This window comes from Mus musculus, chromosome 1 (assembly GCF_000001635.26).
Source record: "Mus musculus strain C57BL/6J chromosome 1, GRCm38.p6 C57BL/6J".
Lineage (NCBI taxonomy): Eukaryota > Metazoa > Chordata > Mammalia > Rodentia > Muridae > Mus > Mus musculus.
In genome coordinates, this window is record NC_000067.6 from 49,239,092 (window position 1) to 49,383,270 (window position 144,179).

Consider the following 144,179-nt stretch of genomic DNA (forward strand, 5'->3'; position numbering starts at 1 on the left):
TGCCTTTCTGAGTAATTAATTTTCAATAAACACAAATATGAAGACACATGCATAATATTTCCATGGTTTTAAAACATTCACAGTAGTAAAACATTATGCACCGGTTTCTTTTCTAAAGTGTAGAGCAAGTTCTAACTTAGGAAGAGTGACTAGAATTAAGTATGTAAGACTACAAGCAGCAATGTATCACCCACTACATAATAAGAAATTAATGCCCTTCAGATAAATATGCAAACCATTTACATATGCCACACTAATCTTTAACAAGAAAACGTAAAGTGGAACTGTTTTCTTCCCCCTTTATAGAAATGCCAAGGGAAAGGGAGATGGGATAGGGGTTTTCTGAAGGGGAGACCTGGAAAGGAGAAAACTTTTGAATTGTAGATAAAGAAAATATCCAATTAAAAACAAACAAACAAAAAAAAACCCTACTAACTAGATTTTGAAACCAGGCTTACCTTTCTCAGAGGCCTTTTGTTTAAAGGTAACCTTGACTCCCTCTATAATCTGTTCTACCTTTTTAAAATTTGCATCAGAGTTATTAATTATCTTATTTTTATTCAAATTATTTCTGGTAAACTGTGGATTCTTTTGTACTTCTTCTTTCTGTGAATCCTGCTAAATACATGCTTTAACAAAATTAATTTATTCAGCAGACAGATCTCTGCTCAGCCCTTTAATATTTATACCATGGTTGTTAACTTTATGTTTTTAAAGTCTATGGTACTGAATAGAAATAAACTTAATTTTATTAATTTATAACATCAGAGACTATCTGTACCTAAATAACAAATGAATAATTTCAAATTCAGGAATTGTATTTGAAATAATAATATATTCTATTCTAGACAAGATCTGTATTAGCTTTAATGCACACATTACTTATGAAGGATTAAACAATTTAAAAATATTAACTCAATAGATTTAATTGCTATTAATAATTTTGCCAATAATATAAGAGTAAGTATCGCTCTCTTAAGCTCTCACCATTCTTTCTCTCATCTCTAGCCCTCCTTTTCTCCCTCCCTTCCTCCCTTCTCTCATTGTGGCCATTGCCACCTCTCTCTTTCTTTTACCTTCCCTCTTTCTCTCTGCTTTCTACAATAAAGCTCTAAAAAATAAAAACATAAGAATAAATATCATATCCATTTTTAAAAGAAAGTATCCATGATATATATATATACATATATATATATATGTATGTATGTATGTATATATATATATATAGATAGATAGATGTGTATATATATACCAGGATACTTAATAAATGAGCAAATTTCAGAAATTTTTCTACAATTACTTATAAAGTCTGCAGAAATTAGAGACATGTTTATAAAATATAAGAAAAGAAATTTTACTCCATTTTCTATAAGATGTTCCTATTATAAAAAGTGTCATTTTTTTCCTATTCTAACTCAGATCTGAAGTTTCTAGCAGAATAGAAAAATATTTTACTGACAGACTAAAGTACCATGGTGTAGCTGATCATATAAAACATTATATATGCTCCAGATTTCACCCTTTTGGATTCTTTCCAAAACATCTTTAAATGCATACCTTATACATGGCTTAAAATAAAATAAGGGTACATTTTATTGTTAGTGGCAGCTGGATTGGATGTACTGGGTGGCAAAAGCAGAATGTGTGATACATCATTGAAATTATAGAAAATATGGGCATTAGGTTGTGATCAGTAGTGATGACTAAGAAACCTAAGATAATCACAGGAGGATACTGAGAAGTAAATGTATTTCATATAACTTAACTAGTGTGCCTAACACATTTACCCATAAAGAAGTAATTTTACATTCTGTTTTTAGTAGCAAACAAGTAAACATTGTGAGTTATAATTTAGAAGAGAGTGTCATGCAACTGTTTTCTTCAAAGTAAAACATCCCTTCTTGGAGGCAGGAACTATATCATAAAACTCAGAAATCTACAGGCACTTATGAGGCCCAGGGATATCATCACTTTACTAAATTCACGAGGGCAAAGTTTTAAGAGCAGAAACAAATGCTGGTGATAAGACCTTGTGGGCACTAGCCAGCATCTAGGACAGGAAGTTCCTAGTAAACAATTTTGTTTAGTCATGATTCATGTGCTTTTCAGTAATATACCTATTTAAAATCACTCATGCTCCCTTAAGTAACCTTTTACTCATGTTTCTGTAAGTAAGCGAGAGGAACAAGGAACAGGAAGACTCACCAAACTACATTTCAGCGTAATAATTTCTTTGGTGAGGGTTGGCATCCTATCTTGATCTCACTGGAAGAAAAGTTCTTTCCTTTTTGTAATACAAGAAAATTATGTCTTCAGCTGTAGAAGAGAGAAGGCAAACAAAGGGATCAGTGTCTAATTTTGCTGGTTCAATTGGTAGGTATTAGAAATTTTATACTGTTAGCAGATGATTAACACGGGAGGAATCAGGGAACCATTGGTGGTAGGTGAGAAATGACATATCCACGTATGGGCAGCATTGATTTCAAACAATGGATTATAACCAAAAAGAAAGTACAGAAGGAAGGGAAGGAGAGAGGGAAGGAGTAAGGAAGGAAGAAAAGAGTGGATATGAGGTTGGAAAGATGTGTTGCTTGTGGCACCCTGGACAATGCAGGAATGGATATCAAAAGATAGATGGTATACATTTATAAACTTTCAAAAATTTTAAAATAAATATAACAATTTATTTTTTCTTTTATTCAAGAAAAATAAACAAGTGAATATACGAAAACGTTACACAACCATGTGATAGTATGAAGACACTCAAATAACTGTTGATAAATGTTGGTAAGATAAATCAGACTGAAAATGCATAGTAAATAATATCAATTAAAGAACATTCTGGAAAATGGAGAGATAGAGAGAAAGAAAATATCGGTGTTGCAGTTACATTAGATGAGAAGATGTAGCAATTAGTCCTAGAGGCAAAACATTTCAGAGAGTTGATACTACTGACAAAGCTGTAATGTATGTTACTCAGTGTTTGCCAGTATTTACAAAATTCACAAAACATAGGGTATCACAATAGAGACTCTGAAGTTCAACAATTTACATATTAATGTTGGCTAATTATCATGATGAGTATCTGAGATTCATACTTAGTATTTCCACAAAGCAAAAAATACTCAGCAAATGAAATTAATAATGGAAAAAGAATGAGAAGGCACACAATATTCATAATCATATTATTTTATAATAATATTATTATATTCCAAGTATTTAAATAATTAAATAAGTGTCAGTATCACAGTCAGGCAGAATCTGTTTCATTTTAAAATTAATGTATTATTTTATATTTTAGTATCAAATATTTTTAATGAACAGAAATGTAGAATACAGAATTTTCTCAAAGCTCATGTTTTGTTTTTGTTACATGGAGTATCCCATAAGTTTTGCATGATGTATATGAGGCATTTCTATATCACTGACATAATTTTGTTGGATTGATTCAGAATACAACATAATGAATATCAATTTCATAGATGTATAATAAGATTAATTAATATAAGTGATAATTCTATGAATTTATTTCTTTAACTTCCATTTTTATTTCAGGTCATGATAAATATACTATTTTGAAATATGGAATGTCAGGGAAATCTAATAACCAGGCTTTACTTCTCCATTTTCACAGTTTAAAAAATAGGATGAGAATCTAAGTTTATAGATCAATTTTTAATCTGAGAATAGAGAAGAAAATATTACTGTTTAAATGACTTATCTATAAAGAGAACTGTGTATGTTTCATCATCTCAATCCCGAATGCATGAATTTTTTGTAGTAAAAGAATTCCAATAATAGATTGCTTGATTATTCGAGTCTTTGTGTTGTATGACAATTGTAGCTAATAATATTAGCACAGTCTGGTTAAACCTTCTGCGGTGATTGAAATGCCCCATGCTGTCTTGAGTGGATTTGTGCCAAATGAATACACAGAAGATGACTAGGAAGTCTAAGAAATGCAAGTTTTACTTCAGTGTAATCAGTTTATATGTAAGTAGAGCAGATCCAATAGAAAATTTACAGGTTAATGATCTTGTACATCTGCAGAACATGTCACCAAAAAGAAGTAAATAATACACCAGTTCTATGCAGGTAATATTCCCAAAGCCATTGTTGTCCTGCTGTATCACTGGAATTTCAGATCATGGTGACATTTGGTAGTTAATTTTCTTGAACCTTTCTTCTTGGCTTTTGACTATTGCCACATTGGTGAATTTTGAGGATAATTGTCCTCTGTGATTTCTGATCTCTTCTATAATAAATGAAATTAGACCCTACAATAAGGGTTTCACGTTAATTTTTATCTTTAAAACTGAAATGTTCAAATTGCAACACTGTAATCCAGCAATATTAGGGTTTTAAGCAATCTGTGGATGAATGAAAAAGCCAGTTGAGACTGAAAAGTACTGAGTTTTATTTTCAGGGGAATTAGTTCCTTCATTTCTATTGGGTTCATCAGACAGCAAGTCCAGCAGTTCCTAGAACAAATAGAATCTCTTACTGTTATAACTTCTGCTGAGGAAGAGTATGCTCTAAGAGAATGCATTGCTTTACTTTGTCAAAATGTGACTTGGACACATCCAAGCTTAGAGGTATTATCTTATGAAGACCGACCATAACTCAAAACCATTTGGAGTAGGCAGCAGATATATTTTCTTGCAGGGCCAAGACAAAATGGAACATACGTTTACATATTCCTAATAAATCTGCCAGACTGGAAATAATGGGAAGGCATAGATTGATTTCTCTGTAACTACCCTATCTCATAAAGGGAATATGTCTTAAAGTGGCACATCAATTTTACAAACAAAACAAAACAAAACACATTCTATTGCAACAGTTTCACACATTTTATGTTCCCCCAATGTCATAAATTGTTGACAATAAACTCAAAAAGTGTATTGTTTTCAATGGTTTCCACTTTCTTCAGTAATGCTGGTTGAAGAAAAAACAGGTGTGTTGATTGCTAACTCAGTTTCTACTGTTATGTCTTCAGATCCTCAGACTGGAAAAGGCACCTCTAGCTGTTGTGATTTTAGAGAATGAAGTTGCTAAGGCCAGCTACATGTTTCAAAGTGCAGGCAAAGGAACTGATAGCTATATGGACTGCAAGTCCGCATAGGGAACTAGGGAGCCAGGCAGATGGCAGCTGAGGAGTTGCCTTAATACCTGGGAGAAAGCCAAACTACAGGCTCAGGATAGCCTGGATATTTTAACCTTAGAGATCACACTGATTAGTGACAACTGTCACTGTCTCAGTAGTAAGTGTTCACATATTTAAGAGATCTGAATGAAAGATATAAACCCTTTATTTTCTTTTGTCTATGTCCAATTCTTTCAGGGAAATCAGGGTTCCATTTTGTGTGTTCTTAATATTGATTAATAAGTGTGAAAATAGACAAAACAAGAAGGCATATAATTGTTTCATTAACGTTTGAGAAAGAATAACAGGGAACATGAACTGTAAGTAATAGTTTCTTTCAGAAGGTGGAACACAGCAAAAAATTAAGAAGAAAACGACATACTTAATTGAGATATGGTCCAAGAAAGCAGGAAACAAAGCAATGTAGGTCAGAAAACAAGCAGGAGGAGGAATGTCTTTAAAGAAAGAGTGAGATTTTCCAGAGTGCCAAGGTACGATTGTTCAATATTTTCTTTCTGGTATCCAAAGAAGAGACAGGAGGAATTTGGGCAAGGAGAGAGAAAAGCAGGAGGGAAAACTGTAATCAGGATATATCATGTGAGAAAAGAATCTATTTTAAAGAAAAGGAAAAAGTGCTACTAGAAATTATAATATTTCTGCATGGTTTCTGGCTATTGCCTGGACCATGGGCATGTACATGATCTAGATAGGAAGCCACTGAAGAGAACTCTTAAAACTTGTGATAGAGATCCTGATGTGTTACACTTCACCGTTAATACAACTGACATTGATGGCCCTGGGAAAGAACTCAGATTTTGTTGTTGCTGTTGTTGTGTTGTTGTGATTGTTGTCTATATGGAGGTGGTCATTGGAAGTTTAACCATGCTCAAGTGACTATATAGGCAACAAAAATCGGACTTGTTTTTTTGCATTTGTTTGTTTGGTTGGTTGGTTGGTTTTTTTGTTGTCATTGTTTTTTGTTTTGTTTTGTTTTTTCCTTCTTCGTTTCTTTTAGGGATGCCACAAGAGTGGAGAGTGGACCTGGAGAGTCTGGGAAATGAAATTGATTGGGTTGTATTATATGAAATTCCAAAATAAGCAATAAAAATATCGTGGAAATAAAAAAAGGGGATAAAGTCACTTATATGTGTGAAATACATTTTAACATTTAAATAAAAAAGTGTTCTAATTGGATCTGTAAGGATATTTTGTGTGCATAAGTACACTATGTGCATGCTTAGTACACTTGAAATACGTACAAAGTCATTAAATCCATTGGAAATAGGGATACAGATGTTGCAAGCTATGATACGGATGCTCAGAAACAAACTGTGATCCTCTAGAAAAGCATGCAGTGCTCCAAACCCTATGTTATCTCCTTACTCAACCATAAGTTTTAAACAAAATATAATTTATTATAAAACAAGATAAGTTTCTCTGCATGATATCTTTTGTACAATATACTAAACATAATGAATCATTTAAATATAATATCATTTTATGTAACAAATGAGAATAATTTCTTCATTGTATTTATCTTTTAAAATAGATACAAATCAAGATCCACAGATTTTAATCATTTATTGTCCCTGCATTTCCATAGAACAAAAACAGTTCTTTTGTAAAAATTTTGAATATAGTTAGGTTGCCCCATGTCTCAACTGGGGGCCCATGTCTATCTACAGGAGGTGATCTCTACAGATTTTATCTCCCCAGTATTGGGCATTTTGGCTAAGGTCATCCTCATTGGATCCTGTCAACCTCTAATATCCTATGTCTGGGACTTTCTGGAGGTTACCCCCATCCTGAACCACCTACCACAGTTGCATATTTCTGGCCCACTGGGGTTTTCTCCTCTCTATCCCCAGTTCTCATCCTAATCACCTTTTCATGTCCCTCTCCCCTCCCCCATTTCCTTCCCTCCCTCTGCCTCATAAGGTTATTTTATCCCTCATTCTAAGTGGGATTGAAATATCCACACTTGGGCCTTTCTTCTCGTTAAGCATCACATGGTTTGTGAGTTGTATCATGAATATTCTGTACTTTTTGGCTATTATACACTTACTAGTGACTACATATCATGCATGTCCGTTTGAGTCCTGGGTTACCTAATTCAGAATGATATTTTTTAATCCCATCAAGTTGTTGGTAAAATTCATCATATCCATATTTTTAATAACGAAATAGTATCCCATTGTGTAAATGAACCACATTTTCTGTATCTATTCTTCAGTTGGAGGTTATCATTGAATAGTGAGTTATTCAGTTTCCATGAGTACATGGGCTTTTAGGTTTTCTTCCTTCCTTCCTTCCTTCCTTCCTTCCTTCCTTCCTTCCTTCCTTCCTTTCTTTCTTTCTTTCTTTCTTTCTTTCTTTCTTTCTTTCTTTCTTTCTTTCTTTCTTTCTTTCTTTCCTGTTATTGAAGTGCCACTTTAATCTTCATAATCTGCTATAATGCATGGGAATATTTAGATCTTCTTGTGTCTTTTGAGGCCTGATTTGTGTCCATTATAATGTCAACTTTGGAAAAGGTTCCATGAGGAGGTATATTCTTTTGTTTTAGGTGAAATGTTCTGTAGCTCTCTCTTAAATCCAATTTGTTCATAACTTCTGTTAGTTTCACTGTGTCCCTGTTTAGGATCTATTTCAATGACCTGTCCATTGGTAGGGTTTTAATGTCTCCCACTATTATTTTGTATGTTTTGTGCAGTAGTAGAATTTATTTTATGAATATGTGCCCTTGAATTTGGAGCATAGATGTTCAGTACTGAGAGTTAATCTTGGTGGATTTGTCCCTTGAGGAATATGAAGTGGCCTTTTGTAACTCATTTGGTAACTTTTGGTTGAGAGTGTATTTTATTGGGTATTAGAAAGGATACTCTGGCTTGCTTCTGGGGCCCATTCGCTTGGAAAACTTTTTGACAGCCCTTTACTTTGGGGTAGTAACTGTTGTTGTCACTGAGGTGTGTTTCTTGTGCACAGCAAAAAGTTGGATAATATTTATGTATCCAGTCTGTTAGTCTATGTATTTTTATTAAGAAATTGAATCCACTGATATTGATAGTTCCTGTTTTTCTGTTAGAGGTAGTAATATGTATTCATGTGACTCTCTGTTTTGGGCGTTTGTTGTGAACTCATTAATTTCTTGTGTTTTCTTGAATATAGTTACCATGCTTGCGTTGGAGTTTTCCTTCTAACATCTTCTGTAGGCTTGTTTCGTAAAACTATGTTGTTTAAATTTTTTTTTTCTTTCATGAACTATATTAGTTTCTTCATCTATGGTAATTGAGAGTTTTCCTGGTTATAGTAGCCTGGGCTAGCATTTATGTTTTCTTAGGTTCTGTATGATATCTGTGTCGGATATTCTGGGTTTTAGAGTCTCTGTTGAGAAGTTCGGTATAATTCTGATAGGTCTGATTTATCTGTTACTTGGCCATTTTCTTTCACAGCTTTTAATATTTTTTCTTTGTTCTGTGCATTTAATGTTATGATTATTATGTTACAAGAGGATTTTCTGGTCCAATATATTTGATTTTCTATAGGATTTTTCTACATTTTTGTCCAGCTATTTCTTTAGGTTAGGGAAATTATCTTCTATGATGTTGTTGCAGATATTTCCTAATCCTTTGTACTTGGAATCTTCTTGCCCTCTTCTGTTCCTACTAATCTTAAGTTTAGTCTTTTCACTGTGTCATGAATTTTCTGTATGTTTTGGGTTAGGACCTTGTAATGCTTTGTATTATCTTTGACCAATGTATCAGTATCCTCTATGGTATTTTCTATGCCTGAGATTTTCTCTTCTATTTCTTGTATTTTGTTTGTGTTGCACTCATCTGTAGCTTCTGATGCAGACATATCTCAGTGTCAAAAGTCCTTTTTTTAATAAAGCATCTTTAAATACCATATTTGGTAGATCTTTAAGGTTTTGTTTTGTTCAAGATTATCTATCTGTAGTATATCTAAATCAGCAAATGTTGCCTGTTTTAATCAGTTTGCTATATGACTGACTTTGAAAAATTATACTGGATATTAAATATGTCTTATTTATGTATTTAAACTAGGACCTAACATTACCATATCTTTGATTGACTGACTACTAAGATATATTTCTCAGTGTGCTAAACATTTTGTAATAATAGGTTTTAAAAAGAGTGGAACTTCCCATAGTATTTTTAAGGAGTGGCATAGGAAGAACATCGTAAACAAGAGTACACACACACACACACACACACACACACACACACACGTTGGTCTTGTGAAGATTATATGCCCCAGTACAGGGAAATGCCAGGGCTAGGAAGCAGGAGTGGGTGGGTTGAGGAGCAGGGCAGGGGGAGGGTATAGGGGACTTTCAGGATAGCATTTGAAATGTAAATAAAGAAAATATCTAATAAAATTGTTTTAAAAAAATATAATCCTAAATCTATATCAATATACAAAGTCTACACTGAATGTAAATATTTTGCTTTTTAATGCTTTTATTCTAAAAGTTAATTTGTACTGTATGACAAAATTGTAATATAAATTTTCAGCCATGCCATATAAAATGATGGCATGGTAATTTCTGAGGATTCTGTAGAAAACAAGATTTATTGTCAATGCTCAGCTGAAGTCCTGGCTAGAGATTTTCATGTCTAAACCAATTTTAGGCCGTTCCTATGTAAAGTGATCAGCATATCCTTTACCTGATTTGTTATTCTTCTTGATTTCTTCCTTCATGTGTGCAGCTTAGATCTTCAGGAGGTCTCTCACAGTCAAGTATAATCTTTTTAAATTTGAATGGAAGTCATACCTTTTCTTCACCTTTTCAAACATAGACAAAAATCTCTTCCTCGATACAACACATTTCCTGCCTTCTTTTCTGAAGTTAGGACATCCTTAAAATAGGTTACTCTAATTCAGAAGATTTTTTTTCCCCAAAAACCCAGTGTTTCTCAGAAGTTGCTTTTTACTAGCATTTTATAAATTCAAAGTAAAACATAAAAGCACTATGCAATCTATCTCTGGAGTTTTTATTACCATTTTTTTGGTTTGTTAAGCATCTCTTTTAATGTATGATTACATCTCTTTACAAGTGCTTGTCCTGTAGAATTGTATGATATATCTATAATATGCTTTATATTATAATATGCAAAAAATTAACTCATTTTATTAGAGACATGATGGAGCCCTGTCAATTTGTACAGGTATCCATATAGTAGCCATAACTTCTAATAAATGTATAATTATTAAATTGAACTTTTCAAAACTTATAGAATATGTATCCATGGTATGTGAGAATACTTTAATTTCCAAATGGTGCAAAACAAAATGGAGCCATCCATTTGCCAAATTTCTTTGGGAACATTTTGAGTTATTCCTTGTATATAATGGAGTTTCACTATACAAAGAACAGGTAGGGCATTTCCATATAATTTCCTTGTTTTGTTGCTAAGTGATAGAAATATCTTTCTTTAAACCTTTGCTGTTAACATGGTGCTTTTTATGAAATTCTGAAGGTTCCAGCATATTTTCTAATAGCTGATCAGTGTCCCAGAGGACCTGGTAAATGCCAATGCGATCTGGAAGTATATTATATACAGTAGATGATTTCTACTTCAGATTACTTGTTCTATTTGAATAAATAGTAAAAATAATTCTGAATCATGTTAAGTACAGCACTTTCAATACTAAAAAATTCTTTCTTTATGCTGAGAATCAGTAACTTTTGTAAGAGATTCTGAAAAACTTGCATAAATCACAAGAATGTCATACAGCTCTGAAATATATGGGCTCTAAGCCACCTTACTTACCTTTTTTTTTCTGTCTTATAGAATACATTTTCTGATTTGTTTGCACCAGTTTAGAAAATAGAGATTCCACAAATTTGTGTCCCTTTCACTATATGAGAAAGAATTCAATTAGTTCTTTTAGGTTCTTTTTATAAAATGAAGTTACTTGCTTTTGCATAGCTTATTATTAATTTCTCCAAAAATTATTGCAAGCTCTTTACCAATATTCACTTTCTGTCTATAGTGAGGCATTCTTTGCTATAATAAAAGGTATTAATTTTTTTTTCTGGTTCTAGTCTTTCTAAGTGATGAAGTCACATTTTTCCTTTCATAATAAATTCAGAAACCTTTTCTACACAGACCTTTAATGTTTTTTAATCTGCTTATATGCCAAAATTATATATTCTAAGATATTATCTTTTCTCTGCATAAAAGGTTCTGAGGGTTAATGAGTAGAAGGCCAAATAAATAAATATAACATATTTTTCTATCCACAAGGTCCACATGTTTATCCCGTAATTTCTTTTCTAGCAGAGACAATTCTCTCTCAGCTCCAGCTGATAATTTGCTTGTACTATTTACATCATTATCACCTCATAACATTGGAAGTAAATTAGTCAGCTCTTAAGTAGTTAATATATTTATGTGTATTAGCTAATTAATATTTCCTAATAATATTTGGAATTCATTAATATTTCTTAATTGGTCTCTCTTGACTTTTACTTTTGGTGGTACAATCTTTTTTTTTTCCATTTTTTATTAGGTATTTAGCTCATTTACATTTCCAATGCTATACCAAAAGTCCCCCATATCCACCCACCCCCACTCCCCTGCCCTCCCACTCCCCCTTTTTGGCCCTGGTGTTCCCCTGTACTGGGGCATATAAAGTTTGCAAGTCCAATGGGCCTCTTTTTCCAGTGATGGCCGACTAGGCCATCTTTTGATATATATGCAGCTAGAGTCAAGAGCTCCGGGGTACTGGTTAGTTCATAATGTTGTTCCACCTATAGGGTTGCAGATCCCTTTAGCTCCTTGGCTACTTTCTCTAGCTCCTCCATTGGGAGCCCTATGATCCATCCATTAGCTGACTGTGAGCATACACTTCTGTGTTTGCTAGACCCCGGCATAGTCTCACAAGAGACAGCTACTTCTGGGTCCTTTCAATAAAATCTTGCTAGTGTATGCAATGGTGTCAGCGTTTGGATGCTGATTATGGGGTGGATCCCTGGATATGGCAGTCTCTACATGGTCCATCCTTTCATCTCAGCTCCAAACTTTGTCTCTGTAACTCCTTCCATGGGTGTTTTGTTCCCAAATCTAAGGAGGGGCATAGTGTCCACACTTCAGTCTTCATTCTTCTTGAGTTTCATGTGTTTAGCAAATTATATCTTATATCTTGGGTATCCTAGGTTTGGGGCTAATATCCACTTATCAGTGAGTACATATTGTGTGAGTTTCTTTGTGAATGTGTTACCTCACTCAGGATGATGCCCTCCAGGTCCATCCATTTGGCTAGGAATTTCATAAATTCATTCTTTTTAATAGCTGAGTAGTACTCCATTGTGTAGATGTACCACATTTTCTGTATCCATTCCTCTGTTGAGGGGCATCTGGGTTCTTTCCAGCTTCTGGCTATTATAAATAAGGCTGCTATGAACATAGTGGAGCATGTGTCCTTCTTACCAGTAAGAACATCTTCTGGATATATGCCCAGGAGAGGTATTGTGGGATCCTCCTGTAGTACTATGTCCAATTTTTTGAGGAAACAACAGACTGATTTCCAGAGTGGTTGTACGAGCCTGCAATCCCACCAACAATGGAGGAGTGTTCCTCTTTCTCCACATCCTTGCTAGCATCTGCTGTCACCTGAATTTTTCATCTTAGCCATTCTGACTGGAGTGAAGTAGAATCTCAGGGTTGTTTTGATTTGCATTTCCCTGATGATTAAGGATGTTGAATATTTTTTCGGGTGCTTCTCTGCCATTCGGTATTCCTCAGGTGAGAATTCTTTGTTCAGTTCTGAGCCCCATTTTTTAATGGGGTTATTTGATTTTCTGAAGTCTACCTTCTTGAGTTCTTTATATATGTTGGATATTAGTCCCCTATCTGATTTAGGATAGGTAAAGATCCTTTCCCAACCTGTTGGTGGTCTTTTTGTCTTATTGACGGTGTCTTTTGCCTTGCAGAAACTTTGGAGTTTCATTAGGTCCCATTTGTCAATTCTCGATCTTACAGTACAAGCCATTGCTGTTCTGTTCAGGAATTTTTCCCCTGTGCCCATATCTTCAAGGCTTTTCCCCACTTTCTCCTCTATGAGTTTCAGTGTCTCTGGTTTTATGTGAAGTTCCTTGGTCCACTTAGATTTGACCTTAGTACAAGGAGATAAGTATGGATCAATTCCCATTCTTCTACATGATAACAACCAGTTGTGCCAGCACCAATTGTTGAAAATGCTGTCTTTCTTCCACTGGATGGTTTTAGCTCCCTTGTCGAAGATCAAGTGACCATAGGTGTGTGGGTTCATTTCTGGGTCTTCAATTCTATTCCATTGGTCTACTTATCTGTCTCTATACCAGTACCATGCAGTTTTTATCACAATTGCTCTGTAGTAAAGCTTTAGGTCTGGCATGGTGATTCCGCCAGAAGTTCTTTTATCCTTGAGAAGACTTTTTGCTATCCTAGGTTTTTTGTTATTCCAGACAAATTTGCAAATTGCTCCTTCCAATTCGTTGAAGAATTGAGTTGGAATTTTGATGGGGATTGCATTGAATCTGTAGATTGCTTTTGGCAAGATAGCCATTTTTACAATGTTGATCCTGCCAATCCATGAGCATGGGAGATCTTTCCATCTTCTGAGATCTTCCTTAATTTCTTTCTTCAGAGATTTGAAGTTTTTATCATAAAGATCTTTCACTTCCTTAGTTAGAGTCACGCCAAGATATTTTATATTATTTGTGACTATGGAGAAAGGTGTTGTTTCCCTAATTTCTTTCTCAGCCTGCTTATTCTTTGTATAGAGAAAGGCCATTGACTTGTTTGAGTTTATTTTATATCCAGCTACTTCACCGAAGCTGTTTATCAGGTTTAGGAGTTCTCTGGTAGAATTTTTAGGGTCACTTATATATACTATCATATCATCTGCAAAAAGTGATATTTTGACTTCCTCTTTTCCAATTTGTATCCCCTTGATCTCCTTTTGTTGTCGAATTGCTCTGGCTAATACTTCAAGTACTATGTTGAAAAGGTAGGGAGAAAGTGGGCAGCCTTGTCTAGTCCCTGATGTTAGTGGGATTGCTTCCAGCTTCTCTCCATTTACTTTGATGTTGGCTACTGGTTTGCTGTAGATTGCTTTTATCATGTTTAGGTATGGGCCTTGAATTCCTGATCTTTCCAACACTTTTATCATGAATGGGTGTTGGATCTTGTCAAATGCTTTTTCTGCATCTAACGAGATGATCATGTGGTTTTTGTCTTTGAGTTTGTTTATATAATGGATTACATTGATGGATTTTCGTATATTAAACCATCCCTGCATCCCTGGAATAAAACCTACTTGGTCAGGATGGATGATTGCTTTAATGTGTTCTTGGATTCGGTTAGCAAGAATTTTATTGAGGATTTTTGCATCGATATTCATAAGAGAAATTGGTCTGAAGTTCTCTATCTTTGTTGGGTCTTTCTGTGGTTTAGGTATCAGAGTAATAGTGGCTTCATAAAATGAGTTGGGTAGAGTACCTTCTACTTCTATTTTGTGAAATAGTTTGTGCAGAACTGGAATTAGATCTTCTTTGAAGGTCTGATAGAACTCTGCACTAAACCCATCTGGTCCTGGGCTTTTTTTGGTTGGGAGACTATTAATAACTGCTTCTATTTCTTTAGGTGATATGGGACTGTTTAGATGGTCAACTTGATCCTGATTCAACTTTGGTACCTGGTATCTGTCCAGAAATTTGTCCATTTCGTCCAGGTTTTCCAGTTTTTTTGAGTATAGCCTTTTGTAGAAGGATCTGATCGTGTTTTGGATTTCTTCAGGATCTGTTGTTATGTCTCCCTTTTCATTTCTGATTTTGTTAATTAGGATTTTGTCCCTGTGCCCTTTAGTGAGTCTAGCTAAGGGTTTATCTATCTTGTTGATTTTCTCAAAGAACCAACTCCTCGTTTGGTTAATTCTTTGAATAGTTCTTCTTGTTTCCACTTGGTTGATTTCACCCCTGAGTTTGATTATTTCCTGCCGTCTACTCCTCTTGGGTGAATTTGCTTCCTTTTTTTCTAGGGCTTTTAGATGTGTTGTCAAGCTGCTAGTATGTGCTGTCTCCCGTTTCTTCTTGGAGGCACTCAGAGCTATGAGTTTCCCTCTTAGAAATGCTTTCATTGTGTCCCATAGGTTTGGGTACATTGTGGCTTCATTTTCATTAAACTCTAAAAAGTCTTTAATTTCTTTCTTTATTCCTTCCTTGACCAAGGTATCATTGAGAAGAGTGTTATTCAGTTTCCACGTGAATGTTGGCTTTCCATTATTTATGTTGTTATTGAAGATCAGTCTTAGGCCATGGTGGTCTGATAGGATACATGGGATAATTTCAATATTTTTGTATCTATTGAGGCCTGTTTTGTGACCAATTATATGGTCAATTTTGGAGAAGGTCCCGTGAGGTGCTGAGAAGAAGGTATATCCTTTTGTTTTAGGATAAAATGTTCTGTAGATATCTGTCAGGTCCATTTGTTTCATAACTTCTGTTAGTTTCACTGTGTCCCTGTTTAGTTTCTGTTTCCATGATCTGTCCTTTGAAGAAAGTGGTGTGTTGAAGTCTCCCACTATTATTGTTTGAGGTGCAATGTATGCTTTGAGCTTTACTAAAGTGTCTCTAATGAATGTGGCTGCCCTTGCATTTGGTGCGTAGATATTCAGAATTGAGAGTTCCTCTTGGAGGATTTTACCTTTGATGAGTATGAAGTGTCCCTCCTTGTCTTTTTTGATAACTTTGGGTTGGAAGTCGATTTTATCCGATATTAAAATGTCTACTCCAGCTTGTTTCTTTAGTCCATTTGCTTGGAAAATTGTTTTCCAGCCTTTCACTCTGAGGTCGTGTCTGTCTTTTTCCCTGAGATGGGTTTCCTGTAAGCAGCAGAATGTTGGGTCCTGTTTGTGTAGCCAGTCTGTTAGTCTATGTCTTTTTATTGGGGAATTGAGTCCATTTATATTAAGAGATATTAAGGAAAAGTAATTGTTGCTTCCTTTTATTTTTGTTGTTAGAGTTGGCATTCTGTTCTTGTGGCTGTCTTCTTTTTGGTTTGTTGAATGATTACTTTCTTGGTTGTTCTAGGGCGTGATTTCCGTCCTTGTATTGCTTCTTTTCTGTTATTATCCTTTGAAAGGCTGGATTCGTGGAAAGATATTGTGTGAATTTGTTTTTGTCGTGGAATACTTTGGTTTCTCCATCTATGGTAATTGAGAGTTTGGCCGGGTATAGTAGCCTGGGCTGGCAATTGTGTTTTCTTAGTGTCTGTATAACATCTGTCCAGGCTCTTCTGGCTTTCATAGTCTCTGGTGAAAAGTCTGGTGTAATTCTGATAGGCCTTCCTTTATATGTTACTTGACCTTTCTCCCTTACTGCTTTTAATATTCTATCTTTATTTAGTGCATTTGTTGTTCTGATTATTATGTGTCGGGAGGAATTTCTTTTCTGGTCCAGTCTATTTGGAGTTCTGTATGCTTCTTGTATGATCATGGGCATCTCTTTTTTTATGTTTGGGAAGTTTTCTTCTATTATTTTGTTGAAGATATTAGCTGGCCCTTTAAGTTGAAAATCTTCATTCTCATCAATTCCTATTATCCGTAGGTTTGGTCTTCTCATTGTGTCCTGTATTACCTGGATGTTTTGAGTTAGGATCCTTTTGCATTTTGTATTTTCTTTGACTGTTGTGTCGATGTTCTCTATGGAATCTTCTGCACCTGAGATTCTCTCTTCCATTTCTTATATTCTGTTGCTGATGCTCGCATCTATGGTTCCAGATCTCTTTCCTAGGGTTTCTATCTCCAGCGTTGCCTCGCTTTGGGTTTTCTTTATTGTGTCTACTTCCCCTTTTAGTTCTAGTATGGTTTTGTTCATTTCCATCACCTGTTTGGATGTGTTTTCCTGTTTTTCTTTAATGATTTCTACCTGTTTGGCTGTGTTTTCCTGCTTTTCTTTAAGGGCCTGTAACTCTTTAGCAGTGCTCTCCTGTAATTCTTTAAGTGACTTATGAAAGTCCTTCTTGATGTCCTCTATCATCATCATGAGAAATGTTTTTAAATCTGGGTCTAGATTTTCGGTTGTGTTGGGGTGCCCAGGACTAGGTGGGGTGGGAGTGCTGCATTCTGATGATGGTGAGTGGTCTTGATTTCTGTTAGTAGGATTCTTACGTTTGCCTTTCGCCATCTGGTAATCTCTGAAGCTAGCTGTTTTAGTTGTCACTGTTAAGAGCTTGTTCTTCAGGTGACTCTGTTAGCCTCTATAAGCAGACCTGGAGGGTAGCACTCTCCTTAGTTTCAATGGGCAGAGTATTCTCTGCAGGCAAGCTCTCTTCTTGCAGGGCAGGTACCCAGATATCTGGTGTTAGAACCAGTCTCCTGGCAGAAGTTGTGTTCCACTCACTAGAGGTCTTAGGATCTCGTGTGGAATCCTGTGTGGGCCCTTGCGGGTGTCAGGTGACTCTGCTGGCAAGGTAGCCCGGGGCTCGAGTGGAGTGGAAGGGGTTTGTGCCCCAGATCAAGCCCGGGTAGCCTGCTTCCCTATGTACCGCAGTCTCAGGTTCCGCGTGATTGGATTGGGGCAGGCGCTGTGTTCCACTCACCAGAGGTCTTAGGATCCCGTGGGGAGTCCCGTGTGGGCCCTTGCGGGTGTTGGGCAAGACTCTGCTGGCAAGGTAGCCCGGGGCTCGAGCCTGGTGGTACAATCTTATGTATACCTTTCTTATATCTCAGATAATTCATAAAATTATGTTTGCATTTTTCAGGAACAATTTGTAACTCTTAGCATGGCAAAATTCTCTTTACTTCATCAAACATTTTTTTCTAAAGTATTTGTATCTGAATCAACCAGAAAGATATAATTCATATAATAGTCAATTGTAGGCTGAAGAAATTCTTTACAAAATATTTCTAATGGCTGTTTTACAAAATACTGGCATAAGTTAAGACTGAATAACAAAACTTGTGGCAAGACCCTCTAATGGTATTTCTTATAGAACAACTATTATTATAAACAGATATTGAGAAAGCAAACCTTTCCCTATCATGCCCATTCTAAAGAATTGTGAAAAAGCAATCACTTAAATCAATCACTATAATAGCACATGACTTAGGTAACACAGAAAGCAATAGGATTTCAGATTTAAAGATCCCATTGGCTAGATATTTTTATTGATTGTCCTCATATCTGTCAACATCCTCCAAACTTCAGCTTTTCTTTTAATGACAAATATAGGAGAATTCCATGATCTGGTGGCCTTTTCTATATGTTTAGTTTCCCATAGCTCTTGGACTAGTTCTTCTTGTGTTTGCCATTTTCCTTTTGTTATAGGCCATGTTCTATCCAGACATGTATGTCAATTTGCCATTATCTGCAGTGGCTCCCCCACATAAAGTTGGAGTCAGTCTTTCCTTTTTACTTCTTATGGACAGCTTGGATAGTCTGTATCTGTTTCTTCTATCACATTTCTTTATTTCCTTATTAGGAACATCTTTTCTTTTACATTTTAGCTTTAAAACTAGAAGAAGTTAAAACTAGAGGAATTGTAATCTGTTCTTCCCACTTTTGCAATGAATCCCTTCTCCCATAGACTTACAGCTATATTAGCCATACATAACCTCATTTTCCTACTTGACCTTCTAGTGTATGCATTTAGCCTATTTTAGACTTTGTTTTACGTGAGACAATGTCACAATTCATAGGAACTGTGAAGAAATCCACTGAAGTAACGAAGCTGGAATCTAGTCATCTTATGATATTATAGTTAATCTGTTAATATATCCAGTAATTTTTCCATCTTAATTCCATCTAACTGTGCTTTTAATTTTGGTCTCTTATCATTAATAGTATTGTGCTAAAATATATGTTTCTGTGTACTTTTAGCATCTTTTAATGAATCTATAGGAGCTTCTCTATCTCTGTTAAATGGTTTATTTAAGTTTTAAGCAGCTCTGTTCATCAGTCTTTGATTTTCTAGTTGTTTTTCAGAATATTCTTTTTTTTTTTTTGATTAGATAGCAAAATTGTCGGGTCATGAGTTGAGAGGCCAAACTTACTTTATCTTGGGACCTGCCTCCATATTAAATGATAAAGCCTGATAACTTGACCTGCAACTGAACCCAATCTACACCCAAGTACTAGGAAGGACCCATGATTTGTCCTTGACCCATACCCAAAAATTACTCCATAGCTACTTCCTACCAACAGTCAATCAAAGATTAGTCTGATTGTTACAGATGTACTTCCAGGCTATTTGTGATTTTTTTTTTTTTTTTTTTTGGTCTTGCTTCAGAGCACCTATCATTTAGCTTACAATGATAATTCTATTATATCCTTGCCATGCTGGATATCCTGTTACATGTCCCAATTTCCTATAAAATCCTGTCTCAACGAGAGTTCAAAGCTGCTTCAGGAAACTATCCTATGTCTTGGGGTGAGTTGAACCAAACTCAAAGTATAATGAAGAGACCCTAATTTGATTATTACATTAAAGGACCCTAATTTGTTTATTATATTAGACCGGCTCCTTAGTGGTCTTCAGGTGTTCATAAATGCCCCCAGGCACAACAGAGTAAAGTCCCTTAGTCATTGTTTAAACATTAAAGGAATTTTCTGAAACATCTTTGAATGGCCTACATTTATCACCATTATGTCTGTTCCTTCCACATCTTCTTCATATCACAGGAACCTCTCGTCCTGGAATACTATTATTATAGAAGGGTTTATTCTTAGGAACTGTTTGCCTGTAATCCTTTAAGGAATGACCTGAACTTTCACAGCAATGAGCATTTGGTGTTTTCTCCATTTAGTTATTTGTCCAACAAAAACTTAATTGTGAGCATTAGATCCTAGATCTGCAGTAGTTTTGAGCCATCCATAAGGAGGTACAGATATATGTTTTAATGGTCAAATAGCAATTTTGCATGCTGCATTAGCATTTTATAAAGCTAATGATACAATTAAAATTTGTCTAGCAGTTCAATGTGATATTACCGTATTTAGGGCTATAGTTGATCATTCTGTAAATTTGATGAAAAACTCATTTGAACCTTTGGTTATTTTTGTAAATGTATTTAAGATTATTGTATGGTATCGTTCTTAGATAATATCATCAAGGGTGATCTATGCTATTAATTCAAAAAATGGACCTTCATGTAGTAATTGTTCCTTGACAGTATCAGTGAGTCTAGTCCCATTTGGTTGATTCATGATCAAAACTTTTTCTTTTCACTGTTAGCCATTGTAATTGAGAGCCAGTCTGTTAGATGGTTGTTGTACTAGCTAGTTTTGTGTCAGCTTGACACAGCTGGAGTTATCACAGAGAAAGGAGCTTCAGTTGAGGAAATGCCTCCATAAGATACAACTGTCAGGCATTTTCTCAATTAGTGATCAAGGGGGAAAGGCCCCTTGTGGGTGGGACCATCTCTGGGCTGGTAGTCTTGGTTCTATAAGAGAGCAGGTTGAGCAAGCCAGGGGAGGCAAGCCAGTAAAGAACATCCCTCCATGGCCTCTGCATCAGCTCCTGCTTTCTGACCTGCTTGAGTTCCAGTCCTGACTTCCTTTGGTGATGAACAGCAGTATGGAAGTGTAAGCCGAATAAACCCTTTCCTCCCCAACTTGCTTCTTGGTCATGATGTTTGTGCAGGAATAGAAACCCTGACTAAGACAGCTGTCATCATGTGTCTCCAACTTTTTGAAATTATACAAATTTGAGAGGTCCACTTATTAAGTATTTTATATATAAACCTGATGTCATCATTGCTTCCTTAAACCTTTTTAAATCTTGTGACTCGATAAGCTGCCATGTGAATTCTTGATTACCCTGTGGATTTCTCTCATCTCCATCTAATTCCCTTATCCAGGCTGGGAGGATCATTTTAGGTTTTAAAACAGATATAGACTGCCTTTTAGCAGTCTTGTTACATGTTAGCACTATAGACTTTAGATTGGAAACATTTAAATTTTCTTCATGATTCAAAAAACTGTGTAAACTTTGATCTACTGTTTGTAACTTAACAAGGATTTTTTTCATTTCCTTCCATATCTAAGTCTGTCTTCTTTGATCTCTTTTATATATCTCTGATATTATATATATCATATATATATCTGATATATTATATATTATATCAGATATATATATAGAGAGAAATAGAGAGAGATAAAGTAATAGATGATAGATAGATAGATAGATAGATAGATAGATAGATAGATAGATAGAGATGTTGAGATATAGAGATATAGATATCTTTAATCATTCCCGAAAAGGTAGTTATCTTGTGCTAAGCCAAACAAAATCCTTGAGTTTCCAGACACATTGTATCACCTGGGTTTCTCTACATTTCTAAACATTTTCTTTTATCTCTATTTCTTTTTTCCTTCAAAGACCTTCTCTATGTGACTTTCTATGCTTAATTTCTTTCTTTCTTTAGCATTTAGAGTGGTTTAAAAGATACTTACTGGGTTAGAGACTATCGTCTGGGCTTGGATTTCTTCTTCATGTTGTTTCTAGTGCTATTTCTGCAGGTCAGCTAGTACCAGGTATTGGTGGATGGCTCTGCTCCCTCAGCTTAGTTCAGTAGGCTGCCATATGCTGGTTTTGCCTTATGTGCTGGCCTTTCTCAAGCCTCTTTAACCTGCTGTACTTTTGCATAGCTTCAGGCCTCCACCTGCAGGCACTCACTGGTATTTTCAAGCCAATGTGTCCTGACTTGTTGGGATGGGCTGGTGTCTCTCAGTGGGCACAGGGCTATTGATGCAGTGTGCCAGGACAGGGTTGTTGTTTTGTGTAAGAGTGCTTCCCACCAATCAGAGCACTGAATTTCCAGAACAACATGTGGCCTGTGGGACTGTGCATTAAGGGTGTGGTTTTCTACTCTACCATCTCCTCACCGGCCTGAACTCACCACAGAGGCAAGCCATACAGTCCAGTGTGGAGGGAAGGAACCTGTACTTCTGTACTTGGTGTCTCTGTATTTCCTGCCTACCAGTGTTTGCTAGCTTATATGGCCAGGCAGACTTTAGCTGCTCCACTCAGAAAGCAATGTGTCCACTAGCCAGAACAGTATGCTAAACTGTCCTTTCCCTTGGCTTCACGGGGTCTAAAGCCTGAATCTAAGAATCTATATGTTGGGCACCATTTATAACCACAGATCTACTAATGTCTTAGTTCCCACATAACAACACAAGTTTAATGTTATTAATAAATGCCTAGGCTAGACCCATTCCTTGACTAACTCTTAACTTATTTTATCCTGAATTCAACTATATGGCTGGTTTTTCCTCTTCTGCTTCTGTTTTGTTTTTCCTTTTCTTTTCAGATATTTCATTTATTTACATTTCAAATGTTATCCCATTTCCTGGTTTCCCCTCTGCAATCTCCCTATCCCATAACATCTCCTCCTGTTTCTATGACAGTGCTCACCCACCAACCCACCCACTTCCACCTCACCAACCTGATATTCCTCTACACTGTGGCATTGACCCTTTACAGGACAAGGGGACTCTCCTCCCACTGATGGCATATAAGACCATCCTCTGCTACATATGCAGCTGGAACCATGGATCCCACCATCTGTACTCTTCAGTTGGTGGTTTAGTATCTGGGAGCACTGGTGGTGTCTGGGTAGTTGATATTCTTCCTATAGAGTTGCAAAAAGAGCATATTCCCCACTTTCTCTTCTATTAGTTTCAGTGTATCTGGTTTTATGCGGAGATGGTCCTTACTCTACTTGGACTTGAGCTTTGTACAAAGAGATAAGAATGGATCCATTTGCATGCTGACCAACTGTTGAACCAGCACCAATTTTTGAAAATGCTGTCTTTTTCCCACTGGATGGTTTTGGCTTCTTTGTCAGATATCAAGTGACCAGAGGTGTGTGGGTTCATTTCCGGGTCTTCAATTCTATTCTATTTTATCTACCTGCCTTCCTCTGTACCAATACTGTACAGTTTTTATCACTATTGCTCTGTAACACTGCTTGAGGTCAAGAATGGTAATAATCCAAGAATTTCTTTTACTGCTGAGAATAGTTTTTATTATCATGTTTTTTTCTTAATCCAATTAAATTTGCAAACTGCTTGAGTCTAACCCTATGAAGAACTGAGTTGGAATTTTGATGGGGATGGCCTTGAATCTGTACATTGCTTTTGGCAAGATGGCCATTTTTACCCTATTCATCCTGCCCATCCTTGAACATGGAAGATCTTTCCATATTATGAGGGCTTCTTTGTTTTCATACTTCAAAGACTTGAACTTCTTGATATACAGATCTTTCACTTGCTTGGTTAGAGTCACACCAATGTATTTTATATTATTTGTGACTTTTTTGAAGGCTGTTATTTCCCTATTTTCATTCTTAGCCTGTTTATCCTTTGAGTAGATGAAGGCTACTGATTTGTTTGAGTTAATTTTATATCCAACCACTTTGCTGAAGTTGTTTATCAGTTTTAGTTCTCTGTTGGAATTTGGGGTCACATATGTATACAATTATATCATGTGAAAATAGTGATAGTTTGACTTCTTTCTTTCCAATTGGTATCAATTTGATCTCCTTTTGTCATCTAATTTCTCTGGCTAGGACTTCAAGTTCTATATTGAATAAATAGGGAGCGAGTGAGCAGCTTTTTCTTGCCCCTGACATTAGTGGGGTTGCTTCAAGTTTCTCTCCATTTAGTTTGATGTTGGCTATTGGTGTGCTGTATATTGCTTTTAATATGTTTAGGTATGAACCATGAGTTCCTGATCTTCCAAGAAGGGCGCTGAATTTTGTCAAATGCTTTTGTAGCATCTAATGAGACGATTATGTGTTTTTTTTCCCCTTTGAGTTTGTTTATACAGTGGATTACATTGATGGATTTCCATATATTGAATGACCCCTGTATCACTGGATTTAAGCCTACGTGATCATAGTGAATGATTATTTTCACATCTTCTTGGATTTGGTTTACAAGACTTATATTTTGCATTTTGCATTGATATCATAAGGGATTTTGGTCTAATGTTCTCTTTCTTTGTTGGGTCTTTGTGTGATTTATGTATAAGCATAATCATGAGTTCATTGAAGGAATTGGGTTATGTTCCTTCTCTTTCTATTTTTTGGAATAGTTTGAAAATCATTGGTATTAGGCCTTCTTTAAAGGTCACATTGAATACTGCACTAAACCCATCTGGTCTTGGGGGCTTTTTTGATTGGGAGACTTTCAATGACTGCTTCTATTTCTTTAGGTGTTATGGAACTGTTTAGATGATTTGTCTGATTCTTCTAGAAACTCCCTTGACAAGTGGCTCAGCTGTCTGATGACCCATTCTCCCTTCTCAGTGTCTATGATTATTTTTCCTAAGTTCACTCCCTTTCAACTGGGTGCTTGCTTTGCCTAATGACCTATGGTTGACTTTATTTAATCTGTTTACAATAAGTATAAAGCTCATAGATTAAAGGTGTGACTAGTGCTGAACCATGTCACAACTAGAAACAGAATATTTCAGTAAATAACAATCGCAGGGTTCATACTATGATTAGATATCTTGAAAAAACAAGAACAACAACAACAAAAACAAACAAACAAAATTGGTTTGAGAGCTGTATTTTTTTTGTCATGAACTCATCATGTATAATCCAAAGTATCAATGATTATTCCTGTTTCTTTGCTTTATTCTTCTTTCTTTGTCCATACCATAATATTTACCTAATATGGCTGTGACAATACAGGTACACACATTTGTTTTTGCTGAAGACAGTGGTTTCCGAGGAAATGTCTCATTGCTTGAGCTGAGACACAATTCTACATATAAACCATTAACAAACAATTAAGTTGTAAAACTAATCACTATTGGGTATAACATTCCATGTTTAAATAATGATCAAAGACTCCTATTTTTATTTTTCATTTTTTCTGTGCTTTTGCTTTCTTTTATTAGTCTAATTTAATGGTTTGTTTTACTGTATTAAAAAATAATATGGGGCTGGAGAGATGGCTCAGCGGTTAGGAGTACCAACTGCTCTTCCAGAGGTCCTGAGTTCAATTTCCAGCAACCACATGGTGGCTTACAACCATCTATCATGGAGTCCGATGCCCTCTTCTGGTGTGTCTGAAGAGAACAATAGTGTACTCATATATGTAAAATAAATAAATAAATATTTAAAAATATGCCTCCAAAATATTGCTTCCTGGAGAATATGACTGCCCAGTTTTGGTCTTTTTATAGAAGAGTCTCAGTATTTTCTATATCACCTCCCTGGGATGGTTTCAATTATGATAATACAAAGTTGGTCACTGGAACTCTGACAGTGAAGTGTTGTTCCATTCATTGGACATATAAGGTGTTTACTGATTTTGTTCATAAACTAGATAAAATATGAAGTATCTGATATGAAAATGTATTTCATTTTTTCAGTATGAACAATGGCAGGTGTTTATTATTTTGCAAGAGACATTTTCTAATATTACTTGTTAAAAGGAGAATTACTATTCTGACCTTTAAAATGTCATATTTTACGGTTAATATGTCATTCATAATTTGTTTTAATGCAAGATACTCACCTTGGAAAAGGCAAAGCAACTGTCAATGTCTGACCCTGTACACCCTGACCTTGGCAACATTTGAAAATGTAACTGAAGGTTGATAGTGAATATGCTAAGATTGCTAGTTTCTGCATATCCCTCCTACCTTATACAAAAAGCAAAAAAACAAGCAACAAAAAACAAACGAAACATAAATTCCATCAAGCTTCAGATAGTTGCTGTGATTTTAATTACTTAAAACTTTGTAACTTTATGATAAACTATTCTCTATTTCTCAGTCACATATAAGCAAGCAGAGTGATTCAGTAACTATTATTACAATATTTTAACTAAAAAGAGAAAATATATTTTACTGTTTATTAAAAGTTTATAAGTCAAATTCCTACATTTTGAGTGCTTATCTACAATGTGAAAGACACTACACAATTTTGAGAAAATAAGAAATTCAGTGAACATCTCATCCAATATTATTTCTCTCATCTTCGTAGAGTACAGACAAGGATTCCTAACACATTATGGGTGAGGAGAGGTTAAAAAGGAAGAAAATTCAAAAACCTTTGTTTCTCTATATAAAGTTTTACTCCGTATTTGTGTGAAGCTAGGAATGTGACCATGCTGCAGTTATTATAATCTCACAGACATCATGTGTCCTCATTCTCAGAAAATGTCTTGATCTCAGTAGCTTTTGTGAGACATTTAAAAATGGAAGAAATAATTGAAATCCAATTGCATTCTGCTTTCTCATTTCCCATGTGTTACAGCAAGAGAAGGTGAATGTGTGTGGCACACTGTAATCTTCAGATAAGAAAACAACATGAGTCTCCTGCTTCAGCCTCTGTATCAAGTATCAGAGTTATTCATCCCCCAAACTGGTTAAATTATCTTGAAATTAAAGTAAAAATTATGTATAAACATTGATTTCAAAAGGAAAGTAAAATAACACCAAGCCTTGTATAGCGTAAGATATAGGCCAAGTGTCTGAAGATTAATTAGTAAAACCAACAGAACATTTTTAAATTATTTTGACATTTATTTCACCAGTATTGGATACCCTAAATTCGCAGGAATCATTCTTGTTTTAGTTAAGTTTTTGTTTGTTTGTTGTTTCTTAGTTTTAATTTTGTGGTTGCTGTTTATTGTCATTTGTTTGTTTATTACATAGTTTCACTTTCATTGAGAAAATGTGAATAATATTGACCTAGCAAAATATTTACCACAGATTCATTAATATTTCATTGGTGTGTGGTACATTTAACTAACTAAATAGCACAATGAAATGCTAAACCGTAGTTAAACATAAAGGACTAAGGATAAAACAGGCATATAATCTGTATCACCTGAGTAAGATTGATTAGTAGGTTTAAGAAGATCAGCTTATATTTTTATTGATGCAGACTGAAGTAAAGAAGCATCAGATGGCACTCACAGATTTTAAGAGCAGAACTTCTAAGAACTAATTGATAATGGTTAGAGAAATACAGAAGTATTAAAAATAAAATCATGTGAATTAAAACAAAATATTAAGGTACCCTGGGAAATGAACTATATTGTCCCTTGTCTTAGTTAACATTTCTTTGCTTTGAAGGGATATCATGGCCAAGGCAACTCTTACAATAAAAATCACTTAATTGAGGATAGGAAGGGTTGGAAGCTGGGCTGCTCTTTAATTTCCTTCTCTGATTTGTTTGTTTGTTTGTTTGTGTTTGTCTTTTTTTAATAGAGTAATTTCCAGTAATACTAGACCTTAGGGTTGAAGAGTATAGGGAGGCTTGACTTCTCAGTGTTCAATGATTTGTTTAGGTGTTATCTTCAGCAATAGCGTCTTACTCTCACTTTGTGGAGAACAATCAATAACTGGTTGTTTGGAGTTTCCCATGAGACCCTTTGGCCAATAACTCAATTAAGATGTAACCCAATCTCAATACTGGAAACATCATTTGGTTATAAGAGATGTTCAGTTGGGATTTTGTCTCCCTCATCATTTGGCAATGTAACTTGATTTCCTTCAATTATGGATATATATTTAAGAATCTTCTACTGTGATAGATTTCCATACTACCTTTCAAATGACCACTAAATTTATTTGTTTCTCCCAATATCCTCCCCCTCAATCCCATCTTCCTCTCTCCACTTGAGCCTTATATCCTGTTTACATGTCCATCCATAACAATCTGTTCTATCTTCCTTTCCTAACAAGATTGATCAGTCTAGCCTACTCCCTTACTCTGTATGTAAAGTGTATGGTTTGCAACTTGGTGCTGGTCTATGGACTTAATATTTAAAAACCACATATAGAAGAGAACACAGTCCATATTCATCTTTCTTGTACCAATGATATACCTTTTTCCTTGTTGTCAGGGAGACTACAGGAACCTGGGACAGCTCTCTAGGTAGTGAATTATGAACACATATCTGGTATTTTAATTAATAAATATATGACATTTATATTATAATTTACCCTTCTTGGAATTCAGTTCACATTGACAGCTAAGCTTGTTGTAGCTTGACAGTTAGACAACAGGCAATGAGCACTTTACCTCAAGGTAATACAGCACCATATGAGTTCATTAGGTAACTCATGAGTTAGTTAAAACTACTAGGTCTCTTATTTAAAAGGGCAAATTTTTTGCCTTGCACACAGGCTGTATATTAAAAACATGAAGGTTTCAGATGTAACTTATATTATTTCTTTATCTAAAGGAACTTGTTTTGAAATGACTGCTCCCAGTGATGAGCCACCTGCGTCTCATGGTCAATAACTGGATATGAAAAAATATGTAAAGTTATGAGGATATGAAAGCTTATGTTATTAGGATATAAGAAAGTGCCTTAAACTTCCTGACAGGAGCCTGATAAAGCTGTCTCCTGAGAAGCTCTGCCAGTGCCTGACAAATACAGGGTCCCCAATGAAGGAGCTAGAGAATGTACCCAAGGAGATGAAGGGGTTTGCAGCCCCATAAAAGGAATAACAATATGAACAAATAAGTATTCCCAAGCTCCCTCAGACTAAACCACCAATCAAAGAAAACACATGGTGGGACTCATAGCTCTAGCTGTATGTGTAGCAGAGGATGGCGTAGTCTGTCATCAATGGGAGGAGAGGCCCTTGGTGCTGTGCATGTTCTATGCTCCAGTATAGGGCAATACCAGGGCCAGGAGTGGGTAGGTTGAGGAGCAGGGGGAAGTGGGGACAGGATAGGGGATTTTCAGAGGGGAAACTAGGAAAGGGGATAACATTTGCAATGTAAAGAAAGAAAATATCTAATAAAAATAAAATTTAAAAAGTGCCTTAGAATCTAAGAACGTGTTTTAAGGTAAGTAAATGTAAATAAAAGACTAAATTCTGATAAAAAGTGATTTAAGGTATATCTGACAAATTTAAATATTTCCTATTTCTCCCCCCTCACTATGCTACTGTTGTATTAGAACTTGGAAAGTTCAGAGTTCCAACCTTAATCAATAAAGTTCTGTCAAAATATTATTTTAACTCTGGTAAAACATTTCACTATATCATCCCTTATCATAGTTCCAAGCTCAAGAATTTAAGTTTTCTTTCATTGTGTTTTAAGTACAGACTTAAAAATGTTTCACATTAAGCTAAATTTGTATGCATCCAGTTTTCTAGACAGAAAGAAAACCCCTGTTTCATGGTCGGCAGTCATACTGAAGTCAAGATCAAGTGAGCTTTTGCTCCTTCTACTCTACCAAAAGCCCTCTGTCTAACCTGAGCTCATCTTAAAGAGTGTTCTTATTTTTCATAGATTTATCTCCTTTAGTAAACTTAAAAAGATGCATGTTAGCTTCAGGAAATCCACTCAGATCCACATCTTATGGGTTAAATAAACTCCAGTTAAGTGCTTCTGCAAATCACCACCCTATGTGTCCTACTTCCCGCCTACTCTAAAGGGTGGGATTCTTTTTGTGTTCCCTTCAAAGAAGAGGTAATACAACACTCCTCCAATTAGTCCATAAAGTGGAAACAGAAGGAACACTACCAAATTCATTCTATGAAACCATAAGTACTCTGATACTTAAAACAAAATCCCAACAAAGAAAGAGAACTTCAGACCAATTTGCCTTATGAATATAGATGCAAAGGGAGGGATTTTTAGATGAAATGCCTGACAGTAGGGCAAGGGAACTTAAAGAGTCTACCTCCCACAGGAAGACATCAAGTAAGGGATGGGGTTGCCAACCCACAGTCACATCTCGGAACCATAGTTGTTCCTGTCTGAAAGAATTACAGGAATGAAAATTGAGAGGATCATGAGGAAAAGAAAGTCCAGCAACAGGCACAAAGTGGGATCCAGCTCAAGGGGAGGTCCCAAGGCCTGACACTATTACTGAGGCTATGGAGCACTCACAGAAAGGGACCTATCATGACTGCCCTCAAAAAGACCTAATAAGCAGCTGAAAGAGTCAAATGCTGATATTTGAAACCAAATAATGGACAGAAGCTGCTGAACCCTGTTGTTGAATGAGGGAAGGCTGAAAGAAGCTGAGGAGAAGGGCAATCCTGTAGGAGAACCAACAGTCTCAATTAATCTTGACCCCCAAAATCTCTCAAACACTGGACCAATAAACAGACAGCATGCAGCAGCTGATATGAGGCCCCCAACACACATATAGTAGAGGACATCCGGGTCTGTGTTCATTCAGAGATGATGCACCTAACTCTCAAGAGACTGGATGCCCAAGGGAATTTAGAGGTCAGGTGGAGTAGGTGATGTGGACATTCACTTGGAAACAAGGGGTGGGGATAGGTATGGGATGTGGAACAGAGGGAGGGTGGATCAAGGTTGGTGGAATAAAATATGGAGTATAAAAATAAAATAAAATAAAATAAAATAAAATAAAATAAAGAACAAAAGAACTTCTAGATGAATCATTATCCTTGACCTCAAGCTTTCCTACAGACTAAATGAGATAAAAATTACATGTTTTTGGTAAAGAGACATGCAGGAAGAAAAGTACAATAAAATTGAAGACACTGAAGTACAAATGCACACTTTTGCATACTTGATCATTGACAAAGAAGTCAAAAACATACAATTTAAAAAATAAAGCATGTTCAATAAATGGTGCCCCCTATCCGGCAATGTGTATGTAGAAAAATGAAATAGATCCATATTTGTCACCTGGACAAAACTCAAGTCCAAGTGGATCAAGGATCTCAGCATAAACCAGATACACTGAATCTAATAGGAGAGAAATTAGGAAAGAGCCTTAAACTCATTGGCAAGAAAAGAAAGTTCCTAAAGAGATCTCCAATGGCTCAGTCTCTAAGATCAAGAATTAATAAATGGTATCTCATGAAGCTGAAAAGCTTTTGTAAGACAAAGAATATAGTCAATAGGACAAATGGACAACCTACAGATTGGGGAAGAAATCTTCATTAACCCCACACCCGATAGAGGGCTAACATCTAAAACATATAAAGAACTCAAGTAGCTAATCTCCAAAAAAAAAAAAACCCAAAACAAAAAACAAACAAACAAACAACCCAATGAATAAATGGGAATCACAGAGAGGTGACTTGAATGACCAAGAAGTACTTAAAAAAAAAAAAATCCTCGAGACGGAAGCCACAGAGCTTCTGGGGCAGGCCCCATTTCAGGCTCCAGACATCCAGGCACCTTCACTGCCAGAGGAGAGGTGTCCACCCGGCCCGAGAGGCCATTGCCTGAGCATCTGCCAGAAACATCTTGGTTCCCAGATCCTGCCAAGACTAGTCTGCACAGGCTCCCGACATCCGGGCACCTTCTCTGTCAGAGGAGAGGTGTCTAACCCACCTGGGACGGCTTTGTTGGAACATTCACTGGAGCCATCTTCCTTCCTGGATACTGCCAAGACTAGTCTGCACAGATGAGAGTGTGGACTACAGAAGCTAACAGTTTCTGGGACAGGCCCTGTTTCGGGCCTTCATCATCTGCCAGGAGGCAAATCTGATCAACAGATATCTGTGCACCTTCTCTGCAAGAGGACAGCTTGCCTTCAGAGAGTGCTCTAACCACTGAAACTCAGGAGAGAGCTAGTCTCCAGGTCTGCTGGTAGATGCTAACAGAATCACAAAAGGAACAAGCTCTAACCACAGACAACTATAAAAACTGACTCCAGAGATTACCAGATGGCAAAAGGCAGACTTAAGAATCTTACTAACAGAAACCAAGACCACTTACCTACATCAGGACCTGGCACTCCCACCTAAGGCAGTCCTAGGTACCCCAACACACCCGAAAAGCTAGACCCAGATTTAAAGGAATATCTCATGATAATGGAAGAGGACATCAAGAAGGACTTTAATAACTCACTTAAAGAAATACAGGAGAACACTGCTAAAGAGTTACAAGTTCTTAAAGAAAAAGAGGAAAACACATCCAAACAGGTGATGGAAATGAACAAAATCATAGTAGACCTAAAAAGGGAAGTGGATACAATAAAGAAAACACAGGGTATGGCAACACTGAAGTAGAAACCCTAGGAAAGAAATCTGGAACCATAGATGTGAGCATCAGCAACAGAATACAAGAGATGGAAGAAAGAATCTCAGGTGCAGAAGATTCCATAGAGAAATCAGCACAATAATCAAAGACAATGCGAAATGCAAAAAAGATCCTAACTCAAAACATCCAGGAAATCCAGGACACAATGAGAAGACCAAAGCTAAGGATAATAGGAATAGATGAGAATGAAGAATTTCAACTTCAAGGGCCAGCAAATATCTTCAACAAAACTATAGATGAAAACTTCCCAAATGTAATGGAAGAGATGCCCATGAACATACAAGGAGCCTGCAGAACTCCAAATAGACTGGACCAGAAAACAAATTCCTCTTGACACATAATAATCAGAACAACAAATGCACTAAATAAAGATAGAATATTAAAAGCAGTAAGGGAAAATGGTCAAGTAACATATGAAAGCAGGCCTATCAGAATTACAGCAGATTTTGCACCAGAGACTATGAAAGCCAGAAGACCCTGGACAGATATTCTATAGACACTATAGAGAACACAAATGCCAGCCCAGGCTACTATACCCAGCCAAACTTTCAATTACCATACAAACCAAAGTATTCCATGACAAAACCAAACTCACACATTATCTTTCCATGAATCCAGCCCTTCAAAGATAATAACAGAAAAACAAACAAACAAAAAACAAAAAACAGAAAACAAAACAAAACAAAACAACAACAAAAATACCAATAAAAGATGGAAACCACATCCAAGAAAAAGAAAGAAAGTAATCTTTCAACAAACCTAAAAAAAGACAGCTACAAGAACAGAATGCCAACTTTAACAACAAAAATAATAGGAAGCAACAATTACTTTTCCTTAATATCTCTTAATATCAATGGACTCAACTTCCCAATCAAAAGACATAGACTAAAATACAAGCTACAAAACAGGACCCAACATTCTGCTGCTTACAGGAAACCCATCTCAGGGAAAAAGACAGACACTACCTCAGAAAGAAAGGCTGGAAAACAAATTTCCAAGCAAATGGTCTGAAGAAACAAACTGTTGTAGCCATTCTACTATCTAATAAAATCGACTTCCAACCCAAAGTCATCAAAAAAGACAAGGAGGGGCACTTCATACTGATCAAAGGTAAAATCTTCCAAGAGGAATTCTCTATTCTGAATATCTATGCTCCAAATACATGGGGAGCCACATTCATTGAAGAAACTTTAGTAAAGCTCAAAGACAATTTGCACCTCACACAATAATAGTGGGGGATTTCTACATACCACTGTCATCAATGGACACATCATGGAAACAGTAACTAAACAGGGACACAGTGAAACTAACAGAAGTTATGAAACAAATGGATCTAACAGATATCTACAGAATATTTTACCCTAAAACAAGAGGATATACCTTCTTCTCAGCACCTCATGGTACCTTCTCCAAAATTGACCGTATAATTGGTCACAAAAGAGGCCTCAAGAGATACAAAAATTGTCCCATGCATCCTATCAGATCACCATGGACTAAGGCTGGTCTTCAATAATGCCATAAATAACAGAAAGCCAACATTCACATGGAAACTGAATAACACTCTTCTCAATGATACCTCGGTCAAAATATCACTTTGGCAGATGATATGATAGCATATATAAGTGACCCTAAAAATTCTACCAGAGAACTCCTAAACCTGACAAACAGGTTCAGTGAAGTATCTGGATACAACGTGCCCACGTACACATGTACATGCACTGTAATAAAAAATAGGTTTTCAAAAAAATCAAGTTTTAAATTATATACTCTGAAACCCAATACTATGTATTCTGTATCTATAACCAGTACTCTAAATTAATTCATGAATAAAGTATAAAAAAATAAAAAAATTGGCAGGATCATTATAGTAAAAATGGGCTATCTTGCCAAAAGCAATCTACAGAGTCAATGCAATCCCCATCAAAATTCCAAATCAATTCTTCAAGGAATTGGAAAGGGCAATCTCCAAATTCTTCTGGAATAACAGAAAACATAGCATAACAAAAACTCTTCTCAAGGATAAAGGATAAAAGAACCCTGGTAGAATCTCTATGCCTGACCTAAAGCTGTACTACAGAGCAATAGTGATAAAAACTGTATGGTATTCGTATAGAGACAGACAAGACCAATGGAATAGAATTGAAGACCCAGAAATGAACCCACACACCTATGGTCACTTGATCTTTGACAAAGGAGCTAAAACCATCCAGTGGAAAAAAAAGACAGCATTTCAACAATTGGTGCTGGCACAACTGGCAATTATCATGTAGAAGAATGGGAATTGATTCGTTCCTATCTCCTTGTACTAAGGTCAAATCTAAGTAGGTTAAGGAACTTCACATAAAACCAGAGACACTGAAATTTATAGAGGAGAAAGTGGAGAAAAACCTGGAAGATATGGGCACAGGGGAAAAATTCCAGAATAGAAGAGCAATGGCTTGTGCTGTAAGTTCGAGAATCAACAAATGGGACCTCATAAAATAGCAAAGTTTCTGTAAGGCAAAAGACACTGTCAATAAGACAAAAAGGCCACCAATAGATTGAGAAAGTATCTTTACCTAATTGCAATCAGACAGGGGACTAATATCCAATATATATAAAGAATTCAAATGGTGGACTCTAGAAAATCAAATAACCCCATTAAAAATGGGTCTCAGAGCTGACCAAAAATTTCTCACCTGAGCAATACCGAATGGCTGAGAAGTACCTGAAAAAAAATGTCCAACATCCTTAATCATCAGGGAAACGCAAATTAAATCAACCCTGAGATTCCACCTCACACCAGTCAGAATGGCTAATATAAAAAATTCAGGTGACATCAGATGATGGCAAGGATGTAGAGAAAGAGGAACACTCCTCCATTGTTGGTGGGATTGCAGGCTCGTACAACCACTCTGGAAATCAGTCTGTTGTTTCCTCAAAAAATTGGACATAGTACTACAGGAGGATCCCACAATACCTCTCCTGGGCATATATCCAGAAGATGTTCTTACTGGTAAGAAGGACACATGCTCAACTATGTTCATAGCAGCCTTATTTATAATAGCCAGAAGCTGAAAAGAACCCAGATGCCCCTCAACAGAGGAATGGATACAGAAACTGTGGTACATTTACACAATGGAGTACTACTCAGCTATTAAAAAGAATGAATTTATGAAATTCCTAGGCAAATGGATGGACCTTGAGAGCATCATCCTGAGTGAGGTAACTCACTCACAAAAGAACTCACACTATATCTACTCCCTGATAAGTGGATATTAGCCCAGAAACTTAGAATACCCAAGATATAAGATACAATTTGCGAAACACTTGAAGCTCGGGAAGAACGAAAACCAAGGTGTGGGTACTTTGCCCCTTCTTGGAATTGGGAGCAAGACACCCATGGAAGGAGCTACAGAGACAGAGTTTGGAGCTGAGACGAAAGGATGGACTATCTAGAAGCTGTCATACCCGGGGAACCATCCCATAATCAGCCTCCAAACGCTGACACCATTGCATTCACTAGCAATATTTTGCTGAAAGGAACCTGATATGCTGTCTCTTGTGAGACTATGCTGGGGACTAGTAAACACATAAATGGATGCTCACTGTTAGGTATTGGATGGATCACAGGGCCCCCAATGGAGGTGTTGGAGGAAGTACCCAGGGAGCTGTGGGGATCTGCAACCCAATAGGTGGATCAATAATATGAACTAACCAGTAACCCCCCCTCAAAGCTCCTGTCTCTAGCAGCATATGTATCAGAAGATGGCCGGGTTGGCCATCAGTGGAAAGAGAGGCCTATTGGTCGTGCAGACTTTATATGCCTCAGTACAGGGGAACACCAAGGTCATGAGGTGGGAGTGGGTGTGGGGGAGTGGGTGTGGGAGGGTGTTGGGGACTTTTGGGATTGAATTGGAAATGTAAATGAAATAAATACCCAATAATAAAAAAATAAGTAAATAAAAAATCTTCAATGTCCTTAGTCACCTAGAAACTGCAAATGAAAATTGCAACAACCTTCTACATTACAGCAATCACAATAGGTAAGATTAAATACTCAGGTGACAGAACATGTTGTAGAGAATATAGAGAAAGAGGAAAACTTCCTCATAGCTGGTGTGATTGCAAACTGGTAATCAATCTGGAGTTTCTTCAGAAAACTGGAAATAGATCTACCTGAAGACGTAGCTCCACCACTCCTGTGTATATACCCAAAATATGCCCTACATTACCATAGGGCATGTGATCCACCATGTTCATAGAGGCCTGTGAGATCTGTGATAGCCAGAAGCTGGAAACAAACCAGATGTCACAACAATGGAAGAATGAATACAGAATATGTGGTTAATTTATAAAATGGAATAGTATTCAGCTATTAAGAAGGAGGATATCATGAGTTTTGCAGGCAAGTGGATGAAACTAAAAATATCATGAGTAAGATAACTCAGAACAATAAGACATGAATTGTACTTACTCACTATTAAGTGGATATTAGACAAAAAAAGTACAGAATAGCTATAAAACAATACACAGATCTCAAGGCCAACAAGCAGAAGGGCCCAAGTGAGGATACTTAAATCCTACCTGAGAGTGAAAAGAAAGCATTAACCTGAGGCAGAGGGAATGAGGGAACTCAGTGGGAGAAGGGAAAGTGAGGTGAAAAGAGGAACATGATCAGGAATTAGGGAGAACAAGAAAAATGCCCTGACGGTCAGAAGAATGAGTGGAAATATTAAACCTCTTGGGATGGGAATTGGAGGAACCCTCTAGAAAGTACCAGAGACCTAGGAGATAAAGGACTCTCAGGACTCAAAGGAAGGGACCTTAGATGAAATGATCAACAGTGGGGAAAGAAAACTTAGAGTCTTTACCTCCAGTAGAAAGACAGAGCATCATGTGGAGGGATTGGCTTGCAATCCCACAGTCAAAAACACTGACCCAGAATCTCAGAATTGTTCCTGGGTTAAAGGATTGCATGGACAAAATTGTAGAAGAGGCTGAGGGGAAGGAGGTCCAGTGATTGACCCAAATTAGGATCTTGCTTAAGGGAAGGCTCCACGCCCTGATACTATTACTGATGCTATGGTGTGCTTATAGACTACAGCCTAGCATGACTGTCCTCTGAGATGCCTAGCAAGCAGCAGAATGAGACAGACTCAGATACTGACACCCTACCCATAGACTGAAGTTGGAGAACTCTGTGGTTGAATTAGGGTGAGGCTGGAAGAAGCTGAGGAGGAGGGGAACCTATTGGAAGACCAGCAGTCTCAACTAACCAGGACTTCTGAGATTTTTCAGAACTATGACACCAATCAAGCAGCATACACTAGCTGGTCTGAGACCCCTGACATATACAGCCATTGTTTGGCTTCAGTGAAAAAAGATATGCCTAGTCCTTAAGAGGCATGAAACACCAGGGAGTGGGATGGCCTGGCAGTTGGTGACTGAAGGGTGGGGTGGAGAAGTGGGGTGGGTGAGCAGGTGGACATCATCAGGGAGACAACAGGTGGGGGTGGGAGGAGAGAGAGCAGGAATGGAATTAGGAATGGTGGGAGTGCGGACCAGTAGGTGAATAATGACTGGACTGTAAAAAAATACAAGTAGTAAAAAAGAAAGAAAGAAAGAAAGAAAGAAAGAAAGAAAGAAAGAAAGAAAGAAAGAAAGAAAGAAAGAGAGAAAGAAAGAAATGAAAATAAAAAAAAACCAATCTTTGTATTTGGAGATAGAGCTCAGTGGTTGATATTTGAGTAGATATGGGGGTCACCGTCCTGAACCCATCCTTGTTCTACCTAACCTTTGACTCACCACTAAATCTGAAGATATATGCGTAAATCATATCCACTTTTCCTTCAATATCAATGTATGCAGTCTATTCATAGTGGTTTATGATTTGGTATCCTTTTGGGGTGGCATGGGTGGTTCAGTTGTCTGCTCTTTCAGAGGTCCTGAGTTTAATTTCTAGCACCCATTTATCAGATGGCTGACAGTCAGCTCAAGGGGAACATATCTCTGGCCCATGTGGGTACTTGCACTTATAGACAGATATATAGTTAAAAATAATAATGTAAATTTTGAATGTATTTTATATTTTTATTAATGTAAAAATGTGATATATCAGATATTGAAGAATTAATTTTAAATTTCATTCCAAGAAATTTAACTTAGGTGAAATAGACACATTCCTTATAAAAATGCAACATATAAATGTTGATATAAGAAAATATAGAAAGTATAAGTAGTCATGTCTGCTAAAATGGTTTTGCTGAGGACAGGATCTTCAGACTATGGCTCTTCTGGAACTCACTATGTAGACCAGGACACTATGTCCAGTATGTCTTTCTGGCAGGTACAGGTTGTAGTTTAATTAGCACAAGATGGAGTGCACACCCTAGAGGGGACCACTGGGACTTATTCTCCAAAACAAACTCAGACCATGTGAAGAACCTTAAGGAATATGGCCAGTGGATAACGGGGTGGGGGTGGGGGTGCCATCCACCAGTTGTCATTGAGGTAGCAGTATTCACACGAAAAATTCGGTCCACTCTGAAAAGGCTCTGGGTTTCCTACATTGCTTATCAGGGATTGTGAAGTTGAGCTGCATTTGTTGGGACTCCATGAGAGAAATGCACCAAAAAAAAACTTCTGGTGGTGTGCTGCAGTTTCTTGTTCCTTCCATGGACTCGACCTGTAAACTGAATTGCTGGTTTCCAGACAACCCAGACAGGAGCTCCTCTAAAGAGCATTTCCACTATCTTTGGTAGGTGGTGGGATGAAAACTGATTTCATGCTTCTTCATTTTAATAGGAACGCAGTGAAGGAGGCTGACTCATTAAGAGGCTGTAGCAAGAGGTGTGAATCCGTAGCTGTTGGCTATGCAAAGCTATAGGTTAGTATTTCCAAAAAGTGAGAAAATGATTTCACTTAACATTTTAAAAATTAGATTTGAAATTCAGACCTGGAAGGTGTGTTCATGAAGGTTTTCAAAATTGAGGAAGAGTCTAAGGTGTTATAGCAGTGACAAGATTGTTTTTCATTCAAAAGCACTATAGCAGGGGACTTTTGGGATAGCATTGGAAATGTAATGAAGAAAATACCTAATAAAATTTTTTTAAAAAGAATAATTCAAATATATAAAAAAAGAAAAACCTAAAAAATCAAAAATAAATAAAAAGCAGGCTGAGCAAGCCATGGAAAGAAATTCAGTAAGCAGCATTTCTCCATGTTTTCTTCCCTTGTTCCTGCCTCTAGGATCCTGCTCTGACTTTTCTGGAAGAAGAACATATAAGCTATAAACTAAAATACACCCTTACCTTCCCAAGTTGCTTTGGGCCATTGTGTTTTATCACACAATAGGCAGCCTAAGGCATATAGATAAAGTTTATTTTGCATATATACTCTCCAGCCCCGACTCCAAAACTTTTTGGACCCCATATCTCCGCCTAGCTTCATGATAAACCTCCCATTCTTATTCAAACCATCACAATGACTATATAAAAGAGGGTCATGTATCACATAACACATGATTATGTTAGAAACATAATAAACTAATCAATTAAATTTAGTCAGTAGTGACATTTTATTCTGATACGTAAACATTTTATTTCTAACATGTAGATCAATTAAAGGTGAGAATTCTGAAAGTTAAAAGAGTTCTCAGAATGTTCTTTTCTTAATTCCCATACTGGGTGGTCAGATCATAGATCTGTGGAAGCCCTCACCAATAGTATTAGATATTCTTTTTGTTATGGGAGGTAGGTGATCTTATTTTACGGTTCTTTATTCTATTGTGTTTGAAATTCTCAATCCTCGTTTCCTGATATCATTTAAATACAAACATGCATCATTATGTTTGTAATCTACTTTTATTAGTTTGTATTTGGTAACATTTTAATTTTAGGAATAATATATTTATTAGTCTGCTCTTTGTGGGTGGGCCTGGTAGGTGTTTTTGATCATGTGGACAATGAGATGCAGTTATCCTTCTTCTGTAATTATAATCAAGATATGGTCTCGGTTCTCTGTAAAATGAAGTTATCTGGAAGGCACATTCCAAATATCATTACATAGTAATTTATTGTCTGCTATAAATCCAGAGTATTAGTAAGGAGTAATTTTGAAAACCTACATTCAAATAACAGGATACCAAAGAAAAAAAAGAATTAATTCTTAAACACATATGGCCTACTAAAATTTACTCAACAAAATATAAATGACTTATATAAATGGGACACATAAGAGATTATATGTGAAGTTTTAGTCCTGGTGATTCATATACTCAGATAACCCTATTTTTCACTCATATGCCTGATTCCAGTAGCAGCTAGCTAGTAGTAGATATCAATATATTACTTAAAATAAGGAAGAATCACAATGCATTGTAATTCTCTTAATTTTCTGATATATATATATATATATATATATGCATGTTTTGTGTATTAATATGTATGTATAAATAAAAATTAAAATATTTTGGCTGCACAATTTTATAATGACTATACAATAATATATTTTTACATATGTGTACATATGTAAATGTTTATTTGCTGATCATGTCTACATCTTCATGAATATGTTCAAATATATATGTATTATGTATGCATGTATATATGTATGTATGTATTAACTTCTGACATCAACAGTACACTGTAAGCTCATGAGAATACTGACTGGGCTAGGAGTCTTAGAACTAACAGTTTCATTGTTCATACCAGATGAATGCCTAGCCTATGGATTTCTATTGCAACTTCTGTGAGTAAATACATTGCCCAGTCAATTTTATTTTCTTTACTATTGAAACAATGTGTCTGTGTGTATGTGCACATGTTTGCATTTGTGTTTGTGCATGCATATGTACAAGAGGGATTTCATGACATTAGCAACCTCTAAATGCTTTAAAATTAATGAGGGAATAAAATAGATTGCAGATGTTTTTCCCATTTGACAAATGTTTTGATCCTACATAGAACTTTGAATACTTGTTTTTGCATTTCCTTTCTCCATTATTTCATTCTAAACTTTTATTCAATATATTGTTCCCTCAGAGTACATGATAAATCTAAAGGTATTCCATCTCAAGGGACGAAAAACAATCTCAAATTGGATTAAAAGTTAATGAAATATTTTACTACTACATTTTACCAAACCATTTGCAAGTTGCATCTGAGCAGCTCTGTGATTTTAAAACCACTTTGCTCATCTCAGTCAGTGAAAGGACATGAAAAAGTTCCAATTTTATGATCTAGAAAGTCACATGCAAACGAGAGAAATTAGGCTATAAAAGGAAGATACCATACAACTGGCATAATGGCCTGTAATCTGCTAAGTACATCTGTTTCAACATGTGCAATGATTGTGGAGCAGAACAAACATGTTAGGCTTTGTCGTTCATTTAGTACCTTATAAACAATTGGACTTATTTGGAGAAGGCTAATGGATCAGTGCAAATGACACTCTTGTAAAAGGTCAGAGAATATGCAATGCAAATTGGACAAAAATTCTAAGCTTAAACATGTGGCCAATTTTAAAATGTCTAGAAGAAAAAGACTACTTTAATATTCCATTGGGATTTAAAGTTATTCCTATCAAAAATAACACTCTACTTTTCAATAAATGTAATCACTCTTATGGTATGTTCCTGACATTTCCATCAAAATAAAACCATGTCTTAGAATATTTCATCTCAATAGCACATATTCTAGTAAAAAATGTACCACAATTCTCCTTTGAATCTATTCAGGTCAAATGATCTAATATAAATATTTTTCATTTTTAACAAAGAATACCCATGTTATTTTAGTGTGTCAGGGCAAACTGATAATGAAGGCTAATTTATTAGTAATTGACAAAGTATTTTTAAAATTATGCATTAGAAACCACAATATTTCACTCAATATAGGGAGATCAATATGACTTCAAAGTAATAAACAATAAATAACAAAACTTGACTATGTATATAAAATCGCACTGATTTTAACAAGACTAGTTTTAGAATAACATAGGGAAAAGATGCAGAATGGCTCAACAAGTTTTATATAACAAATCTAAGCAAAATATTAAGTTGACGGTTGTCAACTGGAAAGATAGTTATTGATAAATATGTGTAAATCATTAGCAGTTATATTTGAGCCAGATGAATGAACACACACACACACACACACACACACACACACACACACACACACACACCAAAACAAATAAACAAAAGAAAACAAAAAAAAAACTAAACTAAACAAGAATAATGAAGAACAACTACATATTTATTTAATTTATTTTTTTGGAGAAAGGCTGTTTGTTTGAAAAGAAGGACATGGTTTGGTACAGCAGAAACACAAAGATTGTAGTATCACAGAAACCGTAAGGGAAATATTCTTGACAAGGTGAGCAGGATGTTCACAGTTCTCTTGAACATATTTGAGAGTACTCATTATGTATGGACATGTTAGAGTGTGTTGTGAGGGGTGAAACATAATCAAAGTCTACATGGTGGTTTGGAAAAAAAAAATGGCTCCATAGGCTCATAGGTAGTGTGACTATTTAGAGATTTCACAAGAGATTTCTATTGTTAGAGTAGATGTGGTATTGTTGGAGGAAATATGTCACTTATGTTTATTTATTTGTTTGTTTGTACACCAAATGTCCTCCTCAAGGTCCCCACCTCACAGAATCCCTCCCCACACCCGTTTTCCCTTTTCTTCTGAGAGGTGTCTCAATGGCTCATTAAGTCTCTGCAGGAATAGGAAATCCTCTCTCAGTGTGGTCAAAAAAAGGACTAATTTGTTGGGGAACAGATTCCAGTTACTACTTTAGGGACAGCCCCTGCTCCAGTTGTTAAGAGCTAGAGACGGAGCTGCACATTTGCTACATATGTGCCAGGGGACTCAGTACAACTCATGTATACTCTTTGGTTGGTTGCTGGGTTCCAGCCTCGACACAAGTCTGGGGTCTTCAACGACTAGGGATACCTGGTAGGCAAATAAGAAAACACATAAACTGTGGATATTGACAGGTTTGTTTATTTCCATGAGAGCTTTCTGAACTCTGGAGTCAGAATGCTCATATAGACTTGACTCAACCCCAGTCCTATATTGAAACCATACAAGGAAGTTGGGTTACAAAGTTCATTAGGGGGATTGGTAAATGATTCTCTATTTTTCTGTGCCAACATTTTATTGTGATAGAGTAGTACAGTAGGTTAAGAACAGAAAAAAAAAAAAGGAAACTATAAAATCTCAGACGTAAAAGTTTTATATCAAGCACACTTTTTTTTTATATCTCCTGACCACCAGTCTCCAGTGAGGTAGGGGGCAGCAGTACTGTGGTTACAAAGTCAGTATCTTCCAGACATGTGTGAGACAGTATGGTTTCATAAAAGGGCAAATATGAGGTCATAATGCTAACCTTCGAGACCCCATATGTCTGTCTGCAAAAACATCCTCACTTAACCAGTATGGAGAATTCCAAGCGGCCTGCCACCTTTGTCTCTGAACCCAAGGAACCCCCTACTGACATTCTGGGAAATATCTGTATGTTATTTCATCCTCACTTTTAAAATAAAAATGTCTTGTTTTTATTATACAGAATTGAGACTCAGACTGCGGGAAGAGCCGCAGATTTACTCATCTCTGCAGACTGCTCTAGGTTATTTTCATTTACGAGTGAGTGACTATAACATCTATTTTTTTCTTGAATTCATGAACAGCTTTCACTTTAGTATTATTAGTAATGGCTAGTTCCTGGATATCAAGCGGGCTCCTACTAGGCCTTTTCCAGGTCACCAAACACTGGTTTAATCAAGGAAGGGGGAAAGAGAAGGAACAGTAAATAGATAAGGAAAATGTTAAGTACTAAGAATAGCTGCAGCCAGGAGGTAGTGGCACAAGCCTTTAATCCAGGCACTTTGGAGGCAGAGGCAGGCTGATTTATGAGTTCAAGGCCAGCCTGGTCTACAAAGTGAGTTCCAGGACAGCCAGGGCTATACAGAGAAACCCTGTCTCAAAACACCAAAAACAAACAAACAAACAAACAAACAAACAACTGCATAAATGACATCACAGTTGAAGATACCCACAGCCAGATACTGAAGGGAGCTCAGGATTCTCATGGAAGAGTTGGGATAAGTGTTGAAGGCCCTGAAGAGAAAAGGACCTCCACAAGAAGATGAAACTCACCTGAACCCATGAGAGCTCTCAGAGACTGAGCCACCAGCTGTTGGGGACACCCAGCATTAAGCTCAAGATACCTTGGACCCCTGATGACAAGGAAGAAAAGCTTGCCAGGGCCACCATGTTTCAGAACACAAGGCTGTGGCCTCTTGCATGCTCCAGTATGAGTACTGAGAGGTCCCAAGGCTTGCTCCTTTGGTGCAAGTACCTTGAGATGTCATTTGAGGTTTTGACTTTACTCATTCTGATTTGCATAAGGTGGAATCTCAGGGTCATTTTTATTTTCATTTCCATGATGACTTAAGATTCTGAACATTTCTCTAAGGGCTTCTCGGCCATTGGAGATTCCTCTGTTGAGACATCTGTTTAGATCTGTACCCATTTTTCTAAATGGATTTTTGGTTATATGGAGTCTAAATTCATGAGTTCTTTAAAAATTTTGGATATTAGTCCTCTGGTACATGTAGGGATAGTATATATCTTTTCCCAGTCTGTAGGCTGCCATTTTGTTCTATTGACAGTGTCCATTGTCTTACAGAAGGTTTTTAGGTTTATGAGGCCCCATTTATCAATTCTTGATCTTAGAGCCTGAGCCATTGACATTCAGTTCAGGAAATTATCCCCTGTACCAATAAGTTTCAAGTTATTTTTCAGTTTCTTCACTATTAGATTTAGTGTAGCCCATCTTATGTTGAGGTCCTTGATCCACTTGGACTTGAGTTTTGGCCAGGGTGATAAATATCAGTCTATTTGCAATCTTTTATATGCAGACAAATGGTTAGACCAGCACCATTTGTTTAAAATGCTTAAGCATTTTTCCACTGCATGATTTTGGCTTCTTTGTCAAAAGTCAGGTGTTCATTTGGGTTAATTTTTTTGGTCTTCCATATCATTCCATTGTTCAATCTTTCTGTTTCTGTACCAATACCATGAAGCTTTTTATCACTATTATTCTATACTACATTTTGAGATCAATGATAATATTCTTCCAGAAATATTTTATTGTCCACAATTGTTTTAGTTATCCTGGTTTTTGTTTGTTTGTTTGTTTGGTGTTTATTTGTTTTTCCTCATGAAGTTGAGAATTGTTCTTTCAATGTGTGTAAAAAAATGTTGGAATTTTGATGGGAATATCATTTAATTTGTAGATTACTTTTGTCAAGCTGGCCATTTTCACTGTTAACACAACTAATCCATGAGTATGGGAGATCTTTCCATTTTCTAATATCTTCTTTCCTCAGGGACTTGAAGTTCTCATCATACAGACCTTTCACTTTTTTGTTTAGAGTTATGCCAAGATATTTTATGTATTATTTGTGACTATTGTGAAGGGTGTTGTTTCCATAATTTCTTTCTCAGCCATTTTCCTTTGTGTAGAGGAAGACTACTGATTCGTTAGAGTTAATTTTATATCCAGCCACTTTGCTGAGCTTGTTTATAAGCTGTACGAGTCCATTATCCAATCAACTACAGATAGTGATATATTGACTTCCTCTTTCCCAATTTGTAACTCTTTGACCTCCTTTTGTTGCCTAATTGATCTGGCTAAAACTTCAAGTATTGTATTGAATACATACGGGTACAGTGGGCAGCCATGTCTTGTCCCTGATTTAATTGGATTGTTTTGAGTATCTCTTCATTTAGTTTGAGGTTGGCTATTGGATTGCTGTATATTTCCTTTATTATGTTAGGTATGGACCTTGAATTCCTGATCTCTCCAATACTGTTAACATGAAGGTGCATTGTGTTTTATCAAGGGCTTTTTTTTTTTGGCATCTAATGAGATGATCATGTGGTTTTATTTTTCCTTTGTGTTTGTTTATATAGTGGATTAATTGGTGGATTTCCATACATTGAATCATCCCTTCATTTTCACTGGATTTTAGAAAGTCTTTAATTTCTTTATTTTATGCATGACCAAGTCACATTTTTTAAAAGTTGTGCATTTTCCATGAGTATATGGAGTTTCTGTTGTTTCTGTTTTCTTGAAGTTCATCCTTAAATAAATTGCAAGAGATCCTTTTATCTGTTGAGCCTTGCTTCATGCCCAGTTACAAGTTCAATTTTGCAGAAGTTGCTGTGAGGTGCTGAGAAGCAGGTATATTCTTTTGTTTTGTGGTGAAAATTCTGTAGATATCTGTTCCATTCACTTGATTCATGACACCTGTTACTTTCATTGTTTCTCTTTTGATGACCTGTACGTTGGTGAGAATGAGATATTGAAGCCGCCCACTATTGTGTGGAGTTCAATGTATGATTTGAGATTTAGTAATGTTTCTTTAATGAATTCTTTGCATTTGGGGCATCAATTTTCTTAATTGAGATGTCCTCTTGGTGGATTTCTTTTTCTCTGATGAGTCTGTAGTGTTCTTCCCAATTTCTTTTTATTAAAACCTTCTTCTAACCCTTTACTCTGAGGTAGTGCCTAAATTTGTTTCTGAGATGTGTTTCTTGTTTGTAGTAGAATGATTGATCTTGTTTTTGTTTTCTATGGTATAGCTACAATTCTTGTAATGGAGTTTTCTATTTAGTACCCCTTTTAGGACTGTATTAGTAGAATATAATGTTTAAATTTGGTTTTACCATGTAATATCATGGTTTCTTCATCTATGGTGATTGAATGTTTTGCTAGTCTGGGCTGGTAGCTGTATTCTCTTAAATTATGTAAAGCAACTGCTCAGAATTTTCTGGCTTTTAGAAAGATTGTTGAGATTAAAATGTAATTCTAGTAGATCTGCCTTCCAATATTACTTGGGATGTTTAACCTTACAGCTTTTAGTATTCTTTCCAGGTTATGTGTAACATTGAGCTGCCTTTAATTCACAGATATGCAATTTAGTCTTATTGCAGCATTCATTCCTGCTGCCTGCCAATCTGGATATAGAAATCTCAGCTACCTTTCAAGCACCATATCTGTCTGAATTCTGCCATGGTTACTACCGTGATAATATTGGAGGAAATTCCATGAACTTTAAACCGGCTTCAATTAAATGTTTTTTGTTTATAAAGGATGTCATGGTTTTGTGTCTCTGTACAGTAATAGCTACCCTAACTAAAACAGTGTTAACTGTAAATGGAATAATATTCCACTAATATACAGACACAACTTGAACCAAATATGAGCTTATATTTGCTACCAGTAGTGTAAAGGTTATAAATAAAGAAAATAAAATCTAATACCAACAGAAATAAAGGGACATCCTGGGGGGAAGATTTAAAGAATAATCAAATTATAAATGATAAAACAATTCTAAGTCTCAAATCACCAATTTGACTTTATGGGACAATGTAAAAAAAAAAAAAAAAAAGAGAGAGAGAGAACAATAAAAGCAAAACAAAGAAATAATTAAAATATCCAAATGTCAAGGATGAGAAGGAAATAGAAGAAAGAAATCTGATCATTATAACAGTTAAAACAGCATACACTTAATGATAATTGAAGGGCATAAAGATAAAGTTGTACAATGAAAGAAAAATAAGAATATATACCTTCCAGTCTGTGCTGGTCGACCTTGAATATGAATTTGGTAGCCAGTTCCATAGGCACCAGAGGAAGCTCCACTTCCAGGCACTCTAGCATATCCAGGATCTTAGGATTCCAGCATCCAAGGATTACAGGAAGAGTGCTCTCAAGTCAGATATACAAGTCATTGAGGGCAGGTCGCACTAGAAATAATCAGAAGGCAGGAGGCAAGCATAAGAATAGGAACTACAGAAACCAAAGTTACTTGCCATCATCAGAACCCAATTCTCCCAACACACCAGAAAAGCAAGATTCAGATCCATAGTCACTTTTTATAATGATGATGGAGGACTTTAAGAAGGATATAAATAACTCCCTTGAAGAAATATAGGAGAACACAAGTAAACATCTAGAATCTCTTAAAGAAGAAACACACACACACAAAAAAAAATCCTTTAAAAGAATTACAGGAAAGCTCAATCAAACAGGTGAAAGAAATGAACAAAACCATCCAAGATGCAAATGATAGAAATAAAAACAATAAAGAAAGGATAAAGGGAGACAAACCTTTAGTTAGAAAACCTAGGAAAGAGATCAGGAGTCATAGATGCAAGCATCACCAACAGAATATAAGAAGAGATCAAAATACTCACAGGAGCAAATATGGAGATAAAGTTTAGAGCAGATACTAAATGAAAGGCCACCTAGAGACTCCAACCTTAATTCCGTATACAGTTACCAAACCCAGATACTATTGTGGATGCCAAGAAGTGCATGCTGAAAAGAGTCTGATATGGCTGTCTCTCGAAAGACCCTGCCAGAGACTTACAAATACAAAGGGGGATATTAGAAGCCAAGCATTGGACTGAGAGCAGGTTCTCTGATAGAGGAGTTAGAGAAGGTATTGAAGGAGATGAAAGGGTTTGCAAACCCACAGAAAGAAAAACAATATCAACGAACCAGACATCCCAGAACTCTCAGGGACTAAGCCATCAACAAAGGAGTACACATGGATCTAGCTGCATATGTAGCAGAGAATGGCTTTGACATACATCAATGGAAGGAGAGGTCTTTGGTCATATGAAGGTTTGATAAATGCCCCAGTGTAGTGTAATCGAGGACAGGAAGATGAAAGTGGGTGGGTAGGTGGAGGAACACCTTCATAGAAGCAGGGGGAGGGAGGATGCTATAGGGAGTTTCCAGGAGGGAGGGAGACTGGGAAAGGGGATAACATTTGAAATGTAAATAAAGAAAATATCCAATAAATAAAGAATACATGCACACCTGTGTAGTAGATGTAATTAAACCTTTATATCTTTTTAAGAAGGAAATTTGTTGGAATCACCATGCCTGACCTAAAGGTGTACTATAGAGCAATAGTGATAAAAACTGCATGGTACTGGTATAGCGACAGACAAGTAGACCAATGGAATAGAATTGAAGACCCAGAAATTAACACAAACACCTATGGTAACTTGACCTTTGACAAGGGAGCAAAAACCATCCAGTGGAAAAAAGACAGCATCTTCAACAAATGGTGCTGGCACAACTGGCATTTATCATGTAGAAGAATGGGAATTGATCCATTCCTATCTCCTTGTACTAAGTTCAAATCTAAGTGGATCAAGGAATTCCACATGAAACCAGAGACACTGTAACTTATTGAGGAGAAAGTAGGGAAAACCCTCAAAGATATGGGCACAGGGAAAAAAATTCCTGAATAGAACAGCAATGGCTTGTGCTGTAAGATCGAGAATTGACAAATGGTACCTCATGAAACTGCAAAGCTTCTGCAAAGCAAAAGACACCGTCAATAAGACAAAAAGGCCACCAAAAGATTAGGAAAAGATCTTTACTTATCCTAAATCAGATAGGGGACTAATATCCAATATATATTAAGAACTCAAGAAGGTGGATTCCAAAAAATCAAAAAACCCCATTAAAAAATGGGGCTCAGAGCTGAACAAAGAATTTTCAACCTGAAGAATACCAAATGGCAGAGAAGCACCTGAAAAAATGTTCAACATCCTTAATGATCACAGAAATGCAAATCAAAACAATCCTGAGATTCCTCCTCACACCAGTCAGAATGGCTAAGATCAAAAATTCAGGTAACAGCAGATGCTGGCGAGGATGTGGAGAAAGAGAAACACTCACTCCTCCATTGTTGGTGGGATTGCAAGCTTGTACAACCTCTCTGGAAATCAGTCTGGCGGTTCCTCAGAAAATTGGACATAGTACTACCAGAGGATCCTGCAATACCTCTCCTGGGCATATATCCAGATGTTCCAACCGGTAAGGACACATGCTCCACTATGTTCATAGAAGCCTTATTTATAATAGCCAGAAGCAGGAAAGAACCCAGATACCCCTCAACAGAGGAATGGATACAGAAACTGTGGTACATTTACACAATGGTGTACTACTCAGCTATTAAAAAGAATGAATTTATGAAATTCCTAGCCAAATGGATGGACCTGGAGGGCATCATCCTGAGTGAGGTAACCCAATCACAAAGGAACTCACACAATTTGTACTCACTGACAAGTGGATATTAGCCCAGAGACTTAGGATACCCAAGATATAAGATACAATTTGCTAAATGCATGAAACTCAAGAAGAACGAAGACCAAAGTGTGGACACTTTGTCCCTTCTTAGAATTGGGAACAAAACACCCGTGGAAGGAGTTACAGAGACAAAGTTTGGAGCTGTGTCAAAAGGAAAGACCATCTAGAGCCAGCTATATCCAGGGTTCCATCCAATAATCAGCTTCCAAACGCTGACACCATTGCATATACTAGCAAGATTTTGCTGAAAGGACCCAGATATAGCTGTCTCGTGAGACTATGCTGGGGTCTAGCAAACACAGAAGTGGATGCTCACAGTCAGCTATTGGATGGATCACAGGGCCCCCAATGGAGGAGCTAGAGAAAGTACCCAAGGAGCTAAAGGGATCTGCAACCCTATAGGTAGGACAACATTATGAACTAACAAGGACCCCGGAGCTCTTGACTCTAGCTGCATATGTATCAAAAGATGGCCTAGTTGGCCATCACTGGAAAGAGAGGCCCATTGGACTTGCAAACTTTATATGCCTCTGTACAGGGGAACGCCAGGGCCAAAAAGTGGGAGTAGGTGGATAGGGGAGTGGGTGGGAGGGTATGGGGGACTTTTGGGATAGCATTGGAAATGTAAATGAGGAAAATACCTAGTAAAAAGTATAATAAAAAAGAAGGAAATTTGTTTAGGGACATGCAGAAAGAATAGAAGAATGGCTTTAGAATGGAATAGAATGGAATATACCCCAGCAGTTAACATCATGATGGGTGTGCCTCAGAGAGGCAGAGCCCTTAGAAATAAGTGTACTGAAGACTTTTGCTCTTATGGAACATTTCTTTGCTTATCTTTCTCATGCTTTTCATGCCATCATTAATCGATGAGATGTAAGCAGCCTCAGAGAATCAAGATTTGTTCCCTCAATGAAAAGTCTGCTGAATGATCAATTGCTGATGCTATGTCACACCTCAGTTTCCTGGATATCAAAGCTGGTCTTTGACAGAAACTAAGAATTCGAATCTTATTATAGGGAAAATTAACTTATTAAATTGACCTAAAAAAATAAATGGTACATGAAATTGATTGTAAAACAATTTAAACAATTTGTAATAATTTGCACAGGATATAACCATACATAATAAATTAAATATATATGCATATGCATTTATGTAAGATATCCTCAAAACTATAACTAAGCAAACATTTTAAAAATAATTTCCCAATTATATCGTACAGTGTGATGTACATTGAAAACAAGAATAGCATGAGAGTACAGATAATTAAAGACTAATGCAACGAGCTCAATGACATTGTGAATTAAAAATTATATAACATCTGTCATTGCTGAAAATGACGTTTTATTAATGCAAAGAATAACTTAAACACTAAAATTCAATTGTATTAAAAGAATAAATGATGAGACTATATGGTAATCTGAATATATGCATAAAAGTTATTTCAGCTACAGAGTAGTGGGTAATAAGCAAAAGAAATAATATGTGGTAACTAGGAATATCAAGTGACACTATATTTTAAAAGTTACAAAAAGAAAGTATTCTGTAGCTGAGAAAATTCTCAATTTTGAAAGTGCCTGTCATGTTATCTTGAAGATTGGTCTTCAGCTTTGAGCATCAATATGAAATGGTAGTGTGTTCTTCTAACTCCAGTGTCAATACTATAGAGAAGCTCATTCCATAAGCTTTCAGCATTGCCCCATAACTGAAAATATAAGCTTCAGATTCAGTGAATTTCTTACAAGAGAATAGGGTGAAAATAGAGAGGGAAGTTCTGATGTTCTTCTCTAACACACATACCACACACACAGACACACACAGACACATACACACACACACACACACACACAATTTTAATATATTAAACAGATAATAGAATTTTTTAGATTTTTTTTTCATTTTTTCTTAAGTACAAGTCAACCCATTCTTAATCTCTTTATGCCTTGTATAGTATTACATGATCACAGAAACTCTCTGAATAATTATCTGTCTCATTGTACCCATCATTCAAAGAGACTTTTTCAAGTGACATTTTTAGCACTGTATTCTCTCATTCGGTTCCAGGCAGAATATCTCAAGCATCAAACCCATTCTGTAGAAATTAAAAATTCCTCTTAATTCCCATGTATGTACAGAAAATAAAATCCCTTCTTCAAAGCATAAGAAGAAAATATGTCTTTCAAAATGTAGACCAGACAAGAAATGTTCATTTGTCAAGAACTATCCAAGAGAAATATTAATATCATTGAAGCAATACTTGTGCTATCCTTGACAAGAAAGGTCAGAACATCTGACCTGGTTGTAGAAGAAAAGTCAAGAAACATACTTCATGCCAAACCCATTTATTTACATTTCTGTCATTTGCCTGAAGGCCTCATTTTTTTCTGAGTCCTGCTGGGAAAACCATTGTCTTTAGTTGCTGTAAAATGCTGTGTTGCTTGTTCTATCTTTCATTTTTAATAGTATATCATAGGCAGCAAAAAAAATGGAATATGGATTAAAAATTGTGAGAATATAAATAAATATTAATGATGTCTCAGATTTACAGATATGGCTGTTAACTTGTAAGCCTTCTTATAAACCTGGAATGCAAATAGGCTGTCTTCAGAAAATAAAACATAGTAAGAAAGAATAATTAATGAGCTAAAGTTTCAGTTTACTGGATAAATCACTGTTTCCCTCTAGATAGTAGTTGATATTCATTTTCTAACACAGCTTGAACTATATTATACCAAATACAAACGTGAAATCTAAAATAATATTAAGTATGTATGATCAGTTGTGCATTTCAAGATATGTCTCCAAAAGATTGATTCTGCAGTGAATGTTATATTTCACACGCAATCATCTACTGCATGCTATTTTGCTGTAAATACTTAAAATACTTTCTTTCCTATATTCAGAAGTATTTTTAAATCAACTATTAGCTTATCTTTCACTGTAAATGGGTTAATGATGATATAAGTATCAGTAACTGTTTTATATATATATATATATATATATATATATATATATATATATATATATATGTTTTGGGTGAAATTGTTTTAAACAAATCATTTAAGGAAGGCTTAAAATTCTCTAAACACTGCATTTTCTGTAGTGTGCTACCATTTTCCTACAAGCATTTCTAAGCAAATGGAATTTTTCTAAGTCAGTTCTATATATCTCAGGGTACAGAGCCTTGATGTTATGATCCTCTACCTGTGAATTGCCAGGCTACTTTTCAATAATGACATTGTATGTACAATAACTAATTCCTCAAACTTTATTTTTCATTCCTGTTGGTATGTATAAGCAGGAAAAACGATACCCATACTGAGGTATTTTGTGGAGTATGACTTCTCTCTTAGTTTCTGTGACAGACAATGACATTAACACTTCACTTTCAACCCATGAAGCAATTCAGGTGATTGTTGCCTGGGCCTGTGCAAAAGGACAATTGTTCTGTCAATGTGAGAAAGCCCCAAAATTTGTGACAGTGGCCAGCTAAGCAGATGATTGACCAAGATGTGTGGAAAACAATACATTTTTACAAATTTATCTCATAAACTAACAGCCCCCCCATTAGACAGAGATGTACAGCGGGTCTCTAACTTTGTATGTTTTTCTTTTATTGCCTCCTTTTTTTTTTCTCTACAATCTCATGTAAGTTAGGCCTATCTGGAACTTGTAGTTGTGTTGTCTCAGTGGCTCAGCCTTTAGGGGAACAGGTATAATATTCCAGGTGCACACTATCAATCCTGGCTCAGGTGCTGCTATGAAGAAATCTTTGCCAATATGCTTGATATGTTATACAATAATATCAAAACCAGGATCTGCTAACATTACAAAGGAGAGGCATTTTATCAATTTACAGAGACATGGCATATATTAAGAGAAACTCTCTAAATAATACACAAATTCTACCCAGGTTGACATTTAGCTATTTGTTTATAGCTAAATAATCACCTTCACTGGCAGTAAGAGGCCAAAATAAACTCATATCCACTTTAGTTGAGGAAACAAACCATTATGTGTCTCTCTTCCCCTTTCCTCTTATTCTTGTCCTAGAAGAACCAAAAGAAAAACTGAAGCACAAGGAACAATATAAGGTGTAAAAGAAAAGAAGCACTAGTGAGCAGAGACAGAAATGCCCACACCTCTTCTGCCCTGGTTCAGACTTACATAATATTAGCCTGTGAAATTTGAAGAGTTAGAAAGGTAATTAATGATAAAGTTCAAATGTATATGTTCAGATGTATACGTTGGAGGTGTCAAACGATATGAATTAGTGTGGCACATAATATTAGAAGTGTTTTACATGAATGTGTTAATAAAATTGAGAAATAATTCCAATTGTATTCAGGTTCATCTACAAAGACAAAACAATTACTTCTTTATTAAAAAAGGAGTTGAAAATCATTACATTATTTCTTATTCACTAATGCAAAATAATGTAATAGACAATAATTGCTTGAAATTCTTGTGCGCGCCCAACTGGCCAGTAAGAACGACGCTGTAACAGGATCCTTCCACACACGTTTATTGGAAGAGTTTGATTGCAGAGGCGAAGTGACCCCAAGCCCAGAACTGGTGCTGCTTATATAGGCCTAGGAGAGGAGTGTCTCACACCCAGATTGGTTGTGCTTGGGTTATGCTTATCACCTCATTTGCATGCCTACATCTGATTGGTTAACTTCTCTCTCATCTGATTGGTTAATTTTGGTTAATTCTCAAAACCTCATCTTGGAAAAGAACTTTACTGCCTATGTATGCATGGTGGCCAGCAGAAGCCAGCACCACCCTGCAACGGCACATGTGGCTTCCCACATGAAATTACTTTTGTGTTTTTTAATCTTATGCATATATAGATGCACATTATAATTCCAATTTTTATGATATTCATGAAAGATATAAATTCCTAAATACTTTGTTTTAAAATTTTGTCATAATGTTAACTGTTTTTGCTATGTACTTTTTATTATTCATGTATCATATGAAGTAAGATGCAGGCTTAGATTTTTTAAAACCTACTTTAATAAAGGTTATTAAGCACATTAACCTTCATTCTAGCCACCAGAGTTAGTGGAAAGGAAAGGCTAAGAGGGGAAATGGGAATATGAACTGTTTAGTTCTTTGAGGCAATTCATTGTTAGGATATCGGCAACGCAAGTCACACAAATCAGCATCTGGAGCTTGACCTGGAAGAAGCCACAAGACTCTGCCAATAGTCCTGAGAATATGGAAGCAGCAAGAAGCCTCCAGAACATCACTTGGAGGTCTTTGGTGTGTTTCTCTCTAACAAGTCACAATAAGGGATGATTAGTAAAGAAGACAAGATGAACCAATGCTACAATGTCATCATAATTTTTGCAACCTACTTTTAATAAGGGTTCAATCTCTCCTTTAACCCACTACCCAGCAGAGGTAGTGGAAGACAACGTTTTTAGGTATGGGGGAAGTTGACCTATTCAACCATGGTTCTTTGGGGGAAAGCTCAATCTTTCTCAAAAAACTCAGTCCTGTAGCATACACCAAATACGACTCAGCAGCTGCAGAACAGTATTCTAGTCAGGCAGATACCACACATGAACTGGCAGCCCACAGTCCATTCCTTTCAGCAGGTAGATACAAGACAGCTGTAGTTCAAGCTGGAAGAAACCGCAAAGCTTGCCAGTTGGCCGTAGGTGTGGCCAAGGAAGTGGAAAGTTGCCCAGGAAACTCACAATCAGTTTTTTGGCGAGTTTTTCTCCATGGTGGTGTTACCCCAACTTGAACTCAATAATGTTCTGTAAGGCAAACCAATAAGTACCTGTTGTTAATGAAGAATAGTGATATAGGGCAAAGCAAAACAATGCTCAGTCATATTTATACTCCTTCATCATGGATAGTTTCATATGTTTAATATATCAGAACATCCTTTCACCTGTGTCTGCTTCAGGAAAACTTGCTTTCACATGTCTGCTTTAGTAAGACATCCTTTCACCTGAGTGCCCCAGCAAAACATCATTTGACATAACAAAATTTCCAATTAAACTGGGAGCTTTCACTTCACACCTGTCTGTGCATTTTGATTTCTGTTACTACCAGCTATAAGCACAACCAACAAAAAACCAGCCTCATTACTGACTTGAGATATCATTTTCTTTGGATTCTGTAAGGTCCTTTCCATATATTATAATAAAGAAAAGCTAAGGCAACACAGAGCAAATTACCTAATTGAATCATCATTGTGAGCCACTAATATAATCTGAATCTGAAATGTCACAAATGTTCATGTTAAATCTATATCTCTATCTTTATGTGAAAGCAGTTAACACGTGGTACTTAAAAGAGGGATCCTGGCGTAAGGCATCATTTTTATGATAATGTGAGCATTCTGCTTTTGTCACTGTCTTAGTCAGGGTTTCTATTCCTGCACAAACATCATGACCAAGAAGCAAGTTGGGGAGGAAAGGGTTTATTCGGCTTACATTTCCATACTGCTGTTGATCACCAAAGGATGCAGGACTGGAACTCAAGCAGGTCAGAAAGCAGAAGCTGATGCAGAGGCCATGGAGGGATGTTCTTTACTGGGTTGCTTAGCCTGCTCTCTTATAAAACCCAAGACTACCAGCCCAGAGATGGTCCCACCCACAAAGGGCCTTTCCCCCTTGATCACTAATTGAGAAAATGCCTTACAGTTGGATCTCATGGAGGCATTTCCTCAACTGAAGCTCCTTTCTCTGTGATAACTCCAGCTGTGTCAAGTTGACACAAAAGTATCCAGTACAATTGACCCCTTGTCAACTTGACACACAAAAACATCACTAGTAAGCCTCAACCCTTACAATCTTATTCATCCCCAAGATCTAAATAACTTTAAAAGTCCCACAGCATTTCCATATTCTTAAATTTTCAATCTCTTTAAAATATCCATCTTTTTTAAAATCCAAAGTCTTTTTACAATTAAAAGTCTCTTAACTGTGGGCTCCACTAAAACAGTTTCTTCCTTCAAGAGGGAAAATATCAGGGCACAGTCACAATCAAAAGCAAAAGTCAATCTCCAACTGTCCAATGTCTGGGATCCAACTCACGATCATCTGGGCTCCTCCAAGGGCTTGGGTCACTTCTCCAGCAATGCCCTTTGTAGCACACGCATCATCCCGTAGGCTCCAGATGCCTGTACCCCACTGCTGCTGCTGCTCTTGGTGGTCATCTCATGGTACTGGCATCTCCAAAACACTACATGACCCCTTCAGTCCTGGGCTTTCAATTGCAACTGAGGCTGCACCTTCACCAATGGCCTTCCATGGGCTCTCACAGTACCGAGCCTCAGCTGCTTTGCGTGACCCCTTCATGCCTTTAAAACCAGTACCACCTGGGTGACCCTTACATATTACCAAGTCCCGCTGCAGCAGGAGTACAACCTTGGCCATCTCTGGAACACAGCCTCTTTGTGCTTTCAGAAAACACTTCCCAGAAGATATCACCTCAATGATGCTGGTCTCTTCTTAATCACCGCTAATTTCTTAGCTCCAGCTAACCAGCATCAATAGTCCCAGTAATGCAAAGTTTTTGCTTTGGTAGTTCTGGTATCTTGTTAATCACAGCTGATTCTTTAGCCCCAGCTAACCAGAACTACAGAATCTTCACAATCAAAACAGCAATGGCCCAGAAAAGTCTTTAATTTTCCCTCTGAAATTTCACAAACCAGAGCTCTATCTTCTGCGGTGTTCTCAACATTATCTTCCAAGCTCCTACACGACATCCGACAGAGCTCTTAACAATGGATGGATCTTCAAGCCCAAAGTTCCAATGTCCTTTCACAGTCCTCCCCAAAACATGGTCAGGTTGTCACAGGAATACCCCAATCTGCTGGTACCAATTTGTCTTAGTCAGGATTTCTATTCCTGCACAAACATCATGACCAAGAAGCAAGTTGGGGAGGAAAGGGTTTATTCGGCTTACATTTCCATACTGCTGTTGATCACCAAAGGATGCAGGACTGGAACTCAAGCAGGTCAGAAAGCAGAAGCTGATGCAGAGGCCATGGAGGGATGTTCTTTACTGGGTTGCTTAGCCTGCTCTCTTATAAAACCCAAGACTACCAGCCCAGAGATGGTCCCACCCACAAAGGGCCTTTCCCCCTTGATCACTAATTGAGAAAATGCCTTACAGTTGGATCTCATGGAGGCATTTCCTCAACTGAAGCTCTTTTCTCAGTGATAACTCCAGCTGTGTCAAGTTGACACAAAAGCAGCCAGTACAGTCACTTTCACTGTTTCCTGCCCATCCATAAGAGAAGCACCTTTGCTCCCTTACACTCATATGCCTTGAAAGTAAAGAAGTCTCCAGACTGAAAACACCATAATTCTTAAACAAGTTAAACGTGTTCCCCATCATAAGTTGAAAATATAAGATATTTATAATGGCAACATATTCGCTTATAAAAATATCTCACTACTATAAAAATAAAAATAAACAAATAAAAAATTAAACACTTTCAATGAGTATATGTAAGAAAATTAAGTTTCAAAGCAAGTGACTTGCTAGAACAGCACTAAATATCCTAAGTAAACATTAAAGAATGTTCCACGGTTTTAGTTGTAATGTTCGTCTTTGTCCTTGCCAATACAATCTCACAGTCACAGTTCTGTTTCATTAATTCTTGTCTACTTTACTGAATTTCCTGTTGGGGCTAGGTTTTTCATGACTCTTTGACCTACTTTTTAGTCTATCTGTATAAAGAATTTCTTCCTAAAAGTTTAGCATACTTTTTTCTTTCCTTCTTTTCTATTTTCATGACTGTATCTTAACCTTGATTAATGTGAAGGCAAAGAGTTTTCAGTATGTTGATGTATTTTCTTACTTGGTAAGCGAAATAACCTTGCAATGTTTAGTTCATGCTGAACATACAAATGAACCTGTTTCTTTAATTGTATTTTTCTTTACATTTCCATTTGTGTTCTGAAGCATTTAATTGCCACCCTGATAACCTTACACAAATTATTCTATGCAGGACACACAGACAAACATACCTCAAGTCTAGAAAATGCCTGTTGTGTTGCTCCAATGCAGGTATGAATATGAAAACTGAAACAAAACCTAAAATTGCTCACTTTCTGGAAGGTTTTGTTTCTCCTGACAGTGAACTCAATTTCTTCTAGTTTGCTCATGTTATGGACTGAACGGTATGTACAGATCATCTTCAGAAGCTGACATACTGCCCTCTATGTTGATAGCATAAAAAGAGAGGGATTTGTTAGGAAAATTATATCAGGGGTATGGTGTCTCATTGAAGGTCTTGGTATCATTATAAAAGAGGACATGCTGAAGTTTCTAGGATTCTCCTCCCTTGTGAGATACAAAGGATAGCTGTCCCCACACAGAGGTAAAAATGAACATTTTTGTAAACTGGCTACAAATTTGATATTTTCTTTTCTATTTTGCAACAGGGAAGCACTATGTTGCCTATGCTAGCCTTAACCTCATTCTATAACTCAGGCAATTGCTGAACATGTTTTAATACCTTTGCCTTTTGAGTAGCTAGTGCTATAAATCTTTTCCATTAGGCCTAGGAAAATGTATGATGTTTTATTCTACACACCAAAACATACATATGCATTTCAGATTTTCTTGAGATACTATCTACAGTTTCTTCACAGGACTAGGAAAAACATGAAACATGTGCATTAATCGGAACAGAGACCTACAGAAAGAAGATAATGAAAATGGGAAGATAATACATTTTGCTATTTGTAACAAACATGTAAAGTAAACAAATCAAAGCTAGAACAAAAAAATATGTTCCTTTCTTTCCTTGTAGAGGAATTTTAATAGAAATACATGGCTGTTCAGGCAAGGGATCACATCCAAGAACATTCTTGGTCTGTGTGATTTGGGTAGAATTCAGAAAAAAATTAACTCTGCTAAATGGAATCCAGTATATATCTGAGTATCAATGTAAGCCTGGTATAGAGCAAGTTTCAGAAAAACAAACAAACAAACAAAAAACAAAACAAAAACAACAACAACAACAACAACAACAACAAAAACCTTAGGGCCAGTTGTGGTGTTTTATGCCTTTACTCACAGCAGACGGAGACAAGCAGATCTCTGAGTTCTAGTCAGTCAGTTCAGATGTTCAGTGAGTTGAGTTTAGTGAGCTGCTTTTAGTTTAGTGAAGCAGTTTGGAGACAATGAACTGAATGAAGCAAAGTTGAGTTAAGTTCCTTTGTGAATTCATTCAGTTCAGTACAGATCAGCAGACCCAGAGACTAAGAAGAAGCCAGATGATTAGAACAGATGACTAGAGTTAGTTTGAAGCAAAGCAGAAAAGTTCAGTCAGAAGTTGAGAGAATCCAGATTGAATCAGCCAGCTTGGATCAAAGTTTGATCCAGAACAGTTTACTTGAACCAGACAGCCAGAGGTCAAAAAGAACTATGAAGTGTGAATACAAACTGGAAAGGAAGAAGTCAAAGGGAGTCAAAATATCACTACTTGCAGATGATAAAATAGTATATATACTATATATTATATACTATGTACTATTATAATATAATTATAATATAAGCATAATATATAGTAATAATATTATAAACATTTTCAAAGCTTCCACAAGAGAACACCTTACAGTTGATAAACAACTTCTGCAAAGTGGCTGGTACTAACATTAACTCTAAAAAATCAGTAGCCTTCCTCTACTCAAAGTATACACTGAGTGAGAAAGAAATTAGAAAAGTGATACCCTTATCAACAGTCACAAATAATATAAACTATCTTGATGTGACTCTAACCAAACAAGTGAAAGATTTCTATGACAAGAACTTCAAGTCTCTGAAGAAAGAAATTGAAAAAGATCTCAGAAGATGGAAAGATCTCCTATGCTTATGAATTGTTAGAATTAACTGTAAAAATGTTCATCTTACCAAAAAAAAAAAAAAAAGACAGATTCAATGCAATCACCATTAAACTTTCAACTCAGTTCTTCACAGAGATAGAAAGAGCAATTCTCAAATTCATCTGGAATAACAAAAAATCCAGGATAACAAATAACATTCCTAACAATAAAAGAACTTCTGGGGGAAATCATCATCCCTGACCTCAAGCTCTACAGAGTGATGGTGATACAAACTGCATGATATTAGTTCAGAGACAGGCAGGATCAATGGAATAGAACAGAAGACCCAGAAATAAACCTACATACATATGATCTCAAAGAAGTCAAATTCATCCAGTGGAAAAAAGCCTGCATCTTCAACAAATAATCCCGGTTCAACTGGTATTCAGCATGTAGAAAAATTAAAATTGATCCATTCCTATCTCCAGTACAAAGTTCAAGTTCAAGTAGATCAAGAACTTCCTCACAAAACTCGATATGCTGAATTTAATAGAATAGAAGGGAAAAAGAACCGAGGAAACATTTGGCATAGAGGAAAATTTCCTGAACAGAATACCAATGGCTCATCACCTAATATCAACAATTGACTAATAAAATTGAAAATCTTCTATAAGGCAAAGGACACTGTCAATAAGACAAAACAGCAACCCACAGATTGGAAAAAGATCTTTACCAGCCCTACATCTCATAGAGTGCTAATATCCAAACTATACAAGAACTCAAGAATCATATAATTGTATAAAAATAGGGAAAAAAGTTAAAGATTTCTCATCTGAGGAATCTTGAATGGAAAGGAAGTACTTAAATACATGTTCAACCTCCTTAGTCATCAGAGAAATGTAAATCAAAACCACCCTAAGATTCTAGCTCACACTAATCAGAACGACTAACATCAAAAAACCCAGGTGATAGCAGATGCTGGCAAGGATGTAGAGGAAATAAAAAAAAGCAACTTCCTAGCTACACCTTGTTTCATTATGGTAGGTGAAGGATACATGTATATAAAGCCCTATACATTTTAAAACCCATCTAAACTCTAAAATGTATATTTTATTATTCTTAAAAAATTCTCATATTTACCAGGAAGTTAGGAGTATAAATGCCATATTTAAATGAAGTAGCTGAAGGGGTTTGCTGCCCTATAGGAAGAACAACAATATAACCCCCCCCCCAAAAAAAAGATCCCAGGTACTAAACCACCAACCAAAGAGTACATATGGTAGGACCCATGGCTCCAGCCACCTATGCAGCAGAGGATGACCTTGGCTGGCATCAATGGGAGAAGAGGCTCTTCGTGCTGTGAAGGCTCAATGCCCCAGTGTGATGAGTTGGGTGGGTAGATGGTTGGGGAAGCCCCTTCATAGAAGCAGGGAAAGGTGAAATGGGATAGGCTGTTTCCAGAGGGGAAACTGGGAAAAGGGATAACATTGAAAATGGGAACAAAACACCCATGGAAGGAGTTACAGAGACAAAGTTTGGAGCTGAGACGAAAGGATGGACCATCTAGAGACTGCCATATCCAGGGATCCACCCCATAATCAGCTTCCAAACGTTGACACCATTGCATACACTAGCAAGATTTTGCTGAAAGGACCCAGATGTAGCTGTCTCTTGTGAGACTATGCCGGGGCCTAGCAAACACAGAAGTGGATGCTCACAGTCAGCTATTGGATGGATCACAGGGCTCCCAGTGGAGGAGCTAGAGAAAGTACCCAAGGAGCTAAAGGGATCTGCAACCCTATAGGTGGAACAACATTATGAACTAACCAGTACCCTGGAGCTCTTGACTCTAGCTGCATATGTATCAAAAGATGGCCTAGTCTGCCATCACTGGAAAGAGAGGCCCATTGGACATGCAAACTGTATATGCCCCAGTACAGGGTAACGCCAGGGCCAAAAAAAAATGGGAATGAGTGGGTAGGGAAGTGGGGGGGGAGGGTATGGGGGACTTTTGGGATAGCATTGGAAATGTAACTGAGGAAAATATGTAATAAAAAAAATAATAATAAAAAAAGAAAATGTAAATAAAATATCCAAGAAAAAAATAAATCATGCATTTTTCATAATGTGATTTTTTTCTTTCAAAAATACTGTATTTAACCAAATATATTGGACAGACTCAACTGTATACTAATCTACATCTTGAGGTTGATAGAAGACAAATGGCTCAATTTCTTTAATCATTATTAATCATACCCATTCATTTTCTTAGTCCACATGAATTATGTGCGTAAAGAACCAATAAAAATATTTTTACCAATATGGACAGTATTTGCTTCCTTATTATATATCCATTCAAATAGATTCTTTGAATACCTAGTGGTGTTGCGCGCACTCAACAGGCCAGGAAGAACGACGCTGCTACAGGATCCTTCTGCACACGTTTATTCAGTCCTGTTTCTTCTTGTTTATATCTCCCTTGTTTATATCTCTCCCTTGTTTATATCTCTCTTGTTTTTATATCTCCCTTGTTTTTATATCTCCCCTGTTTATATCTCTCCCTTGTTTTTATATCTCCCCTGTTTATATCTCCCCTGTTTATATCTCCCTTGTTTTTATATCTCCCCCACTAATAGTAATCCTCTCTCGAATAATAATCCTCCCCCGAACCCTGGGCCTCTCACTCTTTTATACTCTCAGTTCCCATCCACGCACAGCAGGCCACGCCACCTTACCAGGCACGCAGCTTCAGCTAATCAGGGCAGCAGGGGCATATCTCCATCAAATTGGATTCACCTGAATCCTGGTACACCTGCGCAGCACTCAAGATGTTTGTGTCTTATATGAGGAAGTCAGGTGCAAGTCATATGACTTAGCTGCAGTCCCTGGCGCCTTTGGGACTGCCGCCACACCCGCTCCCCACAATTCCCCCTTTTTTCTTTTTTGGCAGAGAGAATGTCTGTAGATAGCCCCTCGCAACCATGCCCCTTACCTGTCTTTGGGAGACAAACAGCATTGGTTTGATCCCTGTCTTAGGTTGGTGACATGCCCAGGGAGTCTTATCACTGACTACCTCTCTATTATGCCAAGCCACTCCTGGGGAGATTGTGTTTTGCTTGCAGCAGGTGCATCAAAAGGCCAGGATGTTAATTAACCTATGGCCAAATCTTAATTGCTGCAAGCAAGCCTCATGGGTGAAGGTAGAGGTCTGATCCCCAGTGTGCAAGCATAGGGGCCCTACACAAAACCATCCCTTAGGCTCATCACCCAGAGAGGTCTTGGCCAGCTCCCGTGTCGTTTTTCCTGGGGGAAGGGAACTAGGACACTGAACCTTCATGCAATCAGACGTGCCTTCCACAGGATGCCAACAGCAAGCTATCCTCTGTGCAGTGCTTAGCCTCGCACCCCACGGCATAACGCAGCATAATTTCTTTTAGAGCGGCAAACCGAATCTGAGGAGATTGTCCCGCCTCCACTGCAGCAAAAGCCTACGCTACCATGGCGAAAGTGCGGGTCGCACACTCTGCACCTAACACATGTGCCAAACACAAAACACACACACACTATAACAAGCATACATCCCAGGGCTCTCATCCCCGCTCATCTTCCCTGAAGCAAGGGATAGATGGCCAGCGGGGCTATCTCTTTAAGGGGAATTCAGGGATCAAAAAGGCATGGAAAAATTTGAACATCATGTCGAGCTGGTATTGGCGCTTCTGGAACACCGAAAGGATCTCTCATCTCGGCTCCATCCTTTGTGCTTGTGGGATCATCCACCACATCCACAGGGGCAACTGGATCAGGAGCCTCATTCTTGCAGCATCTCACCAATCTCTCCGGCACCCAAAGAGGTTCCGTCTGGTCCTGTGGAAACACACAAACAGACCCTCTCGCCCACATCAACACCTGATCTACTCGATCCCCAGGGGAGATGGACACAATACCTCGTGGTGATGAGACCATAACCTCAATCACCTTGTGTCCATCTGGGGAGTCAATACGCCAAATCTCTGGACAGAAGGTCCACCTATAGGTGGCTGCTGAGGAGGCATAGGGAGGAGGCACAGAAGCTAATTCGCCTTCCTCCTCCACCTCGGCTCTTTTATTTTGTCCTTTCTGTCCACCTGATAACACTGTGTCTACTTTCTTTTTCCTTTTTCTTTTTAAGCCCTTCTCCTTTTCCGACATACTTTCTTGTTGCTCTGTAAGGATTTTCTGACCTGTCTTGACTGCCTCTACACACAGTTTCAAACAGTAACAGAGTCCATATATCAGAACAAACAAGACCAAAACTATCAGACCTACCCACAAAGGGTCAATGGGAGAAAAAAGCATAACTACACAGCGAGGATCTATTGATCACTACACTGAGGTTATCATAGTTCCTTAACTTGTCCCCAAACCGGGAACCTTAACTTGTCCCAAAACCAGGAACCTTATCGTTACTTTGTGCCTCCTTCCTGGCAACTTTATACTCACCTCTATTTTATCCGAGGTCCTTCCCAAACTCCTGGGTTACTTTGTGCCTACTTCCTGGCAACTTTATGCTCACCTCTATTTTATCCGAGGTCCTTCCCAAAGTCCTGGGGTCGCAAGTTTCACTCACCGTGAACTTACCCTGCCGGCAACCACTGATTGCTGAAAGTTCTGAACTCGGTGGGGGAGTCGGTTCCCCATACGGGCCACCAATTGTCGCGTCTGCTCTCGACCAGCAAGAACGACACGACCACCAGTCCTTCTAACAACAGTTTATTCAGTCTTCATCTTTCTTCTTTCTCTTCATCAATACCGTTCCCCAGCTGAATAGTTCTGAATCCACGCTGGATCCTTCTCAACAGTCTGTTTTACAGGAAATTTTATTAACCACTCCTTCCCCGTGATGCAGTTCTGAATCCTCCCTGTAGCAGGGGGTCTTCGCTCTTGCCTGAAGATGTTTCTTTTCCCGGGTTTCAGCACCAACTCTTGTTGCGCGCACTCAACAGGCCAGGAAGAACGACGCTGCTACAGGATCCTTCTGCACACGTTTATTCAGTCCTGTTTCTTCTTGTTTATATCTCCCTTGTTTATATCTCTCCCTTGTTTATATCTCTCTTGTTTTTATATCTCCCTTGTTTTTATATCTCCCCTGTTTATATCTCTCCCTTGTTTTTATATCTCCCCTGTTTATATCTCCCCTGTTTATATCTCCCTTGTTTTTATATCTCCCCCACTAATAGTAATCCTCTCTCGAATAATAATCCTCCCCCGAACCCTGGGCCTCTCACTCTTTTATACTCTCAGTTCCCATCCACGCACAGCAGGCCACGCCACCTTACCAGGCACGCAGCTTCAGCTAATCAGGGCAGCAGGGGCATATCTCCATCAAATTGGATTCACCTGAATCCTGGTACACCTGCGCAGCACTCAAGATGTTTGTGTCTTATATGAGGAAGTCAGGTGCAAGTCATATGACTTAGCTGCAGTCCCTGGCGCCTTTGGGACTGCCGCCACACCCGCTCCCCACATAGTGGTCCTTATGTTTTCTAAAAAAACTGTCTTCTGTGAACCTAGCAAGCCTTAGGTGTTGTCCTACTTCCATTGCTTTTGCTGTAATTAAATATCCTTGAATAAAATATAATTTAGAGGGCAAAGGGTTTATTTTAACTAGTCCCCCCCCCACACACACACACACCAACTAGCCAGCATAAAATAGACAAGTTTTTACTGATATGAGACAATTTCCTAGGTGATTGTCTCTTTAATTGTAAAGTTGACAATTAAAATTAAACATCTCACTTGCCCATAATTGTAGATGAGTGAAAATATATGGAATGGAATGAATAAAAAGTACTCAAAATATACTTAATAAATTCATGTTTTTAAGCGATTTTTTTGTATTGCTCAGTGAATATTGCAGGAAGTGTGAGAGTTTGTAAGAGCAGTGTCAGAAAGTCAGCTGAGACAAAGGATTTCCTAGACATGGCTCCATAAACAAGGCCATATCAGGGATAATAGCAATAGAAATGTGAAACTGGAAGGACTAGAGTTTCATGGTTGTCCCATTCCTTGACAAAATATTACAGATTTCTAATGAGTGTTAGGAGTGTGGGAATGGAGTCTCATGACTGTGGTTCCTTATTGTTGTCCAATGTTGAGTGGTCACACTTATAATCATATGTATAAACATAAGAAACCAACTTAGCAAGTTGTATTTATATATTTGTGTGCAAGTGTACAGACATGCATACACACACACAATAAATAATAATCAAAGAAAAAGTTGCTAACAATGTAGTCTATGGGTAGGGTTTGGAGGGAAGGGACCTGGTAGAAGCTGGATGGAGTAAAGCAAGTAAAATGATCTAATTCTACTCTAATTAAAATATATTTTAAAAATTATTATTACCTTTTTGTCACCTATAGTTAAACTTTATTTATTTTTAGATAATTCAGAGGCATTAGTAATTGTTTTCTTAGTAAGATGTTATTCTACTATAAATTTCAAATTCCAGCAAAACCAAAGCATATTGCTACATAAGCTACCTTCTTTGTCAGCATGAGGATCAAATGATGTGAAAGTGCAACATTAATTTTGCATTCTATCTAACACAATGAAGCTGTCATTGCCTCAGTTTAATGGGATTGGTCAGTCAGGTAATGGAGATAAATATCCTCTATGTTACAAGCTGTTCAAATAACCATGAGCAAAGCTAAAAAGAACGGTTTTTCTGAAACTGAATAGAATTGACAACCCTCTGTCTCATCTGCAGATAACTCTGAATATCACAGAATGCACTTCCACCACCAACACATACACGTTCTCTCAGCTTGATAAGTATCTGTTGGTTTAGCAACTGATATTTCAGATTTCAGTCATACTGTCAGGCATGCAAATATCTCTGTCTGAAATGCATAATGAAACAAAAGCAGAAAATTATCCCTACATATGTAAATCCAGATTGTAATCATCTTAATGTAGCAAGAAGATTATGCTAACCACAAGGCTGTATAAAAAAATAATACCATTTACGTATATAGTTCATTAAAAGTCACTGTTGTGGAGCATGAGGTGGTGGCTAAATAGTTAGAGCCTGACATATGTGAGGACCAGTGAGGACCAGAATTTGGATCCAAGGAACTTATTTAAATGTTAGATGGCCACTCAAAATTCCTGCTTCAGAAGCCGGAGAGTAAGCTGACAAGAAAGATTGGCTATAAGGATAACATGGTTTTGACTGACTGATCTTGAGTCAGTGAATAGCCATGCATATACATATCATACATATCAAACACAGAGACACTCATACTCATATATATATATGAGTATGTGAGTGTTAGTTTATTTTTTATTAAGCCACTTACAAGGGCCATAGTAGCATGGTATATATATCCTGTGTGTTTGTTAAAGAATGACAAAAGGAAGCCATGAAGTGTTTATTGGCATCAGAAATGGGTTGAGAAAGAGAAACAGTGACAACTAACCAGACAAGAGGCAGGAAAGACCTTCTGTTTGAGCTACTTAAGCAAAGCTGTTTAGCTTTGATACGGGATATTCAGAATTCATTTGTAAGGTGCTAAGACAAACCAGATCTGGAAACACAACAAAACACCCAAAACAATTCAGAATCAGGAAACATCAAGTCTGATCCAGGTCCAGATTTTGAGAATGAAGAGGGGAAGCAGGCAAGTTGTTATGTGTTGACACAGCAGAGATTAGTACTAAGTGAAAGAGTATTTGATTCTTGATGTGCACACCAGTCATCAAATGGTTGTTTGGCTTAGGAAGATGACAGTTCAGGGTTATGCAAACTTAACTCTATAACATCTAATAAAGGGAAGTACCATCTCTTCTCCTTGGTCTTGTTTGTCTGATAAATTTTTTAACTAAATTTCCTGAAGAGATTTTAATAAACCCATGTTATCCAAAGAATTTCAATTCACAACCATTAACTTTAAGGTTTTTCCTTTTCTATTTCTAGAAATAAGTCATTTATAGTTCTCTGATGTATGGATGCCAGACAAATGATAAACTCCTTAGGTTTGTCCATGGTCTAAAGTCAACCTTTTCCATTAATGTAGTCTGCAAGGGGAATGAGTATCATCTAGAACACTGTTTTGTGCAATATAGATTGATAAGAATAAGCCTATTTTAGAGGTTAGCCATCCTCAAATAACAATAATCAACTGAATAATGTCTGGTTAAGTAGATTTTTTTCTAAATGGTTCTGAAATAGAAAACAGATACAGAAGAGGAGGAATTCAATTGTAACCATTAAAAGACAGATTCTCTTAGATAAGCCATGATTTTAAAAGCCTACAAACACTTAATGTTTCATAATGAGCAAAATTATGAAACCATGATACCTTTTTCTTTAAAAATATCAATGATGATTTTTACAAAAAAGCAAAGACCATGATATATTGAGGTGACTGATTCAATGCAAGCCTTTGTGTTAAAAACCACACAAAATCTTTCTACTTTACAACTATGCATAAATTGCTTTTGCTAGGCAGTGTAGTCTTAAGGAGAATTCATTTATGAAAATTTTGTACTGCCTTTTCTGATTGGAAAAGGTTTCAGGGAAAGTATTTTCTGCTTCCTGGAATTTTCTATCAATACATAAATAACTATGTAAAATCAATCAATTAGTATAGATATCTCAGAGACTTAAGTATACATTAATATACTCTAGATGGAAAGTTATAAAACACAGTGAATTCAGTCTCAAATTCTTAATTTGAGCTCCGAAAGCTAGATTTTCATTTTGGGGAGAAGGGCAATGAGAAGAGAAGTATAAAAGAAGATTTTATGTGTCATTAAAGTTAAAATAGTTCATCAATTATATTTCCATATTTTCCTGTTTTAGATCAATTAGGTTAATAAATGAACTCATACTTTCAAGGGTAACAAATAAATTATTTTCTTTAATAGGAACTTTGCTATAAAATATTAATTTAAAATGTACACAGAAATTAAATGAAGAACTAATTTTATAAATATGACCACTATGTTAAATGTACTTGTTTACAGGTACAGTCTTATAACTGCATAATACACCATAAAACCAAAGCTTTCACCTTTAAGGAATGATAGATTTCTCTGTTAGATACATTGAAATAGTATTTGTGGCAAAATATTAATGATTGTAATTAATTGGAAAGTATTATACCTTAAATCTATAAATATTTTATGCATGTAAAAAAAAAAAAAGAAAAATTCTCCATTTTCAGAAGTCACTATTATGCTATTAGGTCCCTTGTAAATGGCTTAATAAAAAATAAACTAACACACATATAAATATGAACCCCTATTACAAGAGATTTTTTGATAAAAACAGGTCCCTCTCCACTTTGGCTCTTTTTTTCCCAAAACAAAACAGCAATGCAAATTAAATAAGCATGAGTAGGACATAAATATCAGCCTTCTAATTTCAAAAATAACTGAATTAAGTAAGAGCAACAACAGATAAAACATAGAAATTGAAGTTGAGGTAGATTTTATGAATCTAAAATCATTCACTTGTATTAAATAAGAAGAAAAAGTTATTTCAAAAGTAGAAAAATCAGTACAGCAAACACAATAGTAACTCCATAGGTATCATACTGTAATGTACGAACAGTAGGTAAAAATTGGTCAAATGAATTAGGGCAGGGGAAATGATTTCTTGATCTTGGTTAGAAGCTAGACAGACATCTTTGCTTTAGTATTGGCTAGAGGCCAGCAATGCCATAAGTGGCTCTATTGGCTGCCTTGCATACTTGCTATATTTCTTCGTACTTTATACAACCTAATGGAACACCACTGCTTAGTAGCTGTAGGGTATAAGCAACCCTGGAAATCACCTGGCACCTCATGTGTGGCACTGCTTGATTACTGATCCATATCTGAACTAGCATACCCTCTTGTTTCAATTTAAACTTCAAGGCATTAATAAATGCCATATTAATTGGCAGATAGGGCCCTTTTGTAGAATTCTCACTTCTGGGACCTGTTCAACCACACAGGAACTCTGATTCCTCCTCCACCCCATCCTGCTCTGTTTCTTCCTCCTCCTCCTTGTCCTCCTCCCGCCCTGTTACTCGTCTTCTTCCTCCCGCCCATAAGCTGTACTTTTACTATGATAAGTAAGCTCCATCCTAAACTTACCCTTTCTTTGTGTGATGCTGGAGCTCTTCGAGTTCAACATATTAAAACGTGGAGCCATCAGTAGAGAGTCTTGATCTGTTACACATATTGTTTTGATTAAACTAACTGCATCGCTGAACAAAACCAAAAATCACGACTATTAAAAGGGGATTGAAGATGAGGATTAGAGTAGGATGAACCATAAGAAAAATAAGTAAACGTAGAAGGAGAGCAAAATTTACATCTCTAACAAATAAGCTAATTGCAATTGATACTTGCTAGTAAAGGTAAATCAGTTTCCTTCAAAGGAGTGACACTAGGTATATCACTCACACTATAGTGCAGGCTCTATGCACAAGAGTTGTTTGCCAACACAAAAGGCACTAAATTTGTTTTATATGCTTGGTATTGTTGTTATTGCTTATTTTTCTTTTTTATCTTATTGATTTTTTGTCTTGTTTTTGACAGAGACAGGGAGAGGAGAGGAGAGGAGAGAAGAAGAAGAAGGAGAAGAAGAAGAAGAAGAAGAAGAAGAAGAAGAAGAAGAAGAAGAAGAAGAAGAAGAAGAAGAAGAAGAAGAAAGAGAGAGAGAGAGAGAGAGAGCGAGCATGAAGTTAGGTGAGTAGGAATACGGGAGAAGATTCAGGAGATGGCAGAGATAAAATATGATGAAATCATTTTGTTTCAAAAGAGTTTTCTTTTAAACGATATTGTAAAAAATCCTGTGACTTGTTAGATACAAATACTCTACTACCTCCACCTATTTAAGTGAATATTAGTGCTTACAATAAAAATACAAGACCTTCCCTGGTTTCCAGAATTTCCAGGGGTAGAAGCCTCTGGGAATTTACAGTGGTGGATGGAATAGCAGGAGATACAATATTGACTGCCGTCTTCAATTTCTTGTGCGTCTTCTGTGCCCTCTTAACATTCCTACCTATTACTTCCCTTGGATTACTTTCTGCTCTACTACTAAAAGAATTTAATGTGAAAGTAACATTTTACTGAACAGCATTTAGTTCAGAAAGGTCACTATTTTAAACTAGTTTGTATGGTTATATGATATGCCCAAGAGTGGCTGATTTATAGTGAAAGGAATTTTATTGATCCATGGATCTGGAAGATGAAACTCCAATATCAAGGAATGAATATCTGGCCAGGATTTTTGTAGTGACTCAATCCACACCAGAAGGACAAAAATAGGTCAAGATAGAGAATTAAATAAAATGCCCAGCCTTAGCACTGTTATAATGGTCATTAATCATCTCATGAGAAAGACATTGTACATTAACACCTCCAATGAGACCACACTTTTGAAACAAAATTTAAGTTTTCAATGGGATAATTATTAGGGCATATATAAACTAAACAGTAATTAGTAGTGCATAAACATAGATTAGATATTTGTTTTTCAAATGGTTAGAATTCTATTGAGGAACTGTAAGAAATGTATCATGACTTTAATACACTAGTACTAGTTTCTTCTTCTGAGAGTAATTTTTTTGTTCATGTGTGTATGTTTGTATGTATAAGAGTCACATGTCATGATATTTTTAACTGATTTTCAAGTCTTCCAGAATAATAAAACTCACAATATAGTGACTCACATATACAAAAAGGACATAATTCAAATTGTTTATACACACACACACACACACATATATATATATGGAATATCAAAAATATCCTAAATGATCTTGTATCTCAAATATAAAGATAATGGCCATTCTAGTGGAATCATAGTTTGATTCACCTTAAAAATTAGCTGTTAGGATATAATATATATGGAGCTTGAGAAGAATATTAATAAAGCAAACAACATAGTTACCTAGGCATCCACATAGATTACAATTTCTTGGAAGAGCAATTATTTACACTACCAAATGAACATTTAATTAATTACATTCCAGGAACATTTCATACTATAGAATACCAGTGTAACTGTGTGATTTTGTATGTGTTAACATATATTTATCATATATATTTTTTCTGATATATATATATACACATATATATACATATAAATTATACATATATATATCAGAAAACAATATATATTTATGTCAAAATGTAATTTAAAGTTATGTTACAGTGTAATTAGGACTAAAACAAGTGACACATCAAAAAAAGCATGTGTGCATAAGCATATAAGTACACATTAGGGGATCAAACAAAAGCAGATCTGATGAAACAAGCTGACTTCATGGAGCCTGCAGTTGACCCAAGTTGTCTATTTTATGTCTACTTCATACATCTCTTTACAGAGGAAGTTGGCTCTGTTTCAGAGTGATAGATTATAAACATTGAATCACATGTATATCACAGACTGTCTCTAACTAACTAATAGAGATTACACATTTACTCTTTCTATTAAGAAGTATGGTCCTGTATATGACATATATCCAGTCTGGATAGAGACCTTTACCTATAGCCCACCCTAAGACCACTTGGTAAACTGCCTACAGTCATATTCTCCAAACCATGTATATCACTGATATATATAATATTACTGTCTGCCTAAATCATATATCTGCCTTTTTCATGATTGTACCTCTGCTCACATAAAATAAAGGGAAACCACATTAGCTCCTTAAAATGAAAGCAATGAAGCAAAGCAGAAAGAGGAAAATTTTATGTCTTAAGGATTCAATTTCTTTTTGCACACACCCACACACCCTCCCCCCACACACACACACACGTACACATATACAGACTGAAGCAGAATTAATTTTATAATGAATTAGCAGGCATATTTTGGAATGCCTAGTGCCTGTGCTTCCAAGTTACAATGAAAGCATCTCTGTCCTTTATTTCATTCAATAGGGCTTTGCACATTTTTCATGGAGGAAACAAAAACAAGGACTGTGGAGATGCTCAGCACAATAGCACATGCTTCCCTCACAGAGAGCAAAAATTCTCAGAATACACATTAGGCAGTTTACAATTGCCTGCAACCTTAACACTAGAGAACCAAAATCCATCTTTTGAACTCCTCAGACACCAGCACTCATACATGCAATGTACGCCCCCCCAAACGAACAAACACACAGACACAGACACAGACACAGACACAGACACACACACACACACACACACACACACACACACACACACACACAGAGAGAGAGAGAGAGAGAGAGAGAGAGAGAGAGAGAGAGAGAGAGGAGAGAGAGAGAGAGAGAGAGAGGGTTTTGTTTTAGTTTTGCCTTCATCAGCTACATGTCAACATAAAGAGGACAGAGATGTCCCCACACAACTTTGTGAGCATTTGGCAAGAAGAGGTAAAACTTGAATTAACAGTTCATTGTCATATTTTAGCAGATGATAGCAAATATTCACTGATAAATGCAGCACTGTTAGGGCACACGCAGAGAATCGCGCGTGTGCACGCGCGCGCGCACACACACACACACACACACACAAGGCCATCACAGCAATCTTAATTTTCAAAAGTGAGAAAAACTATGATTTTGATCTTATGTATTCACACAAATTCTTTCAACAGAAACATATATGTGGGTACATTAATGAAACATGTAGGAACTTACAGAGACCAACTTCTCTGATACAAATGTTGCAATGTAGTTTAGTCAGGTTAAGCAATATTGTCATGTTTTAAAATTTACAAATAAAAAATAAAACCTCAGAGAGCAAAGAATGTCTAGTATACCTTAAGGTATTGAATTCAAAATCCAAACAATATTTCTGCTTAGAAGGCCAACACTTAGATTTCAGAGATTCAGAAGGCTCTGCTTATCTGTCTGGACAGAAACTTGAAACACATTCCTTTCACCAAAAAACTGTAGAATATGTCCAGAATTAGTTTAGATTTTATGATTTATTTTATTATTGTACAATAGATTGCCAAAAAAGTAAGGGATATACTTATGCAAGTAACATTCCACCTATAACTTACCTAGAAGTATCTTAATGCCCTTAAATGAAATTATATTCATAAGCTGTAATTTTGAAAAAAACCCAAATATCTGGATGGAACATAATAATTCAGGTTTACTTCACAGAGTGATGAAGCAATATTTCATTTGGAAAATAATTATTCTATATGAAAGATGAGTGTACTGCACTTCTTTTCCAGGCTTCTATTAGGTGGAAAAGCAAATGAACTGAACTTACAAACATGATCATATATGCCTCTTGTAATATTACTTATTTCTGTGTATTGATTTAATGTTACAAATTCAACAGGAATATATTATGGTCATCAAATTTTGATGGAGCATTCTTGTCTCTTCTAGGATATTTTTGTGATCCTTATTTTGTGCCTTCTCATGTGTACCCAAATGATTTTAATCAGAAGTATCTATAATGGTATTTTAATAACTATCATCTGAGGATTCTGCCGAAACTCTCAGGCTAAATCCTGGTTTCTTTATACTCTTTATACACCTTCTTTGCTATATTTATTTATACCTACATTCCAGATTACAAAGTCTACTAAGAAATGGACTTTTTTTCCAGCTTTTTATTTCGTTTTATCAACATCCAGAGTATGAAGCATGCCAAGTAATCTTGTTGAACAGAAAAATGTATGTTTATAACAGAACTTAAACTATCAGCATGCTTAATTAACCATACTTGAGGATATTTTAAACTATTCAAGTCAGGCATAAAACAACACAATGCTTGTCGACATAGATACTGACATTAGTGTGTGTATCAAGACATAATTAATTGATTTGACCATATTAGAAAATAAAATAAAATAAACCTCTATAGTAATAACACTAAAATTATATGCCATGCTCAGTATCTATGCAGTGCTCCAAATTTGAGGTGCATTTTATAACCTTTATATTGTATATTAACCAGTCCTGAAAGAACTATATCAATAGATTAAGACTTGGGAATGGTAAATATCATACCATGCACATTGATAATCAAACTTAAGGTTGTTTAATTTTAAGATTGAATTTTCATTTATTTATAGTATTTTAAATAGTTTATAATCAAAGTACTACATGGCATTAAACTCAGTTATATCAGGCTCATTCAAATTCAGTCAGTTTGCCCAAATTTCCTTTTAACATTTTGCTTCGGAACTTGGGTAAACAATAGCAGCACTTGGTATATCAATCGTCCATCTGGCTGGATATATGGCTGGCTATCTATATTTCCATGTTATGCTGAAGCTTAATTATACAATTATCACAATGGCTGTATGTACATATGAACTCATCCATGCTTTATTTAATTCTTTAAGATCAAATTTTACCAGGTACACATTTTTCTTACACGTTGACTAATTTGATATTATTCTGAGTATGTAAGTTATTTATGCTGCCTACATTAAAACAAATATTTCATGAATAATGACAAAGTTTATAGTATTAGTAGAAGAGCACATCAATTTGAAGCTATTTGTATTTCCACACCTTAAGAGTAGTTTTATTCCCTTCTGGATTGACAATGATTTCCTCTTTGTAACTGAGGAATAGTTTTTCATGAGAATCTTATTCTTGGAATGTTAAACTAAAAGTTAATCCTTTCCTCACTCTCCAAAACCTGTCAGTTTTTCAACTGGTTTAGTACTTCTTAAGACTTCTTCCCACATTATCAGGAAGGAAGCTAACGTGCTGTGAATCATTCTAGAGTGTACATTGCTTACATTCCTAATTATTGCCATCATAATAACTGTTCTGTATAATTGGCTGGATTTGTTGGAAGAAAAAACTTTATACAGCCACAGATTGGAGGCAAAGAACTTTTTGACTATTTAAGACTCTTCCATCTGATAATCAAATAGAGATGCTAAGTCATCTGATCTGAAACACACTTGAAATGACACAGATTATGTCGTGCAGCATACATAATATATGCTGAGGCAGAAAAGGCTGCTGAGTTGACTTTTCTCTGTTGCTATTGCTGAAGTCAGTCAGTGGAATTATAGGTAACAACTGTTTTTCAGCCATACATATGTACTTATCAATGTATACCATACAAATGAATGTTGTTATTTCTGTAGGAACTAAAGTGGAAAAAGTGGGAGGAAATTGGCAAAGAAGTAAATGCCAGCCTACTTTTGAGCATTATTGCAGGCTTAGTGCACTGCTTGCTTTGGAAGTTCCTTTTTCTTTCCTTGGTTATTTCATTGGTTTCGATTTTGGAATAAGCATTTAAAAAACTTTCATTATAATTTGTTTCTACTCTAGCAGTTGTACTTTATTCAGGGAATCCACATCACCTAATGTCAGCATCATGATAAGATATTCATTAGGAGATCTGCAGTGTTTAGTATTGGTGAATGCTATTTTAAATAATTCAGTAATGATTTTCTATCCCTGCCACATATTTTATCAGAATGTAAGATGATTGTGAATGTGTGATGTTTACTGTCATCATAAATGTACTTTGGTATGGTGAAATCTAGGATGGTATTTCAACATATATGTACAGGTATGGGCATATATTTTGATGTTGTTAAAAATCATTCTGGATGTGAAATATATTCATTCAAATTCAAAATTTAAAAATTTTCAAAGCAGGAAAGTATCCTCAAAAATTATCTAAATAACATTCTATTTTCTAAGTAAATTTTCAAGATTAATCATGAAGGAAAGAGGCAAAGATGATGGTGGTAAAGTTAGGTTGGCATACAGAGGAGAAATAAAGAAAAAAGAAAAAAAAGACTAATATTATTCTGTGCATTCTGTTCTTAATATATATAAAGTTCAATTCACAGACCACATGAAGCTCAAGAAGGAAGACCAAATGTGTATGTTTTGGTTCTTCTTAGAAGGGAGAACAAAATACTCAAGAGTGGAAATATGGAAATAAGTATGGAGTAGAGACTGATCGAACGGCAATCCACAGACTGCCACACATGTTCAAGAAATTTTCCTCTCTGCCAATGTGTTCGAGGTTCTTTCTAACTTTCTATTCTATTAGGTTCAGCCTATCTGGTTTTATGTGGAAGTCCTTGATCTACTTGGACTTGAACATTGTACAAGGAGATAAGAATGGATCAATTTGCATTCTTCTACATGTTCACTGACAGTTGAACCAGCACATTTTGTTGAAAATACTGTCCTTTTTCTACTGGATGTTTTTGGCTTCTTTGTCAAAGATCAAGTAGTGACCATAAGTGTGTGGGTTAATTTCTGGAACTTCAATTATATTCCATTTATCTACCTGTCTCTATACCAATACCATATAGTCTTTATTACCATTACTCTGTAGTACAGCTTCAAGTCATAGATGGTGATTCCTCCAGAAGTTCTTTAATTGTTGTGAATGGTTTTTGCTATCTGGCATTTTTTGTTATTCCAGATGAATTTGAGAATTACTCTTCCTATCTCTGTGAAGAATTGAGTTGGAATTTTGATGGGGATTGCATTTAATTTGTATATTGTTTTTGGTAAGATGGCTATTTTTACTATGTTAATCCATAGTAAAAATGCTCACCCATGAAAGAAGTACAGAGGGCCAGAAAATTGAATACAAACCTATAACAGTGGGGAATGGGGGCACTGGGGGTAACCACTAGAAGTCTCCAGACTTTAGGGAAGGGAGAGTGTCCCAGGACCCAATGGGAATAACATTAGCTGAAATACCCAACAAAGGGGAGGTACAAGCTTTAAAGACCACGTCCAGTATAGGCATGGCCCCCAGTTGAGGGATGGAATCACCTATGAATCTCAAATTTTTTTACTCAGAAATGTTCATTTCCAAAAGAAAGACAGGGACAAGAGATGGAACAAAGGCTAAAGGAAAGGCAATCCAGAAACTGCTCCCCATAGGGATCTATCCCATCTGCAGACACCAAAACCCACACTATTGTTAATGTCAAGAAGCTCTTACTGACAGGAGCCTGGTATGACAGTTCCCTGAGACGTTCTACCAGCACCTGACCAATACAGATGCAGATACTCACAACCAACCAACCAACAGACTGTGCCTGGGAACCTCAATAGAAGAGCTATGGCAAGAACTGAAGGAGTTGAAGGGGATTGCAATCCCGTAGGAAGAACAATCAACTAACTAGACCACCCAGAGCTCCCATGAACTAAACCACCAACCAAAGAATATACATGGATGGATCCATGGCTCTAGCTAGATATGTAGCAGATAGTGGCCATATCTGTCATCAATTGAGGGGAGGCCCTTTGTTCTGTGGAGGCTTGAAGTTCCAGCATAGGGGGATGCTAGAGGGTTGAGGTGGGAGTGGGTGAGTGGATAGAGGAGCACCCTTATAGCAGAAAAGGGGAAGGGTGAGAGGAGGGATGGGTTGGGAAGATATGTGGAGGTGTAACCCAGAAGGGGGATATTTTTTGAAATGTGAATGAATAAAATGATTAATAAAAAAAAGTGTGATATTTTGTAAGAAAAGTTCATGCTCTTAAATGTTGAGCCACCTCTCTAGCACAGGCTTAATTATTTTAAGTATTGTGTTATTTTAGGAAAAAAATCTTATTTCTATCCCTTTGAACATTTAAGACTAAACACAGAATAAAATATTTAACATTTGCTAAATATTAATGTTAAACAAACTGTCAGAAATACAAGTACTTAAGGATAATCCAAACTCATAATAACAATATTATGTATCCTCATACTCTGGACATTCTCTGATATGGGCAGCTCATTATTATATGAATAGTGGATGTTAATCTCTGCTCAAATGCATCTTAAAACTTTTAATTATGAATAGAAACATTAAAAAAACTATATCTAGGACTAGAGACATGGCTCAGAGGTCAAGAGTACTGACTGCTCTTCCATATGTCTTGAGTTCAATTTTCCATAACCACATGGTGGCTCAAAAACCATCCATAATGAAATCTGGTCTCCTTTTCTGGCCTGCGGGCATACAGGCAGACAGAGCACAGTATACATAATTAAATCAATCAATAAATAAATCTAGAAAATTAGAAAAACAATATCTAGCTAATCATAGAATCTCATTACTGTCAACCCATCACAGTGGAGATGTACGCCAATGCTTGTAATGAATTTATAGTAATGTCAAGTGTAGGTTTCCGCTGTCCATATCCTAATCATAACTCATTTAGCTTTTTAATAACATTTCCTTTCATTGGTTTGAGGCATTGTGCTATTGTTGGTTTATGTACACCTTTCAGGATGATAAATAATTTTCTGTACGTATATACCTTTATGTGATCCATTATTATATTGTTATGAGTAATTTCATTAAAGACTGTAGGGACATTTTATTAGCAGTATTTGTTAATTTACTATTACAAAAACTGAATGTGATCTTGGGTGCGATATCACCAGAGGGCTCCAAGGTCCCCAAGGACTCTCCACACTGCAAGTACACCAGGGATCTTGAGATCACTGTTGAGTGGAATAAAGCATAAGTTCCAAAATATCCAGAGGGTCTTGTGCTAGCAGCAACAGGGTCAAAGGACAAAGGCAGGCCCTAGCACACACAGAATCTTGGAATCACTGACACCAGTCTACTCATCAGAGCAACTTGGTGGCAGAGGCAACAGAGCTTCTTGGTCAGGGTCCCTTCAGGCCTTCATCCTCAGCCAGGAGACAGAGCTGAGACCCAGGCCCCTGGATACCTTCCCTGCCAGAGGAGAGTTGGCCTCTAGGGAGGGCTCTGATCCCAGGAATCAGGAGGTGGATCTGAGCTCCAGACTTCTGTGCACCTTCCTTGCAAGAGGAGAGCTTGCCTGCAGAGAGTGTTTTGACCACTGGGATGCAGGAGAGAGTTGGTCTCCCATGAGTGTTGACAGAGGCTAAAGAATCACAGGAGGAACAAGCTCCAGCCAGAGACAGCTAGAACATCTAAAACCAGAGATTACCAGATAGTGAAAGGCAAACGAAAGACTCTAACAAAAACCAAGACCAATGGGTATCATCAGAACCCATTATGCCCACCACAGCGAGTCCTGGATACCCAAACACACCAAGAAAAAGAAAGAGTCAGATCAAAAATCATATCTCATGATGCTGGTAGAGGATTTTAAGAAGGGCATTAATAACTCACTTAAAGAAATACAGAAGAAAACTGCAAAATAGGTAGAAGCGCTTAAAGAGGAAGCACAAAAATTCCTCAAGGAATTATAGGAAATCACTGCTAAACAGGTAGATGACCTTAAAGAGGAAATACAAAAATCCCTTAAAGAATTAGAGGAAAACACAATGAAACAGGTGATAGAATTGAACAAAACCAAACAAGATCTAAAAGTGGAAGTAGAAACAATGTAGAAAGCCCAAGGGAGACAAATCTGGAGATAGAAATCCTAGGAAAGAAATCAGGAACCATAGATGTTAGCATCAGCAACAGAATACAAGAGATGGAAGAGAGAATCTCAGGTGCAGAAGATTCCTTAGAGAACATTGGTAAAAGAATCAAAGAAAATGCAAAATGCAAAAAGATCCTTACCCAAAACATCCAGGAATTCCAGGAAAAAATGAGAAGACCAAACCAAAGTATAAGAGGTATAGATGAGAATGAAGATTTTCAACTTAAAGTGCCAGTAAGTATCTTCAAAAAATTATAGAAGAAAATTTCCCTAACCTAAACAAAGAGATGCCCATGAACATATATATAAGAAGCCTACAGAACTCCAAATAGACTGGACCAGAAAAGAAATTCCATTTGACACATGATAATCAGAACAACAAATGCACTAAATAAGGACAGAATATTAAAAGCAGTAAAGGGAAAAGGGTCAAGTTACATATAAAGGCATGAAGAATAAAAAATTACTGAACTCTTCCTCACCCCAGAGCCCGACCCCTCCCATCTAGAGAGTGTTCCCAGAACACTCCTGAACTCTTCACCCCAGAATGCATTCCTGAACTCCTCACCCTAGAGTTCGAACCCTCCCAACTAAAGACTGTTCCAAGAACATTTTTGAGATAAGGGCCTCCTGGAACAACCTCAGAATGAACCGGGTACATTGCCAAATAATAGGACATGACCCCTTAGTTACGTAGAAACCCTTGGCAGAACACCTTGTCCCTTGGCAGAACCCCTTAGTTATGCAAACTTGTACTTTCCCTGCCCCGCTCTCCCCCCCTTGAGTTTTTCCTATATAAGCCTGTGAAAAATTTGGCTCGTCGTCGATTCTCCTCTACACCATACTAGGTGCATGAGTTTCGACCCCAGAGCTCTGGTCTATGTGCTTTCTTGCTGTTGCTTTATTAAATCTTGCCTTCAACATTTTGAGTTTGGTCTCGGTGTCTTCTTGGGTCCGCGGCTGTCCCGAGGCTTGAGTGAGGGTCTCCCTGCGGGGGTCTTTCATTTGGGGGCTCGTCCGGGATCAGCGCGACCACCCAGAGACCCTAGACCCACTTTAAGGTAAGATTCTTTGACCTGTCTTGGTCTGGTGTCTGTGTTCTGTTTCTAAGTTTGGTGCGATCGCAGTTTCGGTTTTGCGGACGCTCAGTGAGACCGCGCTCCGAGAGGGAACGCGGGGTGGATAAGGATAGACGTGTCCAGGTGTCCACAGTCCGTTCGCCCTGGGAGACGTCCCAGGAGGAACAGGGGAGGACCAGGGACGCCTGGTGGACCCCTTTGAAGGCCAAGAGACCATCTGTGGTTGCGAGATCGTGGGTTCGAGTCCCACCTCGTGCCTTGTTGCGAGATCGTGGGTTCGAGTCCCACCTCGTGTTTTGTTACGGGATCGTGGGTTCGAGTCCCACCTCGTGCAGAGGGTCTCAATCGGCCAGCCTTGGAAAAGCCATCTGATTCTTTGAGTTGCTTGTGGTCGACGCGAAGTCGACGCTGCTTTTGGTTTCTTTTTTGTCTTAGTCTCGTGTTCGCTCTTGTTGTGTCTACCATTATTCTGGAAATGGGACAATCTGTGTCCACTCCCCTTTCTTTAACTCTGGAGCATCGGAAGGAGGTGCAGGTCAGAGCCCACAACCAGTCGGTGAAGGTCAGAAAGGGTCCGTGGCAGACCTTTTGCGCCTCCGAGTGGCCGACGTTTGGAGTGGGCTGGCCACCAGAAGGTGCTTTTGATTTGTCACTAATCGCCGCCGTCAGGCGAATTGTTTTTCAGGAGGAAGGAGGTCACCCTGATCAGATCCCCTACATTGTGACCTGGCAGAATCTCGTCCAATTCCCCCCTCCGTGGGTCAAGCCTTGGACCCCAAATTCTTCGAAACTGACGGTCGCGGTTGCCCAGTCTGATGCAGCCGGAAAGTCTGGCCCGTCAGCACCCCCCAAGATCTATCCAGAGATTGACGACCTCCTCTGGATGGGCTCCCAACCTCCCCCTTACCCCCTGCCCCAGCAGCCACCTGCAGCCGCCCCACCACAGGAACCAATAGCGAGAGGGGCTCAGGGACCGGCAGGGGGGACTCGGAGCTGCCGAGGCCGAAGCCCCGGGGAGGAAGGGGGGCCGGATTCAACAGTTGCCTTGCCACTTAGAGCACATGTGGGAGGACCAGCGCCAGGACCTAATGATCTCATTCCTTTACAATACTGGCCTTTTTCCTCTTCTGATTTATATAATTGGAAAACTAACCACCCTCCCTTCTCAGAAAACCCCTCTGGGCTTACTGGGCTCCTTGAGTCACTTATGTTCTCCCATCAACCCACTTGGGATGATTGTCAGCAGCTTTTGCAGGTTCTTTTTACCACAGAAGAAAGAGAAAGAATCCTGATGGAGGCGAGAAAAAATGTTCTGGGAGAGGACGGCACACCCACTGCTCTCCCTAACCTCGTGGACGAGGCTTTCCCCTTGAACCGCCCCAACTGGGACTACAACACCGCGGAAGGTAGGGGACGCCTCCTTGTCTATCGCTGGACTCTCATGGCAGGTCTCAGAGGAGCCGCTAGACGGCCCACCAATTTGGCTAAGGTAAGAGAGGTCTTGCAGGGGCAGACTGAACCACCCTCAGTCTTCCTTGAGCGTCTCATGGAGGCATATAGGAGGTACACCCCTTTTGACCCTTCGTCAGAGGGGCAGAGAGCCGCCGTAGCCATGGCCTTCATTGGTCAGTCCGCTCCCGACATTAAGAAAAAGCTGCAAAGGCTGGAGGGGCTCCAAGATCATACGCTCCAAGATTTAGTAAAAGAAGCAGAGAAAGTCTATCATAAGAGGGAAACAGAAGAAGAGAGGCAGGAAAGAGAAAAGAAAGAAATGGAGGAAAGGGAAAATAGACGGGATCGCCGTCAGGAAAGAAATTTGAGTAAAATTTTGGCCGAAGTTGTAAATGATAGACAGTCAGGAAAAGGTAAAACAGGGCTCCTGGGCAACAGGGCAGTGAAACCACCAGGTGGCAGAAAGATACCACTGGAAAAAGACCAATGCGCCTATTGCAAAGAGAAAGGACACTGGGCTAGAGATTGCCCTAAAAACCGGGAACGATCCAAGGTCCTGACCCTAGAAGATGATTAGGGAAGTCGGGGCTCAGACCCCCTCCCTGAGCCTAGGGTAACTTTGTCTGTGGAGGGGAACCCCGTCAACTTCCTGATAGACACCGGAGCAGAGCATTCAGTACTCACTATCCCCCTAGGCAAGCTAGGCTCTAAAAAGACCATGGTGATTGGAGCCACTGGTAGTAAATTTTACCCCTGGACGAGCCCTATAGATAAACAAGAACATAGTGACCCACTCCTTCCTGGTGATACCTGAGTGTCCTGCTCCCCTCTTGGGGCGCGATCTGCTAACCAAACTAAAGGCTCAAGTCCAATTTACTTCAGAAGGCCCACAAGTAAGCTGGGGAAAAGCCCCCGTTGCCTGCCTTGTCCTCAACACAGAGGAAGAGTACCGGTTGCATAAAGAGCAACCCAAAAATGCAGTCTCTTCAGGCTGGCTAACTGCGTTCCCCAATGTCTGGGCAGAACAAGCAGGAATGGGGTTGGCTAAACAAGTGCCTCCAGTTGTGGTAGAACTTAAAGCTGATGCCACCCCCATCTCGGTAAGACAATACCCCATGAGCAAGGAAGCTAGGGAGGGCATCCGGCCTCATATCCAGAGGTTGCTAGACCAAGGAGTTTTATTGGCCTGTCAGTCCCCCTGGAATACACCACTTCTGCCGGTTCGAAAACCAGGGACCAATGACTATCGCCCGGTGCAAGACCTCCGGGAGGTTAACAGAAGGGTCCTGGACATTCACCCCACAGTCCCGAACCCGTACAATTTATTAAGCTCTCTCCCACCTGAGAGAACATGGTATACAGTCCTGGACTTAAAAGATGCCTTCTTTTGCCTGCGTTTGCACCCTAAGAGTCAGCTCCTGTTTGCCTTTGAATGGAGGGACCCAGAGGGCGGACAGACTGGTCAACTAACCTGGACTAGGCTACCACAGGGGTTCAAAAATTCCCCCACCCTGTATGACGAGGCCCTCCATCGGGATCTCGCGCCTTTTGGCGCTCGAAACCCTCAGCTTACCCTACTACAGTATGTGGATGATCTCTTGGTCGTGGCAGCCTCGAAGGAGCTGGGTCACCAGGGAACTGAGAGGCTCCTCACAGAACTGAGTGACTTGGGGTATCGAGTTTCGGCTAAAAAGGCACAAATTTGTCAAACTGAGGTAACCTACCTGGGGTATACCCTCTGAGGGGGTAAAAGATGGCTCACAGAAGCCCGGAAGAAGACTGTTATGATGATCCCATCGCCAACCACCCCACGGCAGGTACGTGAGTTTCTGGGGACTGCTGGCTTTTGTAGACTCTGGATTCCAGGCTTTGCAACCCTAGCGGCACCTCTATATCCTTTGACTAAGGAAGGGGTTCCTTTTGAGTGGAAAGAAGAGCACCAAAGAGCTTTTGAGGCTATCAAGTCGTCTCTAATGACTGCCCCCGCGCTAGCATTACCAGACTTGACTAAGCCTTTCGTCCTATATGTGGACGAGAGAGCGGGTGTAGCCAGGGGAGTGTTGACACAAGCACTGGGACCCTGGAAGAGACCTGTAGCCTATTTGTCAAAAAAATTAGATCCCGTTGCTAGTGGATGGCCCACATGTCTGAAAGCTATTGCGGCAGTAGCCCTGCTGATCAAAGATGCTGACAAATTGACAATGGGACAACAGGTGACTGTTGTAGCCCCTCATGCTTTGGAAAGTATCGTGCGGCAGCCACCTGACAGATGGATGACAAATGCCCGAATGACACACTATCAGAGCCTGCTGCTAAATGAGCGTGTAACCTTTGCGCCCCCTGCCATCCTCAACCCAGCTACCCTTCTCCCTCTAACAAATGATTCCGTTCCAGTACATCAATGTATGGACATCCTCGCTGAAGAAACTGGGACCAGAAGGGACCTGACTGACCAACCCTGGCCTGGAGCTCCCAGTTGGTATACGGACGGCAGCAGTTTTCTGATAGAGGGGAAGCGAAAGGCTGGAGCTGCGGTGGTGGACGGGAAAAAGGTAATTTGGGCAAGCGCTTTGCCTGAAGGAACATCGGCACAAAAGGCTGAACTTATAGCGCTTATACAAGCCCTCCGAGAGGCTAAAGGTAAGATCATTAACATCTATACTGACAGCCGCTATGCTTTTGCTACCGCACACATCCATGGGGCCATCTACAGGCAGCAAGGGCTATTGACTTCGGCTGGTAAAGACATTAAAAACAAAGAAGAAATTCTGGCCCTGTTGGAAGCCATACATGCACCTAAGAAGGTAGCCATCATCCACTGCCCCGGCCACCAAAGAGGAGAAGACTTGGTGGCCAAGGGCAACCGAATGGCAGACTCAGTGGCAAAACAAGTTGCTCAAGGGGCCATGATCTTAACTGAAAAAGGTGATCCGCCCAAAAGCCCTGAGGATGAGAGGTATAACATAAAAGAGCTATTGTGGACCAGTGATCCCCTCCCATACTTTTTTGAAGGGAAAATAGAATTGATTCCCGAAGAAGGAATAAAATTTGTGAAAGGACTACACCAATTCACTCACCTGGGAGTTGAAAAAATGATGAGACTAATTAAAAATTCCCGATACCAAGTCCCCAACCTGAAGTCAGTGGCTCAAAAGATTATAGACTCCTGCAAACCATGTGCATTCACTAATGCGACTAGAGCCTACAAAGAACCTGGAAAGAGACAACGGGGAGACCGTCCTGGAGTGTATTGGGAGGTAGATTTTACTGAAGTTAAACCTGGAATGTATGGTAACAAGTATCTGTTAGTATTTGTAGACACTTTTTCAGGATGGGTTGAGGCGTTTCCCATTAAAACTGAGACTGCCCAGATTGTGGCCAAGAAGATCCTTGAAGAAATCCTGCCAAGATTTGGAATCCCTAAGGCCCTAGAAGTGATTAGGACCCAGATTTGGGACCAACTGAAGGCAGCCTATACCCCAGGGACCACCGCAGTACCCCACGGGTTCCGAGTTGGAGACAAAGTCTTGGTCAGACAGCATCGAACCGGCAGCCTCGAGCCACGGTGGAAGGGACCCTATTTGGTGTTACTGACAACCCCTACTGCGGTAAAAGTTGACGGGATTGCCTCCTGGATTCACGCCTCCCACGTCAAGAGGGCTGCCAGTCAAGATGAAGAAAACCACGAAGACAATTGGACAGTGGCAGCCACTGACAATCCTCTTAAGCTTCGTTTGCGCCGCAGGCGCCACCCTGAGCCTAGGGAACCACAACCCTCATGCTCCAATTCAACAGTCCTGGGAAGTGCTTAATGAGGAGGGAAACATTGTATGGGCAACCACTGCAGTCCATCCCCTCTGGACTTGGTGGCCTGATCTCACACCTGACATCTGTAAGTTAGTGGCAGGATCCCCCAATTGGGACCTCCCAGATCATACTGATCTTAGCAACCCACCCTCTGAACAGCAGTGTGTCCTGGGCGGGATAGGGAACTCGTATGGATGTTCGGGGCAGTTCTACCGAGCTAATCTTAGAGCTGCACAATTTTATGTTTGCCCTGGTCAGGGTCGGAGCAAAAGGCTTCAACAAGAATGTGGGGGGGCATCAGATTACTTTTGTGGTAAATGGACATGTGAAACGACAGGGGAGGCTTACTGGAAGCCCTCCTCTGACTGGGACCTAATCACGGTAAAACGAGGTAGTGGCTATGATAAGTCAAACCAAGGAGAAAGAAACCCCTATAAATATCCAGAGAATGGGTGCGCTTTTAAAAACAGCCCCCCAGGACCATGCAAAGGTAAATACTGCAACCCCCTACTTATAAAGTTCACCGAGAAAGGGAAACAACACCGTCTAAGTTGGCTTAAAGGAAATAGGTGGGGTTGGCGAGTATACATTCCACTAAGAGATCCTAGGTTCATTTTCACGATCAGACTGACAGTGAGAGACCCGGCGGTGACACTCCTAGGGCCCAACAAGGTCCTTATAGAACAGGGCCCCCCAGTCGTACCGGCTCCCCCAAAGGTCCCGGCCGTACCAGCTCCACCAACTCCACAGCCCAACACAGTGGTACCCTCCCTAGGGACTAATACTCCCCTCATAAAGTCTACCTTGGCTTCCCCACCGCCCCTAGGTACAGAGAACAGTCTGGTCAGTCTAGTCCAGGGAGCTTTTTTAGCTTTAAATAGGACTAACCCTAATATGACTCAATCATGCTGGTTATGCTATGCCTCTAGCCCCCCTTATTATGAAGGAATAGCTCAGATCAGGACTTACAATATTACTTCAGATCATTCTCAATGCCTTTGGGGAGAAAACAGAAAGTTGACTCTAGCAGCAGTTTCAGGAAGAGGGCTTTGTTTGGGCCAGGTACCTCAGGATAAAGGGCACCTCTGTAATCAGACCCAGAACATCCAGTCTAGCAAAAGTGGTCAGTATCTAGTGCCCCCCCAGACACAGTGTGGGCTTGCAATACCGGTCTCACTCCTTGTGTGTCTATGTCTGTTTTTAATAGTTCCAAAGATTTTTGCATTTTGGTTCAGCTTATTCCTAGACTCCTGTATCATGATGATAGCTCCTTTTTAGACAAATTTGAGCATCGGGTCCGCTGGAGAAGAGAACCCATTACCTTAACTTTGGCAGTTCTATTAGGATTGGGAGTAGCTGCTGGAGTAGGTACAGGAACCACTGCCTTATTTAAGACCCCCCAATACTATGAAGAGCTACGTGCAGCTATGGATGTTGATCTTAGAACTATAGAACAGTCTATAACCAAATTAGAAGAATCTTTAACTTCCCTGTCTGAAGTGGTGCTACAGAATAGAAGGGAATTAGACTTATTATTCCTTAAAGAAGGAGGACTCTGTGCTGCCCTAAAAGAAGAATGTTGTTTTTATGTTGACCATTCAGGAGTAACCAAAGATTCTATGGCCAAACTTAGAGAACGCCTAGATATACGTAAAAGAGAAAGAGAAAGCCAACAAGGATGGTTCGAAAGCTGGTTTAATAAGTCCCCTTGGCTCACCACTCTCCTCTCCACCATAGCAGGACCTTTAATTACACTTATGCTTTTGCTTACTTTTGGCCCCTGCATCCTTAATAAGTTAGTAGCTTTTATTAGAGAAAGGATAAATGCAGTACAGGTTATGGTACTAAGGCAACAATATCGGGTCCTTCAGGAGGTTGAAAACTCGCTCTAAGATTAGAGCTATTTTCTAAAAGGTGTGGGGAATGAAGAATAAAAAATTACTGAACTCTTCCTCACCCCAGAGCCCGACCCCTCCCATCTAGAGAGTGTTCCCAGAACACTCCTGAACTCTTTACCCCAGAATGCATTCCTGAACTCCTCACCCTAGAGTTCGAACCCTCCCAACTAAAGACTGTTCCAAGAACATTTTTGAGATAAGGGCCTCCTGGAACAACCTCAGAATGAACCGGGTACATTGGCAAATAATAGGACATGACCCCTTAGTTACGAAGAAACCCTTGGCAGAACCCCTTGTCCCTTGGCAGAACCCCTTAGTTATGCAAACTTGTACTTTCCCTGCCCCGCTCTCCCCCCCTTGAGTTTTTCCTATATAAGCCTGTGAAAAATTTGGCTCGTCGTCGATTCTCCTCTACACCATACTAGGTGCATGAGTTTCGACCCCAGAGCTCTGGTCTATGTGCTTTCTTGCTGTTGCTTTATTAAATCTTGCCTTCAACATTTTGAGTTTGGTCTCGGTGTCTTCTTGGGTCCGCGGCTGTCCCGAGGCTTGAGTGAGGGTCTCCCTGCGGGGGTCTTTCAGGCAGACCTATCAGAATTACACCAGACTTCTCCCCAGAGACTATGAAGGCCAGAAGATCTTGGACAGATGTTATACAGACCCTAAGAGAACACAAATGCCAGTCCAGATTACAATACCCCCCCAAAACTCTCAATTACCATAGATGGAGAAAACAAATTATTCCATGACAAGACCAAATTCACACAATATCTTTCCACGAATCTAGCCCTTCAGAGGATAATAATGGGAAACACCAACACAAGTACAGAATCTATGCCCTATTAAAAGCAAGAAAGTAATCCTTCAACAAACCTAAAAGAAGAAAGCCACAAGAACAGAATCCCAACTTTAACAACAAAAATAACAGGAAGCAACAATTACTTCTCCTTAAATATCTCAATATCAATGGACTCAATTCCCAAATGAAAAGACATAGACTAACAGAATGGACACATAAACAGGACACAGCTTTTTGCTATTTACAAGAAACCCACCTCTGTGATAATGACAGATACTACCTCAGAGTGAAAAGCTGGAAAACAATTTTCTAAACAAATAGTCCAGAAAAACAAGCTGGAGTAGCCATTCTAATATCAAATAAAATTGACTTCCAACCCAAAGTTATCAAAAAAAGACAAGGAGGGGCACTTCATACTCATCAGAGTAAAATCTTCCAAGATACACTCTCAATTCTGAGTATCTATTCTCCAAATGCAAGGGCAACCACTTTCATTAAAGAAACTATAGTAATGCTCAAAGCACATATTGTACCTCACACAATAATAGTGGGAGGCTTAAACACCCCACTCTCATCAATGGACAGATCCTGGAAAAAGAAACTAAACACAGACACATTGAAACTAACAGAAGTTAAGAAACACATGGATTTAACAAATATCTACAAAACATTTTATCCTAAAACAAAAGAATATATCTTCTTCTCAGCACCTCATGGCACCTTCTCCAAAATCAACCATGTAATTGGTCACAAAACAAACCTCAACAGATACAAATATATTGAAATGATCCCATGCATCCTATCAAATCACCATGGACTAAGGCTGATCTTCAATAACAACATAAATAATAGAAAGCCAACATTCAGGTAGAAGCTGAAGAACACTCTGCTCAATGATACCTTAGTCAAGCAAGAAATAAAGAAAGAAATTAAAGACGTTTTAGAGTTTAATTAAAATGAAGACACAACATACCCAAACCTATGGAACACAATGAAAGCAGTCATAAGAAGAAAACTCATAGCCCTGACTGCCTCCAAAAAGAAACTAGAGAGAACATACACTAGCAGCCTGACAGCACACCTAAAAGCTCTAGAAAAAAAGAAATCAAAATCACCCAAGAGAAGTAAACTGCAGGAAATAATCAAACTCAGGGCTGAAATCAACAAAGTGGAAAGAAAAAGAACTATTCAAAGAATCAACCAAACCAGGAGCTGGTTCTTTGAGAAAATCAACAAGACAGATAAACACCTAGCCAGACTCACTAGAGTGCACAGGGACAATATCCTAATTAACAAAATCAGAAATGAAAAAGGAAACATAAGAACAGAACCTGAGGAAATCCAAAACTCCATCGGATCCTATTACAAAAGGCTATACTCAACAAAACAGGAAAACCTGGATGAAATGGACAAATTTCTAGACAGATACAAGGTACCAAAGTTAAATCAGGATCAGATTAATGATCTAAACAGACCCATAACCCTTAAAGAAACAGAAGCAGTCATTAATAGTCTCCCAACCAAAAAAAAAAAAAAAAAAAAAGCCCAGGACCAGATGGATTTAGTGCAGAGTTCTATCAGACCTTCAAGGAAGACCTAATTCTAGTTCTCCTCAAACTATTCCACAAAACAATTTGCCCCTTCTTAGAATTGAAAACAATCACCCATGGAAGGAGTTACAGAGACAAAGTTTGGAGCTGAGACGAAAGGATGAACCATCTAGAGACTGCCATATCCAGGGATCCATCCCATAATCAGCATCCAAACGCTAACACCATTGCATACACTAGCAAGCGTTTGCTGAAAGGACCCTGATATAGCTGTCTCTTGTGAGACTAGGCCAGGGCCTAGCAAACACATAAGTGGATGCTCACAGTCAGCTATTGGATGGATCACAGGGCCCCCAATGGAGGAGCTAGAGAAAGTATCCAAGGAGCTAAAGACATCTGCAACCCTGTAGGTGCAACAATATTATGAACTAACCAGTACCCCGGAGCACTTGACTCTAGCTGCATATGTATCAAAAGATGGCCTAGTCGGCCATCACTGGAAAGAGGCCCATTGGACACACACACTTTATATGCCCCAGTACAGGGGAACGCCAGGGCCAAAAAGTGGGAATCGGTGGGTAGGGGAGTGGGGGGGGAGGGTATGAGGGACTTTTGGGATAGCATTGGAAATGTAATTGAGGAAAATACATAATAAAAAGATATAAAAAAAAAAAGAAACAGAAGGTACTCTACCCAATTCATTCTATGAAGCCACAATTACTTTGATACCTAAAGCATATAAAGACCCAACAAAGATAGAGAACTTTAGACCAAATTCCCTTATGAATATCGATGCAAAAATACTCAATACAATTCTCAATAAATGAATCCAAGAACATATCAAAACAATCATCCATCATGATCAAGTAGGTTTCATTCCAGGGATGCAGGGATGCTGTAGTATACAAAAATCATTAATGTAATCCACCAAATAAAAAAATTTAAAGACAAAAACCACATGATCATCTCATTAGATGCTGAGAAACATTTCACAAAATCGAACACTCATTCATCATAAATGTCTTGGAAAGATCAGGAATTCAAGGCCCATACCGAAACATAATAAAAGCAGTATACAGCAAACCAGTAGCAAATATCAAAGTAAATGGAGAGAAGCTGGAATCAATTCCACTACAATCAGGGACTAGACTACCTATTCAATATAGTATTCCAAGCCCTAGTGAGAAAAATTAGACAACAAAAGAAGGTCAAAAGACACAATTTGGAAGGGAAGAAGTCAAAATATCACTATTTGCGAATGTTATGATAACATATATAAGTGATCCTAAAAATTGCACCAGAAAATTCCTAAACCTGATAAACAGCTTTAGTGAAATAGCTGGATATAAAATTTACACAAACAAGTTTATCCTTTTTCTACACAAAGGATAAACAGGCTGAGAAAGAAATTAGGGAAACAACACCCTTCTCAATAGTCACAAATAATATATATATATATATATATATATATATATATATATATATATATATATATATATATATATATATATACAAACCTTGGTGTTACTCTAAGGAAATGAAAGATCTGTATGATAAGAACTTCAAGTCTCTGAAGAAAGAAATCAAAGAAGATCTCAGAAGATGGAAAGTTCTCCCATGCTCATGGACTGGCAGGATCAGTATAGTGAAAATGGCTATCTTGCCGAAAGTATCTACAGATTCAGTGCAATCCCCATCAAAATTCCAACTCAACTCTTCAATGAATTATAAAGGGAAATTTGCAAATTCATCTGGAATAACAAAAATCTAAGATAGAAAAAATTATGTATTCTCAATGAAAAATAGCCTCTGGTGGAATCACTATGCCTAACCCAAAGCTGTACTACAGAGCAATTGTGGTAAAAACTGCATGGTACTGGTACAGCGAAAGACAGGTAGATCAGTGGAATAGAATTGAAGACCCAGAAATCAACCCACACATCTATGTTCACTTGAACTTTGACAAGGGAGCTAAAACCATCCAGTGGTGGAAAAAAAAAAAAAAAAGACAGAATTTTCAACAAATGGTGCTTGCAAAACTGGCAGTTATCATGTAGAAAAATGCAAATTGAACCATTCTTATTTCCCTGTACTAAGGTCAAGTCTAAGTGGATCAAGGAACTTCACATAAAACCAGAGACACTGAAATATATAGAGGAGAAAATTGGGAAAAGCCTCAAAGATATGGGCACAGTGGAAAAATCCCTGAATAGAACAGCAATGGCTTGTGCTATAAGATCGAGAATTGACAAATGGGACCTCATAAAATTGCTAAGCTTCTGTAAGGCAAAAGAAACAGTCAATAAGACAAAAAGGCCACCTACAGATTGGGAAAGGATGTTTACAAATCCTAAATCAGATAGGGGACTAATATCTAATATATATAACGAACTCAAGAAGATGGCCTCCAGAATATCAAATAACCCCATAAAACATGGGGTACAGAGCTAAACAAAAATTGTCAACTGAGGAATACCAAATGGCTGAGAAGCACCTGAAAAAAAATTTCAACATCTTTAATCATCAGGGAAATGCAATTCAACCCTCACACCAGTCAGAATGGCTAAGATCAAAAATTCAGGTGACAGAAGATGCTGGTGAGGATGTAGAGAAAGAAAGATACTCCCCACTCTTGGTAGGATTGCAAGCTGGTACAACTCTGGAAATCAGTCTGGTGGTTCCTCAGAAAATTGGACATAGTACTACCAGAAGATCCAGCAATTCCTCTCCTAGGCATATACCCATAAAATGTTCCAACTTGTAATAAGGATAAATTCTCCACTATGTCCATAGCAGCCTTATTTATAATAGCCAGAAGCTGGAAAGAACCCACTTGTCCCTCAACAGAGGAATTGATACAGAAAATGTGGTACATTTACACAATGGAGTACTACTCAGCAAATAAAAACAACAGATTCATGAAATTCTTAGGCAAATGGATGCATCTGAAAGATATCATCCTGAGTGAGGTAACCTATTCACAAAAGAAAACACATGGTATGCACTCACTGATAAGTGGATATTAGCCCAGAAACTTAGAATATTCAAGATACAATTTGCAAAACACATGAAAATCAAGAAGAAAGAAGACCAAAGCTCCTCCTTCCTTAACTCCTTAGAATGGGGAACAAAATAAACATGGAAGGAGTTACAGAGACAAAGTTTGGGACTGAGATGGAAGGAAAGACCATCCAGGGACTGTCCCACCCGGGGATCCATCCCATATACAACTACCAAACCCAGACACTATTACATATCCCAGAAAGATTTTGCTGAAAGGACCCTGACATAGCTCTCTCTTGTGAGTCTCTGCCAATGCCTGGCAAATACAAAAGTGGATGCTCACAGTCATCTATTGGATGGAACACAGGGCCTCCCATAAAGGAGCTAGTGAAAGCACTCAAGTAGCTAAAGGGGTCTGCAACCCTATAGGTGGAACAACAATATGAACTAACCAGTACCCACCCCAAGAACTGTTTCTCTAGTTGCATATGTAGCAGAGGATGGCCTAGTCATCCATCAAAGGGAGGAGAGACCCCTGGTATTTCGAAGATCATATGCCCCACTACAGGGGAATGCCAGGGTCAGGAAGCAGGTGTGGGTGGTTTGGGGAGTATGGCAGGGGAGGGTATTGGGGGCTTTGGATATAGCATGTGAAATGTAAATCAAGAAAATATCTAATAAAAAATATATCAAGATTTTAGAATTTTCAAAAAAATAAGTGCTATATATTTAGGAAATAAAAACTTATATACTGTATAATTTGTAAATATGTCTGTTAAAGACAATGTCTTTGTTAAGGTTTTACTGCTGTGAACAGAAAGCATGACCAAGGCAAGTCTTATAAAAAACAACATTTAATTGGGGCTGGCTTACAGGTTCAGAGTTTCAGTCCATTATCATCTTGGGAGCATGGCAGTATTCAGGCAGGCATGGCGCAGGAGGAGCTGAGAGTTCTATCTATGTCTTTATCCAAAGGTTGCTAGTGGAAGACTGACTTCCAGGCAACTAGGGTAAGAATCTTATACCCACACCCACAGTGATAAACCCATTCCAACCAGGTCACACCTATTCCAACAAGGCCACACCTTCAAATGGTGCCACTCCCTGGTCCAAGGATATACAAACCATCACAGACAATATTTCCTTTCCTTTTTATTTAATTTTTCACTACTTTGTCATTTCTGTTTTTTCTAGTAATGCTAACAAGGATTTTGGTTTGCTGTGGATTCATTTTTTTTGTGCGTGTGACTTCATGGGAAGAATTTTTATATCACATCAGAGAAAAAGAAATATGGTAAGAAACACCTCCACCAGAATTTAAGTTCATTCTGTTCTTGACAGGATCTGCAACCCTAACCCTCTGTCAAGTACAGGTTGCAGTAATTTTTCTAGCTAAATCTCCCAAAAACTGGTCTTATAAGTATATGCCATATGCTTACTACAATTTTATAAAATACATATAATGCTATCAATTAGAGATAATTTTACATTTTCTTAGTTGAGTGTTTTTATTTTTATGTCTTTTACTAATGATTCTCATTAGGAATTTAAATCATACATTGTATAAAAATAGAGAGAATGGTTTCTTAAATTTCCCTTTTTATGTTTACATATTTTCACCTATTGAAAATCTGTTATTTTTCATAATATCTTGATTATATTTTCCCCTTCCTCACTTGTCCCAGTACCTCTCTACCTCCCATCACTTTGGAATTCAGTACCTTTCTGTCTCTCATTAGGAAAGACTATTCTTCTAAAAGATAAATATAAAATATAAAGGAGATGCGGTAAGATGCAGTAAATTTCTGAATAAAGTTACTTTGAACATAGAAACTGAACATACCTAGTTGTTCCTCCAACAGAGACTGCATAAAGAAAATGTGGCACAATTACACAATGGAGAAAACAATGGCATAATGAAATTTGCAGGCAAATGTGTATCTAAAAAAAACAAAACAAACAAAATACCTGAAACAAACAAACATTCTGAGTAAGGAAACTCAGATTCAGAAAAACAAACATGCTATACACTTACTTATAAGTGGACATTAGCTGTAAAATTGAGGCTAATGCTATGGATATACAAGCACAAAGAGGCTGAGTAATAATAGGTAGGGCCTAGGTAGGTAATGCATTAATCTCTGTGGGAAGGGAAAGTAGAATAGATTTTGTAGATGGAATGAGACCAGGTGAGGATAGAAACAGACACGAACAGGTCTTGGGAGAGGGATGGAATGAGCGAGTACTAGGAGACAAGAATGGAATGAGGGGCACAATTTGGGGGAAAGGTAGAAACCAAGCACAATAGAAACTTAGAAATCGACTAGGGTGACTCTAGCAAAGATTCTTTGCAATGCAGCATGCAAAGCTTGAACCAGACATCTTCTATAATTAGACAAGGCTTCCAGTAAAGTTACTGAGCTATAACCCTGCCACAAAACCTAAAGCCTACAATTTGTCTTACTTCCAAGATGCCCTGGGGTAAAGGTTGCATAGAACTTACTGCAGTGGCCAACCAATAAGTTTTCCAACTTGAAGCCCACTCAATGAGTGGATGGATCGATTTGCATTCTTCTACATTCTGACTGCCATTCAAACCAGCACCATTTAGTGAAAATGCTATCTTTTTTTCTACTGAATGGTTTTAGCTCCGTTGTAAAAGACATCATTTTTAACCACTGAGTAATACTCCATTTTGTAAATGTATCATAGTTTCTTTATCCAACAACTGGTTGTGAGATAAGTAGGGTGTACTCAGTCTCTGTCTGTTATGCATAAAGTCACAATAAACAGAGTTGAGCAAGTGTCCATGTTGTAGGATGGAAAAATCCTTTGAGTATGTGTCCAAAAGTGTTATAGCTGGATCTTGCGGTAAATAAATATCTGAATATGTTGTATCTTCAGTTCAATTCCATTGACCAATGTGTCTTTTTAATGCCAATACCTTGTGGTATTTATTACTTCAGCTATTTATTACAACTTGAAATCAGTAATGGTGATGCTTGTATCAGGTTTTTATTTTGTTTTTCCAGGTTTTTTTTTTTTTTGGTTTATTTGTTTGTTTGTTTATTGTTCAGAATTTCTTTAGCTATCCTGGGTGTTTTTATTTGTCTACATCACTTGAGAATTTTCATTTCAAGGAAAATAAAGAATTCCCTGAGGAATTTTTTTGGGGATTATGCTGAATTGATTAATTGCTTTTGGTAGGATGGTCAATTTTTCTGTTAATTATAACCATACATGAACATGGAAGGACATTCCACCTTCTGATATCTTCTTCAATAATTTTTCCTCAAAGTCCTGAAGCTTTTAACACACAAGCCCAATAAATTTTATATTATAAGAGACTATTTTGAAGGGTTTGTTCCTCTGATTTTTTTCTCAGTCCACTTGTTATTTGTATATAGGAAGGTTACAATTTTTTGTGTGTGTTGTTAATCTTGTATTCAGCCAATTTGTTGAAAGTGTTTGTCACCTATGGGCATGACTTTAAGAGTGTTTCCAGAGAGGTTAATGTGACAAAGGATACATTGTCCTGAATATAGGCAGTAGTATTTTACAGACTGGCATCCAGAAAAGATTTTAGTTTTCTTCTTCTCGATGGTGGACACAGTAATCAATCCCTGATAAACTAGCTCTAAATCCTCAAAATGTGAATGAAAAGAAGGGTTTCCTTCCTTAAGTGGTTCTTATCGGATACTTTGTCATAAAACGAGAAATTAATTTATTTAATTTATTGATTTATTAAATTAATATATTATCATATACTTGATAGTTCTAAGTGATGCTTTGATTCCTGTAAACATGACTTTCCTTGGATTTTAGTGTGGATAGTTGTATCTATATTTTTGCAGTGTTCTTGTGTACTGCATTTGAACTGAATCTGCCAACTATTTCTATTTTCAAGGCTTTTCTTCCATCTGGTGACATCATTGACAGGTACTTGAGTTATAATTGGGTTATGAGATCTCTTCCTTCAATACTGGCTTATTACATGTTGAAGCATTGTGGAGGATGTACATAACTGATGTGTGTATTTGAAAGGTATTTATTGATTCTTCAAGTTTGTCTCCCTCTGCCTCCTCCTTCATAAAGTTAGCAGCTTACTAATTACTATTTTATTTTAACATGTAGGTTTATGTACTTATGGAAGTAATTTTTATGTGTTATATGAGTGCAGTGTCTGCAGAAGCCAGAAGAGGGCATTGAATATACTGGGTATGTAGTTACAAACAAATGTGAGCAGGATGGTGGGTGCTAGGAATTGACACCAGAGTGCTGTAAGAGCACAGATGCATAATGCACTTAATTGCTGAGCCATCTCTTCAACTGTCTCTCTGTTTATTGAAATTCTTTCTTTTTCTAAGGTAATCTAGACTTATAAATTTTAAATTATAGGTGAATTGTCCCACATGTGGATGAAAATGTCATAAGGAAGCCCCTTATCTTATGTGCTAGGGCAAAATTTAGTTCAAAAATGGAAAAGAAAACTAGATAAATAATACAACAATAAAGTAAATAAGAACAAAGCTATTTCTCATTAAAACTCTGATCTACTTCTTTCATAATTAAGTGAAAAATGCATTAAATTTAAAAATCTCATGTGCCATACATAAACAAATGTATATTTATATTAAATCAATGGCAGCCCGTGGCTATTTGGAATATGCTTTTAGTATTTAATTTTTATTTGTACATCATTCTCAGATTCTTTCACATAAAAATTTTCAGAAAATTAACTATAAATGTTTCTGTTGAGTTAATATAATATTTGTATATTATATCAAAATATGAATTATTATCTCCTTATGAATTTACAAAGGTCAGTAATTTTATTCCAACTTAGAACAGCTTAATGATTTTATAAATAATAATATATATTAAGAAATATATTTAGGAACTTCAATCAAGACAACATATATGGTTTCGGTATGAATTTCAATTTTTCATCATTACTTCTTTACTTTTGAGATTATATATGATTACATCAGTTCCTCATTCACACTTTCCCCTGCATATATCCAAATAACCCTCCTTGCTCTTTTTCAATTTCATGGCCACTTTTCTAATTGATTGTTAAATTCATACAGATGTAAGAAAATGGATTGTAAATCTTGTATCTGATTTTTGTACCATATCAAAGGCACTCTTGTAAACATATATTCTCAAAGTAATATGTTTAAAGGGGCAATGGAATCAGAGAATTGAATCATCTTCAATGAAAATTTCAAAATATTAGTTATTTTCTGATTTTGAAGTTTATACTTAAGTACTTATTGTAAAAGAGAATATCAATTAAATATATTAATTTTCTTTATACTTACATTAAATATTGACTGGGGGTGAGTTAGATGTTCACAGAGTTAAAGGCACCTGTCATTAATCCAAATGACTTAAATTTAATACCTAAGACCCACTTGGTTGACAAATTTTTTTCTGAAAATTGTTTTCCAATCTCTATATGTATATTATAGTACACAAAGTCCAATAAACATGCAAATTCCTATAAACACTAAATAAAAATAAATTTAGTAATGTGGACTTGAGGATGATTAGGAAATTGTAATATATGAATCTCATGTACTTTTCTTTTGTAATGAGATTTATTTTACACACATAGTGCATCATCCGAGATGACTAGCCTGTTGATAATAACTAATACTAATGCACACACATATACATATATATATGTATATATATGTATATATATGTATATATATATATATATACATATATATATATATATGTGTGTGTGTGTGTGTGTGTATGGCATAGGCAGCAAAATTTTGTATTATTTCACATACACACACACAACTGATTAATTTTAAAGATATTCTTTTTGGTTTTTTGTTGTTGTTGTTGTTGTTGTTGTTGTTGTTTTTGGTTTTTTGAGACAGGGTTTCTCTGTATAGCCCTGGCTGTCCTGGAACTCACTTTGTAGACTATGCTGGCCTCAAACTCAGAAATCTGCCTGCCTCTTACCTCTGCCTCTTAAGTGCTGAGATTAAAGGCGTGAGCCACCACTGCCCAGCAAAGATTCTTAAATAGGAAAATATGTCATATTCTGAAAGTTAATTGAATGATAGTTGAGGGGAAAGCTACAAATGATTAAAATCAACAGACTGGAAAATATTTGATGTATTCCTTTATATCGTCGGTCCTTTAAAGTCTATTTTGTTTTCCTATTTTTAAGTCTACTTTTCTTCTTTTATTAGAATTTTTTTATTTACCAAAGTGTTTTATCTGAAAACAAAAACAAACAAAAAGAAAAAGAAAAAAGAAAGGGAAAAAAGGAAAAAAAGAGGAAAAAAGAAAAAAAATGACTGAAAACTTCATAGATCAAGTGGGAGAAAGGAGAGGAAGCCAGGATCCAAGGCTCCATTGTTTTCCTTTTGAGTTATTCTAAACTGAAACAGAAAAGGTAATATTTGTCTTTTCTTTAAAATATGTTTATAGTGCATTTTATTGTCACTTAAATTTATATCGGAAATGAAATCTAGTGTTGAGATTCGCAAATGAACAGTGAGGAAATGAAGATGCTGAAGGTATCCATAAAATATCCTGGAGTTAGTGTTACTATTGATTTTATATTAAATGCTAGTCATTTGCATTTTATTTAGGAAAAATAGAGATATAGTTACAGAAAACTTTTCCTGCTACAATTAAGTATGATAGCACTGAAATTTTTTTCTAAAGAGGCTTGACAAGAAATTTTTAAACCTTAAAGTGTTTTTAATCTGTTTTATACTAATGGAGAACAGTGAATTATTAATCCTTCAAACTATAGAAAAAATACAGAATTATTTTTAACAAATAGTGAAATACCCAATGAAGAAAAGAATGCTAGGTTTCATTTGAACCTGACTTCATGTTCCAGCCTATTAGGAGAGTCTGTAATTCCAAAATCATCTTTGTACATTTCATGTAAGTTATTTTTCTTTCTCATCATTCATTTGTTATTTCTACAGAGTCACTCTGCAATCTACGCTGGCGTGACATTTATTGGGTGGCTCATGTTGGTATTGAACTTGTAGCAAACATCCTGCTTTTGCAACCAGGCTGAATTTTCTCCCATCTTATTCCTCAAAATGATATAAATTTAGAGATCAGAGAGTTAAATCTCTAGGTTGAGCTAGACACATTGAGTTTCCCCAGAATGAAAAAAGTTACACATATAATTCAAACAGTGGTCATGAAGGTGATATATCTGACACTGTGACAATACATTTTCAATGCCTATGAGTTTGTGAATTGCTTTTATGACTGCTTATTTCAAGGACATAGAATTTTTTAAAAGAAATCACTGGCACTTAAGTCTAAACAATTTCAGTTACTTCAGAGATAGCTATTTGTTTCAGCTACAGAGACAGTCATTGAAAACAGAAAGATAACTTCAAACTGGAATTTCAGAATGGTGCCTTTTGACTGATAACATCAAGTTAATATAACTTTTGATCTATGTCCATGAGAAAATTTTGTATTTATCCCAAAATGTATGGAGAAAAGTCACCAAATCCCCCACCATTTGTAGAACAGCTACTGAAAATAGCTGGTTGCTAAGAGAGGGACGGCCTCCATTTGTGCATGTTATTGTGAAAAAGGACAAAACTAGTTGGACCCAGGGGCTTACAAGTATTAAAAGTATAACAAGTTGAGAGAGTAATGGAGCCACAAGAAGGAATTGGGAGGATGTAAAAATTAATGTATGTGATTAATGTAAACATATATGAAGTTCACAAAGAATAAATAGAAAATAGTATCTTAAAAAATTCTTTAGCCAAGTCTAAACTATTCACTTAGATTTTCTACAAATGGACAATGTCAAAAACAAATCCTAGGCATCCTAATAAATATGACCAAGAACCAGAAAATAAATAGGTGAACTGAAGGTAGTCTTATTTGTTCTCTTTTCCATCTATTGCTTTGAGAACACTTGGCAGGTGGCTTTGATTAATGGGCAAAGGTTAGGTTTTTTAGTGAAACTGAGTCTTGTTTCAAAGCACATAGTAGCACGGGTTTATATATGTAAGCATTATTCCTTCCAAGAATAGCCATTAAAATGAAGCCAAGCAACACTCTGTTATTTTTGCTTAAAATCAACAGGAACTCTCTAGAGCTCCATAATACTTTGTTTTTCTTTTTTTTTTTTTCTTGATAGATTCCTCACAAACTGAAATAGACAAAAGGAAAAACAACCACATTTTCACTCTTACTATATTCTTCTAAATTTTGTTTCTCGCCATGCAGTGGTGGCACACACCTATAATCCCAGCACCTGAGAGGTAGAGACAAATGGATTTCTGAGTTTGAGGCCAGCCTGGTCTACAGAGTGAGACCCAGGACAGCCAGGGGTATACAGAGAAACCCTGCCTCAAAAGAAAAAAAATGTGTCTCTACATTTGCTGTTTAATTCTCTGTACATGTCATATTTTATACTCTAAAATACAACATGAACAGAAAGTCATCCAATACATTAATATAGCTCAACTTCCTGGATAGACATTTGATTGACTTAACCTATTTCTACAGCTTCAATCAAAACCATGAGAAACTCTCTAAATGTTTATACTATTTGAAGACGATTTAGATATTAAGTATGTACAGTTAAGGCAATGTTACATGAGCATTATGTTAAGTGTTTTCTGTATCTCAGTCTTTTCTAACTTTTGATGCTTTGGTTAACATTAAAGTAAATAATAATACAGCTTACATTTCCAACTTATTATCCTTACATGAAACACTGTCATCAGAATTTCCTCCACTTATTCATAACTTAGCTTCCATAATCTTCATAAATCCTATACAAAAAGACATCCACCCCATGTGTTCATCTTGATTCTCCTCTAGTCTCTTTCAGCCTATGTTTCTCTTTCATTTCATTCATCTTCAGTTAAAAAAAGTGGCAGAACAGAAGTCTCTTTTAAACTTTTTCTTTTAGAGAGTTAAAGAAATTTCAGTAGTAACCCACAGAAAGAATATTGAATGTGCACATTAGTTAGTGACATGGACTGACATTTCTAAATCCCTCTGTAGGTTGACTTTGATGATAGAAACCATAAATATGGTGTTTCTGTTTTTTTGGAAAGTTTCATTTGCCATTTCAGATGAAAAAGTAAATATGATATTAGAAATGGTTTTAAAAGCCTCTCTATGTAGCTATTTCACATGATTAAACTGTGCTCATCTCTAGACCAGTACTTGGTTTAGAAGGTTGTGAGAGGACCTGAACATCAAACAGATATAGAGACAAAGTCCTTCTCTTTTATCAGTTGTCTGGAGCCAGCATACTACTATGTCCAAATAAGATCCCAAGCAAGCCAAATCTAGCCAAGATTCATTCATTCTTATAAGTAGCCAATAACTTCAGTAATAAAATGAAACTCTGGCCATGTACAGAAAGAAAAACACCAGATTATAACATTTTTCTTTCAAAGGCTGTAAGCTGTGCCACTTGCTCATAAAGTCCAAGAAAAAAGTCAGAAAACTACAAACATCACTTCTCCTAGCATTGTGATATGTTAAATTTAGTTCCTATCATCTATTCTTCCCAGCTAAAATGTTCAATTTCAGGGCCTTCATGTAGCAATCAGGTGTTTAACAAAACACTTGTTATTACTAATTGTATTTACTAGTGACTAAATGCTTATATATAAAATTGTACAGTGCATTATAGCTTACAATAATTTTTCCCAAATCAATGTGCGACATAAAAAATATTTACAACCAAATTTTAAGGAGTAGAGAAATGGACTTCTAAGTTTTATAGCTGACTCTAATTTTTATCAATTGATATGCATTACCAGTGATACTAATATTGGTTTTCACTTTCTTTTTCCTCTCTTTATTTCAGCAGTGTGTGGGAACTAAACGCAAGCCAAAAGTATTCAGATAAGTCTAAATTCTCCTGACTGTTTCAGTAACAGAGGAATCATAACATGCTCTAGGATGTAAGATGTATTATTTAAAAATAGATTCATCAAGTTTGTTAGTAAATTTGTGACTGTAGTGTGTGTGTGTGTGTGTGTGTGTGTGTGTGTGTGTGTGTGTTGAGATTGTGTTAAAAATAATTATGACAAAAAAGTAAGAATGCTGGCCAGGCGGTGATGGTACATGCCTTTAATCCTAGCACTTGGGAGGCATAGGCAGGTGGATTTATGAGTTCGAGGCCAGCCTGGTCTACAGAGTGAGTTCCAGGACAGTCAGGGCTACACAGAGAAACTCTGTCTCCAAAAAAAAAAAAAAAAAAAAGAAAAAAAAGAAAAAGAAAAAAAGTAAGAATTCAGTTTTTACATAGTAAGTAGGAAGCTTATTACAGATTACTTATTTAAAGGTATTTTATTAATTCTTTGTGAATTTAATATATTTCATTATTAACTTCCATTCTGTCAACTCTGCCAATATTTATGCTCTCATGCCCACTTAATTACTACTGTTTCCTCTTACTAGTTTCTTTCCTGAAAACAACCGAGTCAAGTTTGTGTTAGCCATATATTTCTGACTGTGGCGCCTGTTCTGGTAGAGTATGGTCCATGAACTAGGCATAACACCACTAAAAACTGAGCCACACCCCAAAACAGGATCAAATAATCAGTTAGCAATAGGACTTTGTGCCCTCATGTGATTTGTCTGGCTTGACCTTCCACAGGTTTTGTGTATTATGTCTTAACTTTAGTTTGTTAAGTATCTCTCCAGAAAACAGTTGCCTTGTTCTCGTTTACTACCTCTGGCTCTTACAAACTTTTCCTTCCCTCTTTCAGCATGATACCTAGAGCCTTGGGCAGAGCAGATGTTATATAGATCTATCATTTAGGTCTCAGCCTTTCACAGCTGAAGAGATAGCTATGTGGTTAAGAGAACTCACTGGTGTGGTAGAATACTCAGGGTAAATTCTTTACACTCATGTGGTATCATTGTACCATCTCTTACTCTAGTGCTACAGGATTATTTATGCCTCTGTACATCCCCAGAACTCATACATTGTATAGATATTCAGACACACAAATCCTCAGGAATAAAATAAAATCAAATAAATATTTTCAAGTTGAAATTTTTTTAAATGTGGTTTATAAACTCTACAAATATAAACAAGTAAAACAAACAATATATGTTATGACAAAAAATTCTTAATATCTCCATAAATATGTAATTCTAAATAAAGTAAGCATTTTCAAATAGATTAAGAAGGTGTGGTAGCTTGAATATGCTTGGACCATAAGAAATGGAACTATTAAGAGGTGTGGCCCTGTTGCAATAGGTGTGTCACTTTGTTACCTGGATTTGATGGCTCCTAGTACTGAAGTTCTGCCAAATGTGCAAGACTCAGTCTTTTCCTGGATGCCTTTAGATAAGGATGTAGAACTCTAAATTCCTTACACAGCAGAATGGTCTGCCTGGCCTAGACCATGCTTCCTACAATGATAACAAGGGACTGAACCTCTGAAGTGATTTTCTTCATAAGAGTTGTCTAGGTTATGTTGTCCCTTTATAGTAATGGAAATCCAACTAAGCGAGTAGTTAATTCAAGGGACTGGGTTACTGTTGTGATAACCTTGCTTTTCTTTGGAGGAATGTGAATTTTAGGACTTCAGATTTACAAAGCAATTAAATGCTTCAAGTGGAACATAAGACAATCCTATTTGGAATATGGAAGTCATTGGTACTGCATATGATTTGAATTGTGTTAGCCTTGCTTAAGAGGTTTCACACATGAGGAATTTTAGTTTGTTGCCTTTAGATCATTCTTAAAATGTATTTTGGTGAAAAATGTGGCTGGGTTTTTTGTTTGTTTGTTTTTATTTGTTGTTATGCTTTGGTTTTTTTTGGTTTTGTTTTGGTTTTGTTTGTTTTTCTCTGGTTATTTTTTTGTTCTTCTTCTTCTTTTGTTTTGTTATGTTTTTGCTTTCGTCTTTTCTGGGGTATCACCTTAGCCTGAGACTAAGGTGAACAGATTGAGATTGCATTGAGGAAGGAAGTCTTAGAAAAGCTCAGCACAGACTTTGCCCTCTTCTTTGCTCTCATGAAGAACATTTCAATCAAGTATAGCAAGCTTAGAAAAGGAAAATACAAAAAGTATGTTTCAGTTATTAAAGGCTACCAGGAAATGCAATGTATATAAATCCTGTGGTGAGGGATATTAAATAGAATTAAGGTAGCAGTGATCTCAAACAAGATCCTACACAGCTAAGAATATTGTTCATTTGTTTGCAGTTGAGCAAGTAATATTTATACCACATTATTATTACCTGGTTATTGTTTTCATTTGGAATTTCAATCTGGCATGAACTACAATCCAGAAAAGGAGAGTATGGCAATGATCTATATCTTGAGGCATTGTGGTCATGACAAGCTTAGATCCAGGAATGGTGGTGTACACCTTTAATCCGAGGAGAGAGCAACAAGCAGACCTATGAGTTTAGTGGCAGCCTGGTATAGAGCAAATTCAAGGTAAAGAAAAGCAGAGGTTTAGACATGGTAACACATGCCTTTACTCCCAGCATTCAGGAGAAAGTGTCATGCAGATCTCTGAGTTCAAGCAGTCAAGCTAAGGCAATGAAGACTTGGAAAATGGAAAGCTGATAATAATGTAATAGAACAAGGGGGCAAGGGCATGTTCAAGCCACAGCAAGAAGCAGAGCATTGCTGCTTCAGCAATGTGGCCCTGGATTTAAAGTCAATAGTAGGGGTTACTGAGACAGTTGATGCTGATTAGCTATAGCTAAGAAATTTTTGATGTATACAAAGAGATCAGCATCACTGTGATGAAATCTTTGGAATGATTTTGAAGAGCATAATGAAGCTGTGGAAGGACATTTTATAGTCATCAAAGGAAACATCTTTCAAGATAAACTCTCAGTACTGCCCCAAATGCTAGGGCACCCACATTCATAAAACAAAAAACAAAACAAACAAAACAAAAAACAAAAAACAAAAACAGCAACAACAACAACAACAACAAAAAACACAAAAAAAAACTTTACTAAATCCTAAAGTGCATATTGAACCGCACACAATAATAGTGGGAGATTCAACACCCTACTCTCACAAATAGACAGATCATGGAAAAAGAAACTAAACAGAGACACAGTAAAACTAACAAAAGTTATGAAGCAAATGAATTTAGAAGATATTTATAGAACATTTCATCCTAAAACAGAATATACCTTCTCTGCACTTCATGGTATGTTCTACAAAACTGGTCACAAAACAAGCCTCAATAGATATAAGAAGATTGAAATAAGTCCATGCATGCTATTAGATCATACTTAGTCACATGGAAATGCAAATCAAAACAACCCTGAGTGTAGCCTCCCACAAACCTGAAGCAGGTTGAGCCAGAACTTGACCTTGCTGCCACTAAGGAGATTATCTAGGGTGGAGCCACTTTTGCTGTTCCTCTTCAAGATACTGCTACCTGCTGAGGGGCCCTCCCAGAGCTATTCCGGAGACTATGCCCTATCCTGCGCATCAACACCTACAGCTGGTTCCAGGCTCCAAAGATGAATTGGCGGGAATGGGCCTCCCCGCTCCTTTATAAAGCATGTTCACCATTAAAAATTTGAGCCTTGATCAGAATACTGTCTTGGTTCCATCTCTCTCTCATCCACCTAGCTTCCCTCTCTTTCAGCGCCAGCCTGCCATTCAGGTGTACCCATCCATGTGAGCTTGAGCTGCTGGACGGCTCATACCAATTTGGTGCCGGGACTGAAACCTGAAGAAGTTCAGAGGACGCTGAAGGAACACTGTTTTGTGTGGAGCTCCACGGGAAGAAAAAGAAAAGGATCGTATCAGACATCGAAGCAACAGGTACACATTCTAGCACTAGTTTAAAACTTCACTTTTTAAAGGGTTGCTACAGATGTGGAAAGATATGGGCTAAGTTTGGGTTCATTGCTAACCCAGTGCTGGATCCGCTTGGGTCTACAGCGGAATTATTGGAACTAGGAACGGATCAGGTGGTTGTCCGCAGCTTTTAAAAGCTGCCTCAGGTGAGAGGAACAGGAAAAAAAAAAAAAAAGAAGAAGAAGAGAAAAGAAAAGAAAAGAAAAGAAAAGAAAAGAAAAGAAAAGAAAAGAAAAGAAAAGAAAGAAAGAAATGAATCAGGTGATTGTCCTCAGTTTTCAAGAGTTGCTTCGAGCAAGAGGAGTAGGGCTCGAAGTACAATTATTAGAAAATCTTTTAGATAGGATAGATTCTTGTTGCCCATGGTTCAAGGAAGAAGAAACTTTAGATATCAATACCTGGGAGAACATTGGAAAAGCCTTGAAAATTACTCAGGCAGATAATTTCACCCTATGCCTCTGGGGGCTCATAAAAGTTGCTATTGAAAAGATGATCTCACAAGGATTAGATGGTACCCAGGCAGAGCTTAATGAATCTCAGGAAGAGTGCCTTTCAGAAAAGGGTCCTCTCAACTCTAAATTTGATAGATATAGAGACTCTGATGATGAGCTAATTTTAGACAAAGAAGATCACTCAGAAAGAGGAGCTGCCAAATATTCTGATGAGGATTGGCCTCCTTGCAAGTCTCCTGCTCCACTTATCGCCTCCACTGTGGGAGATGCTACTCATAGGGACACGCAACTAAGCAAATTAGAGTTTGAAGTCAGGCTGCAAAAATAGACTAATGACCTTCGGGATCTAAAAAGGATGTCAGATACAGGAAGGAGTAACTCTTCTGAAATGTACCAAGCGCTGCTAGGAAGATCTTTGAGTCAGAAGAAGATCTTCGTGGAAGAGGACAGGATACTTCTGATGTGATAGCCTTTCCTGTTGTCAAAGTAATTGACCAGCAATATACTAGAGCCAGACACTACCAGACTTTGGATTTCAAGTTGATAAAGGATTTAAAACCAGCTGTTGTGCAATATGGTCCTTCAGCCTCTTTCACACAAGTGTTAGTGGATAAGGTTGTAGAGTCACACTTAACCCCCCTAGATTAGAAAACACTATGTAAGGCAACCCTGCTGTCAGGAGGAGATTTCTTACTTTGGGATTCTGAATGGCAAGACACCAGTAAGAAAACTGCCACTTTAAATGCTCAGACTGGTAATCTAGACTGGGGTAGTAACATGCTTCTGGGAGAAAGTCCATATGAGGGCCAGGCTAATCAGATTGGTTTTCTCGTTGGAATTTACACACAGATCGTGGCGGCTGCCCATCGTGCTTGGGGACAGTTACCGGTTACAGCGGATGTTGGTGGGAGTTTAGCCAGCATTCGGCATTGTTCTGATGAGCCTTACCAGAACTTTGTGGATAGGCTATTAATAGCAGCTAGTAGAATCCTTGGAAAATCTGACACGGGAAGTTCTTTCGTTATGCAATTGGCTTATGAGAATGCTAACGCAATGTGTCACGCCACTATCCAGCCGCACAAAGTACAAGCAGATTTAGCAGGATATGTCTGTCTTTGTGCAGAAATCAGGCCGTCATATAATCAGGGTTTGGCTTTCAGCGCTGCTTCGAAAGGGACCACCATACAAGCAATGTTCTCACAGAAACAAGGGAATAATGCATGTTTTAACTGTGAAAGTTTGGGTCATTTTAAAAGTGATTGTCCTAAGAACAAAGGTGCTGAGAGTGGGCAAGCAGGCCTTGCCACAGGAATTTTGTCCCCGGTGCAGAAAGGGCAACCACTGGGCTAAGGTGTGCAAATCCAAGCCAGGCACACTGGGCCTTCTGGTGCCAGGAAATGAGAGGAGGGGTCAGCCCCAGGTCCTGACTTACTCACAGAAAACAGCTTATGGGGCTACAAACCTGCTGCCCAGCCAAAGAGATCAGTTTTTGAACTTGTCAGGGCAAAACCAAGAGGTGCAGGATTGGTCCTCTGTTCCACCACCCATGCAGTATTAACCCCAGAAATGGGAGTCCAAACTCTGGCAACTGGAGTCTTTGGACCGTTACCTGTAGAAACTTGTGGATTTCTTTTAGGATGAAGCAGTTCTATTGTAAAAGGCCTGAAGATTTATCCAGGTGTTATAAATAATGATTATGAGGGAGAAATTAAAATCATAGCTGCTTCCCCTCATGGTGTTATAACTGTACCCACTAATCAAAGAATTGCTCAACTTGTTTTAAATCTTCTATATCCACCACGGTCCAGATTTGTTAAGAATGATAGAGGACAAGGTGGTTTTGATTCCTCTGGTGTGAATTGGGTTCAATTGATTATTCATCAGAGACCTAACCTTAAATTGATATTTGATGGAAAAAGCTTTGAAGGACTGATGGATACTGGAGCCTATGTAACAATCATTAGAGGACAGGATTGGCCCTCAAACTGGCCTTTGACTGATATGCTTACTCACTTCAAGGAATTGGTTATGTTAGTAACCCAAAATGAAGCTCCAAATTGCTAACCTGGAGAGATGGGGAAGGAAAATCAGGAAAAATTCAGCCGTATGTTATATCAAATTTGCCTGTAACTCTATGGGGAAGAGATCTCTTGTCACAGATGGGTGTTATAATGTACAGTCCTAATGAGATGGTGACTAAGCAGATGCTCAGGCAGAGACTTTTGCCTGGTCATGGACTAAAAAAGAAGGGACAAGGAATTAAGACTTTTGAAGATCCTAAACCTCACTCTAACACAAGAGGTTTGGAGTATTTTTGGTAGTGGCCACTATCTTGCCTGCATCCCACGCTGATAAAATTCAATGGTTTAATGATATTCTGGTGTGGGTGGATCAGTGGTCTTTACCTAAAGAAAAAATAGAAGTCGCTTCTTCGCTAGTACAGGAGCAACTAGAGGCAGGACATTTAGTAGAATCTTAGTCCCCTTGGAATACACCAATTTTCATTATCAAGAAAGAATCTGCTAAATGGAGATTGTTACAAGATTTAAGAAAAGTTAATGAGACTATGATACCTATGGGACCTTTACAACCTGGGCTTCTGTCTCCAGTAGCCATTCCTAAAGGATATTATAAAATTGTGATAGATCGGAAGGATTATTTCTTTACTATTCTTTTGCATCCAAAGGATTGTGAAAGATTTGCTTTTAGTGTTCCTTCTATAAATTTTAAGGAACCTATTAAGAAATATCAATGGACAGTTCTCCCTCAGGGCATGGTTAATAGTCCTACCTTATGCCAAAAGTTTGTGGCAGAAGCCATTCAGCCTTCAAGATGACAATGGCCCATGATTTACATCATTCATTTCACAGATGATGTTTTGATGGCGGGAAAAGACCCCCAGGATTTGCTTTTGTGTTATAGTGATTTACAAAAGCTTTACCTGAAAAAAGATTACAGATAGCTCCTGAAAAGATACAAACTCAGGATCCTTATAATTATTTGGGCTTTAGACTTACTGATCAAGCTGTTTTCCCACAGAAGATAGTTATTCACAGAGACAACTTAAGGACTTTGAATGATTTTAAAAAATTGTTAGGTGATATTAATTGGCTTCATCCCTATTTAAAGCTCACTACAGGGGAGTTGAAATCTTTATTGATATTCTTAAAGGGAGTTCTGATCCTACCTCCCCTAGATCTCTAACCTCAGAAGGATTTCTGGCCTTCCTTACAACAAGTGGAAAAAGCTATTGAAGAGCAATTTGTCACTTATATAGATTACTCTTTGCCTTTACATCTGTTAATTTTTAATATGATTCATGGTCCTACAGGATTGTTATGACAAAAGTCTCCTCTAATGTGGATATATTCAAGGATTTCTCCTAAACATAATATCTTGCATTATTATGAAGCAGTAGCCCAGATGATTATCATTGGAAGGAAGCAGGCACTAACTTATTTCAGGAAAGAGCCAGATATTATTGTTCAGCCTTACAGCATAAGTCAAGACACTTGGCTGAAACAGCATAGTACAGATTGGTTGCTTGCTCAAATAGGGTTTAACGGAACTATGGACAGCCACTACCCTCAAGATAGGTTGATAAAATTTTTGAATGTACATGAGGTGATATTTCCTAATATGACCTCTTTATAAGCCTTACACAATGCTGTTCTGGTGTTTACTGATGGCTCCTCTAAAGGGCAAGCTGGAATACTTATTAATAATCAGCAGGTAATCATAAAGACTCCTGGTCTTTCAGCTCAATTAGCAGAATTAACAGCAGTACTGAATGTCTTTCAGTCTGTGCATGAGGCTTTTAATATTTTTACTGATAGTTTATATGTTGCACAATCGATACCCTTATTGGAGAACTGTGGTATGTTAAACTTTAATATGCCAGCAGGATCCCTGTTTTCACAATTGCAAAACATCATTCTTACCCGAAAACACCCGTTCTATATTAGCCACATACAATCTCATTCTGGTCTTCCTGGACCTTTTGCATCGACAGAGCTCTAATAGGAGAAGCCTTAATGTCAGATCCTGATGCTTTGGCCAAATGTGATCATGAAAAATTTCATCTCTCTAGCCATACTTTAAGGCCCTGTCATAAGATCACTAAGGAACAGGCAAGAATGATTGTAAAACAATATCCTTCATGTATTACGTTATCTCTGGTGCCACATTTAGGAGTTAATCCATAAGGTCTTATGCCTAATCATATTTGGCAAATGGATGTAACTCATTATGCAGAATTTGGAAAATTAAAATATATACATGTTTGTATTGATACTTGTTCAGGGTTTATTTTTGCTTCTCTGCATATTGGAGAAGCCTGCAAAAAAGTAATTAATCATTGCCTACAACCCTTTAATGCCATGGGATTGCCTAAACTTATTAAGACAGATAACGGGCCATCCTATTCTAGGAAAATTTTTACTTAATTTTGTAAAGAATTTGGCATCAAACACAAAACTGGAATTCCTTATAACCCCATGGGACAGGGAATAGTTGAATGTGCTCATTGCATGTTAAAAAAATGGCTTTTAAAAACAAAATAAGGGCAGTTATATCCCCCAAGTCACCAAAGGCACATTTGCTTTTGCTTTATTTGTTTTTAATTTTTTTGCAAACTGATTTAAAAGGTCAGTCTGCACTGGATCGCCACTGGCATCCAGTTACTTCTAGTTCTTATGCCATGGTAAAGTGGCAGGACCCATTAACTAATGAATGGAAGGGTCCAGACCCAGTCCTAATCTGTGGAAGGGGCTGGGTTTGTGTTTTTTCACAAAAAGAAGATGGAGCGTAATGGCTGCCTGAGAGATTAGTTCATCAACTGGACACAGATCCTGAATCTTCTAGTAAGTATGACTCTAACCTTGATTATGGCTAAAAGTCCTCTTTAGCTGAATAGTTAAATTAGAGCACAGTCTCCACTCCCAGGGAAGCTGCAGTCTTTCTGCAATTCTCAAAGTCACCTCCCCCAGTCACCTCCCCCACACAGGGAGCTCTAAGTCTAAGCCTGATCATTGCTAATTTGTGATTGAATGGAGTACCTGGACTTCCCCAAAAGAAGCTTTTGTACAGTTGCCTTTCACTATCTCCACTTTGTTTTTCAAGCAGGTCAGTCAATACCCTTCAACCTGACTGCAGCAGGTGTGCATCCCTGTCTCCAACAGCACGGGTGGCAGTTATTAATCTTCATTGAAGAAGCATTCTAAGCACATATTGTGGCTTTGGTCTGAATTGGGAGTAAGGTGTGCTAATGAGAGCCTGACAGTCAATGACAGGCACCCAGATCTCAGAATCATGCCAATCTAAGACAGGGGTTCATGCCAAGAAGCCGTGGCTGTTAATAATACACCACAGGGCCATGTTTTGTGTAAAATAACACAAAGAAACTGCATGTATGCTCCTATGATGGATAAGGATGATTCGGGAAGATCTAAGATTTCCTAAGACAGTCAGGACTGCCAGCCACCATAACTCCTGGGGATTACTATGGAGCATAAATAAATTTTATGCCTCAGTCCAGCTTTTTTTAAAATATTAATAACAGGGAGGAGATATAGGCTCCCACAAGCCTGAAGCAGGCTGAGCCAGAACTTGACCTTGCTGCCACTAAGGAGATTGCCTAGGGTGGAGCCTTCCTCCCCAGATCACTCTACTGTTCAGCCACTGTTGCTGTTCCTCTTCAAGACATTGCTACCTGCTGAGCCCACCCCCACCCCCCGCGGCTTAACCGGAGACTATGACCTATCCTGCACATCATCACCTGCAGCTGGTTCCAGGCTCCAAAGATGAATTGGCAGGAAAGGCACCCCCCCACCTTTATAAAGCATGTTCACCATTAAAAATTTGAGCCTTGATCAGAATACTGTCTTGGTTCCATCTCTCTCTCATCCATCTAGTTTCCCTGTCTTTCAGCGCCAGCCTGCTACTCAGGTGTACCTGTCCTTGTGAGTCACTGGATGGCTCGCAACACCTGAGATTCCATCTCACACCAGTCAGAATGGCAAAGATCAAAACCTCAGGTGACAACAGATACTTCTAAGGTTTCGGGGAAAGAGGAATGCTGCTTCATTGCTGGTGGGACTGTAAGGTGGTACAACCACTCTGGAAATTAGTCTGGCAGTTCCTCAGAAATACCACTCATGGGCATATACCCAAAAGATGCTCCAACACATAAGAAGGACACATGCTCTACTATGTTTATAGAAACCTTATTTATAATAGCGAGAAGTTGGAAACAACCCAGATGTCCCTCAATAGAAAAATGGATAGAGAAAGTGTGGTACATTTGCACAATGGAGTACTACTCAGCTATTAAAAACAATGAATTTATGAAGTTTGCAGGTAAATGATGGAACTAGAAAATATCATCCTGCTTGATGTAACACAGTCACAAAACAACACACATGGTATGTACTCACTACTTATTAGTGGATATTAGGAATAAAAGCTCAGAATACCCACAATACAACTTACAGACTATATGAAGCTCCAGAAGAAGGAAAACCAAAGTGTGGATAGTGCATTCCTCTTAGAAAGGTAACAAAATAATCATGAGATGTAGAAGGTTGGAGAAACATTGGATGAAGAGATATGAGAGGAAAAGAAGGGTGGACAGAATGAAGTATGGGAGGAGAGAGGGGAGAAGTACAGAGGTGTGTATCAATGGGGGGTAGGGAATTAGGTATAACCAACAGAAAGTCCCAGATGCTCAGAAAGGAAGATGCTTGCAGGTTCCAAAATGGGATGACCTTAGCTGAAATACCCAACAAATGGGAGAGAGAACCTGTAAAGACTATATCCAGTGGTTATTCACAGCCCCAGTTGAAGGATGAGTCAATCATGCTTCTCAAAATTTTAACCCAAAATTGCTCCCATATAAAGGAAATACATGGTGAAAGAGTAGAGCAGAGACTGAAGGAAAGGCCATCCAGAGATGTCCTCACCTAGTGATCCATCCCATAATCAGCCACCAAACCAAGTTGCTATTGCTGATGCCACGAAGTGCTTGCTATAAGAATCATGATATGGATGTTTCACTGGAGGCTCTGCTGTAATTACAGATACAGGTGTGGCAGCTACAGCCAACTATTGGACTTAGCATGGGTCCACAATGAAAAAGTTGGGGGAAAGACTGAAGGAGCTGAATGTGTTTGCAACACTATAGGAAGAAAAATCATAAAAACTAACAGGACACCTGACACCCCAGAACTCCCAAGGACTAACCCCCCAACCGAGGAATACACATGGATGGACCCATGGCTCCAGGTGCCTATGTAGCAGATGATAGCCTTATCTGGCATCAGTGGGAGGGGAGGCACTTGTTCCAGTGAAAGCTTCATGCCCCAGCATAGGTTAATCCTAGGGTGGTGAGGCAGGAGTGGGCAGGGCAGCACCCTCATAGAAGCAGGGGAGAGGAGGTAGGATAGGGGGTCTTTGGTTGGGAAACTGGGAGAGGGATAAAATTTGAAATGTAAATAAATAAAATGACCAGTAAATTAAAAAAATAAATGAAGCTGTGTTCCAGAGAAAGCTAAAGATTTACCTCATAGTGCAGTTGGACTTGGTCATATGTAAGAGTCACCTAAGTGGTACTGGTTTTGAAAGCATTAAGCATGGAGAATAACTGAGGGTTGGCACTGTGACAGGTTATGGAAGGCCATTGGTGAAGGTACAGCCTCAATTGCTGTTGATGGCTCAGGACTAAAAGGGCTATGCAAAGAAGTTGAGGCTTTGCATCATGAATAGAGCCTATGCCAGGCTACTAGTGATGCCTAGTTGCAATGGAAGATCCCAGAATTTTGGGGATGCCAGTACCATGGGATTACCACCAAGAAAATCAGGAGCAGTGCATTGGTGTCAACCAGAACCTAGAGTGCTACAGAAAGCAGGACTGGAGAAGTAGAAGAGGAGTAGATAAGATCATGTGTGAATCCCAGACATTGAAACAAGAAGGTATAAAGTTGAAATTTCTTTGGAGACACCAAAATGTTAGAGACACCTGAGCTATGGGATATGAAACAAGAAGGTATAAAGTTGAAATTGCTTTGGAGATACCAAAATGTTAGAGACACCTGAGCTATGGGATACTGCTGAAAACAAACAACAACAAAATCCGAAAACAACAAAAAAGAACAACAACAACAAAAACAACCAACCAAACAAAACCTAATAGGGAGTGGAAACAGCCCAAGAGAAAACAATTTGTTGCATTCAACAAAGATGAAAGGTGTTGTAGCCAGTCTACAACTTCACCCTACAAACATGTCAGGAACTAGCAAGACAGCAGCTCATATGGATATTATAGAGTGAATTCTCTGGTGCAAAGTCAGGGCAGTGAGTATGAGTCTTTGGAAGGAGGATGATTAGGACTAAATCTTCTATTAGCAGTGTTTGCCTCTCCTCCAAGCAAGGCTTTCTTACAGGCTGGGAACGTCTTTATGACCTCAACTACAGAGGAGAAAGTCTTCACCCACAGCCTTCCTAATGGTTTTACTTAAGACCTCTTGTAATCCTGCTGTCTTCTGGATGACAAGAACAATAGTTATTTCAGGGTATGTGCTTCTGTATCATTGAGAATGAGCTAAACCACACAAACGGATGGTGCCAATGAAAAGAATTAATACTAGGTTCCAAAAAGAAGGCAATTGCCTCTCATCAATCATACTTATATAGATTCTGAGAGAATTGTTGCAAGTGATGTCAACCTGAGTAAAAGTTACTACTGGAAGCCACAGGTTCTCTATGTCACCACACATATTAGAACATGACTACCCAAAAGGAGCATGGCACCAGAAAGAAAATGCTTCCTTGGCACATCATATCATACCAGTCTTTTCCCAATAGATCCCCAGAGAAGTCTGAAGACACAGCTGACCACTTCTCGGAACTGAATGCTGCCTTGTGCTCATTCAAAATACAATTACATGACAAGTCCATACTCCCAGACTCTCAGCAGAGAATTCCAAGTCTGGTACTCTCAGCACAGGCCAGATCCTCAACAATATCCATGGCTTGGAGGAGCATGATAATCTGAAGTTTCCATCAGAGACATGAGCCTTCACTGAATCCAATCTGTGTATTATTTGGAATTAAACAGTACTTTAATGAGAGGGAAGAAAAAAGGAGTTGGAGATCTGAAGAGTGCTTTGACATTAGACATGGAGATTCCGACTTTCGAGTTTGTCTAGCTGGTTTTGATTTTGCTTTGATCCACTATTTCCTCACTATGATATTTTCAATGGTAATGTACTTTTTTGTGCTGTTAGAGGTATTTTATCTCTTTTGCTTTTTAAGGTGATTACAATTAAGAGATAATACTAATTTCAGAAGAGATGTTGAACTTTGAAATGGTAACATTGAGATTGTTATAGACTGTGAAGACTTTTGAAGTTTGACTAAAAGTATTTTTCATTATGCTACGGATAGGTTTGCCCCATAAATTCACATGTTTAAATAAGCCTATGAGTACCAGGGAGTGGAATGTGGTGATTTGAATATGCTTGGCCTGTAGGAAGTAGTACTATTAGGAGCTATGACCTTGTTGGAATAGGTGTGATCTTGTTGGAAGAAGTGTGTCACTGTGTAGGCAGGCTTTTATGGCTCCTAGTGTCAAACTCAGCCTAGTGTAGAAGACTGAATCTCTTCCTAGATGCCTATGGATCAAGATCTAAAACTCTCAGTTCTTTCTCCAGTAGTGTGTCTGCCTAGACTCTGCCAAGCTTCCTGCCTTGATGATAATGAACTGAACCTCTCCATCTGAAAATAGTCCCAATTAAATGCTACCTTTTATAAAAAGTTGCCTTAGTTACGGTGTTTCTTCACAGCAAAGAAACCCTAACTAACACAAAGGCAAATTATGGAGATTTCACTTATATTGTAAATAAATTTATGAAAATAAATGAAAAGAAATCCAGTCTGGAAATTTATCTAACTTAAGCGAATAGGCTCAATTTTCTTTTCCATCATTAAGTAAAATGGGTTATAATAATGAATAGAAAAATACTAAAAGACTCAAACCTAATTTGACAAATGTAGAATAAAATAGTAAAATGGCTGTCACAGAGAGATAAATAAAGTGATGCAATCCAGCATAGTAGGAGACAAAGCCAAATTTTTGAGATTTGTCTATTGAGTTCTGTCTCTGGGTTGTCTTTCAAATTGAAGAAATATAATTTTCTCTCTTCTTCATGTTCTGTTCTACCCCTTAGCAAAGGTCAGAGATTTCTTTGTGGGACTGGTGTAGGTGAAGAGGGGGGAGGAAGGAAGCTTGTGTCAGGCCAGAGTTCCTGTTCTCTGGGCAGGCAGATGCAGGAGGACTGCTGGACACTTTCCAATCGTCCCTGGGTGGTTATCTGGCTGTGGGAAGCCACTAACCCCACATGGCAGGGGTTGGACAAGGGGCAGCCCTGATACCAGGTTCTCAGTCTCTGGCATCCCAAGATGGATACGACAGAGGAGCTGAGAACAGAATAGGGGTTCTGGGGATACGGGAAGTAGGCAGAGGGAGAGAGGTTCCTATGCAAGCAAGAGTCCTTAGTCTGGGCCTTTGTGAACAAAGAAAGTCTATAGTTTTAGAGCTTTATTGTAGAAAGGCAGGAAGAATGAGAAAAGGTAGAAAGAGAGAGAGAGAGACCAGCCATGGCCAAGAGGAGAGAAGAGGGAAAAGGAGAGGGAGAAGAAAGCTTAGAGAGAGAGAGAGAGAGAGAGAGAGAGAGAGAGAGAGAGAGAGAGTAAGAGGGAGGGAGCAAGGTGGAGCCAAGCAGCATCTCTTAAAGTAGGCTTGTTATCTTGCTGTTCCTAGTTAACTGGGAGGAGTCTAGCTTTAAGATCAGAGACTTGGGACATTGTCTACATGACTGAAAGCCAGAAGCCACTCCTGTGGGGCTGTGGTAGCTGTAACTTTGACAGGAGCCAGTGCCAGGAGATATGAGGGAACACCTTCCGTCCCATGTAGGTGAAAAGTATCACCACTGGGTTTCACCAGTGTTCATGACCTCAACTCAACTGGAGACCAGCTTGTCTGTGCATAGCTCATTGCCCCATATTTCTTCACAGTAAATACAGTATAACTGAATAACTTGGAGAGTGAAATGGTAGATATCACAGTCAGGCAATGTGGTATCACTTGAAAAGTATAGTAAAAGAAAGTAAAATAAGCCAGTATTCATGTTTTGTTTTCTGGGTTTTTTGTTGTTGTTGTTGTTGTTGTTGTTGTTGTTGCTGCTGCTGCTGTTTTTGTTGTTGTCGGCTTTTTTGGTTTTGTTTTGTTTTTTGTTTTGTTTTTTTTTGTTTGTTTGTTTGGTTTGGTTTTTTACTAATTGTTTCTCTCTTTTTATTTATGGTTGGAATGTATATACACATTTGTACATATATGAATGTACTTACATATGGATGTATGTGCATGTGGAGACCCAAATTTGAAGTCAGGGACTAGCCTCAATGGCTTTTGCAACTTATCCATTGATATCTAAATTGAACTCTGAGCTTGTAGATGTGGCTAATTTATCTCAGTCAGCTTGCTCTGGAGTACCCTGTCTATGCCCTAAATCTAGAACTATAGTCTAGCTACCATGTACACAAGGCATTTATTTGGAAGATCCAAGATATGGGTCTCATCCTTGATCATGTAAAGTGCCTTTACCCTTGAGCCACCTACCCAGCCCTAAATCCTCTGCACAGTGTAAATATCATCTTTTCCAAAAGGTAAGATGATGCATTGGGTGAATCAGATTTCTTGCTCTATTTACTTAGTATTTATTGATTGCTGCTATTATATAATACACTAGATATTCATTTAAAAATACTATTATAGCCAAAAACAAGATTATTTCAAATGTAAATTTACATATAAATGGACCTGAAACTTCATTTTATTGGTTTTTTAGACATTAAAACAAATAAGTGATCTTTCTCTTTTCTAACAACGCATGCCTGTTACTTAGAACACAAGAGCAAAAAAGGAAAACATAAATTGTAGAGTGCTATGACAAAGGAATAATCCACAGTAGAACAATGTCAGTCAATCTCTAAATCCATTGTTCTTCTTAATTTATAATATTTTACTTATTTTCAAAAACCAAAAAGAATAAGTTAATATGTAAAATATCAACTAGCAGAAAGAAGTAATAAAAATATTTATTTTGTTAAAAATTTACCATGTTAGTTTTTTGTTTGTCTGTTTGTTTTGTTTGAAACAATCTCTTATTATATAGTCCAGGATGTCTATGATCGGTCAATCCTCCTACTCTGCTTCCTAAGTGACAAAGTTAAAGACAGAAACCTTCTTGTCCAGCTCATGATGAATCTAAATAACCCAACAAATGTTCTATAAACCTACTTTTATTTTGTCATCTTTTGGAGTATTTATTAGCTTCTAGGATATTGAAAATACAGTCCATTTTCTGGTTTATTCTTTTATGTAGTTTTGCTTTAAAAAGCTCTCATTAACAACAATTGAAATTACCTTGTGTGTGACACATGAATCTTCAAGGAGGAAGTCTGCACTTTTAACTCAAATATTGGTTTGTGGCAGTCATTTTCCTTTTTATTATGTATTCAGCTGAAAGTTTTGTTTGGATTTGTCATATTTTATTTTTACTTGCTACCAGTAAGTTCTTGTTTCTCCTAATAATCACAAATGAACTGCTATGCCCATGTGAAGTGATATAATTTCCTTCTTTTTCTGATATCTCATCAGCAATTGGCAATTCTGAAGCAACATTAACACAATATATAAAGAAACAGCTGTTTAATTTACCTTAATTGTTAGACAATGCCACAATATATCAAGATAGCAAATTCAGCAGAATCTAGGAAGCATATGTTCTCTGTTCTTCCATACAACACTATGCTTGTTTTATTCTCTCATAAAAGTTGCAGAGAATTGTGCCTTTTGAGTAACAACTCAAACGTATAGACTTTCCCAACACTGGTTCTACTCATTTATTACACCACACAGCAGGAGAAACACAGCTTTCAGCAACTGGAAACAAACAAAACCAATTCCAGTTAACCTTGCAACAATACCACTTTCAAGTCCATGATCAAGGTTTAAGCAGCAAGTGAGAAATACATGAGAGTGAGCATGTTTGTCTCTGAGGTTTTGTCCTTAACAAAAACGGAATGCACTGAGCTTAAAGATTTCTGGGGTGACTAAACCACTATATTGAAAAATGTGGCAGAGGAAACTCTTCAAGGTCATTTGAAAGCAGTTTAAGATAAGAAACACGATATGTTGTGAGGTGAAAGCGTTAAACTTGGAAAAGTACTAACATTAAGCACTGCTGTCTTGTGATCCTCCTCCTCCACCTTATCATCATTATTTATGTTACTTTTAATTACTAGCATTTCATCAATCCCGTTTATAGACCTTGTAGTGTTTTCAGAGACAATGAGCGGATTCACACATGAAGTGGGACAGTACAAGAATAAAGCAAGAGTTTGCTGGGTCAACATGCTGCTTTATTGCTGTTGATGACTAGTAAACCAGGAAAGTCCAGATACAGGCAATGTGGAGATGATTCCTGATGGCTGATTATTTGAGGTTACAAAGCTCAGTTTTAACAAGTCTTTAACATGGAAAGGTCCTCTTCTCTTTTGGATCACAGATATTAACTGAATAATTCTTTTTTCTTTCCTGCTTTACTTCTGGCACTTCTGATTGATTTTTAAGATATGTCAGAATGTCTCTTTTATCAGTACTTAAAATATACACTTCATTTAAATAATATGTAATTTCAATACTTATAAAAATTAACTTATTTTTCTCTGATATATTTTACATTACACATTCCTGAACTTATTTAAACATAAAATAGTCTTTAATTACACACAAACACACACACACACACACACACACACACACACACCAGGCATGCAAACACATAGACACACATAAGCATAGCCATATACACATGATTCCCTACATCACAAGGACAATTGACAAAATTAAAAATTATTGTCATTTTCAATGAACATGTCAATTGAGCTTATAAAATCATCATTTTAAGTCACATTTAAGGATCATGTAGAAACCTCTATTATCTATGCAATCTTATTTAGTTACATGTTAATATTTTATAACATATTATATTTAATTTAAAATACTAATATATTTCATGTTCTGAATATTTTATAATCAAACTTTTCAGAGGATACTTACTTGATTCAGTACCTAGATATGATGTGTCTGGAATTAGACTCCACTCAATGAAGAACATATGAAGAAAGAAATATTGGTGCTTATTGTCACACTTCACACTGGCTTCTATAATGGTGGCTCCTCTAAAACACACACACATGCGCACACACACAAATAAATAAATAAGAGTCATTTAACATGAGCCAGCACAAAGGGAAATCTCGCTTGCTTTAACTCTAAGGAAATAACTGAAATTAAATGTTTGCCTTATGCCCTCTTTCCTATCCCTCTATCCTCCCCACTTAAAATGCTGAATATTTGTTTAGATAAATTTCTATGTTCCTTTTCACTAATGCACATAGTAGATTTGAAAATAAGGTCAATAATTAGTAGTAAAATTTTCACTAATGTGAGGATCTTTTCAGACATGAAAAAGTATCAAGTATAGTTTTTAAATATATTAGTGATGAAAGATTCTTGTATTTTGATTAGAAGCTGAACTTTAATGAAAATTTTTTCTCATCCAAGAATGTAATAAAATAATATTTTATTTTACCTGTTTGTCAACATCAGTACCCAAAGCAATGTCATGCAAACAGCACTTTCATAAAAGCAATTAAACACGTACTGTCACTTCAAATATTCCATGGTTATCAGTGATTGATAACTAATAGGGGTTTATACTTAGTAAAGAATAAATAAAATATTGACACTGAAAATAAACTAACAGTTTACATATTTTCTAAACTGCAGTTTATTTCTAAACTATATTTCTAAAATTATGGCTTAGAAATAGTTTTTAAAAATATATACTACAATATCCAATATACTTTTGGTAACTTTCATTATAAAGGCACATAAGATAATTATTTTAGATATTTTTTTGCAACTATTGGGATGTGTAAAGAAAAAGATATCCTTAAAATTACTTGCACATATTTTCAACTTCTGATCACTTAGTTTTAAGGGAACTTGCCAAATTTAAAATGGAAGAATACATTTAGCTTTTTAAACTTTTCTAAAGACATTAAATTTTAAAATAGATGACCAAAGGGTAGCAACACTTTTCATTACCTATATTTCATAAACTGAAAATGTAACAGTGGAAGGCAATTTAAGAGATAATGATCATGAGTTAGAAGTGAATAAAAGGTCCAAGAAAATATGCTTTAAAAAAGTATGCATCAGCAAGCTCAGACAACTGTTAGAAAAGAACATATTGACAGAAAGTCTATAGAGAAATTGGGAGCTGACAGTTCCTAAGATGTAGTAATGAGAGCAAGAAAATAAACTATAGCAATGAAAATAAAATATGAAAGAATCAGTAAATGGTTTGAATATAGTATGAATCTTTTTAAAGGATTAGGTATAGGAAAAATCACAGGTATAAGGATGTAAATACAGTCAAGAATCTCTGGACAGCTATGGGAGCACCAAAGATAAAATAAATTGCAACAAGCCAGGAACATTAAAAGGAAAAAGGAAATCAACATAAAGTTAAATCAGACAAGGGGATACAAGACAGCAAAGCTTTGGCCACTTGGCAGCAAATACTGGTGACAGAAAAGTGTCACAGTCAAGAAATAACCAGCTAAGCCAACATATTCATTTCATTAGTCATCTTACTGTTCTTCCATAGTAAAATCATAGGCAGAACAATCTCTAGTATTTGACCAGTATTTCTGAAACAGACATATTTATTAGAATAGTAAACAAAATTCCCTTGAAAACAAAACTCAAAAGTTAACATTGTTTATGGATGTATATTTAAGTTTTGGATTCTGGAACATTAAGGGGCAGAGAAAACAAAGAAGAAAACTGAGATAAAATCGAGATTTACTTCTTTGTTGTTGTTGTTGTTGTTGGTTTTGTTTATATTTTTCAAGACAGGGTTTCTCTGTGTAGCCCTGGCTGTCCTGGAACTCACTTTGTAGACCAGGCTGGCCTTGAACTCAGAAATCTGCCTGTGTCTGCCTCCCCAGTGCTGGGATTAAAGGTGTGTGCCAACATGCCCAGCAAGGAAGGATTACTTCTTAAAATGACCTGTTTCTGGCAAAGACACAGGGAAAAGAGAATGCTAATGTCCATTTACATCTATTTGCTTAGCTATGTGATCAGGTATCTAAACTTAACAACTGCTGACATACCATCAGCAAGGTTCTCCATATCACTTAGACTTTTCCTCTAGAAAACTAAGCACTGACTTGAAGCAAAAGTGCGTTATTGAAGTCACAATAAAAGGAAAATACTTAAAAACAATGAAGCCAAACTATGTTCCCTGTGGACCAAAGTCCATTAGATTTTGCTTATCATTTACCATGATGTAGCTAGGTGAATCCACCAGATTAACCTCTTTATATGCCCTTCTCAATCCATGTCCAGTCTAATCTGGGTACTACTACTTATGCGACCCCCAAAAATTACATGTTTTCCCCTAGACACACACATCATACACATCCCACCAACACTATCAAACCACATACACCATATTCAAATGTCCATTACACTGTTATCTTTGACATTCTGGCTAGGGTAAAATGCAAACTCAAAGTGACTTTATTTGAATTTCCATAACTTCTAAGGATGTAGAACACTTTACTAATATACTTAAGAGCCAGTTTTATTTCTTCTTTTGAGACCTCTTCTTTCAAATCCCAAGCGAGTCTTAGTAAATTCAACCTTATTTTTGAGTCTTAGTTCTTGATATCTTCTGTTATCACTAGCCAGCTTTCTTTCCCGTTCTTCCCATCTGTAGTGTTTCTTTTCTTTTTTCTTTTCTTTTTTTTTTTTTTTTTTTTTTTCCAGGAAGGTTTGGAACTCCATTTCTTTGGTATTTACAATCTCATATTTTGTTTATTCTGGAATAGCTACTATTTCTCAGCATGTGTCAGAAATAATTACTTCTAGGAATCATTAAGTAATCATTTCCTATGGTTAAAACCCCTGCTTCTAATTCTGATTAATTACACAGAAGATTAAAATTAGGTCTTGCTTCATTGTTTTTAAGATTTATTTCCTTTTAACTTACTTGTGTTTATATGTTTCTATATTGGGGTGTGTGGATGTAAATGTAGACACCAGTGGAAGTCAGTACTGTCAGATGTCCTGTAGCTGAAGTTATTGACAGTTATGTGACATCTGATATGGGTGCTAGAATCAAACTTAAATGCAGATCTTTTGTAAGAATTGTCCATGTTTTAAGCAGTAGGCTACCTCTCCAGCCCCTATGTTGAGAAATGTGTCTTAAATTCTATTGTTCCGTATTTAGACTATTTTGATATATTATGTTTCAAATTATATGTATATGTATACATATAACTTATATGTGTTCATAAATCCATGTGTAATAACCTTTATATATGTACATCCATGTATATCCAAATGTCGCAATACACACACACACACACAAAAGGAAAACACTTAGAAAATAATACATGCAGTGAAAAAAAATAGTCCCCAATATTTAAATTGTTTTTATTATAACATAATTCATATTAACAACAAAATTATAAAGTTTTTAAATTTTATAACTGAGAGGAACATGTTGCCCACTTCATGGCCAGCAGGTAAATCCTCTCTCCCTTTCTTCTTGTCATGGTGTTGTAGAAACAATTGTCAAAGTAGTAAATCGGAATTATGTTCAATGCCTTATTCTCTGCATTGGTTGTTATAATAAATATAAAGAACACTGCCTTAATAAGGTAATCTAGGCTCAGAAAAATTGTATATGTTTCCTTTCATATGTAGGTTGCAGTCTCTGGTGGTTTAAAATGAATAAACAAATGGGAGAAAATATGAGGTAAAGGCTAATAAACTAGGAGGACCAAGTGACTCTAAAAGAAAATGATGAGGGAAGTGGGCAAGGCAGAAAACAAAACAAAGTAAAAGGGAAACAGTAGAGTTAAATAAAGGTCACTACAACAAATCGGGAACAGGGAAACCATCACATATATGAACATACACAGAAAGAAGCACACACACACAAAGAGACATACACAAACACAGATATCTCTCTCTGTCTCTCTCTCTCATACACATACATACACACACACACATATATATATATATCCACATGGAAACCACTACATATATTAATTTAATAATTATTTTAATAATAATCTTTAAGGCAAACCTGAAAAATTTCCAAGCATTTCTTTAGCATTCAGAACTGTGATAATGTCTTAGGTTTTACCTTGTGAGTTTAATATATTAAATTTTGTAACTTTCCCCACATATTTAATACCAGTTAGGTATGACAACTGTGCTCCTGCTCTGAGTTTGATTTTCTGTGCTATTTTTTAATCTACAATGTAAGTGTAACCTTCCTTAGACAAAGTTTCTCTTTAATTTTACATTTAAATTAGCAAATACACAGTATATTTACTGATGATTTTCACGGTGACATTTTCGTACATGTGTACTCTGAACTTTACAAACATTCACCTTCAGTACTATGATTTTGTGTTGCCACTCTTATTTCTCCACTTGTGGAACATACTGAAGAATAGAGATATGTGAGAATTCTTAGGGCATATATATAAACTCTAAGAAAACAAGACAACAGTCTTGTGACCTCTGCTGCTTCTAAATATTGTTTTACTCATTGACTGTGCTTTTGTGACCATCCTAAGTCTTGTATATAGGAGTGTTTGCACATCAAATTACCACATTACCTTAATATATTTATTTAAATAATATTTCTTGGCAAGGCCTAACATTGGTTGTATATAGCTTGAACTCATGTGAGCATTGATTTTTCGCGTACCTCTGAATAGCCCTCATGGTGAGGGCTATTGAAAGATGTCAGATGCTGTGAATGAAGTTGACTATTGCAAGAGACTGTAGATCACCTAACCTTCAGACACCATTATTCAAGTCTCACCACCCATAGGCCAGTGACAGTCTATTTAACAATAGTTACTTTGATTCTATGTATTTCTAACTAACCATGTATAATATGGGCATACATTACTCTAGTAATATGCATATTATCTCCGTATTCATTTGTTTGCTGATGGGCATCTCAACTGATGTCATAACCAAGATATTGTGATCACCTGGAGGATAAACAATTTCAGGACTGAATAAGCAATGGACCAACGATGAATCAAAACTCATAACTCAAATGAATCTACTACATGGCTATAAACTGTTCAGAGATTTTCTGAGAATATGTTATTTACATACATTGTTGAGTAAAGAGAGATAACGGATTTAACATAATTGAATAACATAACATCATTGATTAACATAAAATTATTTTTTGAATAATAAATCAAGGTTTCTTTTTGTGGAAATATATTTGAATACAAAATGTTTATATTTCTGAATCTTAAGAGGCTATAACTGTAAGTACACCTAAAATATTCAATAAATTAGAACAACATATAGAAGCATTAAGACAATCAAATCTCTTCAAGTAACCTGAACTGCACAGAAATACTTCTCCAAATCCTTTATAGGCTATTGACACTAATTAGTGTATGTTTAAATTTGTTTTTTTATGGCTCATAAAACTAGCTTTAAATGGTATCACACAATCACTTGAGAAAGCAATTTTTTATATCTTTGATAGTGGTTCTGAGTTTCTTGATGAGAACTAGTAAGATAGAATTTTGAAAACCTAGAGATCCATAAGATTTAAAGCAATTCCTCATTACCTTTCCATTTCCAAGTGTAAACCTCATTTAGGAAAAACAAAATGACAACAGAACATTAAAAAAAAAAAGACAAGATCTTGTGTATTTAGACAATTTCATTAATAAAGTTATTGCTTGGAGATAACATGTTTATTTAAACTATTTCATAAATTTGAGTTAGTTTATCTTAGATTTATGTTTAACCATCTTCTGTTTCCAAATTTGTTTTTGAAGTTTTCAAGAGGCTTAAAAAAATCAATGGGTTAATATAGTGATTTTGTTTTAAAATCAAACTGTGCATTCAAGAATATAAGATTCAAGTGTTAAGACTTGGCTTGTAATCTTCCAAGAGGTTAAAAAATGTAACAAAAACAGGAAGAAGATTTTGAATGGTGAAACAAAAGGAAGAAACAAAGTAATGAATGACCACCATTTTTTATGAGAACAGTGTGTGATCCTATGAGAACAACCTACAAATGGGAAATGACAGGTGATCAACATGCTGAAGTCTGGGCAGCATCACACATGGTCATGGCAAGTAAAAAAAAAAAAAAAACAGGGCTTACTTAGGAGAATATAATGACCCAGAGAATATAAGCACATGCACACATACCCTCCCCCCCCCCCCACACACACACACACATTACCGAGAAAAAGAGGGGGATAGGGAGAGAGATAGAGAATATAAAGTTATCTTATCAAGTAAAAATTCAGAATATTTTGTTCATGGGACTGATAAATTTTATTAGGGTCTACATAAATTCAGCTGTGAATGTTTTAGAATTTAATGACTTCCCAATTAAAAATGAATTCTGCAATAAAAGCTAATTAGCAGGGAAATGAATACCTAAAATATCTCTCATGTGCGTAAAAGAGTAAAGATCATTAATTGAAATTAAAATTTAACAGTATACTAATGTAGCATGACATAAAATTCCATCTGTTCTACAGTACCATAAAAACAACCAGAAAAAAAAAAAAAGCCAAAAAAAAAAAAAATTAGGCACAGCACATCTTTCTTATACTTTCCTAGTTAATTGCTGGTAAATTAAAATTAATTTGCATTAAAATGATGTTGGTAGAAAAATTTTAATGGTGTGTTAGAATGTCTCTTTTCTCTGATCAAGCCCAGCTCAGTTTGGTAAAAGAAATAGAGTTTGTAATATAAGAAAAAAATGTGTTTATAAATTAAAAATGATTCTACTACCAGAAATTTTACCTAATATTCTGAAAATAATTATGATACTTATGAATTGCCTTTAAGAGTTATTAATTCATATTAAACATTAAAATAAGTAAATTATTCGTTCCAAAATATAGTAGAGTCTAAAAATAAATACATGTATAAACATAGTTGAACCTAAAGCAAACTTCATACATTTTATTTCTCTTTTAAATTTTAAGTTTTAAAACATTATCTAAAATATATCTCATATTTTTCTATTTGAAATGTGAACATATACCATTTGTGTTTGTTTAATTCTTCAGATTACCAAACTATTCATAATTTACCATGCGAACATATGAAACTGACAAATTATTTACATACAATTGTTTTTCTGTTAGTTGAAGAAGAAAGTAAAACATGTGAAACAGCACACACTTTAGAAAAAAACAAAATATATATGTAAATACTACACATGTATAGGTGTGATTAAAAAATTACAAAAAGAAAAAAATGAATTTGAAGGAGAGCCTAGAAGGATACATAGGGGGTTTTAGAGAAAAGAAAGGATTAGGGGACAATGGTGTGATTAAAATTCAATCACAAAGAAAAGAGGAAAGAAACACTAAAATATATATGTCACATAAACATATTTATTTTCAAAACTGCCATGAACTAAGTATAATTTGAATAAATCTCTGAGTTATACACATTTATTATTTTCAATATACATTGAAGTGCTGAATAAAAGAGATAAAAATCAATTAGCTTAATCCAAACTTATGGAATAAAATATGCACTCCCAGAAAATACAGGTTTACCTATATTGCTTTAAATCCATTAAAATCTTAAAAATAGCAACCTAGAAGTCTGAAAGAAAAATATGCTATATCATATTGAATTATTTCTATGAAAATAGAACAAAATACTAATTTTGTTAGGAAAATTAACAAATTTAAAGCAAATTATATTATGAGTAGAATTGCCATGGAAGTATTTAACTAATAGTTTAGAAATGTATGGGATGTAAAGAGCAATTAGAAAATAATAATGTGGACATCTACTTGCCTGTGAAATGATGCTGCCGTATTTTTCTCTCAGTCTTTTCTGATGTATATTTAAAATGATTGCCAACATTGATTCCCATTCAGATCATCTTCCATGTCTTTTCAGTGATGACAATTGTTCTCTCCCTCTTCTGGAATCCAGAAAACTACAATGTAAAGATGTTAGTACTGTGCTCCCATCAGAAAACTCTCTAGAACTTACTTCCTTTACCCTATCTTCTGATGGCTTGTGTAATTACTGGAGTCAAATGAGGTCACATTTCTAGTTATCAGGACTGTCAACATACCAGTTTGTACAGACAAAATACAACAGCTCTCATTTTTTAAAAATCTAAAGCTCTACCTTTTTTTCCCTACCATCTACGAATTGTTCTTGTTCTCTTGAGAGTAAATAAGGTAAATGTCTTGAGTGTCCTCAAAATGCAAAAATCTGAACAGAGTTTAGATTTTTGTCTCCAGTAGTACTAATCATGAAGACAGAAAGCTTCATGACCCCATCCTGACTGGGGTTAGGATCATGATGTATATATCGTGACCATGCTGTCCATATTTCAATAACATGATTGTGGGAAGGTGTCTTAGTTAGGGGGTTTACTGCTGTCAACAGACACCATGATCAAAGCAACTATAATAAAGGATATTCAATCGAGGCTGGTTTACAGGTTCAGAGGTTGAGTCCATTATACTGAGGTGGGAACATGGCAGCATACAGCAGTCATGGTGCAGGAGGAACCAGGAATTCTACAATGTCATCTGAAGACTGCTAGCAGAATGCTGGTTTACAGGCTGCTAGGATGAGGGTCTTAGAGCCCACACCCACAGTGTCACATCTATTCCAACAAGGTCACACCTACTCCAACAGGGCCATATCTTCTAATAGTGCCACTTACAAACCATAACATTCCACTTCCTGGCAAACATAGGCTTTTTCAAACATTTAAGTGTATGGGTGTCATGCCTAAAGATAACATACTGCAAAATACATTTAGTCCAACTTCAAAATACCACATAGTCTACAGTAGTCTCAACAATGTTAAAAATCCAAAGTTCTAAGTCTCTCCTGAGATTCATCTAGTCACTGAACTGTAACCCCCAAAGAAAAAGAGGAAAATAGCTGGTCAAACTCCAAACTCTGCATCTCCATGTCTGATGTCAAAGTAGTCTTTGGATCTCTAACCCCTTTTTCATCTTATTTTTTTAACTATTTATTTATCTTTTTTTTTCTTTTTAAAAGTACAGTCATTAACCCCATTCTGGTGTGCCCTCTGAATGTTTTCATCCCATAACTACTCCTTAATCTCCAAGACGATGTCTCCACACCCCACCAGATCTCCCTACTTCCTGAGGCCTCAAGTCTCTCAAGGGTTAGGTGCCTCTTTTCTCACTGAGGACAGACCCTGAAGTCCTCTGCTGTATACGCATCAGGCCTCATATTACCTGGAGTATGCTGCCTGATTAGTGGCTCAGTGTCTTACAGAACTTGGGGGGTCCAGGTTAGTTGAGACTGCTGGTCTTCCTATGGGATTACCATTTAGCTTTTCCAGACTTTCCCTTATTTAACCACACTGGTCTCTGGCTTCAGTCTATTGGTTGGGTGCAAGAATTTGCATCTGACTTTCAGCTTCTTTTTGAGCCTCTTGGAGGGCAGCCATGCTAGGGTACTGTCTGAGAGCACACCATAATATCAGAAATAGTGTCAGGCTCCTTGAGCTGGATCCCAATTTGAGCTTGTCACAGGATCGCCCTTTCTTCAGACTCTTCTCCATTTTTGTCCCTACAGTTCTTTTAGACAGGAAGATTTCTGGGTCATACATTTTGACTGTGCAATGACAATCCCATCCAAGCATCCATCCTCTTTCTTTCTTTCTTTCTTTCTTTCTTTCTTTCTTTCTTTCTTTCTTTCTTTCTTTCTTTCTTTCTTTCTTTCTTTCTTTTTCTTACTTATTTTTAATTACGTATTTTCCTCATTTACATTTTCAATGCTATCCCAAAAGTCCCCCATACCCTACCCCCGCACTCCCCTAAAAACCCACTCCCACTTTTGGCCCTGGCGTTCCCCTGTACTGGGGCATATAAAGTTTGCAAGTCCAATGGATCTCTCTTTGCAGTGATGGCCGACTAGGCCATCTTTTGATACATATGCAGCTAGAGACAAGAGCTCCGGGGTACTGGTTAGTTCATAATATTGTTCCACCTATAGGGTTGCAGATCTCTTTAGCTCTTTGGGTATTTTCTCTAGCTCCTCCTTTGGGGGCCCTGTGGTCCATTCAATAGCTGACTGTGAGCATTCACTTCTTTGTTTTCTAGGCCCCGGCATAGTCTCACTAGAGACAGCTATATCAGGGTCCTATCAGCAAATTCTTGGTAGTGTATGCAAAGGTGTCAACATTTGGAGGTTGATTATGGGATGGATCCCTGGATATGGTAGTCTCTAGATAGTCCATTCTTTTATCTCAGCTTTAAACTTTGTCTCTGTAACTCCTTCCATGGGTGTTTTGTTCCCAGTTCTAAGAAGGGGCAAAGTGTTCACACTTTGGTTTCCGTTCTTCTTGAGTTTCATGTGTTTTGCAAATTGTAACTTATATCTTGGGTATTCTAAGTTTCTGGGATAATATCCACTTATCAGTGAGTACATATCATTTGAGTTCTTTTGTGATTGGGTTACCTCACTCAGGATAATGCCCTCAAGGTCCAACCATTTGCCTAGGAATTTCATAAATTCATTCTTTTTAATAGCTGAGTACTACTCCATTGTGTAAATGTACCACATTTTTTGTATCTAGTCCTCTGTTGAGGGGCATCTGGGTTCTTCCCAGCTTCTGGCTATTATAAATAAGGCTGCTATGAACATAGTGGATGCATGTTTCTTTCTTACTAGTTGGAACATCTTCTGGATATATGCCCAGGAGAGGCATCCTCTTTCTACTGGTGGTAGACTCTACAAGTTCCCTCTCCCCATTGCAGGTCATTTTATCTAAGATCTCTCCCTTTGAGTCCTAAGACTCTCTTACCTCCCTGGTTTCTGGTAGATTCTAGAGGATTCCTCCTACCTCCTGAGGTTGCCTGTTTCCATTCTTTCTGCTGGCCCTCAAGGCTTAAATGCTGCCCTCCCCCTTTGTATATATTTGTGTTCTTTGTCAAAGATCAAGTGATCATAGGTGTGTGGGTTTATTTCTAGGTCTTCAATTCTATTCCATTGATCAACCTGCTTGTCTCTGTACTAATACCCTGCGGTTTTTTATCACTATTGCTCTATAGATTTACGTCAGGGATGGTGATTCCCCCAGAAGTTCTTTTATTGTTAAGAATTTTTTCACTGTCCTGGGTTTTTTGTTTTTCCAGATGAATTTGAGAGTTGTTCTTTCAATATCTTTGAAGAATTGTGTTGGAATTTTCATGAGGATTGCCCTGAGTCTGTAGATTGCTTTTGGTAGGATAACCATTTTTACTATGTTAATTTTACCAATCTATGAGCATGGTAGGTCTCTCCATTTTCTTAGGTCTTCTCTTGAGAGACCTGAAGTTCTTGTCATACAGATCTTTTACTTGTTTGGTTACAGTTACTCCAAGATATTTTATATTATTTGTGACTATTGTGAAGCATGATGTTTCCTTAATTTCTTTCTTAGCCCATTTATCATTTGTATAGAGAAAGCCTTTTAATTTATTTGAGTTAATTTTATATCCAGCCACTTTACTGAATATCTTATAATCTATAGAAGTTATCAGGCAGGATTTTGGGGCTTACTTATGTATACTTAAATGTCATCCACCGTTGACTGCAACAAATTTCTTTCTCCTGTGCTGGATAACAGCTTTCCTGACTAGATATCCCACAGCTCTGGCATCTCCAACATCTTGGGGTCTTCAAGGCAACCAGTGTTATAGCTTCTTTTTTCAATGTCTGGGATCCACACATGTTCTTCTGGGTTCCTCCAAAGGGCTGATGTCTCTTCTCCTCTGTTACAAGTCTAAGCTCAAGTTGATCTGATCTACTGCTGCTGCTATTCTTGGTGATCATCCCATAGTACTGGCATCTCTAATATGCTTGGGTCTTCTGCTGCAATTAGATTTACCAATAGCTTCTCATATGTACTCTTCATGGTGCCAAGCTTTAACTGCTTTGTATAACCCCTTCAGTCCTGGGCCATCAACTGCAACTGATGCTGTTCACTAATGGACTTCCATGTCTTCTCAGTACCAAGCCTCAGCACTTCATAACCCATTCATGCCTTCAAAATCATTACCACCTGAGTGACTCTTACACATTACCAAGTACAGCCACAGCAGGAGGCACAACCTTGGCTATCTTTGGAACACAGCTTCTTTGCGCTCTCAGAAAACACTTCCCAGAAGATTTAACTTCAGTGATGCTGGTACCTTCTTCATCATCACTAACTTCTTAGTTCCAGTGAACCAGAATCAATTGTCCCAGTAGTTTGTTCTATTCTGGACGCTAAAGCCAGAGCCCTGAGGTCCAAGCTGTTGAGTTCTGCCGCTTGCTAGGCCTAGAAGATGGTCCTCTCATTATATTACATTATCACCAGTTTTTTGTTTTCCAACTCCTTCACTGCCTAAGCTTGGCTGTCCTGGAACTTGCTCTGTAGGCTGACTTTGAACTCAGAGATCTGCATCCCTGTCTCCTAAACACTGAGATTAAAGGTATGGTCCACAAAGCCTGAATTTAAGTTTTTCTTCACCTAGAACTATCTCTCTTCTAGATGGCATTGAACTCAAGAAATCTACTTATCTTTGATTCTTAGGATTAAAAGTTTATACTTCCATGCTTGGGCATAAAATTAGCTGGTGGGATCTTGCCCCAAGGATTACTCCATTCATTCAATTTAATAACCTTGAATGCAAAATCTAGCTCTATTTCACTTCCACAGCCCCTTTAATTCTTGAATCACAAACTTTATATTTTTCCTTTCTCAGCTTTCTGTGCTTGTTTAAAATGCTCCTCATGAGACTTAACCAAAGAAGAAAGTCTGTGATGGCCGTTTCTGAGACTTCCTTTGTCAATGCAATTAATCTTAGTCTTTTCACCTTAGCCTAAGGGCGACTCTTCAGACAAGGGCAAAAGTAGCCACATTCTTTACCAAAATACCACAAAAACAGTCTCTAGGCCACATATGGTGATTCTCAACTGAAATCTCTTTGGTCAAGTTCACACAATTCAAATCATTATCAGTAGCAAAATCTTCCATATTCCTACTAGCGTAGGCATTTAAGCCCCATTTAAAGCATTCCACTGCTTTCCAAATCTAAAGTTCCAAAATCCACATTCTTCCAAACAAAAGCATGGTCAGTCCTATTACAGCAATATCCCAGTCTCTGGTACCAACTTCTGTCTTTGTTAGGGTTTTATTGCTGTCAGCAGATGCCATGACCAAGGCAAGTCTTATAAAGGACAACAATTGATTGGGGATACCTTACAGGTTCAGAGGTTTAGTTCATTATCATCAAGGTGGGAGCACAGCAGCATCTAGTCAGGCATGGGCAGGCAGAGCTGATTTTCTACATCTTTATCTGAAGGTAGCTAGTGGAAAACTGATCTCCAGGCAGCTACGATAAGGGTCTTAAGACCGTGTCCACAGTGGCACACCTCTTCCAACAAGGCCACCTTTTATTAACGCAACTTTCTGGGCCAAGCATATACAAACCATCACAGAAGGGTACACATTTATTTTATCATCACATCATTTCTCCTCCACATCTTCCCTTTTTACTGATTAGCCAGGGTCTAGCACTAAAATCTGTATTACACAAGTATGTCTCTTTGAGGTTCTTTCGTACTGTTCATAGACATATGTGAGACACTGATATATCAAAGAACTCTGTAGTTTTAAAAAGTGATAAACACTCGCAACACCTCTTATACATCAGTGAGTTGCAGTAAAATTACAAATTTGGGGTGTATGTTTTTGAATAATTTTCAAATAATGTTGTAAATCTTTTATTATAACAAATATATGTCAGGGAAAACATGTTATCCAATCGTAATGACAAGAATTCTCATGAATCCTCAAAGCACGTTGATGAAAAATAAAAGTTTAGTAACTCAGTTTTATAATATAGGACAGATTATTATAGCAGGAGAAGAAATAGGATTCATTGTTCATTTTTATAATAAAATTTATAAGAAGAACAAAGGTAGTCACTAGAGATTAAATTTACTCTAAAATTAAGGCTAATGTTTTGCATATCTCAAAGAGTTCCTAAGTTCACAATGTTGCGGGATCTATTTAAACCCACCATAGTTCAAACACCAGGTCAATTCAGATGACAAAAAAATATTTTAATCAAGAGGCTACTGATCAGTCAGACAACTATTTCCTTATAATAGACATTTTTATGCTATTGGGAAGTCCCCAGCTACCCTAGGGACTGAGACCTTGAATTAATTTCTCCCTAAATAGAGTCTGGAAACAAGTGGTAGTATTTACAGTAAGTTTCTATAGTTGGTTCTAATGATTAAAGAAAATATTTGTGAACAATTTGCTACATTGTAATGTAATATAAAAGAATGTTTCTGATTATTCAGCTAACATATGTTGACAAATACTCTCAAAATTAGAGCATAAAATATATTGGATTTAAATTAAAGTGCAGTTCATACTAGAAACTAATATTATGTTATACATCTTTTATGTTTATACTTTTAAACTTTATATATGGTCTTCATCTGCTAATACCTATTTTTCAATAGCATGATAAGATTAGTATGTCATTTACCTATTGTCCTGTAAGCAACCACTTTTTTTTGGGGGGGGGGGGGTGAGAAAAGGTTTCTTTGTGTAGCCCTGGCTGTCCTGGAACTCACTTTGTAGACTGGGCTGGCCTCGAACTCATAAATCCGCGTGCCTCTGCCTCCCAAGTGCTGGGATTAAAGGCGTGAGCCACCATCATCTGCCAGCAACCACATTTAAACTCAGTAGATTTCACAAAAGATAATATTATAGAAGTAAGAGAGAACTTAGTATTTTATTTTTTGTTTTGTTTTGTTTTGGCTTGGTTTTGGTTTTTCAAGATAAGGTTTCTCTGTATAGCCCCAGCTGTCCTGGATCTCACTCTGTAGACCAGGCTGGCCTCAAACTCAGAAATCGACCTTCCTCTGCCTCCCAAGTGCTGTTATTAAAGGCCTGCGCCACCACTGCCAGCCAAGACTTAGTATGTTTATGGTAAATGTTTCTATCTCTTTTATAATAAATTAAATATGATGTGATTGTATCAATAATAATCATTTTTGTTCTTTAATCATAATTTGTGAAAACCTTTGTATTTTGAATGATAAGATTAGACTGCCTGTAGATTCAATGAAAGCAGTGGATTAATCATAAATACATAACTATGTCATGGAGAAATGACCTCAATGTTGTTCATTATTCTTTTCCACCAAAAGTACTCAATGTGCTCAAAAATGTTTTAAAAATTCCATTAAATTACATTTTAGAGTAGATAATATGAATTAGCATGACAAAGGGTTCTTATTCTTTATTTCCATAAAATTTGACAGTGATGCAAACTATTCAAAACTAAACTTTCTTACATTCTGACATTAAAGTCTATAAAATATTTCAATGAATTTAAACTTACTGTCCTAAAATATCTTAATGAAATACTATTCTCACTGTAGAATGCATTGTGCTAAGTCTATATTCTGACTTGTTCTGCCTTGCACTAAAGGCTCAAATATGACTGTCAGTTTCTCACTTTGGAAGGAAGACCTGGAAGATAACACTGGGAGTACCCAGTTCTGAATTCTATTCTAGAGGGTTTTATATAATCTCATTTTTTATAATAAAAACACTGTATCCCAACCTAAAATGAGGATCAAACTGCCATACTGGAGGAGAGTTCACCAATTCAACCAATGGATAGCAGAAGGTTGCAAAGGAAGACAATAGAAAAGCAGATACGAGACATGTTTGTGATCCTATCTGAGATCAGAATACCCTAAGGATTAACTTACTGCCCAAATACTTTGCTGTGAAACATTTATTTTTGGATGTATTCATTACAAAGTTTTGTTTAATACTACCAGAAAAGTTTATATATTTACTTATTATACTATTGTATAATATTTATTATATAGAACTCTCATAGATAATAGATACAGAAATGGTGCTGTTTACTTTTATTAAAGTTTAATTTTGTGAGAAATATTTTACAAATACCTCAGTAGTCTAGTGGCTTAGGGGAAATCCCATGCAGTAAGTGAACTATTCTGAAAGTGAGTTAATAAGCCATAAGTTAGTGGACAGGATGAAATGCACATATATTCACATGAAATTACAAACATATGCTACTGAGTTACTTCATTTCCTCAATCTTTGTTTTATACAGCTGTGTTTTCTTTCATTGGATACATTCATGTGAAGGTTCTTTGTATAATAGTCAAACATTCAACTAAAACACTCAAATTTTGCCACGCAAGGCATTCAACTCTGTGCTTCACAAATTCTGTTCAACTAAATATTCACTTTTCCAGATTGCAGTACTATATTTACTTCTACAGAAAAATATTTAGATATTAATTTAACTTTTAGCATGCTAGTTAGTCCAAGTACCTAGTAAAATTTGACAGATGGTGGTATGCTGTATCCATTACTTATTCCAACTGTTCAGGTCTTCCCACATACCACAGAGAGAACAATATTCCTTAAATTGAAGAATGATTTGTTACAAAAAACATATTCAATAATCTCATTCATCTGCATGTTCTCTTCTCGACTTACTATAATTATAATTATTATTATTATTTCATTTATTTTCTTCTTTAAAAAAGCTTTGGTCCATTTTTTCAGATATCTTCATTTTTTGTTATACTGTGCATAACATCTCTCTAGATTTTCTTCTAAGATCATATGCTATCATCCATAATTAGTGTTGTTGTGGTTATAGAAAAGGTTGCTTCCTGAAGACCTGAAGAAGTAAAAGGGACTTATTTATCTGTCACATGCTAGCTCATACTTATTTTCAAGACTAAGTACCAAAGGACAAAACTAGAACATGATAACTAAAGCTGCAAGGGAGATGATTATTGCTACTAATGACCTAGAGGCAAGACTTTGTGTCCAAGTCGTGTTTCCTGCCCCCTGTTGGTAAGCCACTTGACCCTGCTGAACCTCAGTATTTTCATTATAATGAGCTCCTTTGCCCTAATGATCACTAAATCCCTTCAATTATGAAACAGCTTTAAAGAGAAAAAGAAATGAAACTTTATATAGCATTCTGTACTTAACCAGCTATTTAACTGTTTGTGATCCAACTTTACTCTAAGCCTCAGTTTTTTATCATTAGACTAGAACAGAGTCTTACAAAACTAGGCATGTGGACATATGTAGGCAATTCAACCAGTGGGTGACCAGTATGCAAATAGAAATTATATGTTTCACATGAGTCATAATTAACAATTGAAAAGATATATTTCCCATACAATAAATATTTTAAAATATTAAAATATCTAATTACTAAACAAAATTAAACAAAATTGATCATATTTAAGATAGCAGAGGTAGTAGTCGATTAAACCTTGTTATTTTATATAATTACAAACTCACAAGCTGAAGAATAATTAAACACATCCTTTTAATATTTTTCTTTAAAGATAACAGCTCATTTAGTTAAAAATTATTAAAACCATAAGTACAAGGCTTTGTGTAAAGGTTCTGCTTTTAACATATTATTCTTCATCAAGAGAAGTCTAAAACAGTGTATGATTAATGGGTTGAAAAGACATGTAAAATAAACTGGATGAGTTGATTGAATAAGACATATAAAACAAATGAAACTAAAATACTTTAGATTGTCCTATCATTATAAAAGTCAACAAGTTTAAAAAAGGAAGTATACACAGTAATAGAGTCACTGCTAAATATGTTCACATCACTAAGAGAGACTGTTTACTGTCAGAGAGGATTGATTTCAGTAGAATTTGTTAGAGTTGTGTCATTTTCAGATCCCCTGAAAATGGAGTTACAGACATGTGTGAGCTTCCATGTGACTGCTCGGAATTGACCTTTGTTTCTTAGGAAGAGGACCCAGTGCTCTTAAATGCTAAACCATCTAGCCAGCCATGATGTCACCTTTTAAGAATGGAATGGTAGTGCAGTTGGTAGGAATGGGATATAGATCACAAATTCTAAGAAAAAGATACTGGTAATAAATTCATATTAGAAGAACATGTTACAAAAATTCCCTGGTCAAATGTGCTGAGTCAGGACAAGGTTTCCATAGTTCACTTCCCTGATGTACAGTGTTAAAGGATTTCGCTAGAGCCTGGAACAAGCAAATCCTCAGTTTCACAGCAGAATGCCACTGACATAGCTCTAAGTGTCCCATTGTTCGTCTCCATTTAGATCTCATGACGAACTACTCCAGCTTAATTCTATGAGCAGAGGGGTAAGACGAATTCTACCTGCCTTTACTACTTTGATTCAGTCTCTCTCAGCAACACATTTGCAGTTCACAGGAAAACTCCCTGTGATCTAAGAAGTCATGTATCATCATCTGGGTCCTGTCTAACAGCCCAATCTAATTACAATGTTGTGTGAAAACTTCTTATTGAATGATTTTAATTACGTTACCAGAACTTATTACTCATATTGAAATAAATTTATCACTATAGAGGAACTAGTCCAAACAGTAAACTAGGTTATGATTTATTCCTATCATTCATGAGATTTACAGATGCTGATAGGGCTTATCAGTGTCTGTGTACTTATAAGTTTATATAAAAGCATTCTAAAGTACTTTCTATCTAACATATAGAAGTTGCAATGGCAAGTATGTCAGATATTTTAATAAGAAAAGACAGGAAAAAAACTTGTGAAATAGGAAAACTATTTTTCCCATTCACTGCATCCCTTAGTTGTCTTACAGTTTTTTGCTTAGGGTTACAGTTATGGGGTTTTCCATATCTACTTTGAATTGTTTATTGCTGTTGTTCTTCTTTACCCTATGTTGGTGAGATGATAGAGTGTGATAGGGGTATAATTTCTGATATTGCTAAGAAACACAAAATCACAGCACATTCTCTGATTCTCTGACTTTTAAATTCTTTTTTTTCCTCATTTTTATTGTATATTTTCTTTACTTACATTTCAAATGTTACCTACTTTCTTGGTTTCCTCTCCGAAAAACACCCTCCCCCATCCTCTACACCCTTTACCTATCCTCCTTCCCCCTGCTTACCAAAGTACCCACTCCTGCTTCCTGGCCCTGGAATTCCCCCACACTGGAGCATAGAGCCTTCATAGGATAAAGGGCCTCTCCTCCCATTATGTCCAACTAGGCCATCCTCTGTTGCATATTCAGTGGAGCCATGAATCCCACCATGTGTGCTCTTTGGTTGGTAGTTTAGTCTCTGAGAGCTCTGGGCTAATATCCACTTATCAGTGAGTACATATTGTGTGAGTTCTTTTGTGATTGGGTTACCTCACTCAGGATGATGCCCTCCAGGTCCATCCATTTGGCTAGGAATTCCATAAATTCATTCTTTTTAATAACTGAGTAGTACTCCATTGTGTAAATGTACCACATTTTCTGTATCAATTCCTCTTCTGAGGGGCATCTGGGCTCTTTCCAGCTTCTGGCTATTACAAATAAGGCTGAAAAGAACATAGTTGAGCATGCGTCCTTCTTAACAGTACATCTTCTGGATATATGCCCAGGAGAGATATTGTGGGATCCTCTAGTAGTACTATGTCTAATTTTCTGAGGAACTGTCAAACTGATTTCCAGAGTGGTTGTACAAGCCTGCAATTCCACCAACAATAGAGGAGTGTTCCTCCTTCTTCACATCCTTGCCAGCATCTGCTGTCACCTGAATTCTTTTATCTTAGCCATTCTGTCTAGTGTGAGGTGGAATCTCAGGGATGTTTTGATTTGCATTTCCCTGATGATTAAGGATGTTAAAATTTTTTTCACATACTTCTCAGCTATTTGGTATTCTTCAGGTGAGAATTCTTTTTTTAGCTCTGAGCCTCATTTTTAATGGGGTTATTTGATTTTCTGGAGTCCACCTTCTTGAGCTCTTTATATATATTGGATATTAGTCCCCTAGCTGATTTAGGATAGGTAAAGGTCCTTTCCTAATCTGTTGGTGGCCTTTTTGTCTTATTGACAGTGTCTTTTGCCTTACAGAATCTTTGCAATTTTATGAGGTCCCAGTTGTCTATTCTCGATCTTACAGCAAAAGCCATTGCTGTTCTATTCAGGAATTTTTCCCCTGTGCCCATATCTTCAGACTTTCCCCCACTTTCTCCTCTACAAGTTTCACTGTCTCTGTTTTTAGGTGAAGTTCCTTGATGTATTTAGTTTTGACCTTAGTATAAGGAGATAGGAATGGATCAATTTGCATTCTTCTACATGATAACCACCAGTTGTGCAGCACCGTTTGTTAAAAACGCTGTCTTTTTTCCACTGGATGGTTTTACCTCCTTTGTCAAAGATCAAGTGACCATAGGTGTGTGGGTTCATTTCTGGGTCTTCAATTCTATTCCATTGGTCTACTTGTCTGTCACTATACCAGTACCGTGCAGTTTTTATCACAATTGCTCTGTAGTAAAGCTCTAGGTCAGGCATGGTGATTCCACCAGAGGTACATTTATCCTTGAGAAGAGTTTTTGCTATCCTAGGTTTTTGTTATTACAGACCAATTTGCAGATTGCCCTTTCCAATTTGGTGAAGAATTGATCTGGAATTTTGATGGGGATTGCACTGAATTTTTTTCATTGCTTTGGGCAAGATATCCATTTTTACTGTATTAATCCTGC

General features: G+C 37.2%; 1 long non-coding RNA gene across 1 annotated transcript; it reads left to right on the forward strand.

Annotated features, from left to right (window-relative positions):
- The first annotated feature begins 5,524 nt into the window (after positions 1–5,524).
- On the forward strand, positions 5,525–101,340 carry C230029F24Rik (RIKEN cDNA C230029F24 gene). Its single transcript, NR_151585.1, has 5 exons — positions 5,525–5,637; positions 71,729–71,878; positions 96,278–96,377; positions 98,991–99,127; positions 101,299–101,340. It is a non-coding gene; the product is annotated as an RIKEN cDNA C230029F24 gene (long non-coding RNA).
- The last annotated feature ends 42,839 nt before the right edge of the window (positions 101,341–144,179 follow it).